The 144,179-nt window shown below is 37.7% G+C and overlaps 3 protein-coding genes across 17 annotated transcripts; 2 read left to right on the top strand and 1 right to left on the bottom strand.

The window, feature by feature from the left end:
• The first annotated feature begins 18,961 nt into the window (after positions 1-18,961).
• Positions 18,962-70,657, top strand: ZFYVE16 (zinc finger FYVE-type containing 16). Of its 6 annotated transcripts, none has more exons than XM_032335855.1 (19): positions 18,965-19,050; positions 22,213-22,262; positions 33,531-33,639; positions 34,467-36,712; positions 37,613-37,709; positions 40,913-41,074; positions 44,529-44,671; positions 46,647-47,025; positions 48,721-48,843; positions 49,516-49,671; positions 50,259-50,483; positions 54,336-54,418; positions 55,171-55,275; positions 55,646-55,793; positions 57,428-57,508; positions 62,155-62,317; positions 63,122-63,227; positions 65,148-65,315; positions 68,110-70,657. In XM_032335855.1, exons 3-19 carry the CDS (start codon positions 33,570-33,572, stop codon positions 68,269-68,271), a joined length of 4,617 nt encoding a protein of 1,538 aa, XP_032191746.1. In that variant the 5' UTR covers positions 18,965-19,050; positions 22,213-22,262; positions 33,531-33,569; the 3' UTR covers positions 68,272-70,657. The 6 variants fall into 6 exon arrangements, with proteins under 6 accessions (XP_032191747.1, XP_032191746.1, XP_032191745.1 ...); XM_032335853.1 differs by lacking the exon at positions 18,965-19,050 and adding an exon at positions 19,232-19,341; XM_032335856.1 differs by lacking the exon at positions 22,213-22,262 and having other exon boundaries at positions 18,962-19,050.
• Positions 70,658-82,891: 12,234 nt separating this feature from the next.
• On the top strand, positions 82,892-117,032 carry FAM151B (family with sequence similarity 151 member B). 2 transcript variants are annotated; one of them, XM_032335862.1, is made up of 6 exons: positions 82,892-82,957; positions 89,078-89,203; positions 92,070-92,235; positions 106,614-106,831; positions 110,444-110,579; positions 116,504-117,032. In XM_032335862.1, the coding sequence occupies exons 3-6, from the start codon at positions 92,081-92,083 to the stop codon at positions 116,661-116,663; spliced, it is 669 nt and encodes a 222-aa protein (XP_032191753.1). In that variant the 5' UTR covers positions 82,892-82,957; positions 89,078-89,203; positions 92,070-92,080; the 3' UTR covers positions 116,664-117,032. The 2 variants fall into 2 exon arrangements, with proteins under 2 accessions (XP_032191753.1, XP_032191752.1); XM_032335861.1 differs by lacking the exon at positions 82,892-82,957 and adding an exon at positions 83,011-83,118.
• A 12,951-nt stretch (positions 117,033-129,983) lies between these two features.
• ANKRD34B (ankyrin repeat domain 34B) lies at positions 129,984-143,808 on the bottom strand. Of its 9 annotated transcripts, XM_032335851.1 has the most exons (7): positions 143,458-143,808; positions 142,336-142,477; positions 140,463-140,549; positions 139,324-139,398; positions 137,363-137,451; positions 136,302-136,415; positions 129,984-132,500 (listed from the first exon to the last, which is right to left on the bottom strand). In XM_032335851.1, the coding sequence occupies exon 7, from the start codon at positions 132,476-132,478 to the stop codon at positions 130,934-130,936; it is 1,545 nt and encodes a 514-aa protein (XP_032191742.1). In that variant the 5' UTR covers positions 132,479-132,500; positions 136,302-136,415; positions 137,363-137,451; positions 139,324-139,398; positions 140,463-140,549; positions 142,336-142,477; positions 143,458-143,808; the 3' UTR covers positions 129,984-130,933. The 9 variants fall into 9 exon arrangements, with proteins under 9 accessions (XP_032191742.1, XP_032191736.1, XP_032191738.1 ...); XM_032335845.1 differs by lacking the exon at positions 136,302-136,415 and having other exon boundaries at positions 143,458-143,806; XM_032335847.1 differs by lacking the exon at positions 136,302-136,415 and having other exon boundaries at positions 139,324-139,375; positions 143,458-143,806.
• Positions 143,809-144,179: the final 371 nt, after the last annotated feature.

Genomic DNA, 144,179 nt, shown 5'->3' with positions numbered 1-144,179 from the left:
ACAGAAATCACAAGCAGGCAGAGAGAGGAAGGGAAGCAGGCTCCCTGCTGAGCAGAGAGCCGGATGCAGCCAGATCCCAGGTCCCTGGGATCATGACCCACCCGAGCCCAAGCAGAGGTTTTAACCCACGGAGCCACCCAAGCGCCCCTAAAATAATAGCATTTTTTAAATTGGTTTTATGTGCAGTGTCGGAATGCAGTGGATGCATCTTTTAGACGTTGCGAAGGAACATTTACAAAGAGAGACAGTATGAGAATTTGATAGTAATGTAAAATGATGGAAGACTAAAATGCATCATTTAGTTTGTACAAAATGTAAAGCTATCTGGCAGAGGAAATGATGTTTAAGAAACATAGACACCTCGGTGACTCAATCTGTTAAGCATCTGCCTTTGGCTCAGGTCATGATCCCCAGGGTCCTGGGATCGAGTCCTGCATCAGGCTCATGGCTGGTTGGGGAGCCTGCTTCTCTCTCTGCCTGCCGCTCTGCCTGCCTGTGCTTGCTCTCTCTCTCTCAAATAAATCTTTTTTAAAAAGAGAGAAACATATGGACCAAAGGAGCATTTATTCTACAGCTAATTATTCGCCACCATCCAGGCAAGTCTCTTTTAAGTACTCTTTCTAATGCTCAGTAAATTATGAGGTTTTCCAGCCTGCCTGGTAGAAATAGGTCCTACTCCTGGCCCTGTGTCAGCTCTGGCTTCTGTTCTGTTGAATCCTATCTGCCCACTACAGGTAGCTTCATCAAATACCCACTCTTGTCAGTCTTTGCCTGAATCTTTGAGGGGACCCCCTCAACTGATCTCTAGGGTTCTCTTCTAAGCAGTTCTGTCCTCTCTGGTATTCGGACCTATGTGTTCCAGCTGCCTTGTGCTCCCCACACTCTCAGCTCTGTCTCTGTAACTTGGGGATTCCACGAGGCTCCATATGGGTTCTCCTTGTCTACATTGTGGCCTAGAAAGTTTCTTAAGTCAGGGGTCTGGGAAAACATAGGGCTTGCTTTATCATTTGCCATCTCTAAGGGATCACTGGCTTTCATCACCTGATATCCAACCTCTTGAACATTGTTTGGTCATTGACAACTACTTTTTGCTAGACTTTTCAGTTATTTAGAATAAGAGAATAAATCTAGTCCCTTATACTGTGTCTCAGAAACTTAGATCATTAATCCTCTCTCCTTTTCTTTACTTTCTTACTCTCCATAAAAAAAGCAGAGTGTTTGCTATCCAAAAGACAATTTGCCTCAAGAATTAAAAGCTTGGCTTGAGGAATCCCCGTGAAATTTCTTAGTTATTAGTTTTCCATCATCCTGAAATTCTCTAAATAACTTGTCCTTTTTTTCTTGAGAGAGACAGCAGGAGTGAGCAGTGGGGGAGGAACAGAGACTTCCAAGCAGACTCTGAGCTGAGTGTGAACCTTGACACAGGGCTTGATCCCATGACCTTAAGATCATGATCTGAGCCGAAATCAGAGTCGTACATCCAACTAACTGAGCCACCCAGGTCTCTCAATAGCTTGTCTTTTAATATTTCCCCTTTTATTTTTAAAGCCCAGCATTTCATATTATTTCATTTGACACAACTTAAAAAAAAACAACACTTAATTCCAGTATAGTGATCATACAGTGTTACATTAGTTTCTGGTGTACAATGTAGTGATTCAACAATTCTACACATTACTCAGAGTTCTCATTTGATACAAATTTTAAGATGTAATTCTAGGGTGCAAGATCTGGTTGATGATAAATGATGTGTGCATTTCCTATCAGAAATTATTCTTCATTGGAGCAGCTAAGCTAGATAACACCACTTAGAAACTATTTAACTGAGGTGCGTGGGTGGCTCAGTTGGTTAAGTGACGGACTCTTGATTTTGGCTCAGGTCGTGATCTCAGGGTCGTGAAATCAAGCCCTGCATTTGGCTTCACACTCACTGTGGGGTCTCCTTGAGAATCTTTCTCCCTCTCCCTTTGCCTCTCCGGCCCCACCTGTGTGCATGCTTTCTCTTTCTCTCAGATAAATAAGTAAATATTAAAAAAAGAAAAGAAAAGAAATTTGGGACTGAGGGCATTGGTGAGTACTTCCTCCTTCACTGGTGCATGTTAGTCATGCATAAGGTTCTCAAGCATTAGAGAGAGAATGGGTAGATTCTGTAAGTACTCTAATATACATTTCATTATTTCACATGAAGCCTGTGGGTGACATGTAGCTGTGATCATTATTCCATTGCACAGATGTGGAAACTTAAGCTCAGAGAAGTTAAAACACTTTCTCAAGGTGACATGGCTTAATGGTAGAGCCAGATCTTAAACCCATGTCTGCTGACTCCTGACCAAATGCTGGATCTTTAAAGAATTCATTGTTAACTCCTGCTTGGAATGCTAAGTGCCTTAATACTATGGCCCTCTGAAAAGAAAGTAAATGTCAGCAAAAAAAAAAAAAAGTCCTAGAGTAAATAAAACAGGTTTAGCTACTCTCTTAGAGGCAATGCTCAATCATGAGAAATTATGGAAAGTCTTCCCTAGAAGTATCTAAAAATAAGATATAAAATAAGTTCATCTATTTTATAACAAATATATTTTATAGCCAGTAGAAGTCTAGAAAATAATTTTATAATAAGTTCCACATGAAAGTACTTGAAACTTTATAAGCATAGCCTAAAATGGTGGACAGAAAGTCCCCCATTAAATGGTAGAAATCAGAATTTCTTTCAAGTAAAAATGTATTATGGTTGTTAAGTGAGTATCAAATGAAAGATCCTTTTTTTTTTTTTTTAAAGGATCTTTTATTTTTATCACATTTTTGGTGAGTTAGAACTAAATTCCATGTACCTTTATTTTTCACTGGGGTAAACAATGGTACAGAATTACCTTCTGACCCCCTGCGCTAATATAAGGGATTAGGGGCACAAGCATTTTTAGAAGAGGAGATCATCCAAGAAATCTTTTCTTTTTATCTTAAAATGTATGGTAGAACTGTGGACTGTGAGGTGTTTTCTTACCCCCTGGGGTGTGGAATCATAGCAGTTTCCTGCCATTGGTAAATTCCAGGGTGTTGTAATCAACTGTGTATTATAATTCATTTGTCATTTCTTAACATATAGCAGCCAGCACTGGAAGGAATTGGCAACAGTGAATGCCAGGCAGCAGCAAGAAACTGGTATGGAATGTTAATTTGTCACAGAAAATCCTGCAAAGTACAAATCTACATACAGATTATACCCAAATGTTATCTGTGAAATTGGGCCAAATTCTCTCTGAGGATTTGTAACTACTGAAGGTGAATGCCAGGGCTCAAGGACTTGAGATTTAACAGCAAAAGAGGAAAGGTAGGATTGTGTTTCTCTTTCATCTTTCTTTCTTCTTTCTTTTCTTTCTTTCTTTCAAGATCTTATTTAATTATTTATTTATCAGAGAGAGTGCACACAAACAGGGAGGAGAGAGAAAAGCAGGCCCTTTACTGAGCAGGGAGCCCCCGTTTGGGGCTTGATCCCAGGACCCAGAGATCATGACCTGAGCCAAAGACAGCCACTTAACCAGGTGCCCCCTTTCAAGGGTTTTATTTATTTGAGAGAGAGAGAGAACGAGAGAGCAAAGAGAGAGCATGAGTGGGGAAGGGAGATGTTGGAGGACATAGGAAGAGGAAGAAAGCAGACTCCTAACTGAGCAGGGAGCCAGGGATCATGACCGGACTCAAAGGCAGCGAGGGGCCCTCACTTTCTATTTCGAGTAAAATCTATTCTTTCCTCAGTTGTTAACTCTCGCTTGAAATCCTGGCCTCGGCACTCCTTTGTGTCATACTTTCCTTTCCTGTTTCTTTGGACATGATGCTTGAAAAATATTATACAGACTTGTGTGTGCACGCCCTCAAGATTGTAAGCCAATAAAGAAATAGGATTTTTTTTTTTTTTTGAATTAAATCTTGTAGTGCTTAAGAAGTGGCTCCATTATATCCTCTGTTTCTTTGTTAAATGTGGCAGCTTCTTAGGAAGTAGCTTCCTCCATTCAAAACAGGGGTTCAGTAATTAGGTAAAACAGACATTTTGGTTTTGTTTTTCCACTTTTTGTAAAATGAAAGAAAGTACCTGTTCTGGGGGCACCTGGGTGGCCCAGTCATTAAGCATCTGTCTTTGGCTCAGTTTATGATCCCAGGGTCCTGGGATCGAGTCTAGCATCGGGCTCCCTGCTCTGCGGGGAGCCTGCTTCTCCCACTCCGACTTCCCCTGCTTGTGTTCCCTCTCTCTCTCTCTCTCTGTCAAATAAAGAAATAAAATCTTAAAAAAAAAAAAAAAAAAAAGTACCTGTTCTGGACTAACTTCTTTATGGAGCTCAATGGATCCTGAAACATATAATTAGTTTTACATGATAGAATTAACTCATTGATTGGATATTGTTTCCATGGTTCAAGGGAGAAATAGTAGTTGGAATGATGTTTGAAGCCGTGTACAATTGCTGACCTAATCAAGACACAATTAGTTTCCCATGCTTGTATTTGATATTTTCTAAATTCATGTCTCTTTCATGTGGTCCTAAAATTGCTATATAAGTACATAATAAAATCTATTTGTACTTTAACATCACAAGGATGAGCAAACACTGGTTAACTTGAAGGTGGGCATGGAGCGTATTGGAAAAGTAGAGTGGGACAGTTTTTGTTTGTATTAGGCAGATACGTGTGAAGTCAACCTTTACTAAGTATGAGCTATATAATCTAGATCAAGTAACTTCATTTCTTTTTCTCTGCGCCTCAGTTTTCTCCTTTCATAAACAGGGAGTAGTAACCACTTTACAGGTGATCATGAAGATCTGAGAAAACATTTGTGAAGTCTCTAGCTCAGTATCCAACACGTGATAGGGATTTACCAAAACGAACACTGCTATCCCTGGTCTTGAGAACTAACGCTTAGACTGTGATTCTAAACCTATTTCAGTTTTAAGGAAGGTAGAAAATTTTGTTTTGAACCTTCAGAGTAGTTATGAAAGCAAACAAATATTAGCAATGCATTGGGGGGGGGTCTGGTTATAAACATAAAACTAGAGCAGGTATTAGCAGAATATAGCAAGAATTTGAAAGGTGGAGGTATTAGTCAGGGCCCGGGCAGAAAAACAGAACCAAGGTATTTTAGCAGAGAAAATTTAAAAATTTTTCAAAAGTTTTATTTATTTGACAGAGATCACAAGAGAGGCAGGCAGAGAGAAAGGGGGAAGCAGGCTTCCTGCTGAGCAGAGAGCCCAATGCAGGGCTCGATCCCAAGACCCTGAGATCAGGGTCCCCAGCAGAGAAAATTTAATGTGGGGATCTAGTCACAAAAATGATGGGAGAACTGAGAAGGCAATCAAAGGTCAGTGAGGCAATACTCTGGAATTTACCAATGGCAGGAAACTACTATTGCCCCCACAACCAGAGGGACAAAGGAGAAGGAATAGAACCAGAAGTTAAGGAGCCTGGAGAGAGATGGAACCATGGTGGAGACGGAGTCCTGCTTGAGATATTATACAGAGCAGAGAGAGAAAGGAGAAATATCCTGGTTTTCCAACTTGTCACCCTCCAATCTCTAGTCATTGTCTCCTCAGTGGTTCATCTTAACTCAAAACCAGTTGACCAAGAACCTGGGAATGAAAGTTTGCAGGGGTCAGGGCCTGGCAATACAGAGTGGAATGGGGAAAGGGAAAAATAATCAGAGGAAAAATAGACAAATGACCAGCACAGGGAAAGGGAAAAAAAATCAGAGGAAAAATAGACAAATGACCAGCACAGTAACAGTCACAGCTATTTTCTGAGGAGTTGTTTGCACAGCCTGCAACAGAATTACAAGGCAGATACTTTAGTGTTTTTGTTTTTTTCCTTACCTTGCCATCAGTGCCCTTCTTCCCTAGATTTGGTGTAGGGTAGGCCTAAGGTAGTGAGCTTCAAAATTGTGATTAGATTGGAAGGAGTTGTATAAACCAGAGTATCAATGGTCACGTCCAGAGTAGAGGGCTACAGCAGGAAAAAACAAAGGCAAGTGGGACTTATTCATCTGAGAAGATAACATACATTCTTTGTTGGCAGACCAAAAATAAATGTTAGTAGAACAATCCGCGACAGACTAGAGATTGTGGTGGCTTGCATCAGATCGTGAGACAAGGATATATTTTGAGGGTGGTGGCAAGGAGACTGACTGATTGATAAGTGTAAATGTGAGGGAAAAGAAAAAAAAATGGGGCGCCTGGGTGGCTCAGTGGGTTAAGCCGCTGCCTTCGGCTCAGGTCATGATCTCAGGGTCCTGGGATCGAGGCCCGCATCGGGCTCTCTGCTTGGCAGGGAGCCTGCTTCCTCCTCTCTCTCTGCCTGCCTCTCCGTCTACTTGTGATTTCTGCCTGTCAAATAAATAAATAAAATCTTAAAAAAAAAAAATGAGTTAATGATGACACCCAAGTTTAGCCTGAGCAACCAGGAGGATAAAGTCACTGTTTGTCAAAATGGGCAAACTGTGAGAAGAGAAGGATTGGATAGAATAGCCAGAATTTGTGGTTTTTTTTTTTTTTAATTTATTAATTTATTTTAGAGAAAAAGTGAGAAAGTGTTAGGGAGGGACGGAGGAAGGGACAGAGAGAAAGGGAGAGAGAGAACCTTCAGCAGACTCTCCGCTGAGTGCAGAAACGGATCTCATGATCTGAGCCGAAACCAAGAGTCTGTTGCTTAACCTATTGAGCCACCCAGGTGCCCCTCAGAATTAGGTTTTTATTATTTTTAATTTTTTTTCATTTTATTTTCTATTTTCAGAATTTGGTTTTTAATATGCTAAATTTCAGAACTTTTTTTGTTTTCTTTTTTTTCCTGAAGATTTTATTTATTTGAGAGAGAGAGAAGGAGCAGGGAGAGGAGGTTGGGGAGAGGCAGAGGGTGATGGAGAAGCAGACTGCCTTCTCTCTGAGCAGGAAGCCTGATGTGGGGCTTAACCCCAGGACCTGATCTGAATCATGACCTAGGTGATCATAACCTGAGCTGAAGGCAGACACTTAACTCACTAAGCCACGCAGGCAACCCCCAATTTTTTATTTTCAAAAGTCCTTTTAAAAAACTGCTCTTTTTGTAATTTTTTACATAATGCAGGAGGCTCAGGAGTGAAACTAGGAAAATTATTAAGTGAAAGTCTGCACATCTAATAATGAAACCCCATCTTTCTGCCCTCCTTTGATTCTGAGAAAGCTGGCAGCAAAGATTTACCCACTCCCTGTCCTTCAATCTTTCCACCAACACCAGGAAATTGGCATATTACTCTTTGGGATAAATGACTAGCTCAAAAGAAAATCCTTACAGATACCAATAATTAGGATTTCCCACAGGAATTTCTGAGTCCACAATCACCCCAAAGCAATTCCTCATAAATCCCAAGCTCTAATGTCCTTCATATTATTAATTTCACACATTGTATATGAATGGACAAAGATCACAGACTTCCCTAAGCACAGTGTTAGACCCTGAGCCTGCAGGCCAGGAGACCACATCTGCTTATCAGTCTCAGAATTTAGGCAAGGATTATTCTGCGTTTGTCCCTGACACCTGATAAGCATTCTTTCAAAAACAGTTGGAGTATACTCATGTTCATAGCAACATTACTCACAATAGCTAAAACATGGAAGCAATACCATGTCCATTGATAGATGAATGGATAAGCAAAATGTGGAACATTCATGCAATGGAATATTATTCAACCTTAAAAAGGAAGGAAATGGTGACATAAATACTACAATATAGATTAAACTTGAGGACATCATGCTAAGTAAAACAAGCCAGTCATAAGGAAACAAATACTTGGGGCACCTGGGTGGCTCAGTCAGTTAACCATCTGCCTTTGGCTTAGGTCATGATCCCCGGGTTCTGGGATCCAGGCCTGTGAGAGGCTCTCTGTACTCCCTGCTCACCGGAGAATCTGCTTCTCCCTCTGCCTCTCACCCACTCATGATTTCTCTCACTCTCTCTCCCTCAAATAAATAAATACAAACTTTTAAAAAAATTAAAAACAGAATACAAATACTGTATGATTCTATATAAAAGAAAAACTTAGAATAGTTAAACTTGTAAAGACACAAAGTATAATGGTGGTTGCCAGGAGCTGGGAGAGGGGAGAATGGGGAGTTAGGATTTAATGGATATAGAGTTTCAGTTTTACAAGATGAAAAGAGTTATGGTGATGGATAGTGGTGATGGTGGCACAACAATGTGAATGTACTTAGTACCACTGAATTGTACACTTAGACGTGGTTACGATGGTAGGAAATATAGTTGGGAAAAATAAAACACTCTGAAGAAGAGTAAAGAGGAGTTAATATAATGGCAGATATTCTCCAAATTGCCTTTGAACAACAATTCATCAAGAAAAAGAACTATGGGTGCACCTGAATGGCTCAGTTAGTAGATCATAAGACTCTTAATCTTGGGGTTGTGAGTTCCAGTCCCATGTTGGGTATAGAGATTACTTTAAAATGAAATCTTTAAAAAAAGAGAGAGAGAGAGAGAGAGAGAATTCTCCAGAAGGAAATGGTAATATTGACAAAACCCATAGCTGAATTTATCTATCTAATTTATTTAGCCAATACTGAAAATACGTGATTGTGGAGGGAACATTTAAGGGTGACATAAAGTAATATTGGCTTAAAATTTTTTTAACTCTTCTTACTAAAAATGAAATATTGCTGTAGGTAAGAGAAGAGGGAGTATACAGGAATATATATATATGAACTTTGTACTTTTTTGCTCAATTTTTCTGTAAATCTAAAAACTGCTTTAAAATGTATGGTCTAATTAATTTAAGACATTTTTAATGCAATGACCCTTTAAAAAATGCTTTTAGCTTTATAAACCCATGAAAATTTTATGGGAATTTGAGCTTTTTTGCATTTCCTAGGAAAAATAAAAAACAGCCTGAGAGAAGAAAATCACAGTTGAAAAGATCTTGCAATTTAAAGAAAGCAGTTCATATTCTTTAGAGATTGTGTCTTTGCTAAGTCTTCAATATATAAAACCATTCTAATCTACCCTATTCAATAGAATTCATGATGTGTAAATTAGTAATGGAAATCAAATCACACTTTAAATCTATTTGTTGATCATTTTCTAAGAAGATTAAATGTAAATTTAGAATACTTTAAATATTTGTTATTGCAGTATTCACATTCCAAGAGAGTAATCTTAAGTATCTTATTAAATTTCTTAAACCTTTTATCCTCATTCCCATATTTACAATGACTCTCTGAAATGAGAAATTTCTATAAACATTAAAAAACATATACAACACAGGAGAAGAAAAGAAAATCTTTCCTTAACAGATTTTTTATGTGGCTTATCCTAAGGGAGATCTCTGTTATCTATCATGTATCTGTTTATATACAATAAAATAGAAACAAAAAATCAATCATGAAAGAAAGTAGAAAGTCATTATAATGGTGATGGACTTAGTGTGATTGATCATTTGATTTGCCTTTTAACTTCCTGGCAGCCAGTATCAAACTCAAACAGGACCAAAATAAGTCAGATTTCATAACTTTCAGATAGGAAGAAGCATTCCTATTCCTCAATACATATATCACTCAGGTTTTAAATTTCTAATAGCAATTTCTGACAAAAGACATAAAGAACAATAAAATGACCTCATTGAGGAATGAAATGGCCTCGTTTTACTTAATAACAAAAACAAGATACAATTTTTTATGTTATAATAACTTTAATAAAAGCTGGGAAATTAAAATTAAAACTCAATGTCATGTTGGTGATTTTGCAAGGGGCTAAGTAATTTAGTTGAAGCGTGCCTTCTCAAAATGTGGTTTAATCCAAGGGAAAAAAATTACCATACATGATTTCTCAAGAACTACTTCTCTCAACTAAATCTAAGATATGAAGTGTTCACCAGCAGAAAATTCAAATGTAAAATCTGAGGAAGACCTAGGAATATAGGTATTCAGTAGCTGATGATGGGTTCTGATTGGTAGAACATGGTATGCATGGTAGCATAGAAGATCTTCAACTCTGCATGTAAGTAGGTCATATGAGTAGGTATTAGTAGACAAAATCAGTGATATTCTTTTCCTTAGGAAGTAGATTTGGATTTCCTCTAACACTTGAATAGCTACTCACATGCTATGCCTAGGGGAATCCTCAACACACAGTGACTATTGAAGGCTGCAGTGGATAAATTCATTTATGTCTAAGAGCAGAAAAGAGAAGAACTTGGAACTGGACTTTAGAGATCCATTATTTTGTGTTGTGATCAAGGAAAAGCTCACAAAAGGTATTTACAAGGAGACTCTGGAAGAGATTTGTGTCATGGAATTCAACAGGAGAGAGGATTTCTAGAAAAAGAAAACACCAGCATTGCTAGACGCTGAGGAGCCAAGGAAGATGACAGAAAAACACCTGATTAATTTAGTTTTATGGGTTTACTGTTGGCCTTATCAAGAATAGTGGATTAATTAGGGAGAATCCATTCTGAATAAGGTTGAAGATAAATAAAAGAGGTGAAGAAGTGAGTCAGCAAGAGCAGTTACTCCTAAAGATGTGATGAGAGGAAGAAAGAGAAGGGTGGAGGAAAGGTTTTTGTATTTAACATTGTAGGTGAAGATTAAATGCTGACAATGTAATCATTAATAATGTGCTCCAGTGTGACTGAAAAGTTGGCCTTTATTCTGGAGTTACAATAATCATTCCAATCCTGCACAGATCCATGCTGTTTGATAAAATATTACTGTGTTCTTGCAGCAAGGGAGCTCTCAATGGCACCATGGTTCAAATAGAGGGTGGCAGAAACTGCTAATTCCTTCCAATAGCCATTCTTCCATTAGATTTTCCAGCTGGGCACAGGCGTTCCCAAAATGAAGACAATTCCCCATTCTTCCCTTGCAACTGTATGTGGCCAAGAGAGTAAGTTCTGATCAATGGATCTGAGAAAGAATATCCTGTTGCAGCTTCAGAGACCTTTCCTTAAGAAACAGCTTACATGAACCCTTTGACCCACCATGCCTTCTTGCTGGAGCTGAAGATCCATTTTGGACCATGAGGTGACCTTGAGGATAGTGACCACAGATGATAGAGTGACAAACTAGAAGTATCCAAGGTCTGCATTGACTTCATAGAAGAGAATTCCATGGCAGCTCTAGACCACTGGTATCTGGATGTTAATGCAAAAGAAAAATAAGCATCTAGTTTAAGTCATTAATATGTTGAAGGCTACTAATATCCTTAGCCAAATCTAAATCTAACTATATATAAAAGGAGAGCAAGACAAGCCCAGACTGCAATAGAAATGACAAACCATCATTCAGATGGATTAGAAGTCATTGAAGAAAAAAATAATAGGGTTAATTTAAGACCAGGTATCCTGTCCAGGAGTCCTTGAGGTTAAGAAGGAAATGGGCATGGAAATGACCATAATAGAGAGAAAATGCCACATGAGGAAATGTGGTCCTGTGTTATCCAGTCTCCTTGTGTATCACTGGTTAATCATAGCAGACAATTTTTTAATTAAATTTTTAGTTTTTTTATTAACACATAATGTATTATTAGCCCCAGGGGTACAGGTCTGTGAATCATCAGATTTACACTCTCCACAGTACTCACCTTAGCACATACCCTCCCTAATGTCCATAACCCAACCACCCTCTCCTTATCCCTCTCCCTGCAGCAACCCTGTATGTTTTGTGAGATTAAGAGTCTCTTGTGGTTTGTCTCCCTCCCAATCCCATCTTGTTTCATTTTTTCCTTGCCTACCCCCAAACCCTGCACTCTGCCTAAATTCTTCATATCAGAGAGATCATATGATAATTGTCTTTCTCTGATTATTTTGCTCTGCATAATACCCTCTAGTTCCATCCATGTCATTGCCAAAGGCAAGATTTCAGTTCTTTTGAGGCTGCATAGTATTCCATTGTGTGTGTGTGTGTGTGTGTGTGTGTGTGTACCGCATCTTCTTTATCCATTCATCTGTTGATAGACATCTAGTTTCTTTCCATAGTTTGGCTATTGTGGACATTGCTGCTATAAACATTCAGGTACACGTGACCCTTCAGATCACTACATTTGTGTCTTTACGGTAAATACCCAGTAGTGCGATTCATAGTAGACAATCTTGGGAAACCTTACTTTAAGAGGGAATATGAAGCTGATGATGATTTCCTCTTCATATTTAATGCATATTTTCATACTTTGTTTTAAGCTATTTAACTGTGTGTATATATTTTAACCTGTTTAACTGTACATATATATCTAACTTGCTTAACTATATATAAAAACACACATTATATGTGTATATATGCATGCAGTTTAATTTGTGTTGTAAAAGTCTGCATCCATAATTCTTTTTTTTTTTGAGGGAAGGTGCAGAGGGAGAGGAAGAGAATTTTTTTTTTTAAGATTTTATTTGTTGAGCTGGAGCAAATAATCCAAAAATTTGTATGGAATCAGAAGAGACCCTGAATCGCTAAGGAAATGTTGAAAAACAAAAACAAAATTGGGGGCATCACGTTACCTGATTTCAAGCTTTATTACAAAACTGCGATCACCCAGACAGCATGGTACTGGCATAAAAACAGACACATAGACCAGTGGAACAGAGTAGAGAGCCCAGATATGAACCCTCAACTCTATGGGCAAATAATCTTTGACAAAATAGGAAAAAATATACAGTGGAAAAAAGACAGTCTTTTCAATAAATGGTGCTGGGAAAACTGGACAGCTATAGGTAGAAGAATGAAACTCGACCATTCTCTTACAGCGTACACAAAAATAAACTCAAAATGGATAAAAGACCTCAACGTGAGACAGGAATCCATCAGAATCCTAGAGGAGAATATAGGCAATAACCTCTTCAATATCAGCCACAGCAACTTCTTTCAAGATATGTCTCCAAAGGCAAAGGAAACAAAAGCGAAAATGAACTGTTGGGACTTCATCAAAATCAAAAGCTTCTGCACAGCAAAGGAAACAGTCAACCAAACAAAGAGGCAACCCACGAAATGGGAGAAGATATTTGCAAATGACAGTACAGACAAAAGGTTGATATCCAGGATCTATAAAGAACTCCTCAAACTCAGCACACACAAAACAATCATATCAAAAAATGGGCAGAAGATATGAACAGACACTTCTGCAAAGAAGACATACAAATGGCTATCAGACACATGAAAAAATGTTCATCATCACTAGCCATCAAGGAGATTCAAATTAAAACCACATTGAGATACCACCTTACACCAGTCAGAATGGCCAAAATTAGCAAGACAGGAAACAACATGTGTTGGAGGGGATGTGGAGAAAGGGGAACCCTCTTACACTGTTGGTGGGAATGCAAGTTGGTACAGCCACTTTGGAGAACAGTGTGGAGATTCCTCAAGAAATTAAAAATAGAGCTTCCCTATGACCCTGCCATTGCACTACTGGGTATTTACTCCAAAGATACAGAGGTAGTGAAAAGAAGGGCCATCTGTACCCCAATGTTTATAGCAGCAATGGCCATGGTCGCCAAACTGTGGAAAGAACCAAGATGCCCTTCAGAGGACAAATGGATAAGGAAGATGTGGTCCATATATACTATGGAGTATTATGCCTCCATCAGAAAGGATGAATACCCAACTTTTGTAGCAACATGGACGGGACTGGAAGAGATTATGCTGAGTGAGATAAATCAAGCAGAGAGAGTCAATTATCATATGGTTTCACTTATTTGTGGAGCATAACAAATAGCATGGAGGACAAGCGGAGTTAGAGAGGAGAAGGGAGTTGAGGGATATTGGAAGGGGAGGTGAACCATGACTCTAAAAACAATCTGAGGGTTTTGAAGGGGCGGTGGGGGGTGGGAGGTTGGGGGAACCAGGTGGTGGGTATTAGAGAGGGCGCGGATTGCATGGAACACTGGGTGTGGTGCAAAAATAATGAATACTGTTACGCTGAAAATAAATTTTAAAAATTAAAAAAAATAAAAATTTAAAAAGATTTTGTTTATTTGACAGACAGAAATCACAAGCAGACTGAGAGGCAGGCAAGGGGTTGGGGGGGGGGAGCAATCTCCCTGCTGAGCCGAGCCCAATATATGGTTTGATCCCAGGACCCTGGGATCACGACCTGAGCTGAAGGCAGAGGCCTTAACCCACTGAGCCACCCAGGTGCCCCAAGGAAGAGAATCTTAAACAGGCTCCACACCCCACGCAGAGCCTGACACAGGGCTTAATCTCACAACCCTGAGATAACTTGAGCCAAAATCAAGAGTTGGATGCTTAACTGACTAAGCCACCCACGCACCCCATAATTCTATTTTTTTTTTTTAATAGTAAGGCACACTGCAAAGTGTGCAGAAAAGATTCTTCTGGTTTTCACTATTTCTTTCTTGATTTGAAGAAGCCAAAAAAAGTATATATAAAAGTTCACTTTGAACTAACTACCCAATCTGTTTGCAAAAAAAGGGGGGGGGGGAAACCTGAAGAAAACATTATTACCTCTCATAATAAGGGATAGGATTCCTATTCTGCTTATACACCTTTTTTTTTTTTAAACCAAGAGATCACTATTAGAGGGGTATCTGGCTGGGTGGGTCAGTACAGCATGCAATTCTTGATCTCGGTGTTGTGAGTCTGAGCCCCACAGTAAGTGTAGAGGTCACTTTAAAAAAAAAAGAGAGAGAGAGAGAGAGAGATCAATATTATAAAATTACATACACTGGGCACGAATTTTATTCCACAATGCCAGGATAAAAGAAATACTACATTCTCTTATTCCCTAAATCAAATATAATCTGTTCTGAAGTTGGAAGGAAAATTCAACCAATCATTTTTGAAACTCCCTTCCCTTTCTTGGGTAGGTCCTACAATAATCCTGGACTTCTGTATCATCAAAATAAGGTGGTCGTGCTTCCTTTTTCTTCAGAATTTAGCCATCTTTGCCTTTGCTCTGTTGCCTGCGAGATGCTGCTGTAGAGCCCCAGAGCCTGCCTCTTGGCTCAGAGATGGATCTCACAGGGGATTTCTCATTCACTTCAGATCCTGCTTCTCATCACCAAGTTCCTGAGAGGGTCATTATATGCCTGCAAGATTTGTTCTCTGCCACCAGGAGTGGGTTCCTTGTCTTTTCTCCAGCCAAAGGAAGCTAAAATTCTCCCAAGGTTTGGAAATGTGATCTCTTTTCTCAAATATTCATAAGGAGAGAAGATGATAACCACAGTTCATTTTTTCCTCCTCATTATGGCACAGCGTTAAACTTATGTAACTCAAAAAGCACATTAACATTTGTTTTGAACTTATTCTCAAAAAATATTGTTCAAGCAACTGACAAGGAGAATAATTAATTTCACTTATTTGATTTGAATTTCAGTTCTCTTTCTGCCTCCAGTTTACATGCTAACTGGCGGTGGATTTGGATCATCAACAGTTATTTCCTCTCTCTTTTGAGGGCCTGAAACTGTTGATTCCATCTGAACACATTTGAACTCTGGCAAGTTTCCTTATGCCAGCTTCAAAATATAAAATCAGTGTAACTGTGTACTAATAATGATATGTCTCAATCTTTAAAATATTTGCAGATGAATTCAGATGTGACTATCCTTAGATACATAAAAGCAACTAATAGTTTTGAAAATCTTTTCTTATTGACATGTTTTATGACTTGATAGAAAATATAGAAACATGTCATGTGCCATGACAGGCTAAGCTATGCTGCAGTAACAAATCATCCCCCCAAATCTCAGTGGCATATAACCAAGTTTACTTCTTATTCTGAAAGTGATCTGTTCATTGGAGTCTCTCAAGCACTCACACTGATGGAGAAGCCACAGTATCAAGTCTTGTTTGTTGCTGTGCCAGAGGGGAAGTGAGTTCTAGAATATCTTACACTGGTGGGTAAAAAGAACCCAGTCTAGAAAGACACATGTCACTCACTTTTCACAGTTCACTTGCCTGAATCAGTCACATGGCTCTATTCAACCACAAGGGGCCCAGAAATACATTGCCATCATTTGCCCAGAGGAGACAATTAAAAATACTTGGCAAAGAATTCTGACTCCCTTGCTAAGAGAACCTGTGTCATTACGCTGAAGCTGTATCATATATGAGTCCTGGGGATAACTGTATCTTGTTGCCACCTCTAAGACAGTATCTAGACATTTAACATCCTTTTGGGTCATTTCACTCTTAATGACCCATAGTCATGCAGTAGACTGTATCCAGTATGCAATGTATCGATTGCATAAGGAATGTGAAATAATTGGTTGACTCAATTATAAATTTAGAAATACTTTTTTAAAGTGTTCTAGTTTCTCCTTGGATTATTAAAGTAATATGTTCTCATTGTAAACACTTGGAAAATATAAAAAACTAGAAAGAAAGAGGAAAATCACTCATAATTTCACCTTCCAAAGATAATCAGTATTTTAGTGGATTTCCTTCCAAACTTTTTCTATGCATTTAAAAAAATTGATTCTCATAATCACCAAAACTATAACCACTTCTTCATTAGTGACGTTGCTCCAAATAGCTAATCTAAGTGGCCCTAAGCAGATAATTTTTTTAAAAAAGTTATTTTCCTTATAACATTTAATGCTATCTAACATGTTTAGATAGCATTAAATCCTAATCGTTAATTAACAGTTCCATGTCGCTTTCTGTGTTTGGGAGCAATGAACCCCTAGTTCTAAAATTGCTTGTTAGTATAAGACCAGCCATGAAACAAATGAATAATTGTAATTGTTATTCTCATTTGTTTCTGGTATTTTCGCCATCCAGATTACTAATGGAAAGGGAAGAGCTTTGTAAGTGCACATTACTGGAATTTAAGCCTCTTAAAATAATCAAGATTCTGGTTACCTTTCAAAATAATAAAAAATGCTATGGTCTAAGCGATGATTAGTTAAAGTCTAAGGAATAAATTGGCCAAAAAAGTTACAACTAGAATGATTTCCTGAAGTCGAAACCATTTAGTTATAAATTGGGATCTTTAGAGGTCAAATATGACACATGGAGTTTTCCAGTAAGTATTACTCAAACTTTGCAAGGACTCTTTTTCATTAATATTTTTAGTTGACATTGCATTCCATGTGCAGATTTCTTCTTCATTTCAATCAACGAGAGAAATCATAGGAAATTTAATTGACAAAGAAGCTACAAGAAGAGCTTGCAATTTTATTATATTGCAGCAACCTCTCAACTATTTATGTTAGTAAATAAGAGAATGACATGGAATTGTGAACTTCTTAGGGCAAATTTCATGAATTATCCATTTTTGTAATCCTTACAACTCCCAGCACAATGCACTGCACAGAGGAAATACCCATAAACAAATGTGATACAAAGTATAATTGCATTCTTATATGAAAGGCATTCTAGTTTGGGGGAGTTTGCTTACTTTATTGTTATTTCATATAAATCTTTGTATTCTGCAATATGTTCTTAAAATTTCTAGAAGGGAAATTATTAATTTAGATCATGTGAACATTTCTTGCTCTGATTTGACAAATAACTTTCCAAAATCTTTGTCCTAATTTATATCCCCAAAAGGATGAGTGCTCATTTCACTCTACCTTCACCAGTGGAATATATGCACATTTTAAGTGAACTGGCTAATTAGATCCACTGGAAATAATATCTCTTTTGTCTTCATTTCATTATTAATGAGTTTGAACATTAGTAAAATATACAGTAGGCACTGAAATTTCCTGCTTTGTGAACCGACCATTCATGTGTATATTTTTCCTATTAATCTCTAAGATCTCACTGTTTTGTTTCAATTCTTTGTCCTCACACTACATATGTAAGTATGTATTATACTATATGAATAGTTCTATATAAATCCTTCTATCCCAAATAAACATTTGTATGTATGAGTCTCTGGTATATATGGTGATTCCATAATGGCAGTTACCCCATTTTATTTCTCTGTAAATAACCCCTAACACATACAGAAAATGCATACTGTACTTGTAGACTTGCTTAGGAATAAATGAGATAATGTAAGCAAAGCATCTAATGCAGTGACTGTCACATAGTAGATGCTCAATAAATTATTTTACGCCATCAATAAGTTTTACTGTTAGACTAAAACAACACAATTCCATTTTAGTAAAATCAAGGCTAGAGAAAAAAATCAAGATTTAGTATTTCTGAACAATCACAAACTGTAATTGCAAATTGCAGATTTAGAATTTGAACTGAATCTTAAATCCTTCACCATAAATCACATCTGAATGGAATACTACTGATGTAACTGAAATTTTTTAAAAGAGCTGAGAGAGAGAGAGCTCAAGCACAAACCGGAGGATCACAGGGAGAGGGAAAGACAATGTCAAGCCCACGCTGCACTCAGCTAGGAGCCCCAAACGGGTCTCCATCTCAGGATCCTGGGGATCAGGTCCCCGAAATCATGACCTCCCCTGAATTAATTGGGTACCCCGTTCTCCCTAACTTTTGAAAATTTTTTTTAAAGACTAGTATGAATTATGAGCTGGTAAAACTTTTTGGCAACAGATGGATTATTCTTACCATAGAGATTATCTCTTCTTCCCTCATTTAAATTTATAGAAAACTTGTAAAAATAGTAAAGCTTAACAAGCACAAACATACATCGCATGAGTAGCATTTATTTCTCCAGTTGGTTAGCTTTTGTTCTTAGACGCGGGGAGGCAGCTGTCCTTGTGGTCACTGTTAGAAAAGCAGAACTAAAGCAACGAGAGGGAAGGGCAGCAGCGCTGGGAACAGGCAGTCAGCTGAAAGGCTTGCAGCTCAGGGGTGGGTGGGAGCATTTTTGTTGCGGCCGAGAAGAAGAGGAGGGTGGCCAGTGTGAAGCAAAAAGGCTTTCAGGGGAGCAGGCCTGGTTAGCTGCCCGGCGGCAGGCGTGTCCGGTACAGGCCGGTGCGCCGCGCCAGCGGCGGAGGGGGGCGGGGGAAGCTGAGTCTAGGTCAACGAAGGGCAAAGGAAGCCGGACACTGACGCAGTCTGCCTCCCGATTCCGGCTTCCAGGCGTCTAGTGGGAAACCGAGTCCTCGTCTAAAGCCGGTCTTCAAGCTGCCTCATCATCCCACAACCTTCCCAGGCACTTCCGGTAAGAAGCTCGGCACCCACAGCCCGGACTCCGCAGAGCAGCGCGCAGGCGCTTCGGGACCTGGCGGAGGCCGTGGACGCAGAGGGAGGAGGGCTGTGAGCCGTAGGAAAGCCTCTTGTGCGCCTGCGCTCTCAGCTCTTCTCCCCCCCCCCCCCCTGCCCCAACAGGTCGGGGGGAAAAACAAACCCTGAGCCGACGTAGCGCACCCCGGGTTCCCGGCCGGGGTCGCTCTTCATTCCTCTGCCCGGCGTCGCATCGAGTCCCCAGAGAGCTCCTCTGGGGTGTGGGGAGGTAAGAGCCCCATTAACAAGCAACTTGGCCTCTCCTCACTCCTGCTGCACTCACGGAGGGGGCGGGGTGGCCGCTGGACCCGTCGACCTGGGTGCCGGCTCTGGCCCTCCTTTTCCTCCAAGGGCCGAGCCTGGGCCCCCGACTTGTTCTCTTTCCCAGGCCGCAGAGTTGAACAGGGAATCACGACCCTCAAACCTCGCGTCCGCTCTGTAGAGCTTGGAGGGCCGGACCGGGCAGGGAGGGCAATCTCAGCGGCTTTTTGCCGGGTCCCACCCACCCAGACAGCCTCGAGTCGCCCCGAGTGGTCGGCTGCCGGGGAGCGTCCAGGGGGCCGCGGCGGGTGCAGGGAGAAGGGTGTCCCGCCAGGGGAGGGGCTGTGCCTACCTGAAGGGACTGTGGTTCCCGCGGAGAGGTAGTTTCTGCACTGGGAGGACTCGGCTGTAGCAGAATCTGTCATCACTGCCCTTGCTCTTTCGCAAACCCTATTCTCGCACCGATGCATTTTCTCATCATTTTGTACAGAAGGATGCGGCGGTGTTCTTCTTTCTCCCTTTTCTTTGGTACCTCTGAAAAATTCTGAAAGATGACCTAACTTTTAAACTATTAACGTACTTGTACTACCGTGATAGCAAATTATTCCAGACTGAGTGTTCTTGTTTGACTCATATGGAAACCAGTCAGTCCATACACTTGATAAGTTCATCTTTTTCATTTAACAAAATAGGAAATTGGTTCGTCGATTTAGCTTCCTTAAATTATTATTTTGAGCCTGTTGTCTTCTGAATTGGCGGAAGTGTAATGGTTTTTGACCCAGGAAAACTATGTATTTTTTTCACCCCATTTCTCCCTTTTTTCCCCCTCCCGTAGATATTAAACTGCATGCCTAGGGTCCAGAACAAAATCTTAACATAATAAAGATTATGAAAAAATAATAAGCCATAATTTCACCATTTAAAGATAATCAGCCACAGTTAATATTTTGACTTTTTACCTTCCAGGTTTTTTTCTCGTGGCATTTTCTTAATTACAGTGATTTTATAGAGTTGGATTACGTGCTTTTCTTGCTTAAATTTAAGTGTTTCCTATGTTTTAAAAAATCTTAATAAGTATAACTTGATGTTTGATTATACAAGTAATGCATGAGCAAAATATCTTTTGAAACAGTTACATTACAGATAAAGCTCCGTTCCCACTTAATTATAATCCCAATGTTACATAATATGATAGTATCACAGTTTCTTAACCCAGTGAGTCTCAGGATCCCTTTACAAATTTAAAAATTTAGAACTAAAAGAGTTTCTCTATAATGCAATATATTTAGTATTTTATAAATTAAAACTCAGAAAGTTTCCAAAAAATTATGCATTAAAAGCCCTTCACATGTTTAATTAAATAATATTTCTGAAAAATGTATTTAAAATTTAGTGAGACGGGTGGCATTGTTTTTTATTTTTGCAGATCACTAATGTCTGGCTTTGTAGAAGACAGCTGGATTCTCTTACTTGCTTCTCCCTTTAATCTGGTGGGTTATCTTGTCTGCTAAAGCACATTAGCAAAATCCAGCCATGCATAGATAGGTGTTTGGAAAAGGAAGGACCCCACTGACCCCCTAAAAAGTTCTGAGGTCTTCCAGGGGTCCTCAGATCAGTTTGAGAAAGATGATTTAATTATTGTATTAATACGCTGTTAGGTTCTTCTGCAATTTTGCACTATTAGGAACATTTCAAGTTGAAAGTTATTTGTGATGTGTTCCCCCACACAATTGCTAGTGTTTCTCTAAAAGTAGAATTACTTTGGATGCCTGGGTAATTTTCTTTTGTGTCCTAATATTGGGGTTTAGATGGTTTCAGTTAATGATTTGATGAAATATCTTTGCATGTTTTCAGTTGCTTTGGATTATTTTCTTAAATTTTTAAAAAGAATTGTTAATATCAAATGGAATCTCTTTGGAACTGTAGATACATGTTGTCACATTGTTTTAATGAGAGGGTATACCCGTTTACTTCCTATCAGTAGTATCTGAGATGTTCTTTTTATCGTACTCTTAAAAACACTGAGCGCTTTTACTATTAAAAAAAATTATGGGGGTGGCTGACTGGCTCAGTTGATCATGCAACTTTTGATTGTGAGTTTGAGCCTCATGTTGGGTGTAGAGATTGCTAAAAAGAAAAATTGTGTTCTGATTTAGTAGGCAACAAATGATACGTGTTCTAACTCATATTACATTGATACTACCAATTGTGCTTTGAATATTTTTTCATAATTTTATTAGTTGTACTATTTGCTCATTTATAGTCCAGTGTCAATGTGTTTTTCTAACAGATTTTCATAATTTTTTTTTAATATTTTAAGGATATGCACTATACTTTCTTTAGGAAAGGAACAAAATTATCTTTTCTCCTGTTTACAGAAGTAGTGCATTTAGTGAGAGTGCATTTTGTTTTTGTTTACAAAAACAAAACAAAACTAAAATACTGTAGAGATACATAATGAGGATGTGAAAGACATGCATAATCACAGATACCATCATTAACAGTTTGGTGTTGGCCCTCCATATTTTTCTTCTGTGTCTTTGCTAATACTTTTTTTTTTTAACAACTTATTTGTAAAAATGGGTTTGTACTGTGCATGATGTTTTGCAGTTTGATTTTTTTGTCATTTAGCATTATATATTGGCTTTTATCCTATAGAAGTACATATAACTCTGGGAAAGTTTTATCCAGAGGGACATTTATTGTAATCTTTAGTTACCTGATGTCAGGCTCCTGTCCTTTACTATATTCTCTTCCTAGGTGATCTCATCCATTAACAGGTATGTGTTGCCAGTTCCCAAATCTTTTTTCTATCTCAGACTTTTCTCCTGCATTCCAGATCCTTATATTCAACTGCCTATTGGACATCTCCCCCAGGATGTTCTCAAGGTACTGCAAACAGTAGTCCAAATGTGAACTCATGTTTTCCCTCAATCCTGCTCTTCTCTGTATCGCCTGTCATGGTCAGTGGTACCACTGTCTACCTAGTCACCCAGGATGGAAACCTGGCAGTAATGCTAGCTTTCTCCCTTGCTTTCACCCTGGAGAATTTCCCACTCCTTAGCCACTTTGCTATAATCTCCTTTCCTTCTGCTTTCCCCTCATCATCTCTCATCTGAACCATTTTAGTAGTCTCCTTCCTATTGGTTTTGTTGGTTTTCTGGTTAATCTTCTATGTTGCTGCCACTTTTTTTTTTTTAAAATCATGAAGAGATGCTTTAAAACCATTTTTTGTAAAATGCTGTAAATTTTTTATTGTAAATCTGAGTACATAAATGGTCAGGTGAGTAGAAATATTACCTAAATAAAATAGGTTATCATATGTACACATAAATAAACTTCTTCAGAATAGGGAGTATATCTTATATTCCTTTTGTACTCTTAGTGTATGTGGTAGATTATTGGCACACTAAGTACATCTTAGTTGAATGAAATGGGAAGTATGTGTAGCTTCAAATTTCATGTTAAAAGGTTTCATGTACAGTACTTATATCTTATATAAATTGTTGAATTCTGTTATTATTTATCTTACCTTTTCTGTCCTTTTTAGGCATCTCAGATGACATAAAGCTTAGTAGTACAGTGCTGTCTAGAGATAACTCTGTAAATAGGTATTTCATGAATTCCATACTTTTTTAGAAAAATTGTTTTTTTCCTAATGAGAGACTATTTCTAGATTCCTATGATTCTCATTTCTGTGCTTATGTTTTTAATATGTTCTATATTCAGAGTTCCTTTACTACTTTTTGCTATTTTATTTCTTAATGTAATGTTAATGTTTATCAAAGGGATACTTGTATGTAATTTAAAGAGTAAAATAAGACTACAGGGCTTAAAATGAAAAGTAATAATCTTTTGCCCCAGTCCTCTCTCCTAAATCCCACTCTGCAGAAGCAGCCTTTTTCAACCAGTGTTCCTCATCTGGAACATAAGTTGCAGTGCTGTTTCCTTAACTCCCCCCTTGATGGTTTAAAACTAGGAACACTTTCAAGCATTGGAAAGAAGGTAGTTCCTTACCTAAAATGGATGCCTTAGGGCATTAAGGCTTCATTCTCTTAAAGAACCATTGCTGAGAAAGGCTCCTGCAGAGTGAATAGACTATTCAGCTCTTTATTTTTTGTTCAACTCTTTTTCACTTCTAGGTTTTTAAATAACCTGCTTACTTACACAGCTATCTCCCCATCCTACTGCAGTTTTAAGTATTATTTACCAATTTCCTATTATAGGAGATGAGAATTTAGGTTTGTTACACAAGCCTCCACCTTTAAACACTGCACTTTTCATCACCTCTTATTTGCAGATTAGTTCCATGCTAATTTTTAGTTAAATGACTATTTAGTGTTTACATCATTTAACCATGTGCATAATGTGTACAGGTAAGCCAGGTATATTGTACTATTTATTTGTAATATAATATTTTGGGTTTTTTCCCTAGAGTTTATAATTACCTTAGTTTTGTTTCGTTTTTTTCTAAGATTTTATTTACTTATTTGTGAGAGAATGCACAAGTAGGGGGAATGGCAGGCAGAAGGAGAAGCAGGCTCCCTGTTGAGCAAGGAGCCCATGTTGGACTCCATCCCAGGTCATGACCTGAGCTGAAGATAGACGCTTAACTGATTGAGCCACCCAGCTGTCCCTACCTTAGTTCTTCTGTATTATCTACCTCTTATGTATCTTTATGAATGTATGTTTTATACCTTTTTAATGTATCCTATATATTTTAAGATGTTATTTAAGTAATCTCTACCCCCAGTGTGAGGCTCAAACCTGCAACCCCAAGATCAAGAGCTGCACCCTCCACTGACTGAGCCAGCCAGGCACCCTTCCTTTTTAACTTTAATTAATTACTTAATTACTTAATTAATTTTTAAATTTTTTTAAAAAAGATTATATTTATTTATTTGAGAGAGAGACAGTGAGAAAGAGTATAAGGGAGGAGAAGGTCAGAGGGAGAAGCCGACTCCCCATGGAGCTGGGAGCCCAATGCGGAACTCTATCCCGGGACTCTGGAATCTTGACCTGAGCTGGAGGCAGTCGCTTAACCAGCTGAGCCAGCCAGGCACCCATAACTTTATTAACAACCCTTCAGACAAGATATGTAAATCTCCTTTTGGTAGATTCAAAATGTCTGTTGTTTGTTTTGTAACATCTTTCCTGTAATTGCCTACCACTCTGCATCTGTCTTCTTGCCTTGCTCTCTAGGCCTGTTGTTGCACAGCTGTCTTTGAGGTATGTCCTTTTATGATCTTTGCATTGCATTTGTCTCTCCCTGTGTTGAATAGCCTGTTTCTGACTTCAGCCCTTCCTCTTTCTTGTTGTCTCCCTCATGTTGATAGAGTACGTATTTTAGTAGGCCCCTGAGAAGGACTGAAGGGGAGGCAGCGTTTTTAGATTCTTTCCTTTCTAAACATGTTTTTTAAAATTCTGCCCTCATATTAGCTGAATATAGAATTCTAGGTTGTAAATAATTTACTTTTAGAATTTTGGATGCATGGTTCCATTGTTTTCTACCTTTTAATGTTGCTACTGAGAAGTCCATTGCCAGATATGATAACCATTCCTTTATATGTGACCTGCTGTTGCTCTCTGGAAGCTTTTATATTTATTCACTAGGTTTGTAGTAAGCATAATTTTTGTGGCAGTCATTGCTCAAGATACTTTGAATATATTGGTGAACAAAAATACAAGATATCTACCTTCATGCAGCTTAATTTCTTGGAGGGACGAGTTGTTCCAGATGGTAAACAATATAATAAATATATTATACAAAAAGTTAGAAGGTTGCAAAGTTAAATGAATGCTTTAGAACAGAGACAAAGGTGAGCAGGATGGGATGGGGAGGTCAAGAGTGTAGGGGAAAGGTGGGGGATGCTGTTACAGCCTGAAATGGGTTGATCTTTCTGTAAACCACTCAGGTATTCTGAAATTTTACAATGATGAGGCTCTATAAGGATTTTTCATTCATTGTATTGGGCCTTGACTGGGCTTTTTCCACCTGGAGATCATATCCTTCAGTTCTGAGGTATTTTATTTAACAATTTCTTCCTTTGTTTATTCCTATACTTTTTTTCCCCTGGACTTCTTGTTACTTGAGTATCAGACCTTATTAGATTAAATTTCTAATCTTTGTTCTTATTTTCTTTCCCTTTCTTTTTGTTTTACTCTCTAGGATATTTTCTCAAGTTTATTTTCCAATGCCTTCACTTCATTTAAAAAAATCTTTTTATTTTAGAACAGTTTTAGATTTATAGGATTATTGGGACGATAGTCCAGAGAGTTACCATTTACCCCCCTACCCAGTTTCCCTATTATTACCTATTACATTAATATGGTACACTTATCATGATGAATGAACCAGTATTGATACCTTAGTATTAACCAAAGTCCATACTTTATTCACATTTCTTCAATTTTTCCCTAATATGTTCTGATCTAGGAGATTCCCCAAGATACCACATTACCCTGATTAGTTTTGTCTCCTTTGGTTCCTCTTTGTTGTGACAGTTTCTCAGATGTTCTGTTTTTTATTTTATTGAGAGTTTTGATACTAGTCCACTGTTGAGAAGAATGTCACATGTGGTTTCTCTGAGATTTTTCTCATAATTAGATTGAGGTACTGTGTTTTAGGAAGAAGACAACAAGATAAAATGCCATTGTTATCACATCATATCAAGGGTACATTTTGTCAACATGACTTAACACTGTTGATGTTTTCTTTGATCCAATGGCTTGAGGTAGAGTTGGTCAGGTTTCTCCACTGTAAAGTTATTTTTTCTCCCTTTCTGTACTGTACTCTTAAGAAGAAAATATGTGCCGCACACTTAAGGAGCAGGGAGTTATGTTGCACTTCCTTGAGAGCAAAGTATCTATGCAAATTATTTAGAACTTTTCTGTGTGGGAGATTTATCTTGTTCCGTTTATTTATCTCAGTATGAACTCATTTTTTTAATGATATGGGTAAAAAGCCTGTACTGGTTTATATGTTTCATTGTTCAGATTTCTAGCTTTGGCCTTTGGGAGCTCTTCCAGTTGACTCCTATATCTTTTTGACATACCTCCTTCATTGTATGCATGTATACATCCATGCATGCATGTGTACATGCACTTTATTTCTGGGATTACAAGACTCTCCATGCTCATCTTGTATATTTTCTGCCCCAGTCATAGAATCAGCCATTTCTCCAAGGAGCCTTGGCTCCTTTTGTTGGAGAAACCATGTTCTGGGTGCTAAGTATGATGTCTTGGTTCTAGGCCCTGTCAGCTAACAGAGCAAGAGATATACATGTTTATACTAATATCTGTAAGTATTTCAAGTAAAAAATGAGGACAGATATGTAACCATCTCTATCCATATAAAGCTAGCTATGAGTTTATACCAATGTCTCCAGTTCAAATCCATTACCATGTGGATCATTTTAGGTTCCTTCTCTTTTGCTTATCTAACCTTCCCTTCCAACAGTGAGAAACCTGGCTCCTGTCATCAGCCATCCAGTTCCTTTTAAATCCAGTATACGTGTGTAGTGGTTCAGAATCGTTAACCCATACCTGTTGGGAAACAGCTTTATGAACTAGAGCACAATGCTTGTGTTCCTTTTATCTTCAGCCTTACAGACTCACTCATTTCCAAAGGTAGCACTGTATTCCTCCACCCCTTTCAGTAAGGTTGTTTTATATGTTTGTAATAAAATTGGCCCTTTTCTCACATTCTGCATTCCATTCTGAGATCACCCAGTCTTCTTCTAAATAATTTTTTAATATTTGAGTATGTTAAGGTTTATTCTTTGTGCTATAACCTGACAAATGCTTAATGTCTTATTTTCATCACTATAGTATCGTACAAAATAGTTTCACCACCCTAAAAAAATCCACTATGCTTTACCTGTTCATCCTATCCCTTACCCCAAACCACTAGCAATCACTTACATGTTTTACTCTCTTTGTAGTTTTGACTTTTCCAGAATGTCATACAATTAGAATGGTATGGTATGTAGATGTTTTTTGGTTTTTGGTTTTTGGTTTTTGTTGTAGAGAGAATGAGCAAGCAGCTGGGGAAGAGCTGAGGGAATCTTAAGCAGGCTCCCACCCAGCATGGCACCCAGTGCAGGGCTCAAGCTCATGACCCTGAGATCCTGACCTGAGCCAAGAGATCAGATGCTTAACCAACTGAGCGACTCAGGAGTCCTACGTACAGTGTGTAGATTTAAAAAAAAATTTTTTTTAAAGATTTTTATTTATTTGACAGAGGGCAAGCATAAGCAGTGGGGAAGGGGCAAAGGGAGAAGCAGACTCTGCTGAGCAGGGAACCCAACTCGGGGCTCAGTTCCAGGACCCTGAAATCATGACCTGAGCCAAAGGCAGATGCTTAACTGACTGAGCCACCCAGATGGCCCCAGTGTGTAGATTTTTAAAAATGGGCTTCTTTTACGTAGCAATACATAATTAAAACTATCTATGTCTTTCTGTGGCTTGTTAGCTCATTTCTTTATATCACTGAATAGTATTCCATTGCATGAATGTAACATAGTTTATTTATCAGTTACTTACTGGAGGTCATTTTGAATACTTCGAAATTTTGGCCCTTATAAATAAAGCCATTATAAACAATCACACCTAAGTTCATGTGTGGACGTAAATCTTTATAAACCAGTTGGGTAAATATCTAGTAGTATGAATGCTGGATCATATAGTAAGACTATAGTTTTGTAAGAGACAAACTGTTTTCCAAAGTGGGTGTACCATTTTGCATTCCCACCAGAAGTAAATAGAGTTCCTGCTGATTGGCACCCTTGCAGCATTTGGTATTGTCAGTTGTTTGGATTTTAGCTATTGCAATTGATGTAAAATGGTATCATTGTTTTAATATGTAGTCCCTAAAGACAAATGATGTGGAGCGTTTTATCATAGGTTTCTTTGATAACTGTGTATCTTCTTTGGTGAGGTGTCTATTTGGAACTTTGGCCCATTTAATTTGATCGTTGGTTTTCTAATTATTTAACATGAGGTGTTTTTTTGTAGACTGGATTCAAGTCCTTTATCAGATAGGTGTCTTGTAAATATTATCTTCCAGGATGTGGCTTTTCCTCTCATTCTCTTAACAGTGCCCTTTTCAGAGCAGATGTTTTTAATTTTAAGAAGGTCCAGCTTAATCATTTTTTTTCATGGATCATGCCATTTTTACATTTAAAAACTCATCACCAAACCCAAGCTAATGTAGATTTTCTCTTATGTTTTCCCTCAAGAAGTGTTACAATATTGCACTTTACATTTAGGTCTATTATCCATTTTAAAAACATTCAGGTGTAAGGTCTGTTTCTAGGCTCATATTTTTGCATAGGGATGTCCAGTTTTCTCAGCACCACTTGTTGAAAAGACTACCCTTTCTCCTTTGAATTGCCTTTGCCCCTTTGGCAAAGATGCATTGACTGTAGTTGTGTGGGTCTATTTCCCAGCTCTCTATTCTTTTCCATTGATCTATATGTCTATTCTTTGCCAGTCATATATTACCTTGATTATTGTAGCCTTCTAAATCTAAAATCAGAGTGAGTTGTCCCAATATGCTCTTCTTTTTCAGCATTATGTTGGCTATTCTGTCTTCTTTTCCATATACACTTGAGAATTTTTAGTTTCCTAAGTCATACAAAATAGCTTGCTAGCGTCTTGATTGGGTTGCACTGAGAACTGACATTTTGACAATATTGAGTCTACCTATCCCTGACAATAGAATATATCTCCCATTTATTTAGATCTTTGATTTTTTTATCAGTATTTTGTAGCTTTCCACATATAGGTCCTTTATATATTTTATTAAGTTTATACCTAAGTATTTAATTTTTTTTCAGGTGATATCATAAATGGCATTTTTTAAAAAATTCCAAATTCCAGTTTTTACTTGCTCATATATAGGAATGCATTTGATATTTGTTATTAACTTGGTATCCATGCTCTATTCATTACTCTATTTCAGGGGGTGAGTTTTGAGGATTTTCTACATTGAAAATCATGTCATTGCAAATAGAGACAATTTTATTTCTTCCTTTCCAAATGGTGTACTTTTTATTCTCTTTTCCTGTTGCACTGGGGGGGGGGGGGGTATTTGATTTCAGTACTGTGTTGAATAGGATTTGTGAGAGAAAATATCCTTTCCTTGATCCCAGTTTTTGGTGGAAGGGCATCCAGTTTCTCATCATAATGTATAATGCTAGCAGTAGGTTCTTTTTAAATACTCTTCATCAAATTGAAGAAGTTCCCCTTTGCTCATAATTTGCCGAGAGTTTTTATCATGAGCAGATGTTAGGTTGTCAGATGCCTTTTTTCGTTTTTTTTGCATCCATCAATATGATTATATAACTCTTCTTATCCTGTTGATATGGTAGATTATATTAATTAATTTTCAAAGGTTGAACCAACCTTGCATACCTGGATAAATCCCACTTGGTTGTCATATATAATTCTTTTTATACGTTGTTGGATTCTACTTGCTAATATTTTGTTGAGGATTTTTATGTCTGTGTTCATGAGCAATATTGGTCTGTAGTTTGCCTTTCTTTTAATGTTTTTATTTGGTTTTGGTATTAGAGTAATGCTGGTCTTACAAGTGAATTAGGAAGGGTTCCCTCTTCTTCCTTTTTCTGAAAGAGATTATGAAATATATTTTTCTTCCTTCTTTCAGTGTTTGGTAAAATTCACCAGTGAAGCCACCTGGATCTGGTTATTTGTTTTATGGAAGGTTACTAATTATTGGTTCTGTTTATTAAGAGATACAGGGCCGTTTGGGTTATCTTTTTCTTTTTCTTTTTCTTTTTTTTAAGGTTTTGTTTATTTATTTGTCAGAGAGAGAGTGCATAAGCAAGGAGAGCAGGAGTCAGAGGGAGAGGGAAAAGTAGGCCCCTTGCAGTGTAGGATCATGACCCAAGTGGAAGGCAGACGTTAAACTGACTGAGCCACCCAGGCAGCCCATGGGTTATCTGTTTCTTCCTTTGTGAGTTTTGGGAGCTTATGTCTCCCAAGGAATTGGTTCATTTCATGTGATTATTGAGTTTGTGGGCATAGAGTTGTTAATAATATTCCTTTATTTTCCTTTAAGTGTCCATAGCATCAGTAGTTATATCCCCTCTTTCTTTCTGATACTGGTAATTTGTGTTTCTCTCTTTTCTTGATTAGCCTAGTTTATTAATTTTACTGATTTTTTTCAAAGAAAAAAGTTTTCGGTTTCAGTATTTTTGTTTTTTGGGTTTTTTTTTTCTGTTTTTCTATTGGTTTCTCTTCTGTTCTTTGTCATCTTTGTTTCTACTTGTTTAGTTCTCCTTGCTCTCCTTTTTCTAGTTTTCCAAGGTGGAAACTTGGACAGTTGATTTTTAGATCTTTCTTTTTTTAACCTGTGCATTTATGTTATAAATGCTTCTCTAAGCACTGCTTTCACTGCATCGAACAGCTCCACTTTGAATTTTAAGATTTTTGCTATCACTTTCCATGATCACTTTTTCCCCCTCCATATATTCTTTATTTGTGGCTTACCATCCTTGTGTCATAGTTGCATTGTTATGTTTCTGAGAATATTAATTAGTTTCTTTGAAGTTTTCTTCTGTTTCCTGCATTGTCTTTTTCTCCAAGTTCCTTTTGTTTGTTTTGGTGTCTGCGTTTTTGTATACTATTATATAGGGTATAACCACAATTTAAAAATAGAGGTAAAAGAAGTAATGTGCTTTGTTAAATCAGGATGACATACCATTGTTACTGAAAATTCTTCTGAAGTTTACCTGTTGCCAGCATAATTATTGTTCCTTTTAAGGTAAACTTTTCCTAAGGGCACTCAATCTTTGGAGTACAAAAGTTTCACTACAGAGTGGCCACTTGTGAATTTCTCTTTATTTAAATTGCTTGGTATGAGTTACCTGTATCTGTTGAGTTGTGTTTTTCATCAAGTCTAGAAAAATTCCTAGGATTATCTTTTCAAGCATCCTTATTTCATGCTCTGTAGTTTCCGTACGGGACTCCATTCCCATGATGGATGACTTCTACATCCATGTCTCTTCACCTGTTATATTTTCCTTTTTCTTGTCTTTCTGGGCTGCATTTTAGGTCATTTCTTCAGTTAGGTTTTCCAGTTCATTCAGGTCTCTCTTAAGCTATTGTTACATCTATTTAACTCACTTTAAAGTATCCTTATTTTTTCTGGACCTCAGGTATTTTCAGTTTATGGCAACTATCTTGTAAAACACTCTCATTTGTTTGTTTTTCTTACTTCTTTTTTTTTTAAATTTTTTTTTTAAGATTTTATTTATTTGACAGACAGAGATCACAAGTAGTCAGAGAGGCAGGTAGAGAGAGAGGAAGGGAAGCAGGCTCCCCGCTGAGCAGAGAGCCCCATGCGGGGCTTGATGCCAGGACCCTGGGATCATGACCTGAGCTGAAGGCAGAGGCTTTAACCCACTGAGCCACCCAGGCACCCCTATTTCTCACTTCTTACTATTCCTCATCCCAGGCAACTGTTCACATGTGCTTCATAATGTCTGTTTTTCTGTTTGTATGTATTACTGCAAAATTTCTATTGTTTTTATTGAGCTTTACAAAGGTAACAGTATGGAACAGATTGGAAAAAAAAATTTTTTTTAAAGGTCATTCGCCAGAGACCATGTAAGGGACATTGCTGTAGAGTCTTTCACTTTCTGGGTTTAGCTGATAGCTTTATTTTGATATCACCTAACTTGTCCCTCTATGCTTGGATTTTCTATAAATACGCAGTTCTAAATGCTTGATTAGATTCAGGTTCAGTTTTTTGGGACAGGAATACATTACATGTGATGTTGTATCTTCCACACCAGGCACATAATGTTTGGGTCTTCCACATTTATTGATGGTAAAATTGATTAGTGGAAGTCAGATGTCTTTGCCTATTCCCACCATTATAAAGTTACCCTCCAACCTTTCATCTCACACTTCTAGAATATATTGATAACCATTGCCTAGTCCGTTAGTTGCATTAAGGATTTCCAAGAGATAATTTTTAAAATTTTAATACCCATCTGTATTTATTTATTTATTTATTTATTTTTTTAAAGATTTTATTTATTTATTTGACAGAGATCACAAGCAGGTAGAGAAGGGGGGGTGGGAAGCAGGCTCCCTGCCAAGCAGAGAGCCCGATGCGGGGCTCGATCCCAGGACTCTGGGATCATGACCTGAGCCGAAGGCAGAGGCTTTAACCCACTGAGCCACCCAGGTGCCCCCCCATCTGTATTTATTGATTGGAATTCTTATCTAAAGAAATTTCCCTCAGCAGCTACTTTATTATTCTAAAGTACATTTTGTAAATAAAGAGGTGGATAAATTATTGGCTCTTTTCCCTTAATATATGAACTCTCAGAGTAATGAGTTTGTGCCCTGGCAACCCTCTAATGAGTGGTGTTACTTGTTTTTGTTTTTAGTATCATTGTGATCTCTTGGTTTTTTATCTATTTGATTTGTGTTCAGTACTTCGTAGCCTTCATTCATTTGATGTTTGGTTGTCCCATTTAAGATGGTAAGAGCCCCCTATCAATTAGGCTCCTTGCCCTTTTGATTTTATCCCTTTAGTCATTGATAGATTCCTTTAAGGTGTCAGGCTCATTTGTGGAGTTGGTTTATCTACTTTATTTGTAAAACTAATTTATTTGTACCTCTTTCGTATGTTCATTTTCTATTTCCTTAACTCCTGCTCTTAGTTTATTAGTCTTTAATCTTTTTTCTGTTCTGATATAAGCATCTAAAGCTCTAAGCATTTGAAGTACCACTTCTGTTGAATCAAACAAGTTTTTGTGTGAAGTATTTTTATTTGTATGTAGTATGTTTTATATTTTTGTCTTATATTTGGCATATGGTACTTATAACTATTTTTAACTTTCAATTATGAGTTCTTTGACTTATGTAACTTATATAACATGAGTTACTTAGATAAGTCTTTTAAAATTTACAATAGTGTATTGTATGTTATGTTGTATGTTATGTTGTTACAGTTGGTTTTCATGTCATTTTGTATATAAGGAGGCAATTTCCCCAACTAAATTATAGATTACTCAAAGCAATTTGTATCTTTTTCTTATGTTTCTTGGTATTCAGTAGATGGCATAATATTTATATGTTAGAGAATTAAACAAACTTTCATAACTTTTTATTTTCTAGGCATATAAGGATTAAATTCTGAATAAGTGTACAAGAAGGATGGATAGTTATTTTAAAGCAGCAGTCAGTGACTTGGACAAACTCCTTGATGACTTTGAACAGAATCCAGGTTTGTTGGTTTTTAATTTTTGATACTAAAGAAATTTTAAGTGTCTGTGATTCAGTTATCCAGATATAGAGTACTCTTAGCAAAATTTGGTTTCAGTTTTGGTCACATGGTTATATTGTGTAAGTTCACATTTCATTATAACATACTAGTCTGTTCTTACACTGAATAGAACCAATAGCCAAAAATAGAAATAAAGAAAGTAAAACTTTTCTCTACAGACACAAATTTAACTAAAAGACCTTTAAAATCAACATATGAGGGGCGTGGGTGGTTCAGTGGGTTAAGCCTCTGCCTTTGGCTCAGGTCATGATCTCAGGGTTCTGGGATTGAGCCCCATGTGGGCTTTCTGCTCAGAGGGGAGCCTGCTTCCCCCTCCTCTCTGCCTGGCTCTCTGCCCACTCTCTGTCAAATAAATAAATAAAATCTTAAAAAATCAACATATAAGCCAGCTAAAAGCAGCTTAAAAACTATATATAAACTGGTATTTCATTAATATGAGATATTTTACTCATCTAATAATGAAGACTAGGAAACCAGAGAGAGAACCAAGAGGTTGGATTGTTTTTGAGCTCTTCTTCAGTCTGGTTTTTATATTGCAACTGAGTTATTTGAGTGGAACTTCTATCACACTGTGACATCTACACTGAAAAGTAAAAGCCCCAAGTAGTTTAAATAAAACTACTTTTGGAAGTTATTATAATTTTGTAAGAGAGTAATCTATTTCTGATCTAAACAAAAGTTTAGTTAATTTAGGAGTCTTAAAAAACGTATTTGTGATAATTTTGCTTTGGCTTTTCTGAATAACATTATATCTCTATTTTAATTAGATGAACAAGATTATCACCAAGATGAGCAAAACGCCTATGATTCTAACCACTGTTCAGTTTCTTCAGAGTTGGCTTCCTCACAGCTGACTTCAGTGCTACCAAAGGATCAACAGTGCATTAATTGTTGTGCCTCATCAGAAACATGCTATGAAACAAATCAGATTTCCCTTAACAAAACACTTGAGGGACTAGCTTCCATACAAAATGAAAAAAATGTAACAGGACTTGATCTCCTTTCTTCTGTGGATGGTGGCACTTCACATGAAATCCAGCCTCTCTATATGGGACGATGTAGTAAACCTGTCTGTGATCTGATAAGTGACATGGGTAACTTAGTTCATGTAACTAATAGTGAAGAAGATATTAAACAGTTATTGCCAGATGATTTTAAGTCTAGTGCAGATTCTTTGATTGGATTGGATTTATCTTCAGCGCCAGAAACTCTTTGTGCTGCTTCAGCGGACCGTGTCCGAGAGGAACAGAATGATGTCAGCTCTGAATTACAAAACAGAGAAATTAGTGAGGCTGAAGAATTGGGTACAAAAGTAGATACAGCAACTTCAGATTCATGTAATTACAGTGTGAAAGAGAATTTAAAGGATAAAAAGATCTTTAATCAGTTAGAACCAGTTGTTGATTTTAACATGCCATCTGCTTTGACTCAACAAAGTTCCAAAATGTTTGATGCCAAAGACAGTCTACAGCACAAGGACCAGCCATGTGAATTACTGAAAGCCAATAATGGTTTGGTAAAAGAGGAAGTAGATGTGGCAGTCATAGCTGCCACAGAATGTTTAGTAGAAGGAGACCGCACAAGTGCTTTGCCTTGCAGTTTTCCAAAAAATGAAGATTTATACTTAAATGATTCAAATGCAAAAGATGAAAGTTTGAAATTACCAGACTTTGCCTTTCAGGAAGATAGGACCGCTATAGTTATAAAACAGTCTGCAAAAGAAGGCTCAAGAGATGAGGATCTTAAAGATGATAATCAAGATGTAACTCAAGATTCCTCTCCAGCTCTACATGTTTCAGGTGAAGAAATATACTCCTCACTGACTTGTCTTCCAGTACCTGGGTCTTTGTGTGGATCATTAATTGAAAGCAAAGCACATGGTGATTGTTTACCACAGAATGAACATAAAGACAACATACAAGATGCAGTGCCAGTACATGAAGAAATACAGAAGAGTGTTATTCTAGGTGGGGAACCATTGGAGGAGACTAATCTTTTGAAACAAGAAAAATGTAAAAACATAATGGAACAGGTGGGAAATAGAAAGGTAGAGTCCAACCCGATGATAATCAGAGTTGAGTCTTTGGATCACCCTGGTAATGCAAATTCTTCTACAGCTACAAAATCTCAGATGGAGCCTTCTGGTGCTAATGCCCCAGAGTTTCCTGATCATTGTGATAGTCTCCCTTTTTCAGGCAATGATATTGATGGGCAAGACTTAGATTATTTTAATATTGATGAAGGCATGAAAAGTGGTGCACTAATTAGTGATGCTGAACTTGATGCCTTTCTGACTGAACAGTATCTTCAGACCAGTAACGTAAAATCGTTTGAAGAAAGTGTGAATGACTCAAAATCTCAAATGATTGAGATAGACATGAAAGGCCCAGATGATAAGATCATCAGTAATACATATTTCAATGCTGAAACAGGTGCTACTGGAGAAAGTCCTGGCATTAATATGATTTGTGAAACAGTTGATAAACAGAATACTACAGAAAATGGTGGCCTTTCTTTAGGGGAAAAAAGTACAGTTCCAGTTGAACAAGGGCTATCTAACAGTAAACCTGAGATTACAAATGAATTATCAGTCTCTGATATTAACAGTCAATCTGTTCATGTTGGAGGGGCCAGACCAAAGCAGTTGTTTAACATTCCATCAAGACCAAGGGGTTCAAAGGAACCAAATAAACCAGATGTTCCAAATACGCCTGAAAGTGAGCCCAGCATAGCAAATATGATTGTTCCAACCACTTGTACTACCGATTCTACAACTGATCCTCAGGTTAGCTTCAACTCTAATTACATCGATATAGAAAGTAATTTTGAAGGTGGATCCACTTTTGTAACTGTGAATGAAGAATCTCTACCTGTAAACACTTGCAAAGAAGGCATGGTTTTGGGCCAGAAACAACCTACTTGGGTTCCTGATTCAGAAGCTCCAAACTGTATGAACTGCCAAGTCAAATTTACATTTACAAAACGGCGACACCACTGCCGAGCATGTGGGAAAGTGAGTTATAAAAATCTTTGTCTTTTATTCTTTTCAGACATTTTAAGTGAAATTTAATGTGACAGAAAAGCTGATTAAGAGATGATTAAAAGTTTTGGCTAGTTTAAAATCATTTTTCACCTATGTGGAAATATATAAACCACTGTCATTTTACAGATTGCTTGAGGGTGAATGAATGTTATCTTGTCTTGAACATAATGTACTTGGAAATGAGGAATGCTAATTACTAGTTTTTGTGATATCTAAGAATATGTCTTTATCCCTCTAACATTAACACAAGATGTCCCAAATTCAGTCATATCCCCCTGTGTCATTGGATTAATTTCAAGACCACTCTGCAGTTAGTGCTATAGTCTATATCTAGGGAAACATAGAGGGGGAAAAAGCAAATTGGCTGCCACAGCTTCAGAATGTTGAAGCTGACCTGTTTGCATTCTGACTGCTTTGTCTGTAAACTCTAAGGGCTGCCTATAGAAATAACATTGCATTTTTTTATTCAGCAATTTCCAGTATTATGTTGGTCTCAGATCAACTCTCCTCTCTTTTAGAATAATAATAATACTCTGCTTTTAAAAGTTTTAAATAAAGGACCACAGAAAGCTTTTTAAATTTACAAACTTACTCATTAAAGAAAATTTTTGTTCTTTTCTAATTAACAGAATTGATTTAAAGCAATTATTCTTGTCAGAGACACAATTTTAAATTGCAGGAATCTCACTGAAGTAAAACAAAAAATAACCATTTTAATAACTACCTGTGATTATAGTGATTAGAAAAATTATTTATGTAATCAGAAAAATGGTGTTTGGTTAATTAGATTTTGAGCTGCCTCTTCCCCTGCCTTCCATAGGTATAAATATGGTTCACACAAAACCAAATTTGATATTTTATTCTTTATAGGTATTTTGTGGTGTCTGTTGTAATAGGAAATGTAAACTACAATATCTGGAAAAGGAAGCAAGAGTATGTGTAGTCTGCTTTGAGACTATTAGTAAAGGTGAGTATTAACCTGACATATTTTCTTCCAGTAATTGAATATATCATAAAAACAATCGGATTGTGACAAAGATAAACTTCTTTATTTTCTTAAGGCGAGGACCTAGTGTTGACTTATCTGGCTTAGGTGGGACATCCCATGGCTTGGTTTCTCTTCTTTTTGTTCTACTCTCACAATTAATACTACCAGTCTGGAAAGGAAGCATTCAGTTTCTGGAGTGGCAGTTCATTAACTTTTAACAGGTACCAAGTCCCTAAATGCTGCATTTCATCTTCCTATTTGTTTTGTCATCATCATTGCCATCTTTATCATCTTAATCTAAAAATTTACAGAATACTTAACAATAAGTAGAATTCAGTGTTATAAATTAATAGCATAAAGCAAGGTAATATTTCCCACCTTTTTGGAAATTATACCCTAAATGGGAATGCAAAATAAGTTAATAATTATGATTTTATAGATAAGTTCATAGGACTGTTACAGTATTGGCACATTTTGTCTCATATATTTTTTCCCTTCTCAATTTTGGAATTTTGTTTGTATGTATTTCCCATTGTTTTTGGCTCCCTAGCTTAGCTACCATTATCAGCAATAATCTTGGTGGTCTTACTTGTGTTCTCACAGAGTGTGTGTGTATGTGTGTGTATGCATCGTATTGTGGGTTTTTTCCCTCAAAGACACATTTGGCCTTTGGAGTACTTGGCATTTTCAAAGATTTGTTGAGAGTTTAATTCCCAGCAAATAGTACTTGGGACTTTTCAATACCAGACCTGTATAGTAGCTCAGGTACTGCTTCCTGTTAGCCAGGAGAATAAATACCTGATAATAATTTGTTTTTCTCTTTTGAATGAAGATAAATTTTTTCAGCAATTCTCCAAAAAGCTCTGATGTGAGTCTATTAGCCTGAGGTAAGCTGCTTTTCTCCCTGCTGTTGACCTCTGCTCTGGAAGATAATAGAGTGTAAACTTTTTATATTTCCATCTTACCAACCTTGTTTATGAAGAGATTAGTTTAAGACTTTATAGTTGTTTTTATTTTTTTCCTGTGCTATTCCGGTAGTCTAGAAGCCTGCTGGGGCTATTAGCCAGACAACCTGCTGGAATTCAGAAATATGAGAGCAAGTTCCCACATAATTCTCCCTCCCCACTTGAAAATAATTAGCCATTAAGATTTGAAACATTATGGGGCACCTGGGTGGCTCAGTGGGTTAAGCCGCTGCCTTCGGCTCAGGTCATGATCCCAGCATCCTGGGATCGAGTCCCACATCGGGCTCTCTGCTCAGTGGGGAGCCTGCTTCCTCCTCTCTCTCTGCCTGCCTCTCTGTCTACTTGTGATTTCTGTCTGTCAAATAAATAAAATCTTAAAAAAAAAAAAATACTGCAACTTCTTTAAAAAAAAAAAAAAGATTTGAAACATTACTTGAGTTGACAGTTCAGATTTTGGGGTGAGCATTAAAACATTTTAACTGTAAGGGTCCAGGAGAGGAGAAAGTATAGCCATTAAAGAGACTCAGTAGGATATTGAGATCATGCTTTGGTTTATCAAAGAAAATATCTTGAAATGAATTTGGTTATCTTGTTGTCTGTTTTATTTATTGTGTTATGATATCTTATAGTGTGTATTTTCACTTAGGGTTCTATTTAACACTAATTTCTATACTACAAAAAAACAAATACCAGTTATTTTAATATCAACCTTAAGGTGGAAGATGGTAGAAGTGATCATTTAAAATAATGTTATTAAATAAGTTGAGAAAGATGGCTCAAGGTTTGTAAGACAAATTCCATGAAGGATTAAAAGAAAAAGATAGTTTAAATAGAGCTTATGGATAATGAGGAAGTTGTGCTGAGACTGTATAAGTTTCAGGGAATCTTGCATGTGAGTGCCATTAGGTAGATTTGGGGCAAGTTGGACATTACTCAAAACCCAGGGTAAGGTATATGGATTTTATTTTGTGAGTTGAAGCCATTTCATGACAGTGCTATCATTCAGGGGTACTCAAGAAGGATTACTTTAGCAATGGTGACATTTATAGCAGATTGGTTTGGAGAAATAATGAGGGGAAAGCTACCAGTGCTGTTCCATGTCATTTGGATGAAAAATCATTCACCAGTATTCAAGCACTATTTTGCATTTTGGAGTTCCAGCTGTGAACAGAATATAGTCCTGTTCTCATGGAGCTTATTTCATGGAGCTTAGGTATGTGGGGAGAGATGGACAGTAAGCAAAGACAATATCAGATGGTGATAATATCCTAAATTAGAGTATAAGAGGGATAGATAGTAACAGATTGGTGGCAAGAGTTGTTTTTTTTTTTTTTTAAGATTTTATTTATTTATTTGACAGACAGAGACCACAGTAGTTAGAGAGGCAGGCAGAGAGAGAGAGAAGGAAGGAGGCTCCCCACAGAGCAGATAGCTTGATGCAAGGGCTTGATCTCAGGACTCTGAGATCATGACCCAAGCTGAAGGCCGAGGCCTAACCCACTGAGCCACCCAGGTGCCCCAAGAGGTAGTATTTGTAATGATAGGCAGAGTTAGGCTTTATGATAATATGACATGTGAGCAGAGACCTGAAGGGAGAAAATAAAGCTATGTGAGTTTTTATGGGAAGAACAGTCCAAATAGAACAGCAAGAGCAAAGACTAGGTGAGTGCTTGCTTGACTTGTTGAAGAACCAGAAGGCCCGGATGGCTGGATCATAATGAATAATGGGATAGTAGTGACAGATGAGGTCAGAGAGAGAGCTAAGTGGGAAGGCAGAGGAGATAGGGATATAGACTATGTAGGGTTTTGAGAGCCACTCTAACAACTGAAATCTTCACTCCACTTGGGAAGCCATTAAAAGATTTTAAACAGAGGAATGATGTGAGAGGGTTTATGTCTTAAAGAAATCACTGTGAACTGTATTGTAAATAAACTATAGGGGTACAAGGACAAAAATAGAGACAGTCATATTAAATAACGGTTACTTTCTTTAGTAGATAAACGTTTGCCAAATATAATATTGAAGTAATTAATTGGTAGCTTATACTGAAGTGGAGTGCTGCCAGCTGGAGAAAAGACATTATTTTTGCCAAGTACTACTTTTTCTTGCTTAGCCATTGATTTCTTTCTCTTCACAACTTGAAAAATAGATAATTTATCATAATTTACTTTGAAGTTCAAAAGTATTTCAATATTTTAATATTTTTCCCTTTCTAGCTCAAGCATTTGAAAGGATGATGAGTCCAACTGGTTCTAATCTTAAATCTAATCATTCTGATGAATGTGCCACCATCCAGCCTCTTCAGGAGACCCAAACATCCAGTGTATCTTCACCTACAACTTTACCGATCTCAGCACTTAAACAACCAAATGTTGAAGGTAACTAGAAGAAAATGATGTGTCTTAGACTAAAGATAACTTTTTTAAAAGATTTTATTCATTTATTTGACAGATAAATCACAAGTAGGCAGAGAGGCAGGCAGAGAGAGAGGAAGCAGGCTCCCTGCTGAGCAGAGAGCCCGATGTGGGGCTCGATCCCAGGACCCTGGAATCAGGACCTGAGCTGAAGGCAGAGGCTTTAACCCACTGAGCCACCCAGGCACCCCCTAAAGATAATTTTTTAATGGAATTTCTAGTCTGATAAGGTTTAGTGAAGACAGAGAGACCAGACTAGATATCAGAAAAATTTGGCTAACAGATAAATGAAAAAATGTTCATCATCATTAGCCATCAGGGAGATTTAAATCAAAACCACATTAAGATACCACCTTACACCAGTTAGGGTGGCCAAAATTAACAAGAGAGGAAACAACAAGTGTTGGAGAGGATGTGGAGAAAGGGGAACCCTCTTACACTGTTGGTGGGAATGCAAATTGGTACAGCTTCTTTGGAAAACAGTGCGGAGATTCCTTAAGAAATTAAAAATAGAGCTTTTATGACCCAGCAATTGCACTATTGGGTATTTACCTCGAAGATACAGATGTCATGAAAAGAAGGGCCATTTGCACCCCAATGTCGTAGCAGCAATGGCCACAATTGCCAAATTTTGAAAAGAGCCAAGATGCCCTTCAACAGACGAGTGGATAAAGAAGATATGGTCCATATATACGATGGAATATTATGCTTCCATCAGAGAGGATGAATAGCCAACTTTTGTATCAACGCGGATGGGACTAGAGGAGATTATGCTGAGTGAAATAAGCCAAGCAGAGAGAGTCAGTTATCATATGGTTTCACTTACTTGTAAAGCATAGGGAGTAACGTGGAGGACATTAGGAGAAAGAAAGGAAAAGTGAACTGGTGGAAATTGGGGGGTAGATGAAGCATGAGAGACTGTGGACTCTGAGAAACAAAATGAGGGTTTTGGAGGGGAGAGGGATGAGGAATTAGGTGAGCCTGGTGGTGGGTACAGGGAACTGGTATGTATGTGTGTTAGAAGGTTGGAAGAGCAACTCAGAGAGTGAGTCAGAGACTACTAACTATTGGAAGCAACCACTGCTCCTAGGGTTGGAGTAATGAAAGGTGGAAGGCAATATTCTAGAACTCAGTTCCGGAGTACTAAGAGGTGTTTGGTTCTCAGACCTGGGATTCAGGGTGTGCCTGGTGTTATGATTTCTGGAAGAACACCAAATAGCAAATGCTGGAACCATCAAGGGGCTTCATAGGATTGGTGTTCAGTTGAATGAAGGAGTATTCCAGCCTTGATGTATGGAGTACTGCAAATCACAGGGCATGCACCTATATCTGGTGGTACCGCTGCTGCAAGGATCCTGGCAGGAACTAGAAACAGAATTATTTCTCTTCCCACCTTCCAGTCTCCCACCAGTGCTCTTGGCAGAACGTGACCAGAGCCAGCCAACAAGGGGGTCTGGGAGTTGTACTTTTCCAGACTTCGACCTGGCATCAAAGAGCACCTTATAAAAGGGTGGGCTTGAGTTTGAGAGACAATAGGTAAATAACTGGCATACCTCCCTTTCTTTAAAAATCTGTTTTTAAAATTATATTTTACCACAATAAATATGTTTTCTTTAATCTATTTAAAATTTTTTGGGCTCTCTGTTCTTTTTATATAATCTGTTGTAATTTAGGACCTTGAGTAATGCCTATATACTTTTTTTTAAGGATTTATTTATTTATTTTAGAGAGTGAGAAAATGAGCAAGTTGGGGGAGGGCCAGAGGGAGACAGAGAATCCTCTCTCTCAGTGGTGCCCTGATCTCTCAGGGTGCCCCACTGAGTGTGGAGCCCAAAGTGGGTTTAATCTCAGGAGCCCAAGACTGTGATCTGAACTAAAACCAAGAGTTGGCTGCTTAAGTGACTGAGCCACACAGGCGCCCCAACCAAGCCTGTGTACATTTTAAAATACAAACTATTAGTCTCTAACTTGCCAGAAAATAACTGTAAATGTCAGTTAAAAACAAATTCAGATACTTCTGATAATTACTTTGGATTTCATTTTATCTAATGTAGCTGTATTCTGTCATTATAACTTAGATAAGGAGATTCAGTATATATGGTTATATGTTACAACTCTAAAATGAATAAATATGCTTTAAAAATATTTACGTGTCCTTGGGACATATGAGTGGCTCAGTCAGTTTTAAGCTTCTGCCTTAGGCTCAGGTCATGATCCCCGGGGCCCTGGGATCAAGTCCCGCATCAGGCTCCTTGCTCAGTGGGGAGCCTGCTTCTCCCTCTGCCTGCCGCTCCCCCTGCCTGTGCGCTCGCTCTCTCTCTCTCTCTCTCTCTGTCTCTGACAAATAAATGAATAAAATCTTAAAAAATAAAACAACCAGGGCACATGGGTGGCTCAGTGGGTTAAGCCTCTAACTTTGGCTCAAGTCACAGTCTCAGGGTCCTGAGATTGAGTCCCCGCATTGGGCTCTCTGCTCAGTGAAGAGCCTGCTCACCCTCTCTCTTTGCCTGCCTCTGTACCTACTTGTGATCTCTCTCTGTGTCAAATAAATACATTAAAAAAAAAAAACCAACAACCAAAAAAAATTTTTTTTAATTTACATGTTCTTTCATATTGACATCCTAAATTACTAAATTATAAAAGGATTGCAAATATCTGAAAGATACCTTATTTAGTATGTGTACCCATATTGCAAAAATTGTATGTAATTCCAATTTTCTCAGTGTTATCTGTATTGTGTTCTGGAAGGCAGATGTTGATCCTTTGATTTTTATATTGTCCTAAAACCATCTGGCAGCTATTTTCATAACCTTCCTCTGTGGCTGGATGCTTAGTAACAAAAGAGAACACACATTTATTCTGATACCTACTTACTTCCTCCAAATTTGGGAGGAAAATATTAAAGTTCTGTATCCACATTATAAAAACAAAAAATAACATGTTAAAGAATTCTAAGAAAATGACCTCTAATGCACAAGTGATCCTCTATCTTTTTAGGTCTTTTTATACTTTTTTCTGTTCTTCCTATGTTTTTCTTCGCTTATCTGTCATCTTCCAGTCTACATTTTTTTTTACCTTGTGCCTTCGTCTTTAAATTTTATTCATTCTTCACTCACTACCTAGTAATATGGGCTTTAAGTCTGCCCCCAGTGTCTCAAGATATAACCTTTCCGATCCACTCTATTTCTGAATATGTGATTCCTAGGGTTACTCTTGCCTTTTGTATAAAAAAAGGAAAAGACTTCCATTCCAGCTAGATGAATCACAAAAGGCCATTTCTCTAGGCCTTTGCAGCCCTGAGAAGGCAGGTCTTCCCAGTGGATAGCAAAAAGGTTTTGAAAACATTTCCCAATTGATTTAGTATTAAACCATTGCAGTATACCAAATTAAAGTGCTTTACTTTTTAAACTGATTCTAGGATTATGCTCCAAAGAACAGAAGAGAGTATGGTTTGCGGATGGTATACTGCCCAATGGTGAAGTTGCAGATACAACAAAATTATCATCTGGAAATAAAAGATGTTCTGAAGACATGAGCCCTCTCTTACCTGATATGCCCTTGGTAAGGAATCTAAAGAATGACTTGTTAATTTAATAACATTTTATTTTAAATATATTTCGTGTGTGATTATTAGAGTACTTGTTTTAATACCTTCCTAAAATGACAAACATACAATGTAGTAGTATATTATAGATTTTACCTTTTTTAATGTCAGTTTAAGGTAATGATTCTCAAACTTACTGATCTGAAGATCCGTTTATGCTCCTAGAAGCATAAAGGGATAAGAGCATAAAGTTATTAAGAACTTCAAAGAGCTATAGATTATGTGGGTCATACCTAGTGATAATTACCATATTAAAATTAAAATTGTGTGGGGGTGCCTAGATTGCTCAGTCAGTTAAGTGTCCAACTCTTCATCTTGGCTCAGGTCTTGATCTCAGGGTCGTGAGTTCAAGCCCTGCATTGGGCTCCATGCATGGAGCCCATTTAAAAAATAGATAAATTTATTTATCTAATTAAATTAAAATTGGAAAAATTAATTTAAAAATTAGTTATATTAATAGAAATAATATTTTTATGAGCCATATTTTAAACCAGAGTTTAGTGAAAGGAGTAACACTGTTTTATATTTTTGCAAAATTCTTTGATGCCTGACGTAATAAAAAGATCCTCACATCTGCTTCTACACTCTGTCTATTGTGATATGTTGTTTGGTTAATTATATGAAGAAAATCCTAGGACCCCACTGACTCCCTGAAAGGGTCTTGGGGACCTCAGAGAACCCTGACCCATATTTTAAGAACCCCTGGTGTAGGGAAATAGAACTTAGATTTAGTAATTTAATTTAGACTAATATTTGTGGAGTTTTTAAATTTTTTAAGATTTTTTTTATTTATTTGAGAGAAAGAGCAAGTATGAGCAGGGGGATCAACAGAGGGAGAAGGAGAAGCAGGCTCCCCACTGAGCAGGGAACCCATTGGGGACAGGGGTTCAATCCCAGGACCCTGGGATCATGATCTGAGCTGAAGACAGATGCTTTAACCAACTGAGCCACCCAGATGCCCAGATAATATTTGTTTAATGATTTTAAACATTCACTAAAGTATCTGATAGTGTATTTATGTTTGCATTTACACAAATGTGATAGGTGTTAAAGATATGTAATACAGAATCCCAGCCCACTAAGAACTTTCATTGTAAACTATCAAAATACTCATAGAAGCGAGTATTCATACATGAAATAGGAATGTATTTATTCAGTAAGCAGATATTTACTGAGCGTCTACTCTGTGCCAGTTGCCTGGTTTATCCTGTGTGTATATATTAGACAAGATAGGTATGTATCCTGCTCTGCTTCACATACCATATAAACCTATGCTGTTTGTCAGGTTTCATGAGCTAGAATTTACAAAATAGCCCTAATTACCATAAGCACCTGTCCTCAATTGATATTTTAACAAAATGAAAGTTCTAAACAGCCTAATAAATTTTACTTGAGTTCATAAATGCTTTTTATTTAATACTAACTCAAGTTTGCCCAGTTTAAAAAGAAAAGGGCTTAACTGAAGCCGGCTTGAAGTGTTTGTGGTTACTGTTGAGGAATACACCTACCACTTTGCTTCCTAACCATTCCCCTTCCTGCCTTCCCCCCACCCCGATCTGTTCCTTGCTACCTATCTCCACTCCAGGCTTTTTGGCTGGTATCTGAAGGAGAGTTGTGTTCAACTAAGTTTGTTTACTGTGTGATACAGTACAGGATACTGAGGTTCTCCTTGCCTCCTCCTCCTAGTCTATAAAATTAAAGTCATTAATATCTACCCAAGTATATGATATGGTAAAGCTAAACCTTACTTTTCTGAATTTAAAGGAGCAAAGTGGTACTGTTTGTTAGCAAATTTGGCTTCTGAAGAGTTTCTGAGCCCATTTTGGTTTTAGTTATTCTTATTAAAAAGGTATCTTTGGCTATAGAGATCAACATTTCATAGTTGAATAGATAACATGAACTGATTTTTTTTAAAAATTCCATATTTTACAGACAGTAAACACAGTGGATCATGCCCATTCTACTACAGTGGAAAAAGCAAACAATGAGATAGGAGATATTACAAGAAATGAGATAATTCGGAGTCCTATTTCTCAGGTTCCATCTATGGAAAAACTGCCTATAAGCACAGGCACTGAAGGATTACCTACTTCTTGTTCTTTTACACTAAGTGATGATGTTTTTGCGGAAGTTGAGGGACCACCTAGTCCTACTGGTGTCTTAGTTCACAGCCATTTACCTGTTGCTAGTACTTCAGATTATAGGTTACTGTGTGGTATTGACAAGAATGTTTGCAATAAGATTAGTCTTCTCCCTAATGATGAGGACAGTTTGCCGCCTCTTCTGGTTGCATCTGGAGAAAAGGGATCAGGTAGGTTAATAGTTATTTAAATTTTAAAAAGAGGGTCTTCTTTCTTTCTTTCTTTCTTTTTTCAAAGAATGTACTGGTAAATTTTGTGACATGTGAAATTCATGTTTTTTAAGCTGAGATAGTTTGGTTGAAATATGTACTATTGCTTGGTATCTTTAGTTTACAAAAAGTCTGGTGTGAAACCAAATTCTAAAAAGATCTGAACTTTTAAGTTGAATATGACTCATTTATCTCATTTTGAGTCCCTAATTTAGAATGAGGCAAAAGTTTAGTTTGACAGGGAAACTCATACACTTTAAACCTGAAAATGTTTCCATTTATTAGAGTTTTAACTCCATATCATTTTTTTCTCAGGCTCCCGCTCCATAGCACCTTTTTTTTTTTTTTTTTTTTAAATAAAGAAAGGAGCATAGTGCCTAAAGAGCGTATTGGATTGGACAGCAAAGCTAGGAATTTTCGTTTCTCATCTGCTACTTAATACATCAATGACCTGAAGCATGTTAATTTCTTTGGGCTTCAGTTTCCTATGTAAAGGATGAGCACCTATTTGATCTCTATGATCCTTTCCAAGCTGGAGGTTCTCTGACGAGCTCCCATCTCAGAGTAGTTCCCTAGGGATACATCCTTGTCACCCCAGGCATTATGCTGCATCGTGCAACCCGAAATGATTGTGTTCTGTGCATGATAATAAAGGGGAATGAAGTTGAGGATCTCTGTTCCATCACTGGGAGCCATTTCATGAACGTAGCTATAGTGACAGAAAAACCTTAAGCCCTGTATTTCTCATGGCATACATATTTTCCTGTTATTTTCAAGATCCTTTTGATTCTTGGTCAGTGACAGGGCACATGGCAGCAAGCAGTATGTACAACCTAAGTCTAGACTACTTCAAGAGTTGTAAATTTCAGAATTAATTTATGTATTTATTTTTGTTTTTGTTTTTAAAAATTTTACTTATTTGACAGACAGAGATCACAAGTAGGCAGAGAGACAGGCAGAGAGAGAGAGGAGGAAGCAGGCTCCCCGCTGAGCAGAGCCCAATTCAGGGCTCGATCCCAGTACCTCGGGATCATGACCTGGGCCGAAGGCTGAGGCTTTAATCCACTGAGCCACCCAGGCGCCCCAAATTTCAGAATTTATAATTGGAGTGGCTGGCAGTCTCAAATCCACTTTATAAAAATGTTTGTCTTAAAATTGTACAGGGGCGGGGCGCCTGGGTGGCTCAGTGGGTTGGGCCGCTGCCTTCGGCTCAGGTCATGATCTCGGGGTCCTGGGATCGAGTCCCGCGTCGGGCTCTCTGCTCGGCAGGGAGCCTGCTTCCCTCTCTCTCTCTCTCTGCCTGCCTCTCCATCTACTTGTGATTTCTCTCTGTCAAATAAATAAATAAAATCTTTAAAAAAAATTGTACAGGGGCTAAAATTATATAAATATACTATTTAATCAATATATTTGCATATATGTCATATATGTAATTTAATATATCAGGATTTATATGTATTACAATAGTAATATCTTTAAGTAGAAAAGTAAAAATGAGTATATATTAATTGTCTAGGTATTAACTGATTTTTATGAAATGGATTTGCTTTTGTTATTAAGTTTGATCAAGCCATTAGTGAATTTATAATTTTTTTTATTGCAAGCATATTTAACAGGAAGTCATATTCTAACTAATATGTTACTTTCATGATTTAGTGCCTGTAGTAGAGGAACACCCATCTCATGAGCGGATCATTTTGCTTCTTGAAGGCAAAAGTTCTCATCCTGTTACATTTGTCCTAAATGCTAATCTACTGGTGAATGTCAAGTTAGTATTTTGTAAGTAATGATTGATCTTTCTTTGCCTAATTGGTATGTGGGATTTCTGAAATTAAATTTTGACTGGCAACCATGAAAAGTAATCAGCTGTGGATATTGGTTTGTCAGCCACCTGTGAATATATTTTGGAAATTTATATGCAGTGGGACTTAAAACCAACTTAAAGATTTTTATTAGTGCCCATTCATTCATGGGCTCCTAGCTGTACCTGGTGCTCACGATACAACTGACTATATGAAATATAGCTATATGAAATATAACTTTTTGATAAACTGAAACTTAAGCAAGAATCTTGATTTAGTAACAATAAAGACAGTTTTAAAGAAAGCATTTTTTTTATTAAAAATAAGGAAGTAAATAATCCTCAGTACTCATCAATGAATCTCTCAGCTTTTCATTGTCTGAACCAAACTTGATTCTTATCCACACTGCATTTCAGCATCTTATTACATCTTTTATTTTTATTTTGGTGTTATTTACTGATTGACTCCAAAGATCCTTTCTCTTTTTTACATTAATCTTAAAACAATTCAGTTGTAAAGGTTTTTTTGTGAGGAGAACTTTGGGAAAATAAGGAATTTGAAAAGTTGTGCTTCATGGAAAAGACAACTGTATTAGTTTCTTCAGCTAACAGAAGTTGATATTTATAGTTGTATGCCTTTATCGCTTAAGATTCCTCAGACAAATATTGGTACTTCTCGACCAATGGACTGCATGGCTTGGGACAGGCAGAAATTATGATTCTTTTATTATGTTTGCCAAATGAAGATACTATTCCAAAGGACATCTTCAAATTATTTATCACCATCTATAAGGATGCTCTAAAAGGTACAGTGTTTTATTTTGAACTGTTCAGAATGGGGGGATGGATTAATTACAGGCATTTATGTTTTTGGCTAGGCTAACTATACTAAAGATTTATTTTGTGAAGAGACTGATTTCTTAAAAGATCTTAGTTATCATTTTCAGTCTCCTTAAATGTAGCATTTTATGTGATTAGTGTCTTTATACTGATTTTATTTTTTTTATTTTAGAAATGGAAAGTTAAAATTTTTTAAAATTTTTTTAATGTTAAAGATGGAAATATATTTGCCTTCTTGATTTTTTTTTAATACGTTCTGTATACTTATCTAAGATTGGGAGAGATGATGAATTTTCACATGGTCATGCAGTAAAGAGAAAAATTTAAAACCCCCTATGGTTAGAAACATTTTCAAATTTTTGTTCACAATTTCCAACCTCCAGGAATAACTGAACTTTGTGCAAACAAGTTATTCAATAGCTGCTTCTTCAAGTATGGAAATAAGAAAGAAATCCCACATTGATGTTATTTAAGAAAGTTTATACTGCAACATTCAAACTCAGAATGCCTTTAAAATAACTTAAAGTCTTTTTATTAATGGTTTTATTTCCAGGAAAGTACATAGAAAACTTGGACAATATTACTTTTACTGAGAGTTTTCTCAGTAGTAAGGATCATGGAGGATTTCTGTTTATTACACCTACTTTTCAGAAACTTGATGATCTCCTATTGCCAAGTAATCCTTTTCTTTGTGGAATTCTTATTCAGAAGCTAGAGATTCCCTGGGCTAAGGTGTTTCCTATGCGATTAATGTTAAGACTGGGTGCCGAATATAAAGGTAAGTTTTAGAATAATAAATAACATAGGTTCAGATGTAATAAATGTAAAATAAGAATTTCAGGGATATCATTAAAATAAAATTTTTAATGAATTTAAGGGGACTACCTTTGTTTTGATAAACTTTTAAAAATCCAAGACAGCCCTCTTCTACTTCCAAATGAGTCATCTAGACAACCTTGGTATGTCATGAATTTCTAGATGTTCATAATTATATTAACTTACCTTAAAAAAAAATTTTTTTTAATCTCATAACAAAATACAGAAAACATTGAAAGGCTTTCTTAAAAGCGTGTACTGTAGGGAGCTCATTTTGTTATGCTTCCTATATTGGTTATGTTTCCTATATTTCCTAAAGATTTCCCCTCTGAATTTGTATACATCATAAAGCCAAACATGAAGGATTGTGAAATAATGGTCCCAATTTATGTATATGTCTATTTCTAAGGCGAAATCATTTTTCGTGTTAAAATTTTTGAATTCCCACCCTTTATCCTTGACTTTTTCAAGAAATTATTTATTTATTGCATATAAAGCATATCGAATGAAGTTTTAGGCATTTGATTCTAATTAAATAGGTATTTCCTTGGAGGAAAATAAGATGGATGGGATTTATAAAATTTATAAATATTTCAAAATGGACAAATTCAGTGAAAGAGATATAAATCTCTTTGGCAAATTTAGTAAACTCTTTGATTTTGTGAGGAATGTCTTTACCATTTAGGATTTTTTTTTAAAGATTTGTTTATTTATTTTAGAGAGGAGAGGGGAGTGCATGGGAGCCAGGGGAGGGGCAAAGTGAGAGACAGAATCTTAAGCATGCTTGACTCCCCACTGAGCATGGAGCCCAGCTCCAGTCTTGATTTCACAACCCTGACATCATGACCTAAGCTGAAACCAAGAGTTGGATGCTTAACCAACTAAGCCACCCAGGCAGCCCACCATTTAGGTTTTAAATATGTGATGCTGTTGTGTAAAAAGTATCAAAATGGAAATGTCATCGCAGGTTTTTTACTGTGTAAACTACAGAGCTTATGAAAGTTTATTTTGCACCAAGTGTTTCGTCCATTCAGCCTGATATTTTGTCTCTGCTATAAATACTTGAATGCTATTTTTATGGAAAGTTAAGACAGTATATAATCTCAAGTCATCACATATTATATCGACATATAATTTATAAGTTTGCCCCGTATTTTAGTCAGTATCAGTTCTAGATACTAAATCTGTTTTTCTCACACACAAAGAAGGAAAACCCTGTAGCAACTTGTGGGATTTCTCAAAGGATCACAGGGGTTGGAGCTGCAAAGCTATGTTGCTGTTTAGTGATGATGAAGATAAAAATCTCCCGTTATACAGGTTTTTCCCACTGTCCAAAAGTAGAACATTCCTGTGAAACCTTTTGTAAGCCAAAATGGCATAAAGCAAAGAAACCATTACCATTTCTTTTTTGTTGTTGTTTAAAGATTTATTTATTTATTTATTTGAGGAGGCAAGGGGCAGAAGGAGAGAGGAGCACAAGCTGATTCTGCACTAAGCATGGAGTCAGATGCAGGACTCCATCCCACCACCCATGAAATCATGACCTGAGCTGAAACCAAGAGCCGAAAGCTAAACCAACAGTGTCACCCAGGCACCCCAGCCAGTACCATTTCATAAACACAAAAACCTATTTCATATTTCTTTCAGTTAGTGAAAACAGGTTCTCACATGGGTCTTTTGTAAAACCAAGTGGTATAAAGCAAACTTTTGGATGGGAGGAAGCTTGTACATAGAAATTAATTAGTCTTCGCTATTTTTTGAGTTCATTGTGTACTGCTGGATTTTAGATATACTGACATTTTGATGTTACTGGTGCCCATGCCTCTAGATATGAACTTGCAAATATGATATATGTATGTATATGTCTTTGTTAGAGATAATGGATGTATGGAAGACTTAATGGCAAAAATTAGAGTCCCAAGATTAGAGACTGAAAATAGTGGTCTGAAATTAGTAATTTTCAAATGGGGATTATCTACACTTCCATTGAGGTATTTGGAATACCATTCACTGTTGGTTTAAATTATTTATGAGGTCCTTTATAACTCTGACAGAATATCTAAGTCATAACCTTTTGAAAATACTGTTTCAGATAAAATTACCTCAGTCAAGTTGTAAAGGATGTTATGTTCCCTATTCATAAAAGATGGAGTAAGAAGACATCATTTATCTTAATCATATCTTATCATTTTAATGTCTTTTATCACTAATGCCCCATGTTTTTTCTAGTCTGCAACCTCTGTCTTCTAAATAACATAGTTGTCCTTTTAGAAACTAAAAAATAGAGGCGCCTGGGTGGCTACTGAGTTAAAGCCTCTGCCATCGGCTCAGGTCTGATCCCAGGGTCCTGGGATCGAGCCCCTCATTGGGCTCTCTGGTCAACAGGAAGCCTGCTTTTCCCTCTCTCTCTCTCTCTCTCTCTCTCTCTGCCTGCCTCTCTGCCTACTTGTGACTTTTGTCAAATAAATAAATAAAATCTTTTTTAAAATAAATAAATAAATAAAAACTAAAAAATAGGGGCACCTGGGTGGCTCAGTCATTTAAGTGTCTGACTTCAGCTCCAGTCATGATCTCAGGGTCCTGGAATCGAGCCCCATGTCAGGCTCATTGCTTAGTGGGGAGTATGCCTGTCCCACTGCTTGTGCGCTCTCTCCCTCTCTTTCTCTCTCAAATAAATAAATAATCTTCAAAAAACAAAACACTTTAAAAAAATATGTTGGTAGTAACAAAGATGTGAGTCACTCTGACTTAATTTTTTTTCTTTTTTTTTTTTTTTGGACAGAGAGCGTGATCACAAGTAGGCAGAGAGGCAGGCTGTGGGAGGGGGAAGCAGGCTCCCTGCTGAGCAGAGACCCTGCCGTGGGGCTCGATCCCATGACCCTGAGACCTGAGCTGAAGGCAGAGGCTAAACCCACTGAGCTACCCAGGTGCCCCCTGACTTAAATTTTTAAAATAGATGTCAGGTATTGTGTTTTCTTAGAATTTTAAGGATATATATTCATATAAAAGATATGAGAGAGGTTTGTTTGCTTAGTGATCTAGGCTGAGAACTGAAGGTTAAAAAGATTTCTGCTTTTTATCATTACAGAAATTGTCTTACCTTCCTTGCCAACCAAATAGCTTTTCCTTTTTGGTGAATAACACTTAGAGTGCCCTAAAGAAAGAGAAAAGTAGTTAGGTGATAGACTTCATGTTCCTTCTATTTCTCTGCACTGACTTCTCTTATTCTCTGTAACCCTTTTATCAGGCTGACCCAGGAACTGTAAAAGTTTACTGTTGTCTATAAATTTGCACAATTTAACATTAATTATACATGCTTTAAAAATCTTGAGTTCTTCATATTTCTTTTTAAATTATAGAACTTTATAGGGTTCTGTCCAGTTACTATAATTTTCCTGTCATCATCCTTTTGTGGAAACAACATGTATAATGAAAAGATGAAATGCTTTGGAATCAGGCAAGCCTAAATTTCAAATCTTTTTCACTGGTTATTAACTTAGCCACCATAAGCAAGTTTATTAATCTCTTATGTCTCTACTTTCCCATTAGTAAAGTAGGAGTAAACATATTTGCCTCACTGAGTTGTTTTAGGGCTTAGATAAGATGTTGTATATAAAGTTCCCAGTTCAGTGTAGCATCTAATAGATGCACACTGTAGGTTAATGTATCTCTCGCTTTCCCCAAAGAACTGATTGGCTGGTATTTAGCCATAAAGTTTGATAAATGAGAAGTAAAAGTAATAAATTCAAGACTTTTTTGGTTTTTTGTGGGGTTTTTTTTTTGACAGTAACTAGTTTTCCCTTCTTGTGTATAGCATATCCTGCTCCTCTAACGAGTATTAGAGGCCGAAAACCTCTTTTTGGAGAAATAGGACATACTATTATGAACTTACTTGTTGTGAGTAATCAAACTATTAAGTGTCTTTACATTACTATTTTAAAATTTTTGTTTAGCATGTTCTACATATTTATATTTTCCGATTTTAATTTGGCATATTTGGTATAATGGAAGTTCATTTATAATATAACTTAATTTATTTAGCATAAATGGGCTCTGTTTTTAATGAATTGCTTTTTGGAACACATCTCCTAATACATGTGTACCTGACTGTAAATGTTTTTTGATTCATTCTGCTGCAGTGCTTTCACTTGTAGGTAATGTGAGATCTACACAGTTGTTGAAGTGTAGCAAAAGTGTTAGTACACTAAGTCAATCATTTTGGGGATTTTGAGCAAATTGCGGTCCAGATTTCCTCATTTGTAATAGGAAGAATTGGATTAGATAAGCTCAGGTTCCCTTCCACCTCTTTTTTCTGTAATTGTTTTATCTATAACCATAGAAAAGTATTTTAGTGGACTTAACACATGTTTACTTTGAAGACCTAGTTTGGAAGATCTGTAATTGGAAAGTGAGCTCACCCCCAGATACTACAGAATTCTTCCTGAGAATGATATTCTTTATTACTATTGTGGAGTGGTTAGAAGGATTAGTTGGTTTTTTTCAGTTGGCAGTGCTTTCTAGATGGCATTTTGATAGTTATATATCAGAAGTCTTAAAATGCTGGACAGTCTTATAAAAGGATTTAATGAATGGGTAAAATGTTCGTGGATAGTTTAAGGTTTATGGAAATATCATTATTTTATATGTAGGACCTTCGAAATTACCAGTATACCTTGCATAATATAGATCAGCTATTGATTCATATGGAAATGGGGAAGAGCTGCATAAAAATACCTCGGAAAAAATACAATGATGTAAGTTTAATTTCTTCATACAGATTTTGAAGATAGTTATTGAACATTAGACTTCTTTAAAAGTGTGTTAATTTGTTTTGAATCAGACTGTCTAATACATAATGGCAAAAAAATACTATTTTTGAAATTTTAGATTTATTTCCTAATGGATTTGTTTTAGCCTGTTCTTTAAAACTTTTTTCTTTACTGTTTTATGTATTAATTAAGGTAATTTTATCATAAAACTTTGTTTCCATCACATTCTCGGAGTTATCCAAACCAAAGCTTGATAATTCTGAAGCTGGTCAGAAATGTGGCCCTTTGAATGACTATAACTAATAAAGACATAACATGTTAGTAGTGTTTCTAAATGAGTACTGTTTTTCTCTAGGTAATGAAGGTTATAAATTCTTCCAATGAGCATGTCATTAGCATTGGAGCTAGTTTTAGTACTGAAGCAGATTCTCACCTAGTCTGTATACAAAACGATGGCATTTATCAAACACAGGCCAGCAGTGCCACTGGCCATCCTAGAAAAGGTAAGTAAGTGTTGGTTTCTAGTATTGATCTATAAAACTACCTCAATAAATGGAACTCCTTTTAAAGGGGCAATATATATATTTTACTTTTTGCTGATTGATGGTAATCAATCAAAAACTTAGGTTTTTTAAAGACTTGGAACACTGTATTTTGATACCTTCAGGTCTAATTTATCCTATTTGTTGTGAATCTTATTTTCACTAATTTCTCTCTGGAATGAGATGTGTGTTACCTTTGTTTGCTCTCTGCTTCAACTCCTCTTAGGGGAGTAAAGCCTGGATAAGGATGAAGAATGGTTTATAAATAACTGTAAGTAGCTGGGGATATAGAAATGGTAAAGATGGTGGAGTAGCACATGTGAGTGACATTACTCTCAGTTCTGGCTGAATGGCCTCAGTGACTTCTGTGATTGTCAAATCCTTGCAGTAGGGAGCCTAACATACTGAAATTTAAATAGAAGTGAGTATTTCAGAAAATTAATACATTTTAAAATAACATATTTAACACAGTCTGACATCCTGACTGCTAGTAAAATTAGCAGCTTCTGAGTATAAAGGTAATGTATATTTACTTCTTAAGTTTGAGAAATAAGTTTTAAAAAGTAGTAAAAGAAAAAAAGTGCCAAGATACGGCCATTGTGGACATTTGAATATATTTCCTTCTTATATTAGTATATATCTATTAAGTAGATGGTTTTATATTGGATATTCACACTTTTATATTTTTTTACTTAATATGTCATTAATACTTTTGTAATTAAAATGTAACAACTATTTAATATTTGTTTGTTGAATAGGTATATGTGTTACAACATTTGAAAGGTATAGGTATCTATAGTATGAAATCTCCTTTCTTCCCTTGACTCCAAGTTTACCCTCTCCTCTTCCCCACAGGCACCAAACCAATGTTATCATTTTTTTGTATATCCTTTTAGAAACATTTTTGCTTGCATGTATATTTAAGCAAACACACACACATCTTTTCTTCTACTTTTTAATTCTTAATTTAAAAATAATTTTTAGCAAATTTCTTCCACTTTTTTTAAATAAGTCATAACATTTGTTCCATTCTGCACCTTCCTTTTAACACACCTTGGAGATGATTCTTTTAGTATAAAAAGAACTTCTGCATTTTCCATAACTTTTCACTTTATCTGTGTACATCATATAATTGTCTCATTAATGGACATAGGTGTTACCAATTCTTGTTTATTTATAAAAATGCACTATTAATAACCTTGTATATATGTGCAATTCCTAGTTGTGGAATTGGTGTGTCAAAGGAGAGATATATTTATCATTTTAATAGGTAATTATTAAGTTGTCTTCCATAGAGATTCCTCTGATTTATGCTCTTACCAGTAGTATATATTGATTTCCCATATTTCCACTGACAGAGACACAAACATTTTAAGTAGTACAGTAGCTATCAGTTATTATATACAAACATTCCATAACCTTTATTCCATATTTTATCTTGACTTGGTTTAGTTTGCTTTTTTTATTAGCTTTCTAATATAAGTGGTATGGGCATTTATCAAGTACTTAAATATGCCATGCTCCACATTATACATTTAACAAACATAGCATTAAAAAAAAGGCAAGTTAAAACATAAATGTATTTTTCTTATCAGTGACAGGTGCAAGTTTTGTGGTATTCAATGGAGCTCTAAAAACATCTTCAGGATTTCTTGCTAAGTCCAGCATAGTTGAAGGTATGAGTTTCATCTTTAGGATTGTTTTAATGTTAAGATGTTTTCCATTTCCTTTGAAAATGAATTTGATACTTATAAAAGAACATATGGGGGTGCCTGGGTGGCTCAGTCAGTTAAGCATCTGCCTTCGGCTCAGGTCATGATTCCAGGGTACTGGGATCAAGCCCCGCGTCAGGCTCCCAGGGAGCCTGCTTCTTCCTCTCCCTCTGCCTGCTGCTCTACTTGTGCTCCCCATCTCTCTGCCAAATAAATAAAATCTTTGAATAAAAAAAAAAAAATGTCAGTTACAAAACACAGTACCACAAACTTACATGAAATCATTACCCAGCTCAAGAAGTAGAACATGGTCAATATTTGGGTCTACGTTAAGCATAACAACTTTGCCATAACCTGTACTTCCTGCCTGTACGAAGCCTAAAAGTCAGCCTGAGGTAAGAGCCTAGGGCATTTCTTTTTCAAACATCTGTGTTTGCATACAGTATTGTACATGTGTGTGGCCTTCTAAATTCCCAGAAATATGTTAAGAGCTTTTCAGAACCCTTATAGACCTCTTATTCACCAGCTTTTCCTTTTTTTAAGTCCTTGGTTAGTCTGTTTTTTGCCTCTGCTATTATCTGCTGCCACAGGTAGCTGAGATGTTAATCATTGGCTTCTAAACTGTTTTTCGCAGATGCTCCCTGAGAAAAAACTTTTTGCACTGGGCAAAATACTCAACATGCAAAAAAAAAAAAAAAAAAAAAAAAAATTCTCTGATAATGAGGCTTTGAAGGAGCTCCAGCCTCCATTTGCCCTTTCCAGTGGCTACCAGGCTGTTGGTTTTCACCATGATTCCAGGCTGTTGGTTTTCACCTTCTAAGGCTTCCACTGAGCTATAGAGGAGTGAATGGGAATAGGAAGGTTAAAATGACAAAAAGAACAAAGCTGTTCTTATGAAGATCCAGCCATTTTTCTTAAATAAATACTCCCCAGATTGCTGCAAGCCTTTGTTTAATTTCCAGGGTTCTGAAAAAATTTCTACTGACTTTTTATTAGTTTCATTGTTCTTTAGGAGGAGAGTATTTTTGGAGATTGTTAAATCTGCTTTTTCACTAATGTCATCCTCCATACTATCTCAAACATAGCTTTATGGGAAGACCTTCCATCTCTGATGCCATACACATACTTCTTTCCTTTTTTCAGTAGTGTCTCTAAGCCTTTTGATTTTCCATATTAATTTTAGGATCAAGTTACAGGTTCTAAATGGTCCACTGGAATTTTTATTAGAATTGCATTAAGTCACCAGACCTAATTTTGAGAAAAACTGGTATATTTTCCATTCTCAATGTTCCTATCCATAAAAAACAGGCTATCCTCAATTCAGAAAATATTCAGTGTCTTTAAATAAAATTTTAAGGGATATAGGGATGCCTGGCTGACTCAATCAGTAGAGCATGCCACTCTTGATATCAGGGTTGTGGGTTTGAGCCCCATGCTGGATGTAGAGATTACTTAAAAATGAAACATTTTTAAAAATAAAAATTTTAGGGACGCCTGGGTGGCTCAGTTGGTTAAGCAGCTGCCTTCGGCTCAGGTCATGATCCCAGGGTCCTGGGATTGAGTCCCACATCAGGCTCCTTGCTCGGCAGAGAGCCTGCTTCTCCCTCTGCCTCTGCCTGCCTCTCTGTCTGCCTGTGCTCGCTCGCTTTCTCTCCCTCTGTCTCTGACAAATAAATAAAATCTTTAAAAAAAAAAAAATTTTACAGTTTTTGTATCTTACATATCTTTTATTTATTTGAGGGGGGTAGAGGAGGGGCAGGGTGAGGGGACATGGAAGGTGGGGGAGAGTGAGAGAGAGAGAGACTGAAGAATCCCAAGCATGGAGCCTGACTCTGGGGCCAGTCCCACAACCCTGAGATCATGACCTGAGCTGAAATCAAGAGTCAGTCGCTTAACCAAGAGCCACCCACAAGCCCCACATATCTTTTGATTTATTTCTGTAACATAGATTTTATTACTGATGTAAATTTATCTTTTTAAATTAAATTTTTTTTCTATTTTGATATATAGAAATTCATTTTTATTTCTGTATTTTTATTTTATAACCAGCTATACTCCTGAACTCTTATTTAAAATAATTAGCCAGGGTACCTGGATGATGGCTCAGTCAGTTAAGTGTCTGCCTTCAGCTCAGGTCATGATCTCAGGGTCTTGGGATCAAGCGCTTCATCAGGCTCCCTAGTCAGTGGGGAGTCTGCTTTTCCCTCTTTCTCCTTCTGCCCCTCCCCCTTGTTTGTGTGCTTGCTCTCTCTCTCTCTCTCTGTCTCAAATAAAAATAAATAAAATATTTTTTTAAAATAATTATGTTATCGTGTTGACATATTTTTGTTAATTTTTTTTTTAAGATTTAATTTATTTATTTAGGGGAGAGAGAGAGTTTGCCCTGTGACCTCAGTTCTCTGATCTAAGAGTTGTTCATTTTCAGTTTGTTCAGCATTTGTCTTGTGAGAATGAAAGGGACAACATCCAGGCTCTTTATATGTTGGAGCAGACACAAGAAGTCAGTAGCAGTTTTTGTAATATAAGTTGGTTGGCTTTCATTTACCTGAAGCTGTCCTTATTTCATTCTTAGTTTTGAAGGATATTTTTGGTAGTTCTAGAATTCTCTGAAAGTTTTAATTTTCCTTGAAGATGTCATCTCTTCTTTTGGCCTCCGTTGTTTCTAATGAAGTCAGTATAATTTTTTATATTTCTTTCCCTGTACTTAATGTGCCCTTTTCTGCAGTCTGTTTTCAAGATACACTCTTTATCTTTGGTTTTCACCTGTTTACTATGATATGCCCTAGTGTGGTTTTCTTTGTATTTCTCCTGCTTGGTATTTATGGAACTTCTGGATATGTGTGTCAATATTTTTCTTCAAATTTGGGGAATTTCTTACATTATTAATTTTTTTAAATCCCAGTCTTTTTCTCCTAGGAGATATCTATATATTTATATATATATGTATGTATGCATGTGTATATCTATATTTATAGATATACCTGTTTTATATCGTTCCTTGGGGTCCTTGATGCTGTTTATTTTTCTTTAATCATTTTTCTCTAGGTTCGTTCTTCTTTAAGATTTTATTTATTTATTTGTCAGAGAGAGAGAGAGAGAGCATAAGCTGGGGGAGGGGAAGGCAGAGGGAGAAGCTGGCTCCCACTGACCAAGGAGCCCAATGCAGGATTTGATTTTAGGAGCCTGGGATCATGACCTGAGCCCAAGGCAGATGCTTAACCACCTGAGCCACCCAGGTAGCCCCCTCTAGGTTCCTTAGATTGGAATATTTTTATTGATCTTTCTTCATGTTCTCTGAGTCTTTTTCTTGCCATGTTCGGTCTACTGTTAAGCCTATCCATTGAGGTTTCAATTTCATGTTACACTTTTCAGTTCTACAATGTACCTTTAGGTTTTTTTGTTTCTATTTCTCTGTTAAGATTTTGTAAATCTGTTTATTCATTTAGCCCATATTTGCTTTCCTTTTTTTTTCTTTTTAATGTTTTGCTTTAGTTCTTTGAATATTTTAGAATAGATGTTTTAAAGTATGTGTGTATTTAATCCACTGTCTTGGCTATCTCATGGTTGGTTACAGTTGTATGGAGGCTCATATTTTCTTATAGTTCTCTCTGGTAATTTTTGATTATGTACTTATCATTGTTAATAGGTTTTAAGACTTTAGATTCTGTTAGCTTTCTCTGAAGGAGGCTTATTTATGTTTAAGCAGGCATTTTCATAGCATATCATGTTGAGCTTGTGTAGTCTATATTTTTCACTTTGTTAACAGATAGGTCTGTGGAACTCCTAAGGTGTTTACAGTCTGGCAGGACTCATTCTTTGAATCCATTTTGCCTACAGATTTTGTAAGGGCTTTATTTTGCTTTGCCACAGTGTGAGTTAATCAAGTCCTCATAAAGTCTCTCTACTGTGGTTGGCCCATACTGCCAATATCCCCCAGCATTGCTTGATTTCTAGTATCTCTTTTCTATTCCCAGACCTAATAGCTGTTCTCTTTTAGGAGTCATCTAGTCTCACCCTATTAACGTGTCCCCAATTGTGTCCCAAGTTCTAATCCAAGGACTCAAAGAGACCCTTATACACCGTCTTCTGGTGCTTTCCTCCTCTTCAGTGTCTTGACCCCAGATTCCAGATTCCAGACTTCCCCAAACTTACCTCTGATTTCTCAGGCCAATGTGGCCATTGGAGGTTTAATGGGTCACCAGGCAGAATTGTCTTAAAGCAAGGAGCCTGGGCAGTTGTAGGCTTACCTGTTGAGTTTTCCTCTAGGAGTCACAGTATTGCACTTCCTCTTGTTCAGTATCTGAAAACAACTGCCTCATACATTTTGTCTAGTTTTTTGGCTGGTTGTTTTGAAAGGACAGTTTGGCATCAGTAATCTCATTATAGTTGGTAATGAAAAATCTCACCATTATTTAACTGTTTTTTAAAAAAAGAATCCTTAACTTTGAAATATTTTTCATATTTCCTAGTAGAAAACAATCATTAAGATTATTTAACAGATGATGTAAACCTTATATCTTATGCAGAACATATTTTGATAGCAAATTTTATGGATTAGACATATAAATTGGTATTTAATAAAAGGGATGTGAAACATACCTCATTATTAGATGGCTTGATGGTACAAATAACGCCAGAGACTATGGATGGCTTGCGGCTTGCTCTACGAGAACAAAAAGACTTTAAAATTACATGTGGGAAAGTTGATGCCGTAGACCTAAGAGAATATGTGGATATCTGCTGGGTAGATTCTGAAGAAAATGGAAACAAAGGGTAAGAATTTTCTGTTACTAAAATGTAATTGATTTGATGGAGGGGGAAGGATAAAAATGTCCTAACAAACATTTTATGAGTAAATGTAGAATTATACCATTAATTTAAATGCTTACACACTAATGAATATAGTCTGTTTTTTCAGACATGTACCTAACCAGCCTCCTGTGTATTTTCTTGGCCAGAATACTATAAACTTTTAAAGGGTGGTCAGTTTGGGAGGAGACCGTGATAAAATGTTCATTGTATAGCAGTGTGACCTCGATGCCAGTGTACTTTTTCTGTTGTTTCGTATCTATTTTTGTGAAGTAGGTAAAGGATTCCCTTTGAGTGTTTAGTCTGTTTTTTATTGATTCACTGTAAATACAACAACTGAATTAAATAATACACACACTAGAGGCCTCATAGAATATTACTGCCACTTCTTCTTTTCAATTATTATTTTCTTTTTTTTTTTTTGGAGATTGGTTAAAGGGTCTACAGCAAATAAGGAAAAAGAGGGCTAATTCTGAGGGCTTCTAAGATAAAGTTTTTAAAATTCATGAGACCGCTTTTCTGTTAGGAAACTAAGGCATTTTAAACCTCAGGTCTGAATTGGGCATATGAAAGAGTATATATAAATTGCTATACAATCAGTAAGTCTTGGTAAATGAATGGACTGTAGTTTTAATTATTTTGTATGTAATTGAGTTATCCTAGTGTTATATAGTTTTCATATATTTTCTCCTTATTTGTTCAAATCTAATATTTCATAGAAAGCAATTTGGTATTATTACTACTACTGAATTACATTTTATTCTATAGTGTTATTAGTTCAGTGGATGGAATATCATTACAAGGATTTCCAAGTGAAAAAATAAGACTGGAAGCAGATTTTGAAACTGATGAGAAAACTGTAAAGTGTACAGAGGTAACTGAGAAAGAGGATTCCTTCCCTTTACATATTATATTTGGATATGGCTTTTTAAATTTTTTTTAACTTAGGAGATTTCTCATTGCAGCTTATTAATACTTTTTACATTACATCTTGAAACACACATTTACTTTCAGCCTAGACTGCCTTTTATATACCAGATTTGGGTTTCTATAAGATTATTTCAGGCTATTGTATGCTGGTACTCCCTTCCAGCTCACAATTAAGTTTTGGCAGCATTGCCATCTTTGTACAGTATATGTTATTTGACCATATTATTTTCATTTTGCTCTTAATTTACAAAAAATATATATGTAAATTTTTAAAAACCTTATTTATTTACTTATTTATTTATTTTCAGTAGGCTCCATGCTGGGCCTACTTAATGCAGGGCTTGAACTCACAACCCCAAGATCAAAACCTGAGCTGAGATCAAGAGTCAGTTGCTTAGCTGACTGAATGACCTAGGCACCCCCCAAAATATTTTATAGATAACAGTTTATAGTCAGTATTCACATATGAAAATAATTTTTGCATGTTCCAACTTTTTTTAAACTAAAAGTGTATGAAATTATAGACTCCCAATCCCTTAGTGTACTTCTGTACTCCTACTCACTCTGCCTCCTGGGTCAGGCAATCTGGTACTAAGATTTTTTGTATTCTATGTGATTTTTATGCATTACAAGATAGATAGAAACTATAGAGGATATAGAAATTATAGAACATCAGGGCACCTGTGTGGCTCTGTTGGTTGAGTGTCAGCCTTTGGCTCAGGTCATGATCCTGGGCCCTAGGATCAAACCCTGGTCAAACTCTCTGCTCAGTGGGGAGTCTCCTCTTTCTCCCTCTGCCTGCTGCTCTCTTTTTGTGCTTTCTCTCTTGGTCAAATGAATAAGTAAAATCTTTAACAACAACAACAATAAAAAGAAATTATAGAACATTATTTCTTTGTTTGATCTTAACTTTATAGATGTCCTTACAGGAAGGTGATGTTATAGGGTGGACTCATCAGGACACTTCTCTAAACTGAATTAATAGGGCTTTTGTTGCAGCAAGTTAATTTTAGGTCAAAATAGCTAAGTCATGCCATAGTCCATAATCTTTGGTTTTAGGCTTTTAAAAAATACTCACAGATAGGGGCACCTGGGTGGCTCAGTGGGTTAAGCCGCTGCCTTCGGCTCAGGTCATGATCTCAGGGTCCTGGGATCGAGTACTGCGTCGGGCTCTCTGCTCAGCGGGGAGCCTGCTTCCCTCTCTCTCTCTCTCTCTGCCTGCCTCTCTGTCTACTTGTGATCTCACCCTGTCAAATAAATAAATAAAATCTTTAAAAAAAAATACTCACAGATCAAAATATATATTCACACACACAGTGTTGTTGTTGTTTTTAATTTTAAAGATTTTATTTATTTGAGAGAGGGAGAGTGAGCACCAGCAGGGGAAGAGGAAAGGAAGAGGGAGAAGCAACCCTCGCCCCCTACTGAGCAGGAAGCCAGACATGGGGCTGGATCCCAGGACCCTGAGATCATGACCTGAGCCAAAGGTAGATGCTTAAATGACTAAGCCACCCAGGTGTCACCCACACATTGCTTTTAACTAATGAATTTTATGGCATTAACACTAGAATTTTGGGCTGCCTGGGTGGCTCATTGGGTTAAGCCTCTGCCTTCAGCTCAGGTCATGATCTCAGGGTCCTGGGATCAAGCTCTGCATCAGGCTCTCTGCTCAGTGGAGAACCTGCTTCCCCCCACCCCCTGCCTGCCTCTCTACCTACTTGTGATCTCTTTGTCAAATAAATAAATAAAATCTTTTTAAAAAATTGGAATTTTATTAATAAAGTTAAATTGAAAGTAGCAATTGTACTTTTAAAGCTGCTTTTAATCTTAATCATGACTTGTTTTCTAATTAAATACATTTCAGGTGTTCTACTTTCTTAAGGACCAGGATTTATCTGTTTCAGCAACTCGTTATCAGTTTGCAAAAGAAATAGCCATGGCTTGTAGTGCTGCACTGTGCCCTCACTTGAAAACTCTAAAGAGAGACGGGATGAATAAAATTGGCCTGAGAGTTTCCATTGACACTGATATGGTGAGACATGTTTTTGTGATGTATTTTTAAAATGAATGTATCATATATTAAAATAACCCAATGGGGTATTTTTATTTGGGATGAATGAAGAGAACTAAAATGTTGAACATCAGTGTGTGCTACATACTTGCTCTACATTATCACCTTTACTCTCCACAACAGGGATCAACAAACTTTTTTGTAAAAGGCCAGACGGTACATGTTTTAGGCATTATGGGCTGTATGATATCTTTTACAGCTATTCAGTCCTGCCATTAGAGTGCACAAGTAGCCATAGATAGTATATAACTAATGAGCTTACCATGTTCCAATGAAACTTTGTTTATAAAAATAATTGGTGGGCCACATTAGCCCACAGGCCAGTTTGCTGACCTCTGCACTATAGCAGTCCTGCTTGATAAGTAGGTTTTTGATTTCTTCATTCTGACTTTATTCTAAATTCACGATTTAAAATTACAAAAGTCCAAAAGTGTTAAAAAAGGAAAAACTTAGTCTTTTCCTTCCCATTTAAGGAAAAAGCAGTTCTTCCCTACCTTGGCTTTTTCTTCCTGTGAAATCTCTTTTACTACTCACACAAAATACTTCATTTCTGACACTTCTGGTTACCAAATATATAGAGGGTTTCCCTTTTCCAACAAGCAGTTCTTAGACACCAGCAGGATATCCAGGAATTCAACTCAATTTTGACACTCTCTACCCAGATATCATCAGATGCCACAGGTTAAAGGTTCAGTCCTATAAGACTGCCTGTACATGCCTTTAGGTGCTGATCATAAGCCCTGGTTATTGGCCGTGCTTCTGACCAACCAGCTATAGATCAGAAGTTCTAACAACTCCCTCCTTGGGTTTAATTACTTTGCTAGTGCTACTCACAGAACACAGGGAAACACTTTTGTTAACCACTTTATTAAAGGATATACAGATGAAGACATGTACATAGGGTGAGGTTCTCATCTGTCCCATTAGAATTGGGGTATGTCACCCTCCTGTGGGTGTATTAGCTGCCCTGAAACCCTCTAAACCTCCCTCTATAGATATTTTATGGAGACTTCCTCATGTAGGAATGATTTAACCCCATTTTGTAATCCCTCTTCCCTCTCTGGAAGATGAGGGGTAGGACTGAAAAATCTAAAGCTTCTAATTATGGCTTAGTCTTTCTGGTGACCAGTCCCCATCCAGGAGCCCACCCAGAGTCACCTCATTAGAACAAAAGATATTCCTAGTGCTCTTATCACTTGGGAATGTACAAGGGTTTTAGGAGCCCTATGCAAATATTAGAACAAGAGATATTTAGAGTGTTCTTATCATTTAAGAAATTACAAGGGTTTCAAGAGCTGGGTACCAGAATCCAGATGTAGAGAACAATATTATTATTTTCTGTTATCTCACAAGTGTGTGTATAATAGGACCATCTTATCCAGCATTTCCAAAGAGCAATACTCATGTTGTCATCTCTGTAATGGGTAGCCCCTTGAGATACTGACCCCAGGCTACAATGTACATGGTTCCCAGTAGAGTTATAAAAGGTAATAGCCCTGGAAAGATCTCCTTTCCACTTTTAACTCCCAACTCTGAAATCTGTCTCCATATTCTTCCTCATCCTCCCTTCCTGGTCAGGCAATCAAATATTACCCATTTCTCTGTAGTCTCTGATTTTTTTTGCATATACAATCAAATAAATAGGTAAGTCCTTTTTATTTCCCCCCTACTTTTACTTTTTTTTTTGACCTTGCTTCTTTAAGATATTTTAGAGATACTTCATATTATTATGTATTCTTTTTAATAAGTTGTTGATTATATAAATGTACCATAATTTATTTAACTAGTTTTTATATAAATTTAGTATGCACTGATTGACATTTAGGTTATCCATAGTATTTTGGCTTCTGCATAAGTATGAGTATAACATTCTAAGAAGTAGAATTGCCAGGTCTAAGAATGTACTCAATAGATATTACTATATTGTCTCAAATAGGGGTTTCTACCACAATTTGTTTGAGAAAGTTCTTTTTCCTACATCTTTACCAAAGCAATATGTAATCAAACTTTGGAACTTCATGAATTTTATAGGTGAAAAATGGTACTCTAGTAGTACTTTAATGGTCATTTGTTTCCAGCATCCAATTTAATCTATTTCAAAGCAAGTTTTTCATTAGAATGGTTAATCTAAACATGAATCAGGTCATATACTGAGGGTCTGCTTTTCTTTAATTAGGTTGTGTTAAACTCCTAGTTCTTTTGTAAAGAACTTACATTTTGATCTCACTGTTAAAAGTTCCTTTTTCAGGGAGGTAGTAATTTCTTATTTCAGCAGCCCTGTTAATTTTTTTAGTCAAATGCATTAAAATGTAATTTTCACCAGCAACATTAAATTCAAATATTAAATATTTTTGCAACAACAAATACAAAACAGTTTAAGTAGATTTTTTAATACTATAGGTTTTTATTAAGTCATGTTGGTAATTATTTAAAACCTTGGTTCACAAAAATAAAAAATAAATAAATAAAACCTTGGTTCTCTAGTGTTTACGTGTGCATTGAGAAGAAACCTAAAGTATGAAGTAGTGGCATTTAAACAATTTTTATGATATCTGTGGGAGAAAGAATAATAATTTATGTAAAGGATAAAAGAAGTACAGGAGAATGTGAAACAATTTATGAGTAAAATATCAAGTATTTTCTTAACATGCTTAAAATGAATGACATATTTTAAAATCATTCATATTCATCTGCAGAGCTAAACAAGATGGCTTACTTTCTGAGGTTGACTTATCAAGATTCTTTTCTTCCCCAGGTTGAATTTCAGGCAGGATCTGAAGGCCAACTTCTTCCTCAACATTATTTAAATGATCTTGATAGTGCTCTAATCCCTGTGATCCATGGTGGGACCTCCAACTCTACTAGTTTACCACTAGAAATAGAATTAGTATTTTTCATTATAGAAAATCTTTTTTAATGAAAGATATGAGTCATATATTGCATACTAATTTGTTAAAACTAAATTCACTAAAGCTGAAATGGCCACAAACACTAAATGTTTGCTATTTGAAACATGTAAGTTTTGGTTTTTAGGCAGGAAATTGTCTTTTTAAATCATTAGCACAATATTTAGATCTCTAAAAATTTAAGAGACCCACAGTTTTTGAAGCTTTGACTTAATATAAGTACTAAGATAAGGATTTCTTCTATCTTTAATAAATTTGTAGCATTTACTGTGTTATTTAAATGCAAAGCCAAAGTATCTGCATTTATGTATACCTCGTTATGCCAAGAATGACTTTAATGAAGGCTCTTTTCAGGTGTAACCTTATGAGGGAAATAGCTGTTACATATGCCAGTACAGTTGCTGGTTTCTAAAGTCTGTTAAAAATGAACTTCAGGACACAGTTTTCAGATCTTAGTCTTATATGATGATTCTTCGAGTAAGGCAGATAACTTATTTGTATAATTGGAGTGGAGACCTACCTCCATGATTAGATAAACTCTGATTATTTGGATTAAAAATCAGAATTTTGCCTTTTTTCTTTTCAAATTATTATATATATATATATATATATATATATATATATATGTTTTTTTTCTTGATTAAATGGGTATTCCTAAAATAATTGTGGGTGCTTCAGAATTTTGTGCTTCTGTATTTAAGTACATTGTTTTTATAGCAAGAACATGTGATTCAGTATGTGTTTTATAAGTCTAATAATTTATAAATAGGTAATATTTTTGTATTGCAGTGCATTATTTTCCTCTTTTCCTTCAAAATATACCCCACATTATTTACCACTTCTAATAGGGATTGACAACAGGCCATATGACCCTTGAAGTAGTCATTATGTAGCAATAAATGAAGCCTAAAACAGGCTTTTTTAACTTCTCCTTTAAATCGTAGAACTTTGTTGGCAAGTTTGCATATTTTCATTGACACCGATGTATTAAATACACATTTTAATGAACTAATTACTTTTGCATATTTTAAATTCTTTATATGGTAGTTATTTTTATAACAGGATATTAACATAAGTTAAATTCTATGTATTTGAAACTTACAGAACCTTCCTCTTCAAACAGCAAAACTTTAAGAAGTATGTTGTGTTAAAAAAAGTGTAGGGGATGTTTTAGTTCTGTCATTTACATTATATAAATAAAATACAACCATTATTTTGATACTTTTTAAATTCTTATATGGTATATGTTTTTGTATCAAAAACACTCATTATATATCTCAAGAAAAAGAAACTACACTAAATAGCCCTGATGTAAGAAAAATACTTATGAAGCATCTCAACATGAAGACCAAGTCAGGGTTATAACTCAGGATCTGAGGTCTCAGGCTAGGAGAGACTGAGAATTTTACTCCACTGGTCACATGGTTGTACTGAATCACATCTGTAGTACTAACCAAAAATATCCTGTGAAGGAGATTATCAGTCTTCTGGAAGTAGCTACTTAATAAGCAATGTAAAATGTTGTGGCTATTAAATAAAATGGCAACACAAAGTAACCTGTGAAATGTATTGAAATGGTGTAAGATTATTTTTATCAGTTTATGTTTTCTTTACATAGTGTGTGTTTATTTTGCAGTATAAGTAGTTGCACAGTCTATGAATACTGAAATTATTTTATTTGTTTATTTTTTATTTTAGTAATCTCTACACCCAATATGGGGCTCAAACTCATGACCCCAAGATCAAGAGTCACATGCTTTTCTGACTGAGCCAGCCAGGCACCCCTGAAATTACTTAAAAATAACCAAATGGTGGAGAGCTCTTCCCATGATAAGATAGCTTTAGATTTCTTTCCAAAAAGTCTCTACATTTAATGAAAATTGGAATAATGTGTCTTTAGAGAAACATTTTAAAGTATTCTTTGTAGATGTAGGTTTCTGAATGCAGTTGTTACTTATTTGGTCATGTTCTTCACATTGGTACTTTTAAATTTTTTTAAATGTAAAGAAATAGAATGGTTCTTTGTATTCAGTCTGCAGTGATCTGTTTTTGATCTGAGGCTTTTTAATACTGGTCTCTTTCTCTAAACTCTGAAATATGAAGTAAAATCTAGCCCACTTGTTCTGTGCAACCACCCAGCACACTTTGTCTATATACTTGCTATGTGCAGAGCATTTTGTTAGGCTTCACTAGTTGAAAGATGAGTAAAATAGCTCTTTCCCTATTGGAGCTGAATGTGTGAGTCAGGTAATTAATGAAGTAAAAGTTACTGCTATAATAGAGATATGGTTGGAAAACAACCCAGGAGGCAACCCTCTCAGGTCCTCTCCCCCTTCAGGAGCTTTATACTATCACTCAATAAACTTTGCTGCCCACCAAAAACAAAACAAAACAAAAAAGGAAAACAACTCAGAAGGCTGGTCATACCAATAAGAAGACGGCTACCTGAGAACTTGTTGGATAGTGGGCATGAAACTTGGCTAGGTAAAAGATAAAAATCTGAAAAGTAGGTAATTGTAAAAAGACTGAACTTTATCTTTTAATGCGATTTGCTTTAGAGAGTCCTCTGTGTTGAATGAGTATCTTACCCTGTGATTTAATCATAAAAGCAAAAGCTTGACTATGGTGTCTCAACTGCCTAATTTTATAACAGCCTAGATTCTGATATTGTTTTATAAGTAAAGAACAGACTTTTCTTTTTTTAGGCACAAGCATAGCTTTGATAACCTAATTCACATTTTAATCGAAGATATCCTGAAATAAACCAGAAACCTATAAACCCATCTTAGGTTTTAATTTTTTCTTTGTGATTAAATAAATGTTTTATATCGGTTCAATCATATATATATATGGGTGTGTGTGTGTGTGTGTGTATTTCAGAAATCAGAAAAATAAGAAACTTATCAATACAAGTTTTACCTTCTACCTTGTATGTATTCTACCTTGTTCTTCCTACCCTCCAATCTCAACCAAGTAATCCTTTTTATTAGTTTCTTACGTATCTTCCCCTGGTTTAGGTGTAGTAGCAGCAATACAAATAGTATATGTATTTTTTTCTCTTCTCATTTATACAAAGTGTAGCATGGTGTTTACATTAAAGAACACATTGATTCCCTCAATTACTTTGAGTTATGAGACTCATACTGAGAATCTTAAAGGTTTCATTCCTTCTCAAACCACTTTTGATTGATAAAAGCATATTACTGGAATTGTGACTATATGTTTCAGTAGGAGGACTGTTTTTCTCATAACAGAATTTTTTATTACTAAGACACTTGCAAGTTTATTTTTTAGTTAGCTATATTTAAAACCTTTTTTTTCCCCTACCAGACACAAAGGCTTGCCATCTAAATTTATCTTTTACCATTTAACTGAGATTTTTTTCACATCAGATTTTTAGTTTTAAATCTTTATATTCTTTCTTTTGGATTTAGCTTGGACAAATTTAATATATAACACTGTTTGGGAAATATTTTGCACATCTGTGTTGATAAAATTACAACCATATTTTCATGCTTTCTACAAATGAAGAAGTGGGTTTAACGCAAGTACTTTGTTAAGAACCTCTGAATATAATAAAGTTTCTCTTTTTTTTTTGGTCTTTTGGTAAAATACAGTGCTTCCCAACCTCCAAGATAAGTCCCTAGTGATCCCTACCTCCTGGTGTTCATACTGTGTAGTACCTTCCCTTCATAACATTGGTCTTTGTGACCAAAAAAATACAGCAGAGGGGTTGGGATGTCATTTCTTAGATTATGTTGTAAACAGCTATCACTTCCATCTTTGGTGCATTTCTCCCCACGTTCTGTCTTTTGTCCCTTTCTTCCTATCCTTTCCTCTTCCCTCTGTCTCCCACTCCCTATTAGATTACTCACTCTTGGGGAAGCTAGCTGCCAGGCTGTTGGGGAGGCCCGCCGGCAAGGGACTGAAGCCAATGGAAATGGATCCTTCAACCCCAATAGTAGCTGCCTTCCAAAGTTTGCAACCTCATGAGAACCACCAAACTAAGCCATTTTCAGATTCTTGAATCTCAGAAACTGTGTGAGATAATAAATGTTGTATTAAGCTGCTAAGTTTTCTAGTCATTTATGTGCAGCAAGTAATATTAAATAATATAAGATACGTATATTTTTTAAGCAGCTATACATATAAATTGCTAAAAGTAATTACTTGCTGAAAAAATTAAGCATTTTTCCTATCAACACTTATGGATTATATGCCACAAGTAGCATGTGCAAAGTGCAGAGAATACCAATTAAAAGAGTAGGGTTTGCCCAAGTAGGAACAAGCATGCAATTGTGGGAAACTTCTTGTTTCTGGGAACTGTATGCTAGGATACTTAGATCTATACTCCTGCTAAAAATAACCCAAAGGTGATTAAAATACAAAAATCATCTGAAAGCATCAAGATATTAAGACAGTAAGGAATGTTCAGTCCAAAAGGAAAGAGAAAGAGAAGTGGGCATAAGGTCCTATTGAGAACAATCTTATGGGGTGAGGGAACAGACCAAAATATAAGGCCCACACAATGCTGCAAATCTAATCAGTATCATGAACCTAATCGCTACTTCTCCGTGGCCACCCCCAGCTCGCCAAAGTGTTTTTAGCCTTTAGATGAGGATGAACCAGAAGTATAAAGTATTATAAAACTAGTCAAATTTGGAATTGCCTACATCACCCAAAGAATCATAAGCATTTAAACTTGTTTTAGGGTGGTTCCGCACTGATGATTCCTCTAGGTGCCAGGAGGGGAAAAAAAAACATAGATCCTCCCTTAGAAAAGTAACTTCAATGCAGGCCACAGATTACTTTTCAAATATAAGATTTACCAACACAGTTAAAATAGAAACAGTCACATAAGGAAATTACTCCAGAGCCAAAAGTTAGTAGATTAGTAGAAATAATGAAAAACTCCTTTAGACAAGTATTAGATTTTCACTTTCTGTGTTTTAAGAAATAGTCAAGTATGAGGTACCTGTAGGGAATGGGAACCCATACAAAGTGATGGAGCTAATTGGGGAAAGATGTGAATATACATGGTGCTAGAATATGTAAAAACTGGACTGTTAATCTCTAATTAAATAGATTTAAATGGCAGAATATAATACAGCCAGTGGGTAGAATTTATAAACAGGGATACAAATCAGGAGAAATTATCCAGAGTACAGCCAGAAAGACAAAAAGATGGAAGGATGGAGAAAAACAGACATACAGAGCAGATAGTGAGAAGCCCTAACATATGCTTAATTAGCTGCAGGAGAGAGGAGAAAGGATACAACAAATACTTTTAAATACAAACTTTTCAAAGTCAATGAAAGACCTTACTCCACATGATCTCAGGGTCCTGGGATAGAGCCCTACATTGGGCTCTCTGCTCAGCAGGGAGCGGGCTCCCCCGCCCCCCGCCTGTTGCTCTGCCTACTTGTGATCTCTTTCTCTCTCTCTCTCTCTCTGTCAAATAAAAAATTTTTTAAAAATCCTAAAAAAAATTATAGATACCTAACAGGAAAATGAACTGCCAGCTAGCACAGAGCCCAAGGAACAGTTTGTTCTCTCTAGTCAAAGAAAAAGGAAGGGGGTTGAGGGCTGTGAGACAGACTCTGGAATTTATTTGACTTACTCCAGGGGAGCTGCAGAAAGGCAGCACCCCCCTCCCCCTCCTCACACACCCCCTGTGAAGAAGAACCTTGCTGTACACCAAGCTAAAGATAACAAAACGGCATCACTCCTCCCTACCTACAGATGCAGTGGGGGCACACAGTCAGACACTGCAGGGTGGAATACTGGGAATGGTGAAGGGAGGCTTAAAGCCCTGACTTTCTAACAGAAGACTTAGGAGGAAGATCTTGGACCAGAGTGTGTGGGGGAAGATCATAGGAAGGAACTAAAGAAAGTGAACCTCCAAATTTGTGTATAAAAATCCTGGAAGGGGTGCCTGGGTGGCTCAGTGGGTTGGAGCCTCTGCCTTCGGCTTGGGTCATTATCTCAGGGTCCTGGGATCGAGCCCCGCATCGGGCGCTCTGCTCGGCGGGGAGCCTGCTTCCTCCTCTCTCTCTCTCTGCCTGCCTCTCTGCCTACTTGTGATCTCTGCCTGTCAAATGAATAAATAAAATCTTAAAAAAAAAAAATCCTGGGACCACCCCCAACCTCTGCATGTATGAAACTGACAAGAAGCAGCTGAGCAAGTGTTTTAAACACCGAGCTACACCATAGGTCACTACAGGCATAACTCAGAGATTCTGTGTATTCTACTGTATAGAGTGAGTATTGCAATAAAGCAAGTCAACTTTGAATTTTTTGGCTTCCCGGTAGATATAAAAAAGTTACGTTTATGCTATATTATAGTTCACTAAGTGTATGGTTATGTCTAAAAAACAAAGTACATGCCTTAATTTTAAAATATTTTATTAGTGAAAAATGTTGTTAACCATCATCTGAGCTTTCAGTACATCATAATCTTTTTGCTGGTAAGAGGTCTTGCCTGAATGTTGATGGCGACTGACTGATTAGGACGGTGGTTACTAAAGGTTGAGGTGGCTGTGGCAATTTCTTAAAATAAGACAATGAAGAAGTCTGCTGCATTGATTGACTCTTCCTTTCACAATCAATTTCCCTGTAGTGTGTGATGCTGTTTGATAGCATTTTACCCACAACTTTCAAAATGGGAGTCAACACTCCCAAATCACACCTAACCTAAATCTTTAGTGTCACTTCAGTGATGTTTGCAGCATCCCCACCAGGAGTAGATGCCATTTCAAGAAACCACTTTCTTTGCTCATCCTTAAGAAACAACTCCTCATCCATTCAAGTTTTATCATGAGATGGTAGCAATTCAGACATATCTTCAGGCTCCACTACTAATTCTAGTTCTCTTGCTACTTCCACCACAAGATGTTACTTCACTGAAGTCTTGAACCCCTCCAAGTCATCCAAAATGGCTGGAATTAACTTCTTCCAAACTTGTTAATGTTGATACTGTGAACTCTTTCCATGAGTCACAAATGTTCATAATGGCATCTACACCAGAGAATCCTTTCCAGAAGCTTTTCAGTTGACTTGCCCAGATCCATCCAAGGAATCACTATCTAGGCAGCTATAGATAGCCTTACAAAATGTATTTATTAAATAAAACTTGAAAATTGAAATGAATCCTTGATCTATGGGCTGCTGAATGGATACAGTGTTAGCAGGGATGAAAACATTAGTATCATTGTACATGTCCATCAGAGCTCTTGGGTGACCAGATGCATTGTCAGTGAGTAGTCATTTTGAAAGGAATCTTTTTTTCTAAGAAGTAGTTCTCAACAGTGAGCTTAAGATACTCAGTAAACCATAGTGAGCAAACCAAGTGAACAAATGCTATTAGAAAAGTGGCACTGATAGACTTGCTTGACCCAGGGCTGCCACAAACCTTCAGTTAGTAAAAAACAGTATCTGTGAAGTGCAATAATGAGGTATGCTTGTATGCAGGTTTCAGAGTGGCCACTGGGTGGTGCACAATCAGGGCAGATTGGAACTGCACTGCAACGGTGTTGAAAATTAAATTATCATTGAAACCTCAACCCAGATAAAGCTGCCCAGGATATGTGTTCTGAACTAATTGGACCACTGCAAGCTAAAACCAAAACAACAAAAAAAAAGCATTCTTTTAAAGACTTAAACAGGACTGACAGTTTCATTATATTCAAAATATCTAGGAAATATGGGCGCCTGGGTGGCTCAGTGGGTTAAAGCCTCTGCCTTCAGCTCGGGTCATGATCCCGGGGTCCTGGCATCGAGCCCCACATCGGGCTCTCTGCTCAGCAGGGAGCCTGCTTTCTCCTCTCTCTCTCTCTGCCTGCCTCTCAGCCTACTTGTGGTCTCTGTCTGTCAGATAAATAAATAAAATCTTTAAATATATATATATATATATATATATATATATATGAAATAATTCAAAAGTACTCAACATGTAAAACAAAAGGAAATCTAAACAACTCTCAAGGGAAAATATAAGGAACAAAAGCTAATTCTCAAATTTAAGAATCATCAGAAAAAGACTTAACATATTATTTTAATTATGTCCCATAAAGCAAGGGTAAACACTATTTAAATGAATGGAAGGGAAGAAGGCTCACCAAAAAAATGGAAGCTATAAAAAGAACCAAATTGAGGAGTACCTGGTGGCTCAGTAGGTTAAGTGTCTGCCTTTAGCCTAGGTCATGCTCCTGGGGTCCCAGGATCAAGCCCCTCATCGGGCTCCCTGCTCCTTGAGGAAGAAGCAGTTTTTTCCTCTCTCACCATCTTCCCCACTAGTGCTCTCTCTCTAGCTTGCTCTCTCTCAGGTAAATAAATAAGTCTTAAAGAAGAACCAAACTGAAATTTTATAAGTGAAAAACACAAATAAAAAAATTTCCTAGAGGGTCTTAATAGGATGGAGACAACCAAGGGAAGAGTCAGCAAATTTAAAGGTATTTCAGTAGAAATTATCCTGTCTGAATAACAGAGAAAAAAGTAGAAGAAAAAGAAAAGCTTTGGGGACTTATGGGAAAATATAAAAATATCTAATACTCATGTTAGAGGAGATGCAAAAGAAGAGGAGAAAGATTGGAAGAAAAAACATTTTAAGAAATAAATGGTAGCTAAAAACTTCCAAAATTTGGTGAAAGAAATAAATTTATATATGTTTACATGAAATTATATTTACAGCATTTATACTGGCACAGCAAATTGCTAAAAAGTTAAAAACCATACCCAGGCATATCATAACCACACAGATTAAATTAAACATAAAGAAAAGATCTGAAAACAGCCAGAGAAAAATGACACTGTTTACTTTTTGGAGAACAAAGATTTGAATTATGTTGTACTTCTCACCAGAAACCAGAGACAGTGGAACATTACTTCTAAAGTGCTTAAAAAAAATACTAATAATTATCAACCCAGAATCCTTAACCAGCAAATACATCCTTTAGGAATCAGAGTGAAATAAAGACATTTTCAGAAAAAGGAAGACTAAGATAATTCACTGCCAGTAGAACTGCTATAAAAGAAATGCTAAAGAAAGTTCATAGAGAAGTAAAATGGTATCAAAGGGAACACCAAAATGCCAAGAAAGAACACAGAAATGGTAATATCTGAATAAATAGAATAGAGTATTTTTTCACCTTTTAAGTTTGTTAAAATATTTATAACTAACTGAAATAAAAAATTTGTAACAGTCTGGTGGGATGTTTAACAGAACTAGATCTAATACATATGAGAACAACATCTTAATGGGAGGTGAGTAACAGGACATATATGGTAGTAAGGTTTCTATATTTTACTTGGAGTGGTAAAAAATTCTAAGCAGATTATAAAAAGTTTGGTATAATAACGTTTAGAGGGACACCTGGATGCCTTAATCCAGTAAGCGTCTACCTTTTGCTTGGGTAGTGATCCTGGGGTCTGGGATCAAGCCCTACATCAGGCTCCCTGCTCAGCAGGGAAACTGCTCCTTCTCCCTGCCTGCCCCCCACTGGTACTCTCTCTCACTCAAATAAATAAAATCTTAAAAAAAAAAAAAAAACTCTGCAGTAATCACTAAAAAATATAGCATGGAGAGATATTTTTAAAAAGCCAATATATAGGGGCGCCTGGGTGGCTCAGTGGATTAAGCCACTGCCTTCGGCTCAGGTCATGATCTCAGGGTCCTGGGATCGAGTCCCGCATCGGGCTCTCTGCTTGGCAGGGAGCCTGCTTCCCTCTCTCTCTCTCTCTGCCTGCCTCTCCGTCTACTTGTGCTCTCTCTCTATCAAATAAATAAATAATATCTTAAAAAAAAAGCCAATATATAACTTAAAATGAAATTCTATAAAATAATTTTAAAAAATTCAAAAGGAGGCCAGAAAGGAAAACAGAACTGTAAAGCAGAGAGAAAGACAATTAATGGTAAGTGGTAGACCTAAATCCAACAAAATAAAAAATTAAACTGAAATGGTGTAGTATAGTAATTAAAACACACAGACTAGCTAAAAAAACAAGACTTGATTATACACTATCTACAAGAAACTTTCTGAAATATAGAATATATAGGCAAAAAGTAAAAAGTAACTAAACTAAACTAAAACTAAAAAGTAAAAAGAAGAGTAAAAAATACACCTTGCAGGCACTTAAATTAAAAAAACAAAACAAAAACAAAAACCTGGAGTGGCTTTGGTGATTACCAGAGAGAACAGACTTCAGTAAAAGGAAATTTACCTGTGGCTTCTTTATTGCATTTCACAGACAAGATAATAAAAGAATAACTTGCTTAAAGTCACACATCTAGGAACTAACTATTGGAATTATAGGAGAAACTTTTTAGCAATTAGGACTCTCCAAACTAATCTCTATTAAATTTATGCAGAGTTTTGATGGCTCTGCTTATAATTTCAGAAGCAGAAAAAAAGCATTAAGGTCATCTAATGAAATGTCCCTACTTTCACTAACAAAATGAAATCCTAGTTCAAGGGCACAAAGACTACTTATATAGCTAGAGGTCACATAGCTGAAACTAGGACCCAATGGTCTCCTTCTGACCATTGCTCTTCTCAGTATAACCAGTGCTCATATTCTACATGATGTGTAAGGTTTATTTTTAATTCCATAAATATATGTGTTTTCATGAATTGTTTAACACTGTAAGTAAACACAGCTAATTGGGTGAAGTAGCAAAAATGTGTGACAAATCCATTAAATTTTTAAAAAATTTTAAGCAGCTAAAAGGAACGAAGTTTTATATATATTTAATTTCTCAATTCTCAAAACCCTGAATTACACTGAATTACATTAGTTTTTTGTTTTCAATCAAAATTTAGAGAATTTATAATTAGTGGGATCCTCGGATTTTAGCATTATTAAATTATGTAGAAGAGAGAATACATTGCAGACTCCAAATTTGGCAGATGACATTAAGCATCATTTGCTTTAAAAAAAAAAAAAAAGTCTTCTGAACTGCAGAGGAAGCCTGAGAAAAGGATATCAAAGTAAGTGGAAGCTATCAATGTAGGCATATCTAAAAAGTAATTACAAGCAACCAGAGAGTGAAAATAGACTGCTTTATATTTAAAAAAATAAGCAGTTGGGCAGGCAGAAAACTTGTAAAGAACAAGATACAGACCAGAAAACTATAAAAAATATATTTAAAATAGTAAACATAAATGAATACTAATATTTACAAATATTTTATGTATACATATATATACACACACACATACGGTTGACCCTTGAAGAACATAGTTTTGAACTATGCAGGTCTCTTATACACAGATTTTTTTATTAAATACAGTACTATAAATGTTACTTTCTCTTGTGATTTTTTTAATGATTTTCTTAATTTTCTTTTCTCTAGCTTACTTTCTTGTAAGAGTATAATATACAATACATACAACAAACAAAATGTCTGTTAATCAACTGTTTATATTATTGGTAAGGCTTTGGGTCAACAGTCAGCTATCAGTAGCTAAGGTTTGGGGGAGTCAAAAGTTATACACAGATTTTCAACTGTGCAGGGGGTCAGTGTTCCTAACCCTCCATGTCTCCACATTGTTCAGGGTCAACCATACATGTAAAAAAAAATTTTACATATATATATATATATATATATATATATGTATATATACATACACACACAAACACACATAAGTGCTGACAGGAAAATAAATTCTAAGGCCAGCTATACTTACTCAGGAGTGAGTTATGTATACTAAATCAAAGGTCATACTTCCACAAATGGCTTCACCTTGTATAAAGTTACCACTCCCACCCAGATTAGGTTACTCAGTACTAACAGTACACACTTCATTCCTATTTATACATATGTATCATCAAAAGTATCTTGAAATTCTCAGGTCAATGCTTAATTTTCACACTCTAACCTTGTAAGGCTCTGTTTATCTATTCTTCCTTCAATGCACCATATACTCTTAACATATGAAACCTTTCCTTTGTGCCAAAAAAAAGTAATCAGATATGTATTTGGTATAAAAATATATTTTCCCCTATACAAAAGTAGAGAAAATAGGATGAGATAACTCCACGTGCCCATTCTATGACAAACCTCAGATTCAACAATTTTCAAGATTTTCTACTTTTGCTTCATCTATCCCTTTATTTCTTTGTTGGAGTACCTTTAACCAAATCTCAGACATCATCATTTCATGCCACACATACTTCAGTGTACAGCTCTCACAAATGAACAGTAAAGAGTAATTTTAATTGAATCAATTCATAACTGTAAAGTCTACGAAAACTGACCTATACCATAACCAATAGGCCATAAAAACTTCTGAAGTGCAGCTGATAGCATCAAGAAACTGAAACGACAACCTACAAAATGGGAGAAAATATTTGCAAATCATGTATGTTAAGGGACTAGGAGTCAGACCTAATAAAGAATTTTTATAATTCAACAAAGAAAGCCCACAAATGACCCAACTAAAAATGAGAAAAAAGGGGCACATGGGTGGCTCAGTCGGTTAAGTGTCCGACTCTTGGGGTTTCAGCTCAGGTCATGATCTCAGGTCATGAGACTGAGCCCTGCATCGGGCTCTGCACTCAGCATTGAATATGCTTAGGATTCTCTCTCTCTCCTTCCCTCTGCTCCCCCAGCTTACATGCTGTCTCTCTCTCTGTCTCTTTCTCAAATAAATAAATAAAATCTCTTTTAAAAATGGGCAAATGATTTGAATAAATATTTATCCAAAGAAAATAGTCAATAAGCACTTGAAAATATGCTCAACATTATTAATCACTAGGGAAATGCAAATCAAGACCAGAATGAGATACTACTTCATTATTCACTTAGATAGCTACAACTTTTTAAAAAAATCAACAGATAATAACAATTATTCTTGAGGATATAGAGAAATTGGAACTTTTTAAAAAGATTTTATTTATTCATTTGACAGATCACAAGCAGGCAGAGAGGCAGGCAGAGAGAGAGGGGGAAGCAGGCTCCCTGCTGAGCAGAGAGCCCGATGCGGGACTCAATCCCAGAACCCTGAGATCATGACCTGAGCCGAAGGCAGAGGCTTAACCCACTGAGCCACCCAGGTGCCCCCAGAAATTGGAACTCTTAATCCTTGCTGGAGATAATGCAAAAACGGGAGATCTGCCTTTAAAAACTGTTCAGCGGGGTGATGCAGTCAGTTAAGCATCCGATTCTTGATTTCAGCTGAGGTCATGATCTCAGGGTCTTCAGATCAAGCCTTGTGTCAGTCCCCAAACTCAGCATGGAGTCAGCTTGAGATTCTCTCTCTCTCTCTCTGCCCCTCCCGCTCGTACTCTCTCTCAAATAAATAAATAAAATAAAGTAAAATAAAATAAATAAAAACTGTTTGGCAATTCCTCAAAAAGTTAAACATAAGGTTACCATATTAACCAGCAACTCTACTTCAAGAGAAATTCCTTCCACATACTTCCATATAGAATCTATGCAAGAATGCTTATAAGCAGTATTAGTTATTAGCAGTCAGAAAGCAGAAACAATGCAAATGTCCATTAATTGATGAATGGACAAATAAAGTGTGGTATATACAAAAATGGAATTTTACTTGGCTACAAAGAATAAAGTACTGATGCATGCTACAGTACTGAGGGACCTTGCCAAGACATGCCAAGTGAAAGAAGCCAGTCACAAAAGACTAACACTGTATGATTCCACTTAAATGAAGTGTCCAGCATAGGCAAATCTACAGAGACAAAGAGTAGATTTGTGGTTGCACAGCGTTGGGGAAGAAATGGAAAGTCACTGCCCTGGGGTGACGAAAATGTTAAGTTGATTGTCGTGTGGTTACAAAAATTCTATGAATACACTGTCTTGGACACTTTAAATGGATAACATTTTTATCATCAGGGAACTGCAAATCAAATAGAGGAGTCAACCAACTGTATATCTCAACGATTTAAACACACACACACACACACACACACACACTGAAATCATTAGAATTTGGCGTTTTCTGAAACTCTAGAAATCTTTTTGACTCGGCTGGAGAACCTCCAGAGAACACTGGAAGCCTGACTGGAGACAAACTGAAATAATTACAACCCAAGTGGGGAAAGACTCCAATATATTAAAATCTGAAGGGCTGCCATTTGCGTTATGTGTCGGGTGATGTGTCATCCTAATTTTACGACTGACTGAAATGTATTAGAGTCACAGGGCGAGAAAATGTCAGTGCTCTGACTGAGACCTCCACTGAGGTCTTTTTCTAGTTTCAGCTTGGCTGCGGAAAGTAAAGAGTTGTGGGCAAAAAAAAGGCAACGCGTGAGAGAATCCAGTTGCTACAAGTGTTTCGTGAGGGAGGAAGTGTTTCGTGAGGGAGGAAGAGGGAGACAAAACTTGCACGTTATCACTTTGGTACCCTTGTGAAGAAACACTCGTTTTTAGAGGAAATGATTCCATGTCATTTTAGGATGTTACTAAAATAAAAAAGAGAAAATATATTCAACTTTGGAAAATCGTACCCCACACCAGTGACTTCTTCCAACCTCCGAGCTTCATCCTCCGCCTTCCCTGACGTAGAGCTCTTCAGAACTACCCGCTTTCTGACTCTCTGTCAGAGGAGCAACTCGCGCGACACTTGCACGGCGCACGCCAACCTCGAGACAGCGCGCTGGAGAAACTCGAGCCTCAGCCTCTGCGCGTGCGCACCGCTTCTCTTTCCGCCTCCGCTTGGAAACCTCACCTAGGAGGTCCGTGGCCCGAGGGAGGCGGCTCCTTTGTGTGTCGTTTGTTGAGTCGGGTTTCCAGGGTTTCCACGCCACCTGTGAAGGTCAACCGCGGTGGCCCACAGCTCCGCGCCTCTGCGGACTGCGGTTGGCCGTCGCCATGACAGCGACCGCTGGGGGCCCCGGTAAGCGCGGTTCCCGCCTTTGTGGGTCCCGGAAGGGCTGCCCACGATTGGCTCGCAGTCCGGCACTCTCTCTGGCCTCCGACCTATAGTTGGAGCGCTTTGCGAGACTCCTGCGGCAGCACCACGCCCTGTTGCTCTTGGGGGTCCGAGTCCTCACTGCGCGCTCTGTGGTCTGGCTTAGAATCTTGGTTCCTCGCGTGGGTGTTAAAGCCTATGATGCGGCCAAGAATAGCAAGACTATTGGGCCCTTTTAAAAAAAGGAATTCTTTTTTAGGGTGGTTTTGGATTCATCGGATAATTGAGCTGGAAGTCACCGAGATTCTCCATATACCCCTTACCTGAATACGTGCAGAGCCTCCGCTTAATACCACCAGCATTTCCGATTCTTGTGACTCTACATGGACACATCATAATCGAAGTCCGTAGTTCACCTTTGAGTTCACTGTTGGTGGTGTCTGTTCTTTCGGTTTAGACAGGTGTTTAATGCTTTGTATCCCTCATTATGGTATCATACAAAATAATTCTACTGATCCCCAAATCCTCTGTGCTCCACTTATTCGCACCCACCTCCTATAACCACTAGTCGTTGTTTTGTCTTTTCTAGAATGTCATATAGTTGGAATCATACAGTATGTAGCCTTTTCAGATTGACCTCTTTCACTTACTAGTGTGCATTTAAGGTTCTTTTCACGACTTGAGAGCTCATTTCTTTTCAGCACTGGAGTAATATTCCTGGTGGTTGTCTGGATATACCAACGTTTATTGATCTATTCATCCACTGAAAGACATGTTGGTTGCTTCTAATTTTTGGCTGTTATGAATAAAGCCAATGTAAACATCCTCGTGCAAGTTTTTGTAACTTGAAAACTTAAGTTTTCAACTTCTCTGGGTAAATATCAAGGTGCACAACCGCTGGATTGTATGATAAGAATATGTTTAGTTTTGTAAGAAACTGCCTAACTTTTAAAGTAGCTGTACCATTTTGCATTCCCACCAACAGTGAATGAAAGTTCCTTTTGCTCCACTCTCACCAGCATTTGGTGTTGTCAGGGTTCCAGCTTTTGGATATTGTAGTAGGTGTGTTGTTGTACCTCATTGTTTTCTGTTTCTCTGAAGACATATTATGACATATGACTTTTTCAAATGCTTGGCGTTTCTTTATATATGATGATAGTGACCTTTTTTCTAATTTATTTTATTTTTTATAAACATATAATGTATTTTTATCCCCAGGGGTACAGGTCTGTGAATCGCCAGGTTTACATGCTTCACAGTACTCACCATAGCACATACCCTCCCCAGTGTCCATAACCCCACCACCCTCTCCCTACCCCCTCCCCCTGCATCCCTCAGTTTGTTTTGTGAGATTAAGAGTCTCTTACGATTTGTAAAGTGACCTACTTTTAAAACCACATTGTTTCTTTTCTTACTGTTGAGATTTAAGTGTTCTTTGTCTATTTTGGATAACAGTCCAATATCAGATATGTTCTTTTGCAAGTATTTTCTGCCAGTCTGTGGCTTGTTTTCTCATTTCTTGATACTATCTTTTGTAGAGCAAAAAGTTTTTTTCATTTTAGTGAAATCCAGCTTACCTATTCTTTCTTTCATGGGTGATGCCTTTGGTGTTATATCTAAAGAGTCTTCACCATACCCAAGGTCATCTAGGTTTTCTCCTATATTATCTTAAAGGAGTTCTACAGTTTTGCATTTAATTTTTGTGAAGGATGTAAGGTCTGTTTCTAGATTCATTGTTTTCCAGGTGGATGTCCAGTTGTTCCCACATCATTGTTAGAAAGATTTTCTTTACTCCATTGTATTTCCTTTGTTCCTTTGCCAAAGATCAGGACTTTATATTTACAGGGCATTTACTTCAGGGCTCTCTGTTCTATTCCATTGATCTTTCTGGGGTTGTTGTTGTTGTTGTTGTTGTTGTTGTTTTTCACCAGTATTGCCTGGCCTTGATTACTGTAGCTTTATAGTAAGTCTTGATGTTGGGTAGTGTCACCTCTTTGTTATTCTCCCTCAGGATTGTGTTGGCTACTTTGGTTTTTATGCCCTCCATATAAACTTTAGAGTCAGTTTGTCAATATCCATAAAATAACTTAGTGGGTTTTTATTGTGATTGCTCAATCTGTAGATCAAGTTGGAAGAACTGATGTCATGACAGTATTGAGTCTTTCTGTCCATGAACATGGAATATCTCCATTTAGTTCTTTTATTTCGTTATTAGAGTTTTGTGGTTTTCCTTTTATAGATCTTGTACATATTTTGTTAGAGTTATACCTAAGTATTTTTGGGTTTTGGGTGCTAATATAAATGGTATTGCATTTTTCATTTCAAATTCCACTTGTTTTTTGCTGGTAAGCAGAAAAACAGTTGACTTAAAAAAAAAAAATACCAACCCTGTATCCTTCAAGCTTGCAAAAATCACTTACTAATTCTGGGAGTTTTTGTGTTGATTCCATCAGATTCTTTGCATATAAAATCATGTTGTCTGTGAACAAAGACTGTTTTATATTTTCTTCCCCAATTTATATACTTTTTATTTACTTTTATTGTCTTAGTGCATAGCTAATATTTCTAGTATGATGTTGCAAAGGAGTGGTGGGGGATAGAAATGTTGCATGGTCCTGGTTGAAAGTGACATTTACCTGATCTATAATTTCAGTAGATCGAATTGGAGAGTAGTTTTGGTTAGTCTGATTTCTCCTGGAATTGGGCAAGAGTGAGAAATGAAGACGAAGAGATGTGGCCAAGCATTATTCCAGCTTTTTGTTATACAACTTCCAGAAGCTGGTAACTAGTGTGTCCCTGTCACTTGACCCCAAAGTGGGGAGTCTGCTTCTCCCTCTCCTACTCCCCCTGCTGTATTCTCTCTCTCTCTGTGTCAAATAAATAAATAAAATATTTTTTTAAAGGAATGTATAGAAAAAGAGAAATTTAAACCAGGCAGCTCTACTCCAGAAGGTTACAGTATCTTTGTTATTTTTTTAAGATTTATTTATTTATTTGAGAGAGATTGAGGGGTGGGAGGGAGAGGGAGAGAATCTTAAGCAGACTCCCTGCTGAGCAACACTAGATTCCCAGGCCCCTGAGAGCATGACCTGAGCTGAAATTGAGAGTGAGATGTTTAACTGACTGAGCCACTCAGAGGCCCTAACCGATCAAGCCCCACAGGGGCGCCCAGAAGCTTACAGTATTTTTTACATAATCCTAAGTAGTCACATTAGGCAGCTTTGGTGACATATTCTTTTTTCAGCTTAAATTTTTTCCTGATTGTAAATATAATACATGCTCATTATAGAAAATCTGTAGAATATGTTGAAGTAGGAAAAAATGTCCACACAATGCCAATAGTAACTTTTTGATATATTTTCTAATGTGACTGGTAAAATAAAATGGAATAACTTATGTCAAGGGCTTATAAAATGGGGCCATAAGGCAAGGAGGTGCTTATGCACCTTCTCATCAGGTAGAACCTTGAACTTTTAGAACGGGGCTAAACTGCAAATATTCCAAGGACTCTGCAGGAGTACCTGCAACTTACTACAGTAACAGACTTTTTCTTATTGATAGACTTAGCAACTAACTCTGTTTAGCTAAGATTAATTTTCTTCCCTCAACACCAGTTAAAATTTTTTGTAAAACAACATATAGAAGCATTCTTTGTCTTAAAAAATCCTTGACTTTGAATTTTTAAAAAACTCCCTAAATTGCAATTCTCAGACCTCAGCTAAATGCTTTTATTTCAGTTCTGCCTTCTCTTTTTGTTGACACTAACAATCCTGAATTTTTTTTTAAGATTTTATTTATTTATCAGAGAGAGAGAGGGAGCGAGCACAGGCAGACAAAATGGCAGGCAGAGGCAGAGGGAGAAGCAGGCTCCCTGCTGAGCAAGGAGCCCAATGTGGGACTTGATCCCAGGACGCTGGGATCATGACCTGAGCTGAAGGCAGCTGTTTAACCAACTGAGCCACCCAGGCGTCCCAACAATCCTGAATTTTAAGAACATAGTCTACATGCATGCCACCGTATACTATGTATCTCTTTTTTTGTTTTCTCCTACTTTTTAAAAAATATACAGACTACATTTTTTTAGAGCATTAGTTTTTGTTACTGAAACAACACACATTTATTATCTTATAGTTCTGTAGGTCAGAAGCCTAAAATGGTCTCACTGACCTAAAATCAAAGTGGCAGCATGACTGCATTCCTTCTGGAGGCTCTAGGAGAATCTGTGTTTTAGCCTTCACCCTCCTCTAGAGACTGCTTGAGTTCCTTGGCTTTTGGTCTCTTCCCCCATTTCAGAGCCAACAATGGCTAGTGAATTTTTTTGGTTTTTTTGTTTTTTGTTCTTTTTTCATTGTATCACTCTGACACCACTCTCCCGCCTCTCTCTTTCACTTGGGAGAGGGAGAAGCAGGCTTCCTGCCAAGCGGGGATGCAGGGCTTGATCCCAAGACCCTGAGATCATGACCTGAGCCAAAAGAAGATTCTTAACCAGCTGCATCACCCAGGCATCCCATCTCAAAAACTTTTAAAACAACTATATCAGTCACATATTTTATCATGAAGATATACTATGTTTTAATTGTTTTTCCATTGTAGGACATTTCTGTTTTAGCCTATAATTAATGTGCCTTCTAAAAATGCCTAACTCAAGTATTAAAAAAATTGCTATGTATTTTCATCTGAGTCTGAATAGTCTGTGACTGTTGCATATGCTAAATAGAACCATGTAATTTTGGATTATAGTGGATGCTATAGCTAACTCTCACCTTTATTCTGTAGCTCAGTATACAGAGTGGTTGCTATATTCCATGCATATTAAGAAGTTCTCTTATGTCCCTCCATTCTGTAATCAAAATTTGCCTTTTCCTTGATGTCTTAACTGGCAGTTTCTGCTGGCCATTTGTAGGTTTTTAACTTTATTAGGCAGAGTTAATAAAAAATTAGCAGAAGACATAATCTCATGCATAAGGAATTTGCAGCCAATTGGTAGGCACTAAAATGTTTAAGTGAATAAACAAGAATTGGGTACATAACTATTTTTCTCATTGTTATATTGGGATATGACATAGAATGGAGTAGACTTGGATTCAAGTATTTTAGTCTTAACTCACATATTTTAAGGCTTAATTAAGAGAAAATATGGGGAGCCAAAAAGTAGTTGATAGGGAGTTATGTGTATTTTTACATGCTAGATAAATCTATAATTACTAATTCAGAAGCTTAGTCACTCATATAAATATTATTGAGATTCATAATCTGAAGGTGAATATACTTAACATGTGTTGTTTAAGATTCTAAATTGTTATATGAATATAGAATGGGGCCTCAGGTGATGAAAACAATTAAGTTGCACAAAATTTAAGAAGTTTTAATATAGCTTTTAATATGACTTCACATTCATTTTACTTATTTATAGTCCAAGGTTGGAAACAATATCAATGTGAAAATTCTTGCTTTAGAATAACTGCTTCTTGGGGCGCCTGGGTGGCTCAGTGGGTTAAAGCCTCTGCCTTCGGCTCAGGTCATGATCTCAGGGTCCTGGGATGGAGCCCTGCATCAGACTCTCTGCTCAGCGGGGAGCCTACTTCCCCCTCTCACTCCCTGCCTGCCTCTCTGACTACTTGTAATCTCTGTCAAATAAATGAAAAAAAAAATCTTTAAAAATAACTGCTTCTTACCATTTGTTTTTCTTCCTCCCTACTTCCTCATGCTTCTGAGTTTCAAATAGACTATCCTGTATGCTTACTAATTATTACTTATATATAGCTAGTTTATATATATAATATACACCTGCCACATCCTGTTTGTTCTCAATTTTTGAAATCTTGTATAATTTCCAATTTAATTACTTTTTATTCTCCCCAAAAATATACTCTGCCCAATATTATTAAAAAATGTTTGCCCCATGAAAAACAATCCATTCATTTTGATTTAAATGTTGTTTTAGGATCTTGGAGTGAAAATGTACTAGAATATTTTCTGAGAAATAACCTGATCACAACAGAAGATGGCGCTGAGATCGTCTGGTATCATGCAGCTAACCATAAGGCACAACTGAATGAGGCACTGAAAAGTAAGTCAATACAGTTTCTTGTATTTATACTGGATAATAGATTGATTCAGGTCTTTTTGTGATATGTAGGCATATTTTGGGGTATCAAAGACTTAGATGATCAAAGTGAAAATTGTAGGCTGACATAAGTACTTTTATAAAAGATCTCATTTTGCTTACAAAATGAACAAATTTGCATAATGGAAGAATTTTCATATTTTCCAGAAGTGATTTACATTTTCTGTGTCTACTTGAAACTCTCAATATATTATTACACTTGCTTATACATTGTAGTTATTTGAGCAAATTTTATCAGTGTTGTATATCTTACATATTTTTGTGTCCTTCATAGTGTACTAAGGAGAAAGTTCAACAAGTATGTTAATGGATGGATGAAGCCATTATGTACTAATTTATAATTAATTGCCTTGGACTAGAAACCAGGACTTTGGTTTACTAACTTAATCTATTTAAGAAAAAAAAAATATATATATATATATATCTCACATGTATGTATTTATCTGTCTATATCTATATCTATCTTTTATCTATTTCTCTATATATCTATATAGGATATATAGTTATATATATGCCTTCATTATAGATGAACACTATAGCAGTTTTTTTAGCTACTTCCTATGAACTACCATGTTGGCTGCAGCAGCACAGGAGACTGAAAGCATATCACCCAAGAGGTCTAGGGCATAGCTCAAAGTGACCTGGTACAACAAGGAAAATGCCACAGTCCCAAGTTTTATTATAAAAATTAATGTATCTTTTGCATCCTACTCAATTATGTATCTGGATAATGTATCTGAATATATATTTCTTTTACTGTAAAGATATTTTTTAAATGTTATTCTTTCTCCTCAAAAGGAGGAACTTTGGTTTAATATGGAATCCCTGATACCTAAAACAGGGCCTAGCACATAATAACTACACAGTGATTGTGTAATAAATGAATTTTAGCAAAAGCAACACTGAAGAAAAAGTTGTTTAGTGGATGCCAGGAGCTGGTGGGAGTAGAGAATAGGGAGTGAATGCTAATGGATACAGAGTTTCTTTTTGGGATAATGAAATTTTTCTGGCATTAGGTACTGGTGGTGGTTGCACAGCCTTTTGAATATCCTAGAAAACCACTGAATTGGGGCACCTGGGAGGCTCAGTTGGTTAAGTGTCTACCTTTGGCTCAGGTCATGATCCCAAGGTCCTAGATGGAGCCAACATCAGGCTCCCTGCTCAGCGGGGATCCTGCTTCTCCCTCTTCCTCTGCCTGCTGCTTCTCCTGCTTATGCTCTGTGTGTGTGTGTGTGTGTGTGTGTGTGTGTCAAATAAATAGATTTTTTAAAATCTAAAAAATAAAAAATTATTGAATATATACTTTAAAAGTGGAATTTTATGGTCTGTGAATTATATGTCAATTTTTAAAAGATTTTATTCATTCATTTGAAAGAAAGAGAGGGAGAAAGAGAGCATGAGCAATGGAAAGGGTCAGAGGGAGAAGCAGACTCTCTGCTAAGTAGGGAGCCCTCGGGATTGGATCCCAGTACCCCAGGATCATGATCCCAGCCAAAAGCAGATGCCTAACCAACTAAGCCACCCAGGCACCCCTATGTTAATTTTTAAAAATGGAAAAAAAGGAAGAAATAAAGTACTACTTACAGACATAATGGTTGTATATATAGAAAATCAAAAAATCTCACAGATAAATGATTGAAATTCATGGGTAAATTTAGAAAAATCTCAGGATACAAAGTCAAAACAAAATAAATTTTATTTCTATGTAATAGCAGCTAAAAATTTGGAAAAAATTGTTAAAAATTTATAATTCATAATAGTATATGCTGAAATCTTATACTAAAAATATTGTATTTTTTATTATACTTTACTAAAAATAGTATAGAGATCAATAGATCAATATATTGATCCAGGAAGTTTTCATAGGTTACTTAGTCTTCAGATAATGTCCTTTTTACATTCTGTTAGGCAAAACCAGAGCCCCATATTTTATAGTTTGGAAATGCTCTTCACAAATCCCTTTTCTCAGCCGTGGTTAGTTTTGTGACTTCTTTTTAGGCTAAAGGAAAAGAGAGAGGATACTAGAGATATGAAGGCTATATTTCAGTGGTTCATCTCATTTCTCCCAGAATATGTAAACATAGTATAACTATTATTAATACATCTGTTTCAGTTTGGTTAACATGGGAAACTGGATTTTCAACAATGTCTATGATTTTAAAAAGAGTACAGGAGAAACAATGTAAAAATACCACTTGGTATTTATTGCACTGTCAACACATGTAGAGCTCAGAATAGTCAAAGTTGTTACAGAAGTTATTACATATAATGTAATTTTATTTTATGGTTTTAGCATTTAAATTTATTTATTTATTAACATTTAGATTTTAAATACATTCATATTTAAAAATGTCCTGATAAGAAACAGAAAACATTGAGTCTTTTTGAGAATAAAATATGTATTTAAAAAAACGTTTGTAATATCTTCAGGGAAAGTGTTACTATAAGCAATAAATATCTATAATTTCTAATGTGAGGAGTGAGAAGATAAAAGTACTATTTTATTCTCAGAAACTTCAATGAACACATATTAATCCTTTCTTTTGTATACTCACTTTGCTATGTACTGGAAAGAAATTAATATTTTAACATCAGCTTGAGAGCTGTAGATCTACAGAAAGGCATTTAACTCCTCGTCTGTTTGCTCATCTTTGAAACAAACAAACTTGTGAAGGCCTAGTACAGTACCTGGTACTTAGTAGTTATTCAGTAAATGTTAGTTTTTATCTTCCTCAAAAGACTACTGGACCTGACATCTTCTTCAGTCCCTGTTTTATTAGCATTAACTTAAGTTCTTTTATTTGGACAGGTACTGCTCACATGATAGAGGCTGATGTCCTCCTTCCGAGTGATGGGTCAGAATATAGCCAACCAATCATGGCCCATCCTCCTGAAACAAATAGTGATAATACTTTACAGGAATGGCTGACTGCAGTTATAAAAAGCAATAAAGGCATCAAGCTGGATTTCAAGAGGTATTTGAATAAACATTTTCAGTCTTTTAGTTGCTGTAGAGTAACAATGCAAATAAAAGATTAATAGCTTCATATATCTGTAGTTGACTAAGTTTATACTTCAAACTGAAAATGGAATTACAAACTAGTATGTTTCAAGAAGGGACCTAAGACCTATTGAGTTGTTCACTTAAATTGTTTCTTAGGAACCCTTTGAAGCTAAAATTAAGTTCATTTTTATAAAGGAATTTATCACAAATGACCATTGTGATAATAGAATGGTAAAATTTAAAATGCTACTTTCACTAAAAGCAGTCCGAAGGGAACCTGGGTGGCTCAGTCAGTTAAGCATCACACTCTTGATTTTAGCTCAGATCATGATCTCAGGGTTGTGAGATCACGTCCCGCATTGCACTAAGTGCTGAGCATGGAGCCTGCAGAGGGATTCTCTCTCCCTACCTCCCAACCCTGCCCCCACAACTTACCCTCTTTAAAAAAAAAAAAAAAAAAAAAAGTCTGAGAAAGAGGTGGTAGTAGTTTGGGTAGTTAATGCGTATCCTACCTGATTTACATTGTATTTGTATATGGGAAGTTATCTAGAAGTCTTTCAATAATCCAGGATTTCCTTATAAATTATATTTTGGAAGCATTGACAGTGAAGAGCAAGATTAAGTGTTATTTCCTTTTCTGTGGCTGTCGTGGAAAATTTTACTTTTGGGGTATTTTAGCAGTATAAAAATTATAGGTAAAGCCAGGAATATACTGTGCTACTACAAAAGCTCACCATAAGCCCCATAAAGGGGACTGCTATGAAAGTTTAGGATTTAGGGCACCTGGGTGTCTCAGTGGTTTAAGCATCTGCCTTCGGTTCAGGTCATGATCCCAGTGTGTGGGGATCAAGCCCTGCATCAGGCTCCCCTGCTCAGCGCTGAGTCTGCTTCTACCTCTCACTTTGCTTCTCCCTCCGCACCCTTCCCCCACCACTTGTACTCTCGCTCCCGCCCTCTGTCAAATAAATAAAATCTAAAAAAAAAAAAAAAAAAAAATCTAGGACTTGTGGTAAAACCTACCTTATCTATGAACAGTACTTTTAAATGGAATTTTCTCAAGAAATTAATAAAGATTTGGAAATCTTACTTATAGAATTATTAACGTGACTCTGCTTGTTGTAGGACTAAATATGCCAGTAAATCTCACTATACTCTTGGTGAATGATAGAGCTAATTTTTTTAAAGATTTTATTTATTTATTTATTTATTTATTTATTTATTTATTTATTTATTTGAGAGAATAAGCAAGAGAGAGCATAAGCTGGGGGGAGAGATAGAGGGAGAAGCATACTCTCCCCTCTGAGCAGGGAGCTCCCAAGCATGGCTTAATGTTGGGATCCTGGGATCATGACCTGAGCCCAAGGCAGGTGCTTAGCTGACTGAGCCAACCAGGCCCCGGGAGAGAGCTATTTTAAGATCTTAAAGCTCTTAGAGTGGTGAATGGCCCAACTCTGTTTTATTGACGAAGAGACTTAATCCTAGAGAAGTTAAACAATTGACTCAAGAACAAGAGCTGAATTTGACAGCTGAGCTAGGACAAGAGCCCAGGTTTCCTGGAGCTGGTTCAGTTTTCTCGATACCATGAAATAAAGCATTTGATCTTTAATGTTTGGTGACTCAGAGTTTTAGCTCTCCTTGCCTTTTCATGTATATGTTTACTATTGCCCATTGAATTGTTCTCTCTAATACATTCTGTGGCTCCTCACTAGTCAGATCAGCTCATTCATTCCTAATGGCTACCACACACACACATATGCTGAGCCACTAAGAAATGGGTTTTGCAGATGTTTTGGTCAGAACATATTTGAAGGAAATGAATTTACCTAACAGTTCTATGGACATGTATACTGTGTCTGACACTTTTCTAAGAGCACTGAATGTGTTGATTCATTTGATCCTCATAGCAATCCTTGGAGGTAGCTTATTGCTATCATCCTCATTTCCAGATGAGGAAAGAGGCAGAGAGGAGTCAGTGGACTGCTTATTGTCGCAGAGGTGGTAGGAAATCTGCCAGCCTGGCTGGAGAGTTCACACTGTGAAGGAAGACACTGTGCTACCTCTGTAAAAGGAGTTGATGGATCTATTGGTCAGATTTTACTGGTTCTTATTTTATGGCTCTAAGTTATTTTGTTTGGTATACAAATAATAACTAAGTACTAAAATTTATCTGAAACATGATGTTATTCTTTGAAGTATACCTCATATGTTGCTGTTGGGCAAAGTGCATCCTCAGCCTTTGACTCCAAAAATGTTATGGCTTTTCCTCAACATTTACTCTTCAAGAAGGATTTTACCATTGTTTTGTCAGCTTTCTGTTCTAGAAAAATAAAAATTACAACACAAAAGGTTTTATTTTCTTCAGTAATGTTTTAGGTTTTTCTTAATATAGGTTTTGTTTTTCTTAAGTTACTGATAAGGGCAAGTAACATTAGCATAGTCTATAGTCAGCAATAATTAAAATATTTACATATAGAATATATATATATTAAATCCTTTTTCGTTATGTTCTATGTCATAACTCCTTGGGTTTAACTGCACAGTGCTTTGCCATTGTAGACCCTTCATGTATGCTGGTGGGATTTCAATTTTGGGGAGAATATGCTGTCTGCTGATGTTATCCAGTAGTAAGCCATTATTAAATGCCCTATATCACCTTACTAAATTGAGAAAGCCTAAGAATCTCCTCCCTGAATGTAAGCTGGAAATGAGTGTTTAATCCAACCTTCGCAGACACCAGATTTCTTAAGAAATCAGAATTCTTTCTGGAAAAACAGATGTTGGTGGCAGATATGTTTGAATTAATTCAGGTTTTCTTCCTGTTCCACCCATGAAGAGCAGAATGCCACAGGAACTTGGCTGCTGCTATAGGACTTGCAGATAAGCAAGCTTTGGGGTCACAGGTACAAGTTGCTTGCTACCAAAAATGGGGGTGCCTAATCTCAGAATTGTATTTTAACATGGCACTGATATTAACCAGGGCAGAAAGCATTTGAGACAGAGAAATGATAGCATCTGAATTAAAGTCTGCAAGGTCCAGCATTAGAGTTTAGTAATCCACTAACATTTAGGGCCTCCACTTCAGAGCTAGAAGAATGAACAAAAAGAAATTCATGGGGCACCTGGGTGGCTCAGTCCGTTAAGTGTCTGCCTTTGGCTCAGGTCATGATCCCAGGGTCCTGGGATTGAGCCCCACATCAGGCTCCCTGCTGGGCAAAGCCTGCTTTTCCCTCTCCCTTTGCCCGCTGCTCTGTCTACTTGTGCTCTCTCTCTATCTCTCTAATAAATAAATTAAATAAATAAAATGTATTTTTTTTATAAACATATATTTTTATCCCCAGGGGTCTGTGAATCGCCAGGTTTTACACACTTCACAGCACTCACCATAGCACATACCCTCCCCAATGTCCATAACCCCACCCTCCTTCTCCCAACACCCCTCCCCCCAGCAACCCTCAGTTTGTTTTGTGAGATTAAGAGTCACGTATGGTTTGGTTCCCTCCCAATCCCATCTTGTTTCATTGATTCTTCTCCTACCCACTTAAGCCCCCATGTTGCGTCACCACTTCCTCATATCAGGGAGATCATATGATAGTTGTCTTTCTCTGCTTGACTTATTTCGCTAAGCATGATACGCTCTAGTTTCATCCATGTTGTCGCAAATGGCAAGATTTCATTTCTTTTGATGGCTGCATAGTATTCCATTGTGTATATATACCACATCTTCTTGATCCATTCATCTGTTGATGGACATCTAGGTTCTTTCCATAGTTTGGCTATTGTGGACATTGCTGCTATAAACATTCGGGTGCACGTGCCCCTTTGGATCACTACGTTTGTATCTTTAGGGTAAATACCCAGTAGTGCAATTGCTGGGTCATAGGCAGTTCTATTTTCAACATTTTGAGGAACCTCTATGCTGTTTTCCAGAGTGGCTGCACCAGCTTGCATTCCCACCAACAGTGTAGGAGGGTTCCCCTTTCTCTGCATCCTCGCCAGCATCTGTCATTTCCTGATTTGTTGATTTTAACCATTCTGACTGGTGTGAGGTGATATCTCATTGTGGTTTTGATTTGTATTTCCCTGATGCCGAGTGATATGGAGCACTTTTTCATGTATCTGTTGGCCATCTGGATGTCTTTGCAGAAATGTCTGTTCATGTCCTCTGCCCATTTCTTGATTGGATTATTTGTTCTTTGGGTGTTGAGTTTGCTAAATTCTTTATACATTTTGGACACTAGTCCTTTATCTGATATGTCGTTTGCAAATATCTTCTCCCATTCTGTCAGTTGTCTTTTGATTTTGTTAACTGTTTCCTTTGCTGTGCAAAAGCTTTTGATCTTGATGAAATCCCAATAGTTCATTTTTGCCCGTGCTTCCCTTGCCTTTGGCGATGTTCCTAGGAAGATGTTGCTGTGGCTGAGGTCGAAGAGGTTGCTGCCTGTGTTCTCCTCACAGGAGGATTTTGATGGATTCCTTTCTCACATTGACGTCCTTTATCCATTTTGAGTCTATTTTTGTGTGTGGTGTAAGGAAATGGTCCAATTTCATTTTTCTGCATGTGGCTGTCCAATTTTCCCAGCACCATTTATTGAAGAGGCTGTCTTTTTTCCATTGGACATTCTTTCCTGCTTTGTCGAAGATTAGTTGACCATAGAGTTGAGGGTCTATTTCTGGGCTCTATATTCTGTTCCATTGATCTATGTGTCTGTTTTTGTGCCAGTACCATGCTGTCTTGATGATGACAGCTTTGTAATAGAGCTTGAAGTCCAGAATTGTGATGTCACCAACTTTGGCTTTCTTTTTCAATATCCCTTTGGCTATTCGAGGTCTTTTCTGGTTCCATATAAATTTTAGAATTATTTGTTCCATTTCTTTGAAAAAGATGGATGGTACTTTGATAGGAATTTCATTAAATGTGTAGATTGCTTTAGGTAGCATAGACATTTTCACAATATTTATTCTTCCAATCCAGGAGCATGGAACATTTTTCCATTTCTTTGTGTCTTCCTCAATTTCTTTCATGAGTACTTTATAGTTTTCTGAGTATAGATTCTGTGCCTCTTTGGTTAGGTTTATTCCTAGGTATCTTATGGTTTGGGGTGCAATTGTAAATGGGATTGACTCCTTAATTTCTCTTTCTTCTGTCTTGTTGTTGGTGTAGAGAAACGCAACTGATTTCTGTGCATTGATTTTATATCCTGACACTTTACTGAATTCCTGTACAAGTTCTAGCAGTTTTGGAGTGGAGTCTTTTGGGTTTTCCACATATAGTATCATATCATCTGCGAAGAGTGATAAGTTGACTTCTTCTTTGCCGATTTGGATGCCTTTAATTTCCTTTTGTTGTGTGATTGCTGAGGCTAGGACTTCTAGTACTATGTTGAATAGCAGTGGTGATAATGGACATCCCTGCCGTGTTCCTGACCTTAGTGGAAAAGCTTTCAGTTTTTCTCCATTGAGAATGATATTTGCAGTGGGTTTTTCATAGATGGCTTTGATGATATTGAGTTATGTGCCCTCTATGCCTACACTTTGAAGAGTTTTGATCAGGAAGGGATGCTGTACTTTGTCAAATGCTTTTTCAGCATCTATTGAGAGTATCATATGGTTCTTGTTCTTTCTTTTGTTGATGCGTTGTATCACATTGACTGATTTGCGGATGTTGAACCAACCTTGCAGCCCTGGAATAAATCCCACTTGGTCGTGGTGAATAATCCTTTTAATGTACTGTTGAATCCTACTGGCTAGTGTTTTGGTGAGAATTTTCTCATCTGTGTTCATCAAGGATATTGGTCTATAGCTCTCTTTTTTGATGGGATCCTTGTCTGGTTTGGGGATCAAGGTGATGCTGGCCTCATAAAATGAGTTTGGACGTTTTCCTTCCATTTCTATTTTTTGGAACAGTTTCAGGAGAATAGGAATTAGTTCTTCTTTAAATGTTTGGTAGAATTCCCCTGGGAAGCCGTCTGGCCCTGGGCTTTTGTTTGTTTGGAGATTTTTAATGACTGTTTCAATCTCCTTACTGGTTATGGGTCTGTTCAGGCTTTCTATTTCTTCCTGGTTGAGTTGTGGTAGTTTATATGTTTCTAGGAATGCATCCATTTCTTCCAGATTGTCAAATTTGTTGGCGTAGAGTTGCTCATAGTATGTTCTTATAATAGTTTGTATTTCTTTGGTGTTAGTTGTGATCTCTCCTCTTTCATTCATGATTTTATTTATTTGGGTCCTTTCTCTTTTCTTTTTGATAAGTCTGGCCAGGGGGTTATCAATTTTACTAATTTTTTCAAAGAACCAGCTCCTAGTTTCGTTGATTTGTTCTATTGTTTTTTTGGTTTCTATTTCATTGATTTCTGCTCTGATCTTTACGATTGAGAAATCTTCTGCTGGGCTTAGGGTTTCTGTCCTGTTCTTTCTCCAGCTCCTTTAGGTGTAGGGTTAGGTTGTGTACTTGAGACCTTTCTTGTTTCTTGAGAAAGGCTTGTACTGCTATATATTTTCCTCTCAGGACTGCCTTTGTTGTGTCCCACAGATTTTGAACCGTTGTATTTTCATTATCATTTGTTTCCATGATTTTTTTCAATTCTTCTTTAATTTCCCGGTTGACCCATTCATTCTTTAGAAGGATGCTGTTTAGTCTCCATGTATTTGGGTTCTTTCCAAACTTCCTCTTGTGGTTGAGTTCTAGCTTCAGAGCATTGTGGTCTGAAAGTATGCAGGGAATGATCCCAATCTTTTGATACCGGTTGAGTCCTGATTTAGGACCGAGGATGTGATCTATTCTGGAGAATGTTCCATGTGCACTAGAGAAGAATGTGTATTCTGTTGCTTTGGGATGAAATGTTCTGAATATATCTGTGATGTCCATCTGGTCCAGTGTGTCGTTTAAGGCCTTTATTTCCTTGTTGATCTTTTGCTTGGATGATCTGTCCATTTCAGTGAGGGAAGTGTTAAAGTCCCCTACTATTATTGTATTATTGTTGATGTGTTTCTTTGATTTTGTTATTAATTGGTTTATATAGTTGGCTGCTCCCACGTTGGGGGCATAGATATTTAAAATTGTTAGATCTTCTTGTTGGATAGACCCTTTGAGTATGATATAGTGTCCTTCCTCATCTCTTATTATAGTCTTTGGCTTAAAATCTAATTGATCTGATATAAGGATTGCCACTCCTGCTTTCTTCTGATGTCCATTAGCATGGTAAATTCTTTTCCACCCCCTCACTTTATATCTGGAGGTGTCTTCGGGCATAAAATGAGTTTCTTGTAGGCAACATATAGATGGGTTTTCTTTCTTTCTTTTTTTTTTTTTAAAGATTTTATTTATTTACTTGAGAGAGAGACAGTGAGAGAGAGCATGAACGAGGAGAAGGTCAGAGAGAGAAGCAGACTCCCCATGGAGCTGGGAGCCGATACGGGACTCGATCCCGGGACTCCAGGACCATGACCTGAGCCGAAGGCAGTCGTCCAACCAACTGAGCCACCCAGGCGTCCCGGGTTTTCTTTCTTTATCCATTCTGATACCCTGTGTCTTTTGATTGGGGCATTTAGCCCATTAACATTCAGGGTAACTATTGAGAGATATGAATTTAGTGCCATTGTATTGCCTGTAAGGTGCCTGTTACTGTATATTGTCTCTGTTCCTTTCTGATCTACCACTTGTAGCCTCTTTCTTTGCTTAGAGGACCCCTTTCAATATCTCCTGTAGAGCTGGTTTGGTGTTTGCAAATTCTTTCAGTTTTTGTTTGTCCTGGAAGCTTTTACTCTCTCCTTCTATTTTCAATGATAGCCTAGCCGGATATAGTATTCTTGGCTGCATGTTTTTCTTGTTTAGTGCTCTGAATATATCATGCCAGCTCTTTCTGGCCTGCCAGGTCTCTGTGGATAAGTCAGCTGCCAATCTAATATTTTTACCATTGTATGTTACAGACTTCTTTCCCGGGCTGCTTTCAGGATTTTCTCTTTGTCACTAAGGCTTGTAAATTTTACTATTAGGTGACGGGGTGTGGGCCTATTCTTATTGATTTTGAGGGGCATTCTCTGAACCTCCTGAATTTTGATGCTCATTCCGTTTGCCGTATTGAGGAAATTCTCCCCAATAATTCTCTCCAGTATACCTTCTGCTCGCCTCTCTCTTTCTTCTTCTTCTGGAATCCCAATTATTCTAATGTTGTTTCGTCTTATGGTGTCACTTATCTCTCGAATTCTCCCCTTGTGGTCCAGTAGCTGTTTGTCCCTCTTTTGCTCAGCTTCTATATTCTCTGTCATTTGGTCTTCTATATCGCTAATTCTTTCTTCTGCCTCATTTATCCTAGCAGTGAGAGCCTCCATTTTTTATTGCACCTCATTAATAGCTTTTTTTATTTCAACTTGGTTAGATCTTAGTTCTTTTATTTCTCCAGAAAGGGCTTTTATATCTCCGGAGAGGTTTTCTCTAATATCTTCCATGCCTTTTTCGAGCCTGGCTAGAACCTTAAGAATTGTCATTCTGAACTCTAGATCTGACATATTACCAATGTCTGTATTGATTAGGTCCCTAGCCTTCGGTACTGCCTCTTGTTCTTTTTTTTTGTGGTGAATTTTTCCGCCTTGTCATTTTGTCCAGCTAAGAGTATATCAATGAGCAAGTAAAATACTAAAAGGGTGACAACAACCCCAGGAAAATATGCTTTAACCAAATCAGAAGAGATCCCAAATCGTGAGGGGGGAGAAAAGGGATAAAAAGAGGTTCAAAAAGAAAGAAAGAAAAAGGAAAAAAAAAGAATTAAAAAAAAAAGAAAATGAATAAAGAAAAGTATAAAAAAGAAAAAATATATATATTAGATAAACTAGTTTAAAAACGTTAAAAAAGAAAAGGGTAAAAGTTAAAAAAAAAATTTAGCAGAAGAAGAGGAAAAAAATGAAAAAGAAAAAAATTATGTTAACTGCAAGACTAAAAAATCACAGGGAGAAAGCCATGAGTTCCATGCTTTGCTTTCTCCTCCTCTGGAATTCTGCTGCTCTCCTTGGTAGGTGAACTTGGTCTTGGCTGGATTTCTTGTTGATCTTCTGGGGGAGGGTCCTGTTGTAGTGATTCTCAAGTGTCTTTGCCCCAGGCGGAATTACACCACCCTTACCAGGGGCCAGGCTGAGTAATCCACTCGGGTTTGCTTTCAAAAGCTTTTGTTCCCTGAGCGCTTTCCATAGAGTTCCGGAGGACGGGAATACAAATGGCGGCCTCCTGGTCTGTGGCCCGGAGGAGCTGAGAGCCCTGGGCCTCACTCTTCAGTGCGCCCTCAGAGAACAGCGCCCAGTAACTCCCGTCTGCCTGACCTCCGGCCGCGCTCCGAGCTCACCAAGCCTGTGACCTGTTCAAGGTAACACCCAGCTGTGAGCTTACTGCTGGCTCTGTCTCTGTAGCCGGCTTTCCCGTTCCAATACCCGCAAGCTCTGCGACACTCAGACACCCCCCATCCTTCTGTGACCCTGCGGGACCTGAGGCCACGCTGACCCCGCATGGGCTTCGCCCCGGTTTAGCCTCTGGAGCGATGTCCCTCAGCGGAACAGACTTTTAAAAGTCCTGATTTTGTGCTCCGTTGCTCCGCCGCTTGCCAGGAGCCAGCCCCTCCCCCCGGGGTCTATCTTCCCATCACTTTGGTTTCACTTCTCCGCCAGTCCTACCTTTCAGAAAGTGGTTGTTTTTCCCTTTCTAGAATTGCTGTTCTTCTTCTCTTCAATCTGCCGATGGATTTGCAGGTGTTTGCAATCTTTAGATAAGCTATCTAGCTGATCTCCTGCTAGCTGAAGTAGTCTCAGCCTGCTACTTCTCCACCATCTTGACCAATAAAGTGTATTTTTAAAAAAGAAGTTCACTACACGGGAGCAGAGTGAAAGAGAGGCTGGAGGCTAGCTTCCTCTGGTTTTAATGAATAGTATCCTTTCTCACTAATAAATATGACCTAATAAATAGGGAAGTTATTATTTTTTCTCCTTATACTAGGAGGCCTGAAAAGAGTGAGTTGGAGAGTGTTGGAAGCATAGGCAGGTGGACTTGAATCCACTAAGAAAGATGGAAATGTGAGGAGAAGATACTGAATGTTCCCCTCTGACAGCCATCTCCCCAACTCTTAGCCTCCCACTGTAGTAGTCACTAAAACCTAATTTTCTCAGAAGCAAACTTAGGCTTTAAAGATTCAGAAGAGATTCAGAATTATAAGTAGTGTAGTAGTCCAGTAAAGTTCATATGTGTATTTTTTAAAAAAGTAAAATTTATGGGGGTGCCTGGGTTGCTCAGTTGGTTAAGCTTCCAACTCTTCATTTCAGCTCAGGTCATGATCTCAGGGTCTTGGGATGGAGTCCTGCATTGGGCTCTGCTCTTAGCAAAGAGTCTACTTGAGGATTCTCTCTCTTCCTTTCCCTCTGCCCCTCACCCTGCTCGCTCTCTCTAAAGTAAATAAATATATCTTTAAAAATAAGTAAAATTTGGGGCGCCTGGTCGGCTCAGTGGGTTAAGCCGCTGCCTTCGCCTCAGGTCATGATCTCGGGGTCCTGGGATTGAGTCCCATGTCGGGCTCTCTGCTCAGCAGGGAGCCTGCTTCTCCCTCTCTCTCTGCCTGCCTCTCTGTCTACTTGTGATCTCTCTGTCAAATAAATAAATAAATAAATCTTTAAAAAAAAAATAAGTAAAATTTATGTAGGCTGATTAGAACCTTATTGTTTCAGAATCTATAGATGTCATAATAGATGTAGAAAAAAGAGTAAAACTGCTTTTTTATTTAAGTAGTAACTAAGGGGAGACCTGATAGCTCAGTTGGTTAAGTGTCTGCCTTTTAAATGGATGCATTCCTGGAAACCTATAAACTTCCAAGATGGAAACAGGAAGAAATTGACAACCTGAATAGATAAATATCTAGTAATGAGATTGAAGCAGTGATCAAAAACCTCCCCCAAAACAAGAGCCCAGGACCTGACGGATCCCCTGTGGAATACTACCAAACATTCAAAGAAGAAATAATACCTATTCTCCTGAAGCTGTTTCAAAAAATAGAAACAGAAGGAAAACTTCCAGAGTCTTTCTATGAAGCCAGCATTACCCTGATCCCCAAACCAGGCAAAGACCCCATCAGAAAGGAGAATTTCAGACCAATATCCCTGATGAATATGGATGCCAAGGTTCTCAAAAAGATCCTAGCTAATAGGATCCAACATTACATTCCACCATGACCAGGTGGGATTTATCCCTGGGATGCAAGGATGGTTCAACATTTGCAAATCAGTAAATGTGATAGAACAAATCAATAAGAGAAGAGTGAAGAACCACATGGTCCTCTCAGTTGATGCAGAAAAAGCATTTGACAAAGTATAGCATCCATTCCTGATTAAAATTTCAAAGTATAGGGATCGAGGACCATTTCTCAACTTCATAAAATCTATTTATGAAAAACCCACAGCAAATATCATTCTCAATGGGGAAAAGCTGACAGCCTTCCCTGTGAGATCAGGAACACGACAAGGATGCCCACCCTTGCCACTGTTGTTCAACATTGTACTAAGAGTCCTAGCAATAGCAGTGAGAAAACAAAAAGAAATAAAAGGTATTCAAATTGACAAGAAGTCAAACTCTCTGTCTCTGAGATGACATAATACTTTATATGGAAAACCCATAGAACTCCACCCCCAAACTACTAGAACTCATACAGCAATTCAGTAATGTGGCAGCATAAAAAAATCAATGCTCAGAAATCAGTTGCTTTCTTATACACTAAAAATGAAAACATAGAAAGGGAAATTAGAGAATAGATTGCATTTACTATAGCACCAAGAACCATAAGATACCTTGGAATAAACCTAACCAAAGAGGTAAAGGATCTGTATTGAGGAACTGCAGAACACTCATGAAAGAAATCGAAGAAGACACAAAAAGATGGAAAAGTATTCCATGCTCATGGATCAGAAGAATAAACATTGTTAAAATGTCTATACTGCCAAGAGCAATCTATACTTTCAGTGCCATCCTGATCAAAATTTCACTGGCATTTTTCAAAGTGCTGGAATAAACAATCCTAAATTTTGTATGGAACTAAAAGGACCCCGAATTGCTAAGGAAATGTTGAAAAAGAAAAATGAAACTGGGGACATCATGTTGCCTGATTTCGAGCTTTACTACAAAGCTGTGATCACCATGACAGCATGGTGCTGGCACAAAAACAGACACATAAACCAGTGGAACAGAATAGAGAGTCCAGATATGGACCTGCAACTCTGTGGTCAAATAATCTTCAACAAAGCAGGAGAAAATATCCAGTGGGAAAAAAAGACAGTCTATTCAATAAATGGTGCTGGGAAAATTGGACAGCTATGTATAGAAGAATGAAACTCGACTATTCTCTTACACCATACACAAAGATAAACTCAAATGGATAAAAGACCTTAATGTGAAGCAGGAATCTTTCAAAATCCTAGAGAAGAACATAGGCAGTAACCTCTTCATCATAGGCCACAGCAACTTCTTTCAAGACATGTCTCCAAAAGCAAAGGAAACAAAAGTAAAAATAAACTTCTGGATTTCATCAAGATAAAAAGCTTCTGCACAGCAAAGGAAAGAGTCAACAAAACAAAGAGGCAACCCACAGAATGGGAGAAGATACTCACAAATGACACTACAGACAAGATAATAGATCTTGGATATCTATAAAGAACTCCTCAAACTCAACACTCAAAAAACAGATAATCATATAAAAAAATTGGGAAGACATGAACAGACACTTCTCCAAAGAAGACATACAAATGGCCAACAGACACATGAAAAAATGTTCATCCTCATTAGCTATCAGGGAGATTCAAATCAGAACCACATTGAGACACAATCTTACACCAGTTAGAATGGCCAAAATTAACAAGACAGGAAACAACAAGTGTTGGAGAGTATGTGGAGAAAGGGGAACCCTCTTACACTGTTGGTGGGAATGCAAGTTGGTGCAGCCACTTTGGAAAACAGTGTGGAGATTCCTTAAGAAATTAAAAATAGAGCTACCCTATGACCCTGCAATTGCACTACTGGATATTTACCCCCAAGATACAGATGTCTTGAAAAGAACAGCCATATGTACCCCAATGTTCATAGCAGCAGTGGCCACAATAGCCAAAATGTGGAAAGAGCCAAGATGCCCTTCAATAGACAAATGGATAAAGAAGATATGGGCCATATATACAATGGAATATTACACCTCCATCAGAAAGGATAAATACCCAGCTTTTGTATCAACATCGATGGGACTGGAGGAGATTATGCTGAGTGAAATAAGCCAAGAAGAGAAATTATCATATGGTTTCACTTACTTGTGGAGCATAAGGAATATCATGGAGGACATTAGGAGAAGGAAAGGAAAAGTGAATTGGGGGAAATCGGAGGGGGAGATGAAACATGAGAGACTGTGGACTCTGAGAAGCAAACTGAGTGTTTTGGAAGGGAGAGGGTGGGGGATGGGTGAGCCTGGTGGTGGGTATTAAGGAGGGCACATATTGCATGGAGCACTGGGTGTGGTGCATAAACAATAAATCTTGGAACACTGAAAAAATAAAATGAGGAAAAAAAATTGTCTGCCTTCCGCTCAGGTCATGATCCCAGGGCCCCTGCCCTGCTCAGTAGAGAGTCTGCTTATCCCTCTCCCTCTGCCTGCCACTCCCCTTGCTTGTGCTCTCTCCCTCTCCCTGCCCAGTGAATAAATAAAATCTTTTAAAAAATAAATATAGTAACTAAAATATGGTTGTCTCTAGATTCCAGAAAAGATGTTTATGAAGTGAAAATGAAATTTATAAAAATTTTAAGAGGATGTTATAATTTTATACTTTGCAATCAGTTTTAGAAACATGTTTATGCATCCAAACTTAAAAGATTACATGAAAGAATTGAGGTTCTTTTCTCTGAGGTCATGAGCCCGTAGAGAGACAGTGCCTAGGTATACTGTAGATATTTTCATAAATGTGAATTTAGGTTATGAGTATATCTAATTTTTAAGTCTTATGTATACATTCTCTGAAGACTGAGTATTTATGTCTTTTCTTAAATTATTTTATACTGAGTGTTCCTAATACAGTTTTGAAACTTCAGTCTTTCTACAAATAGTGGCTTTCTTCATGTGTTTTTAGAACCCTTAAGGTATCCTCATGAATAATAAGTATAAGTCAACAATTTGAGATATGGCATATGTTAACTTCTCCTCTGGTGTTAATGTGATCTTTGATTTTATTTAGTTCAGGCATTATCGTATTACAATTTTGTTAGGAAGTTGAAAACATTGAAACCACTATTCTAAAAGAACTTTCTACTTTTACTTTAGGAATGTATCTCATTGACAACAACTATGTTTTTAGTCTGGCAGCTGTGGAACCATCCATGATGCTCCTGGAAAATGTGAAGAGGCATCTGAAACGTCCTGTGTGGATTAATGCTGATATTCTTCCTGGTCCAAATGGAAATAGCAGGGTAGTAGATGCAAAACCTTTTATAGACACGGTGACATCCTTCTTTCCAGATGTGACATTTTCTCTGGGTTGGACAACAGGATGGCATCCTGAGAAAGTCAATGAAGGTAATAATTTTAAAAATGTATTTCTTATCGGTCAAATTAAAATCTGCTCAAAATACAAAAATAACACGTTTAAATACAAAATCAAACTCTTATTCCAAAATCTAAGAGCCTAATGGAGATAAAGCTCTGGCCCTAAGGCATCTGTATGCCTCTACTTCTTTTCTTTCAGATAGACTGCATTTGTTGGTGACATTGTATCACCAAGCTTGGATGGGAAATTTGCATAGTCTAGATTAACCAAAGTTGCCTCTACAAAATTTAAGCGAATCCTGAATTGGTCTCTTTGAACTTGCAAATCACTCTATACTCTTTTTTCTTTTGTTTTCTTTTCTTTTTTACCTTGGAGCAAACTTCCTACATCAGATGAACGATAAAGAACTACTCCAGTATGTGAGGCCAGAAGGAGGGGGAGTGTTGTTGAAGAGCCCAGCTTCTACTCCATGGACATTCAAAAGGGCTCCACAGTGTTTGCTGGTTTCATCTATTTGTCTGGACAGGGGAGTGGGAGGCCATGAGACTCTCCTCTAGGCTGGATCCCTTCTTCCCTTTTATCTCTTCACTTCAGGATGGACCTGAATCTCAGCTTTTTTCCCCCCAGTTGAAACTGATTATGCTGTTTGGGTTCATCTTTCTATTTTTTCATACATCCTTAGGCAGTGATTTACAGGTAAACAGCTCGAAAGCCATCAGATGCTCTGGCGCTCCTGTCCACATGGTAAAAATAAATGAAGAAGGTATTTAGAGCCTATGGAGATGTTAGTCTTTACCCTGTGTTCAGGGAATTCACCTTTTATTTATTTTCAGTTACTGGTTTTTTTTAAGCTTTTATATATTCATTTGACACAGAGAGAAAGAGCATAAGCAATGGGGAGAGCCAGAGGGAGAAGCAGGATCCCCACTGAGCAGAGGGCTCACGTGGGGCTGGATTCCAGGACCCTGGGATCATGACTGAGCTGAAGGCAAAGGCCCAACCAACTGAGCTACTCCTGCAATTATTGTATTTAGATGTTAACTTTTTAGTCCAACATAAGATCAGAGTAACTGATCTGGTTACTGCTAGAGGCACTCCTGCGATTATTGTATTTAGATGTTAACTTTTTAGTCCAACATAAGATCAGAGTAACTGATCTAGTTACTGCTATCTGTCACTGCTATCTAGTGAGTAGTGACATTTAGGTTCTAACCCTCTGGACCAACAATTGATGTGATTGAGACAAAAAATAATATGCTTATCATAATTCTAATTTTTTAAGCATTTTAATTTTAATTAGCTTCATTAAAGAATATTGCTTGTAATTTAAAGTGTTCAAAGAAGGTAAATGAGAAATAGTTTATTAACTTCCTTACTGATTCTAAACTTCTTTTGTCACTGTTTAGTATAATTCTGGCTTAACCTTAGGTTTTAACTAATTAGACTATATCTGGATTTTGAAGTCATTTTGGTGTTGAATGTGTCCAGTCTGCTTGTCTCCCATAGGCCTCTTGTCATTACCAACATATGCTTTATACTTCCTTACTTTTTTATTTCTTATAAATAAATATTTATTTATTTTAGAGAGAGAGCAAAAGAGAGGGAGTGCTTTCGAGTGAGGGGTGGGGCAGAGGAAGAGGGAGAGAGAGAATCCCAAGCAGACTGCACAGTGAGCTGGAGCCAGATCTCATAACCCCGAGATTGTGACCCAAGCAGAAATCAAGAGTCAGATGCCCAACCGACTGAACTACCCAGGCACCCCATGTTTCACAGATTTAGAAAAGAGCTTATAAATTTATAGTCATGCAAATGTAGCTTCTGTTAGCAATCCCTTTTACTAATTACAAAGATTTTCAGATTTTTAAGGAAAGCAGAACATTGCCCTTCTTTTATGAGGAATTTAGCTGCAAAACTAACATATTCACATAAACTTTCTGTAAAACATTCCTTTATTTACCAGTACTTTTTATAGGCTGTTTTTGATAGAGGCTGTTATTTATTTATTTATTCTGTCAGGGAGCGACAGAGGGACAGGGAGATAGGAGTCTCAAGCAGACTCCACACTGAGTGTAGAGCCCAACATGGGGCTCAGTCCTACAACCCTGAGATCACCACCTGAGCAGAAACCAAGAATTGGGCATTTTAGCCCCTGCATTGTGCAGATGCTCCATAGAGGCTATTATTTTGAATTTTTTTTTTTTTTTTTTTTTTTTTTTTTTTTTTAGAGACAGAGAGAGAAGGCGGGGAGAGAGGCAGAAGGAAAGGGAGAGAAAGAATCCTAAGCAGGCTCTACACCCAGTGAAGAGCCTGACAAGGGACTCAGTCTCACAGCCCTGAGATCATGACCTGAGCTGAAGTCTAGAGTTGGTTGCTCAACTGAATGAGCTACCCAGGTGCACCCCAAAATACCAATTTTTTTCCCAAAGCTTTTATAAATAAGCAAGTGTGTTTTCCACAATCTCTTAACATGATTTAAAACCCATATATAAAAGTCATTTTGGGAATGCCTGGTGGCCTATTCAGTTAAGCATCCAACTCTTGATTTTGGCTCAGGTCATCATCTCAGTGACATGGGGTTGAGCCTCGTATCAGGCTCCACGCTAAAAGCATGGTCTGCTTGGGATTCTCTCTCTCTCTCCCTCTAACCCTCCCCCTCTTGCATATATGCTTGCTCCCTAAATAAAATTATTTTTAAAAAATGAAAGTCATTTTCTACTATTTCTACTTTAGGTAAAATGTATAAGTAGTTTGGACTAGCCAAAAAATAATCATGAAGATAATTGTTTCTTAAACGTCTACTTCCTAGCAGGCATCTTTCTGTTGGAAAAAAATACTTAAGTTACAAACACAATGGAAAATCTAAGTTTATTTATGTACCTTTTAAAAAAGATTATATTTATTTATTTGAGAGAGAGAGACAGAGCAAGCATGAGCAGGGGGAGGGGCAGAGAGACAAGCAGACTCCCCACTGAGTACAAATGCTGACATGCTCAATTCCAGGACCCTGAGATCAGGACCTCAGCTGAAGGCAGATGCCTAGACAAATGAGCCACCCAGACACCCCCAGAAAATATAAGTTTATAGAGAATATTAGTGAGGGAGATAAGGTCGCCAGGGTGGCTCAGTCGGTTGGGTCTCTGCCTTTAGCTCAGATCATGATCCCAGTGTCCTGGGATCGAGCCCTTCATCCAACTCCCTGCTCAGCAGGGAGTCAGTTTCCCTCTCCTGCTGCTCTTGTGCTCTCACTCACTCTCTCCCTTTCAAAGAAATAAGATCTTTAAAAAGAAAATGAGGCAGATATACCTAAGGTAAGAGCCTTAGAATCTTTAAGATAAATATAGTATAAAAGTTTGAGTTTTTTGTCCTTGAGAGATTAGTAAAACCTTTTTAATATTTTAATGTTTTATTAAATTTTCTCTTAAGTCACTTGTGGCATGATTTTAGACTTGATTTTTTGTCTCTATTTTCCATTCAAAATATTTTCATGTAATAAGTGGTAATTTAATTCACTCTGAATCCAAATAGAGCTTTTTATAAAATACCTATGAATTACCTACTCATATGTAATTTAATTTAGTTTTTTATTTAACTGACTTTTAGGATTCCAGTTATAAAAATTGAATTTCTTTCTTTCATTTCAGGTTACAGTTGGACAATGGTAAAAGAAATGGAGTATATATGTAAGGAGCTAAATCAGCCTGTAACATTTCCTGTCAGAGCAGCTTTAGTCAGGCAGTCTTGTTCTCAGTTACTTTGGCTGTTAAAGAAATCAAACAGGTATGTGTAAGTTTAACAAAATAGCATATGCGTGTGAGATGTGTGAGAAAGAGACAGAGGATGAAAACTGATTATGGAAAGACAGTGCGTGGGGATGCCAGGGTGGCTCAGTAGGTTAAGCGTCTTCCTTTGGCTCACATCGTGTTCCCAGAGTTGTGGAATCGAGCCCCACATTAGGCTTCCCTGCTTCTCCCTCTGCCTCTGCTCCTTCCCCAACTCATGCATGCACACTCTCTCTTAAAAATAAATGAATAAAATCATAAAAAAAGACAGTGTGTGTGAGAAAAAGATGGAGACAGAGAATGAACACTGATTGTGTAAGTGAACAGATCCCCTCACTTGAAAGAAGCTCCTGATTAATCTTCACTTACATAACATCATGTCTTTCACCTCCATTCCTCACAAAAGTTCTGAACACAGTAGGTGCCCAGTAAATGTCCTTTTTCTATTATGTTATACACTCTCAAAAAGTTTTAAGTCAATAAAATAGTTTCTCTTTGAATTCTCTTAATTTCAGAAGTTCTTTCCATATAAAAATTTTATTATTTTAATATATAATAAAAATTAGTTGGTCCACCTATTAAATATCAAAAGAGATTATAAATGTACAGATATTGAAACAATTTTGATACTGTCTTTTTAATATACTAGTCAGTAGAACAAAGAAAATCCAGAAATAAACCCAAATCTATCATGGAAATTAGTTTAGGGAAAGCTAGCATTTCAAATCATTGGTGCAAAAGTTCAGTATGGTATGTGAGAATAGGCCAACTGTGCAGAAAAAAACAAAACAAAACTGGCACCTTTCATTCATCTTTCTTCCAAAATGAATTCCAGGTGAATTAAAGACTTGAAAATCAAGCATTAAATACAAAAAGAAAAAATGTATTTTCTGTAGTTTCAGAGTAGAGAAGACCTTTCTTAGTAAGGCACAAAATTTAGAAGCTTTTGTCGCTGCAAAGTTACCAGAGAAAGAAGTCTAATATTAAAAAAAAAATTTTTTTTTTACTTGAGCTCAAATTAAGATAGCTACCTCAGAAATGCAGGGAAAAAAGTGTTCCAGAGAATGAATGGGTTTATAGGGTTTTATACTATTTTAATCTTCTAAAATAAATAAAATAATAAATTTAATGATATATTTATAATAAAAATTTATATTTTATAATAATATAATAAATTTATATTTTATGTATGATATAATACTGCTACTATACTATAATATAATAAATAATACCCATTATGTAGGTAAGTTTTGTTAAGAGCAATCTCTGTTAATAGCTCTCTTCCTGGTACAAGTTGGCTGTTGAGGAGGAGGTAAAGAGATTTTCCTGTATCTGCTGGGGTTTTGTTTGTTTTTTAACTCAAAACAGTGTGCCATCTTGGGGTGGCCTGCTCTTGGCTCCCATATTTCTATGTCTTTATTTTCTTATTTTCTTTATTTGAGCTTTCCATCTTGTTTCTTGATTAAACTAGATGCACAATAAACTAGAGAAGGCAATATCCTAAGGAAAGCAAGAGCATCAAGATAGGAGTCTTCTGGGTCCTTGACATGTGGAGGCACAAAATCAGCCCTGAATTATTTGTGCTTTCCCAGCTATGTGAGAAAGAGAGCTAGGCTTATTTAAGCTATTTTTAATTTAGGTTTCTATTATAACAGCCGAACTATATTCTCATACAATATATGAGCTCTTACAAATACCTATATATGAAGCCCTTAAGAAAATCTACAAAGTGGGGCGCCTGGGTGGCTCAGTGGGTTAAGCCTCTGCCTTCGGCTCAGGTCATGATCCCAGGGTCCTGGGATCGAGCCCCGCATAGGGCTCTCTGCTCAGCAGGAAGCCTGCTTCCTCCTCTCTCTCTCTCTGCCTGCCTCTCTGCCTACTTGTGATCTCTCTCTCTCTATGTCAAAAAAAAAGAAAATCTACAAAGTAAAATAAGATGTTTTCTGATTACAATACAGTAAACCCCGAAACTATAATAAACCCAAAATAAAAATTAATTCTACTACCTAGATGCCTAAAAAATTTCTCTCAAAACAACTTTTGAGGAAAAACTTACAATTGAGTGATACTTACAAATTGACAATAATGAAAACCTACACAAAAGAAACAATGGGACACTGCTAAAGCAATGGTCAGAGAAAAAAGAAAAGTCTTAAATACTTGCGTTAATAAATATAAAAATGAAAGTAAAGCATCCAACTCAATAAATTATGAAGCTATATAAAACATAATTTTAAAAGATAAAAGAAATTAGTGAATCATTAATCAAAAACTTGAATAAATCTAAGAGCTGGTTTCTAAAAAGAAATAAGTCCATTATCTAGGTTTTATTTTTTAAAGATTTATTTATTTATTTATTTGACAGAGAAAGATCACAAGTAGACAGAGAGAGAGAGAGAGGAGGAGGAGGAAACAGGCTCCCTGCTGAGCAGAGAGCCTGATGCGGAACTCGATCCCAGGACCCTGAGATCATGACCCAAGCCAAAGGCAGAAGCCCAACCCACTGAGCCACCCAAGCGCCCCCCCTTTTTAAAATTTCAGTGTTTTTTAAATTTATCTGACAGAAAGAGCGAGAGCACAAGCAAGGAGAGCGGCAGAGGGAGGGAGAAGCAGGCTCCTCGCTGAGCAGGGAGCCGATGCAGGGCTTGATTCCAGGGTCTTGATATCATGACCTGAGCCGAAGGCAGACACTTAACTGACTGAGCCACCCAGGCACCCCTCTAAGTAAAATCTTTTATCTGTTGCTTAAATTTTAAATTTTGAGTTACTACAGGAATAGTCTGATACCCACAACTATGGCTTTTCCGTATTCACTCTTTCCTTATCTTCATAGCTTCTTGGGACCAAACCTAATTGAAGAAAGCTTCCACTTGTAGCTCAGGGATGCCATTCCCACTGTTGCAAAATGTTTAGGTGGAATGTGCCTCTCATCTAGCAATGTCTTTGGTAGGCTTTCTCTATCATCTACAGACATGGGCAGATTCTCTTCACCTCTTTACATACAGTTGATTAAGTATTTGCCTTCCGCTTCAGTCAGATCTTGGATCCTGGGATCAGTCCCTGAATCAGGCTTCCTGATCAGCTGAGAGTCTACTTCTCCCTCTTCCCCTTCCCCACTTGGTGCACATGTGCTTGCTCTCTCTGTCTCTCTCCATCTCCCAAATAGATGAAGTCTTTAAAAAAAAAAAGGATAAAAAAAAAAAGGAAGCAATACCAAAAAAAATATTATGCATCATATGATTCCATTTATATAAAATTAGGTAACAGGCAAAAATTAAACTGTACTAGTTAGGGATGGCTATATAGGTAGTAAATAAAAGTAAGAATATGACTACCACAAAGGACAAGGTTGTGAGCAGTCCAGGGTAGAGGAAATGTTGTGATTACAGAGTGACATATGGGTACTTCCCAGTGTACTGGAGGTTCTCTACTTCTTGTATGATTCCATTTATATAAAATTAGGTAACAGGCAAAAATTAAACTGTACTAGTTAGGGATGGCTATATAGGTAGTAAATAAAAGTAAGAATATGACTACCACAAAGGACAAGGTTGTGAGCAGTCCAGGGTAGAGGAAATGTTGTGATTACAGAGTGACATATGGGTACTTCCCAGTGTACTGGAGGTTCTCTACTTCTTGATTTGTGTTTTGGTTAACTAGAGTTCATTTTATAATAATTCATTGAAATGCATCTTTATGTATTATGTATTTTTCCTATATAATTTCATTTAAAAAAGGGCTTAAAAATGAAACCCGAGAATTGATTTGAATAAATACAATTTAGGTACCCTGAGGTAATTTTTTTTCCTATTTCACTTTAAATATAATAGAGAGAGGGTTAAAAGAGGCAGAGTAAGACTGGAGAGCTCCTTTTTTTAGCCTGAATTCATATCTGTTTATCGTAAGGTTAGTCACAATTGTGTTCAAATAAAATAATAAAGATGCCATTTTAGCAAAAAAAAAAAAAAACACAGGGTTTTTTTTAGTATTTTTGTTTTATTGAGAAATAAATGAAATTACATCACTGTATAAGTCTTTTTCTAAGATTTATTTATTTATTTGAGAGAAAGAGTGACCCGGCGGGGAGGGATAGAGGGAGAGGGAGAAAGAGTCCTAAGAAGACTCTGTGCTGAGCATGGAGCCCAACTTGAGGCTTGATTCCATGATCAAATAAAACATTAAAAAGAAAAAAAAGAGTGGTGAGAGTAGGCACTCTAGTCTTGTTCCTGATCTTAGAGGAAGAGCTTTTATCCTATCATTATGAAGTATGTTGTTAGCTGTAGACTTGTCATAAATGGCCTTTATTGTTGAGATATGTTCCTTCTGAGCCTAATTTATTGAATTTTTTCATGAGTGGATGTTGAATTTTGTCAAATGCTTTTTCTGCACCTACTAATATGATCATATGATTCTATTCTTTCATTCTATTAAATGTGATGTATAACATTGATTTGTTTGTGTTGAACTATCTTTGCATCACAGGGATAAATCGCACTTGATCATGGTGAATGATTCTTTTATTGTGCTGCACACTTTGGTTTGGTAGTATTTAATTGAGAATTTTTTCATCTATATTCATCAGGGATATTGACTTAACAGTTTTATTTACTAATAGTGTCCTTCTCTGGATTCGGTATCAAGATAATGCTGGTCTTGTAAAATAAATTTGGGATTGTTTCTTGCTCTTCAGTTATTTGGAAGAGTTGGAGAAGAATAGGTGTTAATTCTTTACGTTTGGAAATATTCACCAAAAGCCATCTGGTTCTGGGCTTTTCTTCATTGGGAGATTTTTTAATTGTTGATTCAATTTGTTTACTAGTAGTTAATCTATCCAGATTTTTAAATTCTTTCTGATTCAGTCTTGGTAAGTCGTAAAAATATAGATCTTAAAGAAATTCTTATTTGTGTTTGTGTCTGTGTGTGTCCTCACCTGTAGCTTAAAATTTGCTACTGTGCAGCAAACCAAATGCTGCTGTGGAATAAAATTCCACATAAAATTCAAAGTGCATCTCTAGAATGGTATCACAATCCTTAAGGACAGGAATATGCCAACATAGCAAGAACACATACCGTGGTTAGACTTTCTTAGTAGTAGTTGAAGAAGGACTTTGGAGATTTTTTTCCTGCATTCTGAAATGTTTGTGGGGAAAATAAGTGCGGAACTACTTAGCAGCTTTGCATTTTCTTAGACTCTGATGCAATAGTTTTGTAATAGAAGTAATGTCTACTGGAAGAAATGAAAATATATAATTTAAATAACTTTAAAATCCTGAGTATATTCTTAACATCCATGACAAATCTGCATATATTATTATTGTTTTCTTTAACGCCCAGAAATGGATCTAAATTTATTCTGTTTGGCATCCTTAGTGACATCCCTTGGCAGTCTTATATCTCATACAAACACCCCCAGAAGGGAGAGTGGGGCCACATATAAGTGAATATGAATGTTGGTAATGTCAGTGATATTTGTATCTCTTCATAGTCCCTTGCAGTCATGCCTTTGACTCTACCCAGACTACTGAAAAAAAAAAAACCCAAATTAGAGCTGTAGGTTTTGTGTAGGGAACAAATTCCTTATTCAGCATTATAATCTCTTCAGTTTTTTTGTCCAAAATTTGGACCATTTTCAGGGTTACCAGTCTGGGTTTCCAAAGCCATTTCACAATCCTATAATTCAGATATAGCAGTTACCTAATTTAGATGATGGCAATGTGAATTTTTTTCTCTCTAGTTCTTTTGATGTTTATGAAGGAATGAAACAGGAACTATATGTTCCAGCACTGCTAATTAATTTTTTTGTCTGTGTGAATTTGGGTTAAAGATAAATGAGAGTAACTATTTTTAGGCTTATTGGAATTCCTCATCACTGTTTCTTATCTTTTACTTTTCACTATAAAATTCTGTTTTATTTTAACACAGGTACAGCCTGACTATTTGGACTGGAAAAAATGATAACTATTCCATTGAAGATTTGCTTTGCATTAGAGACCATTTTGACAAAAAACAAGTTTTCTATGATATCTTGGAACCACAAAACCATGAATTTAAACAAGCCATTGGAGTCAAAGTTAATCTCTAAGAAGATTCTTCTAAATTATTTCATGTTTTTGTTTCATAACCCTCTGCTTTGGTCTGAATTAATTACCATATAAATTGTGATGATCATATGCTCTAATTCATCTAATCAAAAAACACTTAGTGCTTATTTTATTAGGCTTATATCCTTATGATACTGTATGTATTTAAAAGATTTGGAAAGAAAAGATTTCAGTGGGCCTGGTCTAATAATAATTTAGGACAATTATGTTTTAAACCCCTTTATAAAATGTAATTTTGATATATTGAAGGTAATTGAAAGAATTTACATGTCATAACCTATAATCATATTCCATGCGATACAGGTATAAATCACATTTTGGTTGGCCTTGCATTACAGAGATTCCACTAATTTATGGTACCTTCTTTCTTTTTTCCTGAAAAACTGGTTATTTCCAAGACTAAGGAAGAGTAAGAGGGCTTTAAAAATGTTCTAATTTTCACAGAGGTGAGCAGCTTTGTCGTAACAGAATAAAATCCATTTACTGAAAACAATATAGATTAAATTAGATGGATCTAGAATTTCCATATTGTTGAGAGCATGCTGACAACTATATGTGTTTTTTTATATTCTTTGTTTCAATTGTAGTATTTTATCTGTAGTAAGTACAATACTACTGAAGAGCAGAATTTTAATCCTAGTAACATAACATTTGATTTTCAAGTTTATCACCAGGACCACCTTAGTTCAGGCCCTTGTTTTACTGCGAGAATTTTAAAAAGTTCTTCATGACTTCATTGTTCACATTCTACTCAGAAATATGCTGAGTATTTCTGCTGAAGAAAACTTTTGTAAGCACCTCTTGCCAGATCAGAAAGCTCCAAGGGTCTCTTAAATGTCACTTTATTAAGTTTAACTCTTTCAAGATCTTTCATAATGTAGCCCACTCTAAACATTACTTCAGTGACCTTCAGCATGGTCATCATTTCAAAAATGCCTGCAACAACAATGGCCTCCATATCTTACTTTAACAGTTAATTTTAACTATTTGATATTATTCACTAATTATGTCATACATGTTAGTTTTATCTGCTCAGCTAGGTTATATAAAGTCCTTCATGGTAAGTGAATGTTCTTAACTGTCCTTTATAGTGTGTGCCATAATCTTAAGCAAGGTACTCAGAAAAACATGTTACTTCTTTCATTATTGAAAAGAAACTTACCAATGAATGTCCTAAGATACATAATTTGTCTTTGTTTATCAACTTTTTCTCCCAGAGAATAGTAGTGTATAGAGAAAAGAGCTTGTGTTTGAATTCAGATAATCCTCCCTTACAATCCCACTTCTTAACCTTCCTAGCTATAGATTTTGGGAAATATTTAACCCCACTGAGTCTTGGTTTCCTTACCTAAAAAATGGAGGGAAAATGAGGATTCTTTTGAAGAGTTGTTACGAAGATTGAGATTCACGGAATAGAGGCATCTAGCTCAATGCTTAATACACAGAAGGTACTCAACAAAGTCAGTTCCCTTCTTCTAGACCTGTCATGTGATCATGTCCATTGTAGATAGAGAAGTAAGGGGTATAACATGAAACACTGTAGACATATATTTAAAGAAGACAATTATATTTCCACTTAAAATTTTAGCTCCACTAAATGCAGTGCTATTTATCAAATAACACCTAAAACTTCACTTTCTATGGTTGTTTGCCAAAAGGAAAAATGCAATTTTATAATTATAAAATTTTAACAATAGCAACAAAGAATAACTCTTAAAATTATAGTAAAAATTAATGTTTACTTTATGAATTTTCTAAAATTACCACTCTTTATATTATAGAGTTGAATTTATGAATGAACTGCCTTTTAATGAAGTTTTAAATAAAACTAATTTGTCCAGAAGATTACTTTTGCTACCTGATTGTCTGGCCCTTGATAATACACACACACATATATATTTGTGTGTATATATATATATATATACACACACACACACACACACACATATATATATATTTTAGAGGCAGGTAGAGGTGCAGAAGGAGAGGAAGAGAGAGAGACTTTTTTTTTAAGATTTTATTTATTTATTTGACAGAGAGAGATCACAAGTAGGAAGAGAAGCAGGCAGAGAGAGAGGAGGAAGCAGGCTCCCTGCTGAGCAGAGTGCCTGCCAGGGTCGATATCAAGACCCTGGGATCATAACCTGAGCTGAAGGCAGAGGCTTTAACCCACTGAGCCACCCAGGCACCCCAAGAGAGAGACTTTTAAGCAGGCTGTATGCCTAGTGTGGAGCCAGACACAGGGCTCAATCTCATGACCGTGAAATCACAAACTGAGATGAAATCAAGAGTCAAATGCTTAACCAACAGAGTCATCCAGGGAACACATGACCCTTGATAATATTTTTTAAAATACTAATCTTTAGGAAAAATGCTTTTATATTAAGAAGTTTATCAGCTGATTATTACTTAGGTTAAGATTTAAAGGTGTATTTTAAATCATTCTTGGGTCAGGGCGCCTGGGTGGCTCAGTGGGTTAAGGCCTCTGCCTTTGGCTCGGGTCATGATTCCAGGATCCTGGGATCGAGCCCCACATTGGGCTCTCTGCTCTGTGGGGAGCCTGCTTCCCCCTCCCCTCTCTGTCTGCCTCTCTGCCTACTTGTGATCTCTGTCTGTCAAATGAATAAATAAAAACTTAAAAAAAAATAAGTCATTCTTGGGAACAAAAATATATAAGGGAATTGTAAAATGTATTCTAATGAAAAATAAATTTTTAATGGATAATCACATGGAAAAAAATAACTGATCTTTACTTCACACCATATGCAAATGATAATTGGAGTTGGATCTTGGGCCCAAATGTGAAAGATAAAACTAAAGCATTTAGAAGAGGGATGCCTGGGTGGCTCGGTCATTAAACATCTGCCTTTAGCTCAGCAGGAAGCCTGCTTCTCCCTCTTCCACTCCCCCTGCTTGTGTTTCCTCTTGCTCTGTGTCTCTCTCTGTCAAATAAATGAATAAAATCTTAAAAAAAAAAAAAACCAACATTAAAGCATTTAGAAGAAAATACAGGAGAATATTTTCATGACTTGAAAGTAGGCAATAATTTCTTTTTAAAATTTCAGCTTTATAGGAGTATAATTGACATATGAAAGTGTAAGGTGTTTCCAATTTTTCCCTATTTCCATACCCAAGGCAATGATTTAAAAAAAAAAAATTGGGGGGGTGCGCTGTGGGAAGAAGCGCAGAGGAGAGGGAAAGAGAGAATCTTAAGCAGGCTCCACATCTGGTGTGGAGCTCAATCCAGGACTCTGGATCTCACAACCCTGAAATCATGACATGAGCCAAAATCAAGAGTCTGATGCTTAACTAACTGAGCCACCCAGGTGCCCTGGCAATGATTTCCTATAACACAACACTAATCATAAAAGAAAAAAATTGATTAATGGGTTTTATCAAAATTCAACTCCTCTCATCAAAAGACACCATTAACACATATTTGACAAAGGGTTCATACTCAGAATCTGTGGAGAACTCCTATAAATTGATTTTTGAAAAGAAGCTAAATAACCCAGACAAAAATAGGCAAAAGAACAGATACTTCATAACTTGGTTAATAAATAATAATGATATAAAGGTCTTAATATGTAAGAATGCAATACAATAGTATATAAACACTGAGAATCTACATTTAGTAATATGAAAAGGTGTTATATTTCAGGCAGCAAAACAAATATCTGGTATCATACTATTTATGTAAAATTATATGTCTTTATGTGCATTTGTATACATAGAAAAATATTTGGGAAGAAGTTCCCAGACACAAAATAAGTATAACCTATTTTTCCCCTCCAGGTTCTCAAGTCTAATGTATTGGTGTTGAGAACTCATAGCATCCAAGGGCTATTTTCCACGCTTGGCAGAGTAATCCTGGTCCTAGAAGAGACTTTGGTACGAGATCCAATTTTTCAAAAAATCAGCTTTATAAAGTACAGTAGTTTATGGCCCTATAAAATTGATGTAACTATATTTAGTCAGATATGTACTCATCTATCGAGGGGGGAAATTGCTAAAAATTATTCAGAACAGGTTGTTTATTTGCTTGTTTGTTGGAGTTAGGGTCTTAGATTTTTTTCCTTCTAATTATAAAAAATAATTTCCTAGTAAATATATAAAAAATGCCCTATCTTTGTCCTTGAAATTTAAGATATGAGCTTGCCTAGTAGGAGCCTACATTCTGCTAATAATCATAAATTCATGAATCAAGGCAAGGAAAATAGTTGAATGATAGAAGGATGAAGACAGTAGTACTAAAGAACTGTTTTTATCTAGAATATGGGAGTATAATGAATGAGTGAAACCATAAAGTTCTGATAACCACTTGGAAGAAGGGGGCAGGATCGAGGAGTTCTTGGGACTTTAGCAGTAGGAGCTCAGGGTCTTTGTTCTAGTGTCTAGTGTTCCCCATTGGTGTCATTCTTTTACTCATGACTGTGACTGCTCCTCTCTCTTCTTTGTACCTACCATCCAGGGACTGTCATTTGTCTAGTCATTTGTGTCTTCAGGGCTCACTGGGGCGTACTGCAGGAGGGAAGGGGACAGGCACTTAATGGATGTCTGATGTGCCGAGGCTGATAATTCAGATAATTCAGAAATGATTTCTACCAGAAGGATCTTACAGTATAGGTGGGGGAGAGAGACCCATAAACAGTAAGTTGGATATTTGCCATAACCCCCGTGATGGAGCTATACACCAGGTTGCAGTGACAGCATTTTGCTCAGATTAAGAGAAAACATGTAAGTTGTGTCTTGAATGATGAGTAAGATTCACTGGGTAGACCAAGAGGAGGAAGGGCCTTTCAGACAGATACATAGGAGCAAAGGAACTCTAATTGGGAAAGAGACTGATCGGTTTAAAAAGTATATGGAGCACCATGCTGAGGCTGGGCATTTATGCAGAGACCAGTTTGCTTCTTTTCTTGTAGGTCATAGGAATCATTGCACCATTTTAAGTAGGGGAGCCTTATTATCAGTATGAGTTAGAAATGTGTTTACAATGCATGAGAAGGAGATTTGGAATTCTAGAAGTGAAAGATGAAACCCTGAGGTAAGGTGATAGCAAAAGGGAATGGAAATGCTCAAGAGGCAGAGGAAAGAGGTTATGAAGGAAGAATTTGTAAGACTTTTTAAACCAGTAGAGTGGAGAGTATGGGAGAGAGGCAGGAGTCTACAATATGTGTTTTTCACTTGGGTAACAAAGGGTCAGGTGCTGTTACTAACCCAAACAGAATAGAAAGAGGCCAAGTGAAGCTATATTTCTCAGTGATTTGTTGATATTGCTCCTTTATACCAACTTGGAAAGAAAACTCAAAATCCCATCTGCCTGCCCCTTAACTCACTTACCTCTTACTCTAACTTTAGGAAGGATGCTCTTCTTTATTTAATTCGACCAGTTTCTTAAAGACCCTCTCCCCCAAGTAATTGCTACTTTACTATGTATTTTTTTAAGGATTTTATTTTTTTATTTGACAGACAGAGATCACAAGCAGGCAGAGAGGCAGGCAGAGAGAGAGAGAGGGAGGAAGGAGAAAGCAGGCTCCCCGCCGAACAGAGAGCAGAGAGCCCAATGCGGGGCTTGATCCCAGGACCCTGAGATCATGACCCGAGCTGAAGGCAGAGGCTTTAACCCACTGAGCCACCCAGGAGCTTTTACTATGTATTTTAATTATTCCATAATTTTAAATAAGCTATTTTTGTAGTCCCACCACCAGTGAAGAGAGAAAACAGTCAGGACTTGAAAGGGGCTCACTTGGCCTCCTACCCTCTAGGGAGGTTCTTGTTTCTGTGTTTCTGACCAGTAAGGGGACCAGTCTGACTAAATCTGGTGGCTGAGCACTTCTGGGTTTGCTTGCTACTACAGAATGTTCATGAACGCGGGTCATTACCTCTTTCTTCTTTATCTTTTCCTTGGGATGAAAGAATGTAATATGAGTTCAGAAAATTTAACTGAAATATTGACTGTGAGAATCTGTTGCTACTTTGTGAATTCAAGAGCTAAACAAAAACTCTGGATTAAAGTAGAAAGGCATGACCTTTTCACAGAGCCTGTTGAGCTCAGCGCCTAAACCAGGGTTACTTTGAGGAGTCTTTTCTAACTTCCCCAGGCAGCCCTGTGGGCTTTCTCCTGGGGCACCTCCTCTGCTAGGGTATAATTATTCTACAGGCTTGTGTTTTGTTCTCATCTGTGTTGTTTTAGAGGAAGAAACTATTCATTTTAATATGATGTCTGGTCAGAATAGCCCCTTAACAAATGGGATGGATGGATGGATGGATTGATGGATGGGTGGATAGATGGTAGACACAAAACCTCAGTAATTATTGTGACCAGCTGTTCTTACCATATGGCTGACAAACCCCTCAGTCCCCCTGAGATGCTTTTAGGAGATTCATGAGGTCAGAACCATTTGTGAAATTGTTATTATTCACAAATAATAACATTTGCCTGTTTCATGTAGAAATTTACACTGATATTAGAAAAACAATGGTAGGTTATATTGTTGATGCCTTAGTATAAATCAAGTTCATGGCATCAACTGATAATCATATTCTTCACTGCCACCACTCACATTAAAAAGGAAAAAAAAAACTTAGAAGTGTCATCACTGATTCAGCAAAAATTATTAATTTTTGATGCTGAGTCAAGATTAACATCCCTGAGTTAAGATCTTGGGGCACCCTCTTACACTGTTAGTGGGAATGCAAGCTCGTACAGCCACTCTGGAAATCAGTATGGAGGTTCCTCTAGACATTAAAAATAGAAATACCCTATGACCCAGTAATTGCACTATGAGGGATTTACCCCAAAGATACAGATGTAGTGAAAAGAAAGGGCATATGCACCCCAATGTTTATAGCAGCAATGACCACCTATAGCCAAACTGTTGAAGGAGCTGAGATGCCCTTCAACAGATGAACAGATAAAGATGTGGCTCATATATACAGTGGAATATTACTCAGCCATCAGAAAGGATGAATACCCACTATTTGCATCGACATAGATGGAGCTGGAGGGGATTATGCTAAGTGAAATAAATCAAGCAGATAAAGACAATTATCATATGGTTTCATTCATATGTGGGATATAAGGAATAGCACAGAGAACCATAGGCTAGAGAGGGAAAAGTGAATGGGAAGAAATCAGACAGGGAGACAAACCATGAGAGACTCTGGACTCTGGGAACCAAATTGAGGGTTTCAGAAGGGAATGGGTTGCAGGGGGGAGGGGAAACCAGTTGCTGGATATTAAGGAGAGTACATGTGGTGATGAGCACTGGGTGTTATGCACAACTAGTGAATGATTGAACACTACATCAAAAATTAATGATGGCTGGGGGCGCCTGGGTCGCTCAGTGGGTTAAAGCCTCTACCTTCAGCTCAGGTCACAATCCCAGAGTCCAGGGGTCAAGCCCTGCATCAGGCTCTCTGCTTAGCAGGGAGCCTAATTCCCCCACCCCCACTCTGCCTGCCTTTCTGCCTAATTGTGATCTTGGTCTGTCAAATGAATAAATAAAACCTTTAAAAAAAAAAAAAGCTAAAAATGGCTGGCTGGCTAATTGAACATAATAATAATAAAAAAATTAATTTAAAAAAGATCTTGGGACACCTGTCTGGCTCAGTTGGTAGAGCATGTGACTCTTGGTCTTAGGGGTTATAAATTTGAGCCCCACATTGAGTGTAGAGATTACTTAAAAATAAACTCTTAAGGGGGTATCTGGGTGGCTCAGGTGGTTAAGCAGCTGCCTTTGGCTCAGTTCATGATCCCGTGGTCCTGGGATCAAGTCCTATGTCAGGCTCCCTGTGGGGAGTCTGCTTGTCCTTCTCTCTCTGCCCCTTCCCCTGTTCATGCTCTCATTCACTCTCTCTCTTTCAAATAAATAAATAAAATCCTAAAAAAAATTTTTTTTGAATCTTAAAACAAGATTAACATCTTGACTCTTTAATAGTCAAGGTGATGAATTGGAAGGTAAATACAAAACAGTTCCGCTGCATACTGAAATTCAATGGTAGTCCTAAAGAAAAGCACTTGATGCAAGCAGAACTAGTCATTTTTTTTTTCATGGAAAAAATACTTATTTGAAAGAATTGACAGACTAGTTATTTCATCTTGGGTATTTGGCAAATATTTTCTCAAAAATGAACAAATGAGTTTGCCTTTTCAAGGAAAACAACTGACAGTATCTGTTGCCAATGACAGAACCTAAACTTTTATAATAAAAAATTAGAATTTGAATAAATTTGAATCAATCATTGTGATTGATTCCCATTGCTTAAGGACTTTTATCTGCTATCAGTGCTAATATTAATAAAATGTGCCAACATTTGGAAGAGCTACATAACTCAAAGAGTCTTTATTTTCCAAATAACTAATACATGATATTACAAAACAGTGCATGGGTAAGGAATCCTTCCAATTACAGGACAAAAAAGTGAAATTTAGTGTAATAGAATATGGAAATTCATTGATATTGTTTCAGATTCCACATTACAGCTAACCTTTGAAGAAATTACCACTTACTCAAGTTTGAGTATGGTATCAAAAAGACTATCCATAATTATCTGAAAAGCCTATTAAGTTATTTCTTCCTTTTCCATTTATGTATCTGTGTGAAACCATATTTTCTTTATATGCTTCAATTAAAACAACATATTACAACAGACTGAATGCAGAAACAGGAGAATCCAGCTGTTTCCTATTAAGCCAAACATTAAAGAGATTTGCAGAAACATAAACCAATACCACTTTTTTCACTAAATATATTTTGGATGATATAGTTACTTTTCATAAAATATTTATGCTAATATGTATTAGGTTTGTGAAGTTTTCCAGATTTAAATTTTTTTTCAAAGATTTTTTAAAAAATTTATTTGACAGAGACACAGAGAGAGAGGGAACACAAGCAAGAGGAGTGGAAGGGGAAGGAGCAGGCTTCCTACAGAGTAGGGACCCAGATGTGGAGCTTGATCCCAGGACCCTGGGATCATGACCTGAGCCAAAGGCAGATGCTTAATGACTAAACCACCCAGGCGCCCCTCTGGGTTTGAATTTTTTTTAAACATGTATTTATTTGAGAGAGAGAACACACTAGGGGGAGGCAGAGGGAGAGAATCTCAGGCAGACTCCACACTGAGCACAGAGCCCATATATGGGGTTCGATCCTGGGACCCTGAGATCATGACCTGAGCTGAAACCAAGAGTTGGACACTTAACCTACTGAGACACCCAAGCACCTCTTTCCAGGTTTAATTTTTAATGTAGAAAACACTGAGATATGTAACCTGGATTTTTTTTTAAGCCCTTAGGCACCTCAGTTTTTAAGAATGTAAAGGTCCTGAGGCTGTAAGGTTTGAAAACCAAGATCTCCAGATGTTTTAAGTATTCAGAACAGATGGATAAAAAGCTAATACCACTTCTGCTTTAATCATCCTAAAATCAAGGCATTAAAAAATAATAATAAAATAAAGCCATTGTTTCTTTAACTATAAAGTGTGTCATTTACATATATTTAATGTATTTGAAATTTAAATACATTTGTGTCTAAATATATTTAATTCTTGAAAAGTAGTTTTGTTGGTTTTTAAATTGAACAAAATACATATGGATGGTTTTTAAAAATTCAAACAGTACAAAGATACATTTTAAATTCTTTTTGAGTTAAAAGGGATGTATAAGGGACATCTGAGTGGCTCAGTAAGTTAAGTGTCTGCCTTCAGCTCAGGTCATGATCCCAGGGTCCTGGGATGGAGCCCTGCATCAGGCTTTCTGCTTTGAGGGAAGCCTGCTTCTCCCTCTCCCTCTGCCTGCTGCTCCCCCTACTTCGACTCTCTCTCCTCTCAAATATATAAATAAAAAATCTTTTAAAAAGGGGTCCTTTGGAAATTTGTAGGGGAAAGAATATAACCATTGTTTTACCAATTTATCAAATAATCTTTTCAGTTTCTGTTTTCCCAAATTCCTTATCCACACATTTATGGTAATGAAAAGAAGCAATAAAATTTCAGAGGGTATATTCTATACATATATACATTATACCCAGTAATACCAGGCACCTTTCTAAAATGCCTCAATGACAATGATGTTATACTGATGAAAAACTGTCTCCCGGGGCACCAGATGGCTCAGTCAGCTAAGCAGTTTCCTTGCTGAGCAGGGAGCCGGATGTGGGGTTCAGTCCCAGGACCCAGAGAACATGACCTGACTTGAAGGCAGTTGCTTAACCGACTAAGACACCCAGGCACCCAGTAACTGATTTTCTTTCTTTCTTTTTTTTTTTTTTTAAGATTTTATTTATTTATTTGACAGAGATCACAGGTAGGCAGAGAGGCAGTCAGAGAGAGAGGAAGGGAAGCAAGGTCCCCACTAAGCAGAGAGGCCGAAGTGGGGCTCGATCCCAGAACCCTGGGATCATGACCTGAGCCGAAGGCAGAGGCTTTAACCCGCTGAGCCACCGAGGCGCCCCAGTAACTGATTTTCAAAACCTAAATGTAGCTTACTCATGATCATTACACTTTGACCCAGTATTCCAGCTAATTGAAAGTCTTATAAATTGTTTTGGTTGCTATTTGTTGTGTTAGCTACTCCTGCCAGATTTTCCTTTCCTGACCTTCCCTTTAAGACTTGTAGACATTTGGAGTGCCTGGGTGGCTCAGTAGTTAAGTGTCTGCCTTCGGCTCAGATCATGATCCCAGGATCCTGGGATCAAGCCCCACATCGGGCTCCCCACTTGGCAGGAAGCCTGCTTCTCCCTCTCCCACTTCGGTGCTTGTATCCCCTCTCTCATTGTCTCTCTCTCTCTCTGTCAAATAAATAAATAAATAAAATCTTAAAAACAACAACAACAACAAAAAAAACCTTGTAGACATTCAGGGGGGCCTGGCAGGCTTAGTCAGGGGTAGTGTGTTCAAGCTCCATACTGGGTGTAGAAATTACTTACATACATACATACACCTTTAAAAAAAGAATTATAGACATTCAAAGAACGTACACAAGAAGTTAGGATGTCACCTTGGAAAGACCAATGGAAAGCTCCACTAAATCTAGTGGATTTATCATGGTCCATGTTCTGACCCTCTTGGCGACTTGGAAATCACTTAAAAATGTGACTTAGATCTAAGGAATATTGGCATTAAACAAGGCTATATAAACTCAAACATTATTTTATTAAGGATTATGACTTCCAAGAAGACTGTGCCTTCTTGTTTGAAAATGTAGGTTGTTTTATTATTCACATATGTTGAGGCCAACAGGAGACAGTTACATTGAAAATACCATTTGTTACTCACAGTTGTCAAGAGGAGGCAGGGATACCACTTCACACAGGGCCAGTGTGGGGAAGCACCAGGGTCTGCCTGGAGACAGAGTGTGAGGGAAAACTGGGCCAAGACCCTTTATTATAGTTTCTGTAGGAAGGAATGGGTGAGGCAAGGTAATCAGGTTTAGGATTGGCTAGTTTGAATAATTTCAGTGGTTTCTGGGGTGTGGGAGCTGTCACTGGTTTTTTGGTACCTGACCCTGCAGTGACTAGGATGGGGGGTAGTGGCCCTGAGAAGGCCTGTGAGAACCTGATAAAGGAGTTGGTTGGTTGGACTATGGACTCTGAGTTGGCTGGATTGCACATGAAGGATGCATTCTGGGGCAAGTTGTTTTCTATCCCTAGGAATTAGCTAACCCTGGGAGGGGCGGTCCCTCTAGTGTTAGCAAGGCCCCAAAATATCAAAGCATCAGCACATACCAAAACAAAACAAAACAACCCAACAACAACAACAACAACAAACCTAGAAAACAAAACCACCACCAACAACAAAAATCCATGATTAATACAGTTGTCATCACCCTGACAGTTCATTCCTTCCTTTAAACAAGCTATATGGAAATCAAGTTATTAGAAGGCTACATAGTATTTAATCAGAATAAGTGTAGTTAATCATTTGAGATTTTAAAAGGTCCAGGTACCGGATAACTGATGGATACATCTCTACCAAAGAATATGCCAGGCAGGTGTTCATCACCTTCCCTGGCACTGCTTGGATGGGACACTGTCAGCAATTGTCTCTGTAACTAGGACTGCCCTATGTCCTTCCTAGGAGGACACAGTGAATCAGTATTAGCTGTACTCTGTGGAAATCCTAGCCACAAGTAACTAGGAATTGTACCTGTAAAACTAATGAATGAAGGTTCATCACATCTTTAAATTAAAGTTAAATCATACTTTTATGTTATGTTAAAATATAACACATATCTATATATCTGACTCCTGTTACAAACATCTGTGACTTATCTACCATTGGAATCCCAGTGATATATTTCACTTAATGGAGTGAAAAGTCCCATAGGATGGTTTTACAACCTAACTCAAGGAACCTTAGCCCCTAAAATGTTTTCAGGATTGAGAGAAGACTAAAAGCTCTTCCAAATACAGCCAACAAAGGTTTAGTCTTATTAAATATTTTTTGCATATTGGGATTAGAATAGCAACAAACATTATTCTCAGTTTCCTATTAAAGTAACATGTGGCACAATTTCTCCTGAGATTATTTTGAAATATTTGTTAGTATTTGAGATAAATAAAAATGATAATCAAAATAACATTTAAAATTTTTATTGATAACATTTTGTTTCTGAACTAATCTATTTACATATTCTTCCAAACTGTATCCTTGCAACTTAAAGCCAAGCACTTTTCTCAATATTAAAACTTGCAAAAAGGGTTTAGCTACTTATAAACATCAGGTACAATTCTAAGTTCTGAATCAAAAAATATTTCTAATGTAATTTACAGTAATGTTCTTTAAAACATTAAATGGAAAACCTCCAATTATTTTATTCAAATGAAAACCACAAAAAAATAATTACCATGTACATTACAACTTGCTTATATCAAATTACCAAGAAAAGCATCATGCCAATTGTTAGGATCTCCTCTACTAATAGAAGGCAAAGAAATAAAGTTGTATACGTCAGTCATCAAATTAATTCACTCCTGTTTTGTATAATTTGATGTACTCTTTGTTGTAAAACTGCTAGATTGAAATAAGGATTCTTTATATAAACACCACATTTTGAAGTCGTTTAGATAATATAGTCATTTTGTAATATTTTATGATAGTAACATGGTATTCATTTATTTTGTTAGAAGTTATTCACAGGTCCTAAATACTAGATGATTGGAATGTCACACTAAGGAAATTATCCTTATTATATAAATGTCTAATAATTACATGTTAGAAATTAAAAGATATTGTTTAATCTTGACCGAATAGTGTATTTTGTAATTAAGTTTCTATTGGCTTTTCTAATTTTACCTAACCTAAGAGAATCTAATAATCAGTTTTTCTTTTTCTAAAATGAAGCAAGCACATAGTTTCTATTTGTGATAAACCCCCAGATTTTTGTTTTTTTGGTTGTCTGTAGAAAGACAAGAATAATTTGATATAAGTAAAGAGGAATGCTGTTAAACTTCTGCTTTTTCTTGTTATTGGGAACCTATGGATAGACTTAAAAAATAATAGCAGGAATTAAAGGATATGAAGAAAGAATTTATGGGATAACATTAAAGACAAAATAAAACCAAGCAAAAAACAACACACTAACACTTAGCATAGATTATTACTAGCTTATAAAACTCCGATCTGTTATTTGACATTGATAAAGCTGACAACATGAATATTAGCTGCCCAGTATACTATAATGGTTAGCCTTTTAAAATTTTAATTAGATTTCATACACTTGCAATCAACATTTTTAAGAATTAGTTCATTCTTTCCTTATACCTTATACCTTTCCTTATACCATACAGGCTTATTGATCATAGAACACTTTCATTTTTTTTTTTAATGCTTTTGGCATCTCGGAAAATTACAATCATTTATTGACTTGTAATGTTAAAAATGTTTATTGATTTGAATGCAGTGTTTCCTAATAAAATATTTGAAAAATCTGAAATCATCTCCAACATATTTGACCTTTTTTTTACTGATTTTTGTTTAAATTAGAAACTTGGGCCACATGAAGGTTGTTATATATTAGAAATTTTGAGAAATACAGCTTTAATTTTGTTTAAATTTCCTTAGTAGAAACTACATATTATTTGTATGTCCACAGTGCCTAGGACGATACACAGTATATTTTGATGAGCCTAACAATGATGGACTAACCAATTACAAGATTTAAAAGGATGAACATTTGAGAATTCTTCTGTGGTTCTATATTTCTCTGATGTAGACAACTGAACAAAATGTGCTTTCTAGGCATCTCTTAAAAATTTACTAATTGCTTAATTTGTTCTGTTTGCAATGATTGTCTCCTTAATAACATTTTTTTGCTTTTGAATTCTTTAGGGAACATAGGAACTGTTGGCATAAGCACTTTTTGACCACAAGAAAGGAGGCTGGAAATCTTATTATTGGCATTGATATCTGAAATGGGAGGGTGAGGATTCACATTTAAGGGTGGCAGAAATCCTGGTCTGGCTTGAGTAATATTGTGATCTAAAGAGAAAGCTCCTGACCCACGCCTTTCTAAAAGTGCATGATTTCTCCTGCTCAAGGGACCTGGTGAGATATTCTCCAGCAATTCTCTAGGCCCTGACAGCAAGGAAGGAGATGGCGAGAAGACCTTTTTCTTTCCTATAAGTGCTTTGCCATCTTCTAAAGTTGTAGGGGTAAGACCAGCGGAGAGCTGGGAATCAGAGCTGTAGTGATTTGCCCCTGAGTTTCTTTTTTGAACTATACTTCTTAAGGTGGAAGCAAAGATTGTCTGGTTAGAGTCTGGATCTGGGTCAGCAGGGATTTCAGTGCATTGCTGGCTTCCTTCTGAAAAAAATGCCTGATGATTTATTTCATCGTATGACATCTTTCTTGAGCTGGCCTGATCAAAGGCTCTTAATAAATGCGCTGTGTCTTTTACATCAATACTTTGGTGCCTAGTGATGAAGCGCTTGGAAAGTGCCACCCCATTGGTTTTGTAGGATAATTCTTCCTCTGGAGTAATATCCTGGAGCTCCTCCTGCAAAGAGGCCACCCTGTTTTGGTGCATTAGTAAGGGAGGACTCTTGATCCAGGTTGGAGGTTGGGGTAGCTTGGGCCCATTAGAGGCCACAGCAGGCTTCCTCACAGGGGAGCCTGGGTCCTGTGTATCATCACTACTTCCTGAGAGCTCCAGACCTTTAAGGCCAAAAAAGGTCGTTTCAGTTTCAGAAGAATGTGTAAGTGGCAATGAGGCTGTTTTTATGTCTATTTCTGAAGGAGTGGCACAGGAGGCTGGGGAATGACCCCCATCTATATCTACAGGGGGCATATTTAAGTACTGTTTGGTAGTGTGCCTACCAGAGGGGGATTTCGCTGTCGTTATGATAATGACCTCTTTCCCTTTTGCCTTGCAAGCGCTAAGTAGAACTTTCAGGGTTTCTCTATCCTCTGAATTTATAGCATAAACAAGGGCTGAATAACTAGAATGGTCTTGCAAGCTGAGATCAGCCCCATTGTTTAGAAGCAGGGAAACAACTTCAGGACCAGCTTTTTCTAAGCAAGCGTGCATCAAAGCAGTTTTCCCAGATTTGTCCTGTATGTTGGGGTCAGCATTGTTTTCTAATAGGTATTTAACCATTTTGGCTTTACTGACACTCTGGTGATCAACATGTTTAGTCTTACAAGCGATCATTAAAGGTGTTTCTCCACGGTCATTGCTCTCGTTAATGTAGGCACCACCTTCTAGCAAGAGTCTTGTGAGGCGAAGCCGGCTCTGATGGACTGCTTTGATGAGGGAATTTCCATCACTTGAAATTTCTACACCTTCATCCATCTTCAAAAGTCAGAATCAATACCTGGTTATCAAAGAATATGAAGAACAAAAGATCAGCCAGAATCCCAGTCTTCATTCATGTTATTATTCATAACTTCTGAAATATGTATATATAGAGTAACAGGACATAAATGAGATTGTTAATAATACAGAACACAATAGTGAATTGCAGAATTAAAGAAATTTTAGAATAGTAACAGCCTGTAGGGAATCACATACTAAAATTTACTTTCAAAATCCACATTGAATATTTATGATACCAGCCTAGTACTTCCCTAAATTCCACATTAATTAAACAGCAATCCATTTACTTTCCACTTGTGAAAAATATTATTAAAATAACACTAAAATGTAGATTTAAGGAAAAATTCCAAAATTCTGTGTAATTGCAACTGAATCAATGAAAATACAGATATTTATGGCAGATAAATCTAAATATTTCTTAGGGTCAAATTACTTACATGTGCTCTTAAGTTAGATAATGCAACTATTATCTAGATTTTCAATTTGAGGAGCTTTTTTTCTTTTTAAAGATTTTAAAATTTTATTTACTTATTTATTTTATTTGACAGACAGAGATCACAAGCAGGCAGAGAGGCAGGCAGAGAGAGAGGAGGAAGCAGGCTCCCCGCCAAGCAGAAAGCCCGATGCCAGACTCAATCCCAGGACCCTGAGATCATGACCTGAGCTGAAGGCAGAGGCTTAACCCACTGAGCCACCCAGGTGCCCCAAGGAAATTTTTTAAAAAAGATTTTATTTATTCATTTGAGAGAGAGAGAGAACACAAGCAGAGGAGAGAGGCAGAGGGAGAAGCAGACCCCACTGAACACCGATTGAGCCACCCAGGTGTCCCTCGAGAAACATTTTTTTGTTTTTTAAAGGATGAAAAATCATCTGAACTACAAGACATTAAAATATCTGACACAGTGTCTGGAACTCACACTGAGATGGGAATGGTGAACATGTGATTATGCATTTTGCTTGATTTCATTATTTAAATCATATACTAGATTATGGATGGGGTTGGTCACATACTGTTTGGTTAAATTTTGACAGAGTACCTTTTTTATTTTTTAATTTTATTTATTTGACATACAGAGAGAGATCACAAGTAGGCAGAGAGGCAGGCAGAGAGAGAGGGGGAAGCAGGATCCCTGCTGAGCAGAGAGTCCAATGTGGAGCTCGATCCCAGGACCCTGAGATCATGACCTGAGCTGAAGACAGAGGCTTAACCCACTGAGCCACCCAGGTGCCCCTTGACAGAGTACCTTTGCTCTGAAAAAGGAGTTTTCTAGGCTAAAAATATGAATAAGGACATGTAGTATTTATAAACATTTTTCTATCACTAAAACTAAAAATTATGTTTAATTTATTTAAATAATTTAGATTCAAACTCCTTCAACAGATAATTCCATTAGTTGATAAGAATTATGTCTTTGGGGGTGCCTGGCTGGCTCAGGTGGAAGAACATCATAAAACTTTTGATCTCGGGGACATAATTTCAAGCTCCATGTTGGGTGTAGAGATATTAAAAAAAATTATGTCTTTTATCTAGAGCTGAGGAAATGTTTGTCTCTGAATAATACTTAGAGCTGGGTAGAAAAATCAAATGGAGTTCATATAATATTTAAATCTATTTTATTAATGAGGTACGTTTTAGAAATTGAGAAGTAATATTTATTCCATGTATTTACTTTTAAATTAACAGTATGGGACATGAATTTTTTTTATCGGATAATGGAATAGATAATAAATATAGTGACCTCTTAATGGACAGAAAAAGAGATGAAGGGAACAGAAAGAAAAAGAAGAGGGGAAAAAAGACATGCATACAGAACTTAGAATCTAAGTGTTAAATAGCTGCAAGCTCCTGTTATGTCCTGGGCACTGGCTACAAGGCACAGGCCCTAGCCTGCAGAGCTTGCTCAGTCGTTTGGAAGAGATACTAAATAAGCAGCTGGTTATGAGTTAAAGTCATGAAAATATACAGGCTTGGGGCACCTGGGTGGCTCAATCATTAAGCATCTGCCTTCAGCTCAGGTCATGATCCCCGGTCCTGGGATGGAGCCCCACGTCGGGCTCCCTGCTCCATGGGAAGCCTGCTTCCCCCGCTCCTGCTCCCCTTACTTGTGTTCCCTCTCTTGCTGTGTCTGTCTCCCTGTCAAATAAATAAATAAAATATTTTTTAAAAAAAGACTGTACAGGCTTTGGTGGTTTGGAGACTGAGGGGCTTCACAGAGGGCAGCCATTTGAGCTGGGTCTTAAAGATTGCACGAGAGTTTGGTAAGCAGATAAAGTAGGAAGAGAGAAGTAGAGAATGTTCTTTGTGCAAAAACCTAAAGGCTCAAAATAGCAGTTATTTATCATAAATCAGGCTCTATTTATGCTGATATAACCAAACTTTAGAAAAATATTTTAGCAGATGGTTATAGTTAGGGTAAATATGGCAGAGCACACACATTTAATTTTGCCTCTTCCTAAACAATCCTCTGAAACTAAAGATTTAATTTTATTTTTTATTTAAAATTTTTTTAAGATTGTATTTTTATTTGTTTAAAGATTTTATTTATTTATTTGAGAGAGAACACAAGCAAGGAGGAGGGGCAGAGGGAGAGGGAGAAGCAGACCCCCCACTGAACAGGGACCTGGATGCAGGGTTCGATCCCAGGACTCTGGGATCATGACCTCAGCCGAAAGCAAATGCTTAACCAACGGAGCCAGCCAGGTGCCCCAAGGTTTTATTTTTAAGTAATCTCTTCACTCAACATGGGGTTCCAAGTCATAACCCTGAGATCAAGAGTTGCACATTCCACTGACTGAGCCAGCCAGGTGCCCCAAGAATTTTTTAAAAGACATAAATTCATAAGGATAGCAGGAAAAGGAGACAACGGCAATATTTTGAAAGCCAGAAAGCAGACGGGCCAGTATTAAGCAAATTAGCCAACCTGAGAAGGCTGTGCCTCAGTTCATTCATGATAAAGTTGAGAACTCAGCCCACATACACTCCAGAATCCTCGCAAGAGGCAGTAACGGCAGAAGTTCTAGAACTGGGCGGGTGGCGTTGGTGGTAGAGAGTATAGCTAAAATAATGAGTACTAGGGGCGCCTGGGTGGCTCAGGTGAGTTAAGCCTCTGCCTTCGGCTCAGGTCATGATCTCAGGGTCCTCGGATCAAGGCCTGCATCAGGCTCTCTGCTCAGCGGGGAGCCTGCTTCCCCCTCTTTCTCTGCCTGCCTCTCTGACTACTTGTGATCTCTCTCTGTCAAATAAATAAATAAAATATTTTTAAAAAATAATGAGGACTAGGTGAAAAGCTGTCAGGAGAAGCAGTTACATCCCTTGGTCCTCACCAGCCAAAGTGTGATCCTACCTTGGACCAGCAGCTTCACCACCATTACCTGAGGCTTCATCTCAGGTTGCATCTTGGATCTATTGAATCAGAGCCTACATTTTAATTAGATCCTTGGGTGATTTATACATGCATTGAAATTTGACTGCCTCAGGTGATTCTTCTACTCCAAGCCAGTAAGAGATAGGATATTAATCCTCCCACTTGAGTTGTTCTTTATTCTGGAGAGACCTTTATTCTTCAGAAATGATGAAATTGGAGGGTCTCTGGACGGGAAGGTACCTGACATATTTGAGGACTAGAAAACAGGGACTAAGTGACTGAAAGCTCACTGATCACTGAATGAAGAGACTCAGAGCCTTCTCCCCAATTCCACTCTAAGCTGGCAGCCTGTACCCTTATTATGCAGCAGAATATTGCTATACTCTTCTGTTGAGAATCTGACCCACTGAAAAGAAAATACGAAGAGTACTAACCACAGGGATTCCCTAACATGCCGCTCAGATCATCCACAGCAAGGTTTAAGGATTACAAGCCTCACCCATGTGCTCTAGTCTTCTCATCAGCTTTTTAATCCAAGCCCTTTAATCCTGAACAGATAATCAAAATAAAACACAAAACAAAATAGAAAAGCCTCTTCCATTAGAGACCAGAACACATAGAGAAAAAGCAACTTGGAGGAGACAGATACTAGGAAGATAAAAACTTCAAAAGCTCTTTATCTTTAGATATAAGCTGTTGTAACCATGAAACAAAAACAAAGTTCTAGGAAAAAGAGTATTGAGAGACTATTAAAAAGCATTCTCAAAAGGCAAAAACAGGCACACTTGGGTGGCTCAGTTGGTTGAGCAACTGCCTTGGGCTCAGGTCATGATCTCAGGGTCGTGGGATTGAGCCCCGCATCGGGCTCTCTGCTCTGTGGGGAGCCTGCTTCCCCCTTTCTCTCTACCTGCCTCTCTGCCTACTTGTGCTCTCTCCCTCTCTGTCAAATAAATAAATAAATAAAATCTTTGGGGGGGGAGGCAAAAACACCATACAAACTGCAAAACTAAATAGGTTTAGATGACAATATTGATAAAAATCTCTAACAGTTAAACAAAAAGAATAGAGGGGAAAAAAGGAAAATTAGAGGTCTACACTAGGAAATTCAACATTCAACTACTAGAAGTTCTGCCAGGACAAGCTTACTGAGCTTGATTCCAGGCCCCAGGGTTCATAACCTGAGCTAAAGGCAGACTGAGCTTCCCCAGGTGCCCCATTCCATAATTAAAACTTGAAAGAGTGATATGTTTATGACATCATTCAGTTCTGTGTTATCAATAGTATTTATGCCTACACTTTCAAGGAGTTTCAACTAGGGAGCTCCTGAAAGGCGGTATTCAAAAGAATATACTTACTCATTCTACTCTAGTATCACTCATGATGTTAAGCAAAGAAATATTCCATATATACATACATAAGTACAATGAAAGTGAATGCTACGTTTTTCATTCCCCTGTGCAATATTCTATGAAAGCTGTTCCAAAGCCAGGCATACCTGCAATTTGAGACCTTAGGAATATAGGATTGCTTGACAGCTTGGATCCCACCAGTGGTCTATTCTGACTGCAAAGCATCTGAAAAGAGCTAGCAAAAAACCCCTTCTTTTAGCATTTTTCATATACTAATGTATTTAATAAAGCAAAGAGATGTAGAGAAATTAGCTGGAACATAATGTCAAATATAGAAACCATTTGGTAACCACAGTTGGAGAAGAGGTACAGTATCAGTCACATAAAAACACCTTTGACCAAAAGTGGCATTTGAGAAACATATTCAAATAAGAACAAGTTTGCCAGATAGCAGATTTCTTCTTTAATTTTTTTAGATTTTATTTATGTATATGACAGGGAGAGAGAGAGAGGGAGCACAAAGAGGGGGAGCCGCAAAGAGAGAGGGAGAAGCATGCTCCCCGCCCTACATGGGGCTCAATCCCAGGACCCTGAGCTGAAGGCGGACACTTAACCAACTGAGCCACCCAGGCACCCCATAGATTTCAGTACTGTATTCTCATATAGTTTCTAGTGTCAGGGCCCGTCTTGTTTGTTTTTTAAAAAGTCTTTTTTTAAAAAAAATATTTATTTGACAGAGAGAGAGATCACAAGTAAGCAGAGAGGCAGGCAGAGAGAGAGGGGGAAGCAGGCTTCCGGCTGAGCAGAGAGCCCGATGCAGGCCTTGATCCGAGGACCCTGAGATCATGACCTGAGCCGAAGGCAGAGGCTTAACCACTGAGCCACCCAGGAGCCCCTGTTTAAAAAAAAAGTCATAAGAATCTTTTGGAAAGACTTTCAAATCTTTTCACTCAACTTCATGTAAATGTTTTCTGCACAACACTAAACCTGACAACTTTCTGTTGTGCTCTCTCCCTCTCTGTCAAATAAATAAATAAATAAAATCTTTGGCGGGGGGAGGCAAAAACACCATACAAACTTTGTCTCACCAAGGTTAGTGTCAGAAGGTTCTGGGAAAAGAAGAGGAACTGGCAATGTACTGCTGACTAGGCTGCTTGAGGGGTGCAGTGGCCCACTGTGGTCCTGCAGAAAAGGCGGGTGTTGTGGGTCCCAGGGCTCTCTGAAGAAGCTGGGCAATGGCACCAACTAGCTACTGGCAACTAGTGAATCTGTCTTGTGGATGTAGGCATACCCCCTTTAGAACTGTCTAGAATAGGGTGCCTGGGTGGCTCAGTGGATTAAGCCGCTGCCTTCGGCTCAGGTCATGATCTCAGGGTCCTGGGATCGAGTCCCGCATTGGGCTCTCTGCTCGGCAGGGAGCCTGCTTCTCTCTCTCTCTCTGCCTGCCTCTCTGTCTACTTGCGATCTCTCTCTGTCAAATAAATAAATAAAATCTTAAAAAAAAAAAAAAGCTATCTAGAATAAAAGCAGCAACAACAGAGCCTTACTCTTTGTTCATTTTAAAGGCTTCTAAAGCCCCTTGGGTTGCTCACTTTTTAAACTGTTCACATTTAATAGAACAATTCTAAAACTGTTTAAAGTTCATGGAGCAAAAAGCTGTCAGATACACATGAATTGTCCACATGAATACACGCTTGTGTTCCTAGTGTCTCATATTCAGTTCCTTATTGGGACAGTCCCCTTGTCTTTAAGCCTTTTCTCTCTTCCAATTCTTTTATCACGGTCATCCACTTGCACATCAAAAATGCTGAAACTGAAGCTCAATTTTTCTACTCTTCATAAAGCTAAGCCCTACCTGTGACGAAGATTACATCTCTAGCCTACAATTATCCTGGTTCAGGAATGTTCTTGCTTCCTGTCTCATTCTGTGAAACATCCTCACGGAGCACCCACTGCTGACACTGTATTAACATTCAGTCAGACCCTTTGTTATAATATAGCATATAAATAATCCCCACACTCAGCTACACCTTCCAAATAGATAACAGGTCAACTGGAGAAAGTTCTGGACTCAGACCCACATTTCCATCTTGACTCCCCTACTTACGAGCTGTACACCACCGTCAGATCTCTTAGCCTCTCAGTCTTGGGTCCCTCTTCTGTAACATGACAAGGATCAAACCTTTATTCAAGGCAGGGAGGGGGTGGTAGGAGGTGATGAAATCAGATGTCTAGAAAAAGACTTTCCTATTGTGCCTCACTACTCAGTGTATTCTTTTTAAAAATTCTATCTCAGAATTTAGCCTTCTTTTATTTTTATCATGTCATTTCACAGGCTACTTAAATAACATAAAATATTAAAAATTTCTTAAAGATCTGTAAATAATGTTTTGTAAACATAAATGGAATCTATTAAGTGAATATGGAAAAAAGATAACCTTAAATGTATTTTCCTTATAACTTCCAAATACAATAATTTTCACATATTATAAGATTAATTATTAAACAGCTGGACAAATTCCTTTTTATTTTAAAATTAGAATGTCTTTAACATCATTTATGATTCATCATGGCATATTTACTATACTCTTTTTGTGCCTCTCTCTACTTCCAAGACTTCACAGAAATTACAGTTTGGTTACTTAAAAATTAAAAATATACATATACTGTGAAGAACGAAAACTTGGGAAAAGATGTATCATCAGATAACAGATACCAGGCAAACTTTGGAAACAGAGTGGGGATGGTGGTGTGGTAAACTGCCTTAGCATAACAGAGGCATAACAGAGGCATAACAGAGGTGGCCCCATGACTAGGAGCCAGGTGACCCACAGGCCCTGGGAAGTTCAGTGCTGAGAGGCCCCACGTGATACAGAAAGTGGTAATGAGGTACAGGGCTGACAGTGAGGATGGTTTGACATCTCTGGACAAATCTACTGGACTCCCAGTTACTTTTCGCCACCCCAAGTAGATAACCACTCTTCTCGGCAAGAAAACAAGATTTATTTTTTGAGCACATCGATCAGAAAGGCTAAAAATAGGGGATAAAGTGAGAGTTTACAGGCTGAATTCCCAGACCTCTGCTCTGCTAGCAGGAGACTAGAAGGCCATGAAAAAAAGGAAGTAAAAAGGCACTGGGTCTTAAAATTATGAGCCCTATTAAAAATCTCTGTTGATAAATGAAGCAATTCAAATAACTACATTCGCCCCTCTAGACACCCACTCTAAATGGAAATAGAAAGTTACCTGAAAACGTTATTCAAAATTTCATACTTCACTTATGCCTTTTCTCTCCCTGGATGAGTTTTTTTGTCAACCAGCTGTCAGTTCCTGCTGAAGGAAATCAAAGCTATTCAGAGTTACATAAATACCAATAATTTGTTCCACACAACTCTCCCCTTCGGAGTCTAGTTTTTTAATTCCTTGTTGAGACATCCCTACAGTGTTTGTTTCGTTAATTACATTTCAGCGATTATGAGTAAAAGTGTCTGGAGTGGATCGCATGCACCGCAGTCCTGTGTATACAGGCCAAGGCTTGCCCTGCAAGGATGCTGGGGTTGAAAGGGCAGCAGCGCTCACCTGGTCCAGCCCTCCCCCACCCCACCCCAGTCCACGCAGCTGAGGAGGCCGAGGAAGGAAGGGTGGGAGAACTCCCAGTCATTCCTCTTACTCGCCTGCTCACCAGGACTTAATTAGATCTTCCTGTGTCCTTTCCTTCAGGTTTCTCTTCTGTTTCCTTGCTTCTTGGATACCAGCTTCCCACAGAATAGGGTTTTGCTCTGAGTACCTGATTTGAGTGGTATCAACAATGGTAGTGCCACACGGGCTGAGGTATTTTAGAAGCCTTTTTAGAGATGACAAGCTTGGCCTTCCCTGTGGCTCTTTCTCTCCAAGCCACCCCATTTTCCTTGCATGCAGAGAGAAATGTTATTTTCCTTTCACATCCTTACCCTACATCCGAATAGGATTGGTGTTCCCTCCCATAAAGGGCCATGGTGGGAGAGGGCAGCAAGCGGGGGGTGGGGGTGGGGGTGGACAGTAACAAATGGGTTTCAAGCTGGATATTCAGCGCCTCACTCTTGCCCGGGGTCGTCCTGTCTTTGTGCTGCCCACAAGGGGATGGAAGCTCAGAAAGAGCAGCAAGTTGCATGTATCAGAGATTGGGGCTCTGTTTATTCCCAAGTTACCAACCCTTGGGAATCTGATCCTCTGAGGTTCATCCTAAAATGGGTATAGTTATCAACAGAAGATGATTGTGAAAATTTTAGAAGATCCTGATATAATTGCCCTTTAGGAATTAAATAAACATCCATTTGTAAACATGCATCACTACATATGAATCCTGGGCTGATGGGGTCTGACAACTGGGAGGCCAAAGTGCCTACACCAATGGGCTTCTTATCTCTGCGGGCGTAATCACATGGAGAGCTTATTACAAATGAGGTTTCAGGCTCCAGTCCCACATAGTCAATAGGGGACACTTCCTAGGCAGACTTGGAGAAAATCTGTGACAAACTCTTCCTTCTTCATTCTAGTCTCACTTCCTATTTGCTGTCAAACCCGGCTTCAGGCTGGAACGAGGATGCAAAGGGCAGAGATGATTGCCACAGCCTAGAGAGGGATGAAGGAGCCCACAGGGCTAGAGAAGAGCACCACCTTGACTTAGGACGGGCCAGCCCCTGGAGGTTTGCAGTCCCACCCTTCCCAGACAGGTCTGAAAAAAAATCCAGAGGTACAGTGGGCAGCCCAAGGCCGGGATGTGGGGGCTAGTGGCACTTAGAATGAAGCAAGTCGGCCTGCCACAAGCAGAACATGTGTCTTCTTGCCATGCAAGCAAAGGGGCAAAGCCAGAACAAAAGACGCACCGGAGATTGTCCCAGGAAACGTAAAGACTTGCCAAGAAAAGTGTTCTTCTCCGGCACCAGCTTGTAAGAAATATTTCGAAACTGCCCAAGGGAAGGAGTGAGTAGCTAGTAAGGTTTGCTCGGTTTGCTCAGACAAAGCCAAAAAGGGCTGGTGTCTCTTAGTTACTTGTACGTCCCCTAGGCCTCTGGGCTAGGTCCCCACCTCTCTCAGCAGACACCCCTCCCAGCACACACGCAGACACGCAAACCTATACCTCCAAGTCTCCGGGAGCCAAGGTGATCGGATTTCCAAGCTGTTGAGGATTCTGGTAGCGTCTCCACAGTCCCCGCCGGCTCCGGGAACCAAGGTTGTTTCCTCAGTTTGTCCTGAGAGCGAGAGCGAGCGAGTCCGTGGTGCTGTCGGAGAAGGGCAAAGGAAGGTGACTGGGGCGACAGCGCCGGGGCACCGATGGGGGCGGGGTGTGCGTTCTGTCGCCTCGTCTCTGAGACAAGACAGGCAGCCGGCGAGCTGAGGCGATCGCCATCCACGTGAAGGGGTTCTGCCCAGAGCCGCAGCCGAGCGGTGCCCGCACCGCCAGGCCGGAGAACTCGGCCCTCCCTTGGGAAATGGCGCGTCCGAGGGGAGCAGCCATTGCCCCCATCCCTGGGCAGGGGCACCTCTGGACCTCAGACCTCCCGTAAGGGGGTTCGGGGTCCTCGTGCCAAGGCGGTGCGCGCCCGAGAGACGCCGGGACCGGGCTGCCCGCCCCCGTGTGACTCCCATTTGTCGAGCCAGTGATTGCAAACGGCTCGGCAGCCCCCCGCCCGCCTCCCGCGCCCAGCCAGTACCTCCCGCCTCCCAGCGGCCGGAGGCACCTGCGGAGACGCGCGCAAGTCGGGCCCCCAGACCCGCGCGCTCCTGCGGCCTCGCGCGCGCCGTTCCCGCTGCGGCGCTAACCCGCGCCCGCGAGCCCTTGCCCGGATGCTCCCTGACATCCCGCAGCCGCGGGGCTGCCCCTATCCACTCTCCCGCGCTGCAAGGCCGAGTAGGAGGCGAAACCCGTATCCCCGGCGGGGTGCAAGCCCGAGCCGCTGCAAAGCCCGAGCCAAAAGCAGGCAGGGATTGCGGGAGAGGGGAGAACAGACTCGGGTGGAGTCTGGACAGGCGCCTGCCCACCAGCAGCCTTCGGTTGACGCCTGGTCTCCGTCCCCGCTCAAGGCACTGCAGTGTCAGGGTGCGCGGGAGGTGCGGGCTCCCAGGGCCTGAGCGTACCCGCCGGGGCGCACGGAGGCCGCGGGGCCCCAGGCAGCGCCCTCCATCTCCTCCTCCCGGCAGCCAACACGCCGAACCAAAGTTTCTCCAAGTGCAGCCCGCAGAGACGCCGTCGCACACGAACCTGGGACGCGCTGTCAAGTCGGCGTCGGCGCCTCCCACCCACGGGTAGCCTCAGACCTTCCGCGCCAGTCTCCCGGCTGCTGTCCGGGCTGGCTTGTCTTCGGGGTCTCCTCGGCGGTTGGACTCACGGATCCCGGTAGGTGCTGCCCTGTCCACGCCCCTGCGCGGCTGAGAGAGCGGGGCGGCGGGCCCGGAGCCGCGAAGCGTCGGAGCGGGGGCCGGGAGGCGCGCACCTCGCCAGACGCCCGGGCTGTGCGGCGTTTCCGCTGGGAGTGACGCGCTGGTTCCCAGCTGCGCGGCAGGTGGGGGCGGCGGGGCCAAAGTCTGTTGGGACCCTGGGGCTAAAGTCTGTCTCTGAAGCTCCTCCCTTTGTCCCCAAAAGTAGCCCCACCACACGCACACATTCACCTCACCACAGCCGCGGCGCTTTGGCGGGGCCGGCTTTGCCCAGGGCAGTGGCGGCAGGGTCTTCTCCACCGCAGGGAGACCGCCACCCCTACATCCCGGCTTCTGGTTTCCCCTATCCACACCTGCGTCTCTCCCTCCAGGTCATATTCGACCAGGCTGGCCCTGTATGTGACTCCCATGGCTCCTTCTTCCCACTTCTCGTCCTTCTACCCGCTTTAGATAGAACCTGAGTCTCGCTTCAGGTTGGGCTGTTGGAGGGAGCAATCGTTCTTGTTTATATGAGTTTATAACTTTATTACACTGTTATTAAAACAT

This window comes from Mustela erminea, chromosome 3 (genome assembly GCF_009829155.1).
Source record: "Mustela erminea isolate mMusErm1 chromosome 3, mMusErm1.Pri, whole genome shotgun sequence".
NCBI lineage: Eukaryota > Metazoa > Chordata > Mammalia > Carnivora > Mustelidae > Mustela > Mustela erminea.
The sequence above is the reverse complement of the archived record's forward strand: the minus strand, read 5'-3'. Positions and strand labels throughout refer to the sequence as shown.

Excerpts from the sequence above, each read along its gene's own strand:
- FAM151B (XM_032335861.1), top strand. The coding sequence starts at position 83,094 with ATGACAGCGACCGCTGGGGGCCCCG. Across the intron at positions 89,204-92,069 it reads ACTGAATGAGGCACTGAAAA|GTACTGCTCACATGATAGAG; the intron begins GTAAGTCAATAC and ends TTATTTGGACAG. Across the intron at positions 106,832-110,443 it reads TCCTGAGAAAGTCAATGAAG|GTTACAGTTGGACAATGGTA; the intron begins GTAATAATTTTA and ends CTTTCATTTCAG.
- ANKRD34B (XM_032335851.1), bottom strand. The coding sequence starts at position 132,478 with ATGGATGAAGGTGTAGAAATTTCAAGTGATGGAAATTCCCTCATCAAA.
- ZFYVE16 (XM_032335856.1), top strand. The coding sequence starts at position 33,570 with ATGGATAGTTATTTTAAAGCAGCAGTCAGTGACTTGGACAAACTCCTT. Across the intron at positions 37,710-40,912 it reads CTTTGAGACTATTAGTAAAG|CTCAAGCATTTGAAAGGATG; the intron begins GTGAGTATTAAC and ends TTCCCTTTCTAG. Across the intron at positions 48,844-49,515 it reads GAATGTCAAGTTAGTATTTT|ATTCCTCAGACAAATATTGG; the intron begins GTAAGTAATGAT and ends TTATCGCTTAAG.